This window comes from Zonotrichia leucophrys, chromosome 4 (assembly GCF_028769735.1).
Source record: "Zonotrichia leucophrys gambelii isolate GWCS_2022_RI chromosome 4, RI_Zleu_2.0, whole genome shotgun sequence".
NCBI classification, from domain to species: Eukaryota; Metazoa; Chordata; class Aves; order Passeriformes; family Passerellidae; genus Zonotrichia; species Zonotrichia leucophrys.
In genome coordinates, this window is record NC_088173.1 from 70,262,003 (window position 1) to 70,383,898 (window position 121,896).

Genomic DNA, 121,896 nt, shown 5'->3' on the forward strand with positions numbered 1-121,896 from the left:
CAGTCCAATTATCAAGTGTGGGATACAACAGCAGCAATATCTGCACGGGGGTAGGACACACAGCTTTAAAATACCAGACTAAACAAAAGCCTGCACGTCATCAAAAAAGTTCCAAAATTAGTATGAGAACAGCACAAAAACTTTGGTCAATCAGGTCAGAAAATGCACTGGGAAAAACAGGCCTAACATTGCCCAAAGGACATCAAAATACAGAAAGATGAAAAAAAAAAAATTTAAAAAAATTCTTCCTCTTCAAGTTAAAATTCAAATAGGCTTCAAACTTCCCCTTGTTGGCCTGACAACTGGGATTTCATGTGAAAATGTAAAGGGAAAAAAACTGAGTATAGACAAGAAAAATAGGTGTAAGAAGTTTATTTCTGAAAGCAGAGCTGAGCTCTTCTGTGCAGCCACCAGGGACTCTGTAAGTGAGAACAATCTGGTTCAGAGAGTTCCCAGGGGATCTGGCTTGGGAAGACGAGTGGGAGGCAGGAAGGGTTAAAAATATTTTTTTTCAGAGAAAGCTTGGCTATGAGATGTGTCTCCAGAGGGCCCGGAGCACAGGAGGGGCTGGAGATTAAACAGACATCTGGAGGTGCCATCCTCCTCACCAGACTGGAGACACAACATTGGGAGCACGGGGAAAGAGGAGTCTGGGAATTCCCTGAGGAGGAGAAGGAGGAAACAGCACAAGACACAGCTCTGGCTGTGGAAGTCTCATTCCAGCAGGAAAAGGGAGGAAATTATGAGCAGGAATTTCTGCACGGGGTAGGAGAGGCCTTCCAGAGCCAAAGGAAAGCCACAAAGGGGCATTTCTATAACAGAACCCAGGTATTGTCCTGGGTAGGCTGAAGATTGGGCAAAAATACCTCCCAAATCCAGCATGATTAAGGATTTAAAGCACAACTCCTTTTTTACAAAGCCATCTGAGCATGGACACCTCGTTAGCATTTTCACTCAGAGGTTGTTTCATCTCCAGGAGCTACAAAAACAAATCTCCACGGGACGTAAGAACAGAGGGGAGAAGGAACAACTTCTCCTTGTGTCACAGAGTGGAATTGCTCAGGAGGGACTTGCCAAGAGCACTGGAGTGGTGAGAACCCCGTGGCACCACATTGACAACACTTTTGTTGCCTCACCAGAGTCCTCCTCGCCTCCTTGCTGTGCTGCTTCCCCTCTGTGGGGACACGGAGTGCTCGGTGCATCCATGAGGAAAGGACTTCTCCTCCCAGCCTTTCTGCTCAGCACAAATGAAATGTGGTCACCAGGGTTACTGGGGCTCTGCTCCTGTGAGGTTTGTTCCCAGAGAAAGCAAAATTCCCCCTCCCTCTTTTTGGTGGTGCACTGATGGGATGGAGCAGGGTTCAAAGCCTGAGCACGGGAAAACAGATCCCACACCCCAAAGAGAGCAGCCAATAAATCACAGAACCATGGAATGGATTGGGTTGGGTTTCTTGGGTTGGAAGGGGTTTAAAGACCATCTACCATGGGCAGGGACACCTTCCACCATCCCAGGTTGCTCCATGCCCCATCCAACCTGGCCTTGGGCACTGCCAGGGATCCAGGGGCAGCCACAGCTGCTCTGGGCACTTGTGCCAGGGCTCAGCACCCTCCCAGCCAAGAATTCCTTCCCAAAATCCCACCTAACCCTGCCCTTCTTCAGCTTAAGGCCATTCCCCCTTGTCCTGTAATTCCATCCTTTGCCCAAAGTCCCTCTCCAGTCTTCCTGTAAGCCCCTTTGGGTCTCCCCAAATCCTCTCCACCACCAGAGCTTCACCTCTCCTCACCCTTCCAGCTTCCAGCATCCTGCATGCCCACCCTGGCACACACCAAATTTACCTTTCCATTTTCCTTACTGCCTCCTGAAGGAGAAGTTCTTCTCTAATTCCAGCAAGAATTCCCGGGCTGGACTGCAGGTTGTTCCCAAGAGAGCCCCAAGGGTATCTCAATCCAGCCCTGCTGGAAATATTGAGATATTTAATGTAGGTCTTTTATCTCAGGGCAGTTCCTGCTGCAGGGAATGTCTGGGAACTGACTCAGTCCTCATATGGAGTGATGGATTGGTGGCGTTCCTGATTATCCAGCTGGAGGAGAGGATGGTGCACTCCTGTTCCTGGGAATGAGCCAGGTGAGGATCCAGCATCCCTGAACCTCCTAGGAAGAGGCTGCAGATCTCAAGCAGCAACAGGGAAACCAGTGATCAACAAAATACCTCATTTTACACTTTCTAGCCTCAGGCTCCAAAGATGTGTCCAGTTTCCCCTTTCCATGAGCTGAGAGAGGATCCAGCTGCTGCACCCAGAATTTTGTTCACCTGTGCTTTAGAAACACTACAGAATGCATTATTTTAAAATCTTTTTTCTCTTTTTTTAGTTGTTTTAGGGATTTTTTTTGTCCAGAAATTCTCCTTTTCTTAGAGAACTTTGTCACCTGTGGTCGAGGTGGCATCACAAGATGGGACAGCCAGGCTGGGGGGTCTGTTTCCAGGTCATGTTATTAACATTTAAATTCAGGTTTTACTTCAGTAACCTTACTAGAAATGTGCTGAATCCATTCTTTTTCTTTTCCTGTAAGCCTTCCCCTGAGATATTCTGAACATTTCAGGTATCTCAAAAAGGGAACAAAACACAGCTCAGATCCCAAAATAACCCTCAGCAGAGGCAACACAGGAGCAGGGAAACAGCTCTGCTCTGGGTTTTCTTTCTCTTACCCTCTTTTTATCTTCACTTGGGAGGAAAACCAGAGGAATTTCTGCTCCTTGCTCTGCTGATTTGGGGCAGGGGCTCCATGCAGGGGTCTGCAGCCCCACAGCAACTTCACACTGGGGTTTGTAAGCACTTTGACCTGGATTTAAGCATCTGAATCAAGGCTGTCCCCTTCCTTTACATCATCTGTAGGGTCAGCTTCAAAGCAGGAGCAGGTGGGAGGGTTTTGGTGTTCAGAGCCTTCTTTAGCTGAGATTTTCCTCCCAAGCCTCAGAGGGGATTCACTCTGCATCTTTTTCCCATTATTTTGCTTTTTTTCCCCACTTTTCTCCCACAAGAAGCAGCTCCGCAACAGCGCTGAGGCCAAGAATGGATTTTTAACACAACAGAAAAGTTCAAAACCCCCTCTGTGGATGAAGTGACCCCTTCAAGGAAAAAAAGGATGAGACTCTATGGAAGGAGGAATCCAGAGGGTTCTCTCCATGCAAACCAGGAGTGATACAGCAGCAAAAAGCAAAGACACAAACAACTCAGCACCAGGGCTGGGCTTTGAACCAGAAACCACCATTTCCCCCAAAGCCCAGCAGCTTTTCTTTCTGGACAGGGTTCACCAGCTCCCTTTTCTTCCACTGGAAATGAGAGGAAATCTGGCTTCACATGATACGTAAATAACTGAAAGCCTCTGACTTAGAGACAAAAGAAAGGGAAAAAATAGAGAAAAAAAAGGCAATTCAATTAAGTTACAATAATTTATCTGGTGTGATGCTCTGGTTGAGACAGGTTTTCCCTAAATTTTAGCCTTGTGCAGGTGTCACTGAACTCATCAAGGGCTGACTGACAGCCTTGAGGATTAAGCAATGTGTTTTCCTTAGGAAAAGCTAAAAGCATCTTTCACCTTTTGCTTTAGAATTCCAGAATGGGTTGGGCTGGGAGGGACCTTAAGGATGATCTCATCCCACCCCATCCATGGGCAGGGACACCTCCCACTGTCCCAGGTGGCTCCAAGCCCTGTCCAGCCTGGCCTTGGGCACTGCCAGGGATCCAGGGGCATCCACAGCTTCTCTGGGCCCACACTTGTGGGGGAACAGGAAGGAAAACAGGTCTGGATGAGGTTACACAGACAGCTCAGAGCAGAAAAGCAGGGATTTAAATGATCACAAAAACTCTCCAATGTCCAGATCACAAAAAAGAAATGTTGATTTGTTTCTCAGTGCCCTGTTGGTAGGGTGGGAATGGGGATTGCTGGCCTGGGCAGCAATGGGAAACCTGCTGGGAGAAGTCCATGAGTCCCAAAGCAGTGTCCTCATGGCTCTCTGCAACAGTGCAGGAATTGTCCTGGAAATGCTGGATGCACTCCCAAAGGCACAAAAGGCATGAGAACACCTCCATGGAGAGCAAGAGGCGCTCAGCCACGGCAGGCTGGCTGCAGACAGTCAGAAGTGTTCACTTCCAACACAAGGTTGAGCCAGGACAGGGGGAAAACTCCTCCTGGCCCACTCCAGCAGCCATCCTCCCCCTGCCAGAGGAATCCTCGGGGCTCTTTGTGCACACACCAGGCTTGGATTGAAAAGGATTGTTGTTCCTCCCCTCCCCTGCTGCCAAGACTGAGCAGATGGGTGAGCTCAGCTCTGTCTGGGAGCCAGAGGCAGCAGGAGCTTCCCAGGAACTGAATTCTGCATCCCAGAGGGAGCAGCGAGGGCAGGATGGAGTGTAGGAGATCCTGGGTGATGCTGAGGTGTCCCAGGAGATCCTGGATGATCCTGAGCTGTCCCAGGAGATCCTGGGTGATGCTGAGCTGTCCCTCCTTGTGTCTCTCAGCACCAGGTAGAGGGGCTGAATTCTATAAATAGTGTAAGGAAGAAACCCTTTGCTGTAAAGGTGGTGAGAACCTGGCACAGGGTGCCCAGAGAAGCTGTGGCTGCCCCTGGATCTCTGGAGGTGTCCAAGGCCAGGTTGGACAGGGCTTGGAGCCACCTGCTCTGACCTGGCCATGGGATTTTTCTCTCCCTATTGCAACCAGGCTCAAACTGCAAGTTTCCTTCCTTAAATTGCAATGATTGAATGGTTTGGGTGGGAAGGGACCTTAAAGATCATCCAGTTCCACCAGTGCCATGGGCAGGGACATCTTCCACTGTCCCAGGTTGCTCCAAGCCCTGTCCAGCCTGGCCTGGGACACTTCCAGGCCATCCACAGCCACCCTGGATATTAGAAGGCAGGAAGGTGCTGTATAGAGGAACCAAATCCAGAACAGGATGTATATAAAGCAAATACTGAACTAACTTTGATCACACAGAAAAATGGAAGATTTTTGGTGGGGTTGAGAGAAGCCCACAAAAATGGTTCAATTGGAACCATTAGAAATTTCCTGTTTCACCCATGTGGGGAGGTTTTGCAGTGATCTATACAATGCATTGCTGAATTCCTAGCCATGAATGGGTCACCCACATTTTAATTTCCATGCTCTTTTTGTTGTTTTGTTTTGTTGCTTTGTTTTTCCCTTCTTCTCTCACCCCACACTGATTTAACCCCTTTAATGATTTACCTTGGCAGGAGGGGCTGAAAGGACACAAGGCCCAAAGCAAAGATCCTCTCTGCCTGTGAGGAGGATGAGGCAAACACAGAGGAAGGAGCACATCCCAACCCTTTCTGTGCCCACTCCATCCTCCCACATCCCCCCCAGGATCCCATCCCATGCCTGCTCCTGGTTTCTCATTTTTCCCTGACCTCTCCCATGGTGTTCCCAGGAAAGTTAATTGTTAAGAACTTGCACCCACCTCACCTAAGCAAACAAACAGTGGCCAGAGGAAGGGACACCCTTCCCAAAGCCAGCCAAGCCCAAAACATTTGTGTTCCATCGGCTTTGCAGCAGTGATTTTAATCTGCAGCACACTCCAAGCCTTGCCTTTGAGAAGAGAAATCTCTCAGCAGCCCTGCTCTGTCGTGACCACATCCCAAAGCCAGGGATAGGGCAGGGGACAGCAGAGCCTTTTAGATTTTAGGGGAAGATTGCAGAATTCAAGGAGATGTTTTACCCCATCTTCAGAAGAAAGGACGTTGCAGGGAATGCAGGGAATCATGGAATTGGTTGGGAGGGATATTAAAATTTGTCTCATTCCACCCCCTGCCATGGCAGGGACAACTTCCACTGTCCCAGGTAGATCCAAGCCCTGTCCAGCCTGGCCTTGGGCACTGCCAGGGATCCAGGGGAAGCCACAGCTCCTCTGGGCACCCTCAAAGGGAACAATTCCTTCCCAATCTCCCATCCATCCCGTTCCCTGTGTCCTATAATCCCATGGCCCATCCAGGATGGAACACAGTGAATGGGGCAGGTCAGCTCTGACAGCTCCAGGCATTTGGGAGCCACCACAATTTGCAATTCTGTCCTTGTGTCTCCTTTGTGCCAGCAAAGGGAGAAGGGATGTGTCTGCTGGGACAGGAGGAACTTCAGCGCTTGCCTCAAGAGGTTCCACAGGGAAATGGAAGAGAATTCCCTATTGTTGCACAGGAAACACATCTTCAGGAGTCTTCAGCATCCAGCCTGCCTCTGGGACCTTCCCTGAGGGCTGGTGACATCTACACTGACCTGGAGCAGGGAACTTCCTCCTCATTCCCCTGGGATGGGCAAAAACCCCAGAGCACGGGGAGGGCAGGGATCCCAACCCAGCACCCAGCTGAGGGGTGGACATCCAGTCTGGGAGAGGGTTGGGGACACTTCAAACACTTCAGGCCTGGGACACCTTCAAACACCTTCCAGGGCCTGAAGGGTTTGGGGACACCTTCAAACACCTTCCAGGGCCTGGGGACACCTTCAAACACCTTCCAGGGCCTAAAGGGGTTTGGGGACACCTTCAAACACCTTCCAGGGCCTGAAGGGTTTGAGGACACCTTCAAACACCTTCCAGGCCTAAAGGGGCTCCAGGAGAGCTGGAGAGGGACTGGGGACAAGGGATGGAGGGACAGGACACAGGGAATGGCTCCCACCGCCAGAGGGCAGGGATGGATGGGATATTGGGAAGGAATCCTTCCTTGTGAGGGTGCTCAGCCCTGGCACAGGGTGCCCACAGCAGCTGTGGCTGCCCCTGGATCCCTGGAAGTGCCCAAGGCCAGGTTGGATCCATCTGGGATGATGGCCCAGGACAAGGGGTTGGAACTGGATAATCTTTAAGGTCCCAACTTCTGGTTTGATGCACTCAAGCACCTTGGATATCCCAGATTTCTGCCCAAAAATCCTGTGACTTTTCCCAACAGCCCCTGTAGTCTCACCTTCTTTTCCAGCTCCTCTTTTACCCTTTCTCCAGAGCTTCCCAAAGCAAGGAGAGGCCCAAGGAAAGGCTGTGGCCAAGGCTGACAAGATAAAGAGTTAAAGCAGGCCAAGCCAAACCTTTGGAAGAACAAGGGCTCAGCAATAAATCAGATATTAGAAGGCAGGAAGGTGCTGTATAGAGGAATCAAAGTCCGGAACAGGATGTATATAAAGCAAATATTGAACTAACTTTGATAACACAGAAAAATGGAAGATTTTTGGTGGGGTTGAGCGAGGGCTCAATTGGAACCATTAGAAATTTCCTGTTTCACTCGCGTGGGGAGGTTTTGCAGTGATCTATACAATGCATTGTGTGCTTGCTGAATTCCTAGCCATGAATGGGTCACCCACATTTTAATTTCCATGCTTTTTTTTGGTTGTTTTTCTGTCTGTCCTGGAGCAGTCCAGCTATTGAAATCCTCCAGACCTTGCCTGTTGGGTGTTTTCTTTCCTACCAAGACATCAAACTGCCCTGAAGGTTTATTTTAAGCCAATTCAATAGGAGGGATCACACAAGCACCTTGTGGGACGTGTACAATGGGAGCCTAACCCAGGGCTATTCAATTAACAAGTGCTCCCATTTCCATGCAATTCCTGTCGGGAATTCATTCCTTTAATTAGGCTGGTAATTTATGAATCTAAAGAGGCACCATTTGTTGGTGGACACGTAGGCAAAGAAATTCCAGATGAGTTCACATGGAAGGAAGAGGAGCTCATGAAAAGCCAAGCTGAGCTGGAAACCTCCCCAGATACAACCAGACTGACCAAAATGAGGTAATTAAAAGCAAGAAACTGGACTAAAACCCCTAATTTGGGGTGTGCTCAGGAAAATCTACCTCACCTCTGTTAGGAAATGAAACTCAGATAGTTCCCCATCATTTAAAGCCTCTCAAAGGATTTTTAACTTCCCATTTTTTTTTCATGGAAAGGGTGTCCAGCCTTGGCAGTGGTGGAATCCCCATCCCTGGAGGGATTTAAAGGCCATGTGAATGTGGCACTTGGGGACATGGGTGAGTGGTGGCCCTGGCAGTGCTGGGGGAATGGTTGGACTTGGTAACCTTGGAGAGCTTCTGAGCAATGAGCAATAACCCTTCCCATGAAGAAATTTTCCCAAATATCCAATCTAGACCTCCCCTGGCCCAGCCTGAGGCTGTTCCCTCTCCTCCTGTCCCCGTTCCCTGGCTGTCCCCTCAGAGCCACAAGGGCCCCCCTGATCCCCCTTTTCTCCAGGCTGAGCCCCTTCCCAGCTCCCTCAGCTCCTCCTGGTGCTCCAGACCCTTCCCCAGCCCCCAAAACCACCCCCAGCACTGGAGGTGCCCCAGCTCAGTGACCTGGTGCTGCTGCCACCCCAATTCCTGATTTACAGCTGGGAGCTCTTTCCAAACCCAGCTGCACAGCAAGGGAAAACTCCTGGATTCCAATCCAGAATCCAATTCCAGCCCCAGAAGCGGCTGCTTGATGGGCACACCTGGAATATGCAAAGCAGGCTGGATTTACATCAAGTGTCCATAAAAACCAAATCGAGCACAAAACCTCCCCCCAAAATGCAAAAGTGATGTAAAACAGAGACAGAAAATCAGCTGCAGGCTCAGCTTAACCAGCAAAAATGGGATTGATGCTCAGCCCCTGAGGGAAAGCAGGGTAAGGTGGGATTGCCCTCTCCATGGCAGCCAGATTTGAGATCCATGGATCCTGAAGCTGCATCCTCGTTTCTGTGAGCGCAAGGAGGAAGGTTTAGCACCTCCCTGTATTTGTAAATCTGTAAATATCAATTTATGCTCACACACAGCTGCTGAGAAACAAGAGACAGCAGCACAAAGCAGATGAATCTTCTTCTAGTTTGAATTTTACCCAATTAAAAGCTCGAGCAAGAAGGTCTAAATTTAAAATAGCAGCTAAAAAATACCCCATAAAACCTCAAATTTTTATATTTTAATTTGAATGCAAACAACTCACCTTTCTGCCAGTTTAAAAATTTAACATGAAAACCATTCAAAGTTTAAAAATTCCAGTTTAGGAACCTGTGAGTTTATTAAAGGAGTCAAAGCTTGACTTTTTGAATTTTACCCAATTAAAACCTCAAGCAGTCTTGAGTTTGAATTCTACCCAATTAAAAGCTCGAGCAAGGTCTAAATTTAAACTAGCAGCTAAAAAATACCCCATAAAACATTAATTTTTTATTTTAATTTGAATGCAAACAACTCACCTTTCTACCAGTTTAAAACTTTTAAATGAAAACCACTCAAAGTTTAAAAATTCCAGTTTAGGAACCTGTGAGTTTATTAAAGGAGTCAAAGCTTGACCTTTTGAATTTTTACCCAATTAAAAGCTCAAGCAAGAAGGTCTAAATTTAAAATAGCAGCTAAAAAATACCCCATAAAACCTCAAATTTTTATATTTTAATTTGAATGCAAACAACTCACCTTTCTACCAGTTTAAAACTTTTAAATGAAAACCATTCAAAGTTTTAAAATTCCAATTTAGGAACCTGTGAGTTTATTAGAGTCAAAGCTTGACTTTTTGAATTTTACCCAATTAAAACCTCAAGCAGTTTTGAGTTTGAATTCTACCCAATTAAAAGCTCAAGCGAGGTCTAAATTTAAACTAGCAGCTAAAAAATACCCCATAAAACCTTAAATTTTTATATTTTAATTTGAATGCAAACAACTCACCTTTCTACCAGTTTAAAACTTTTAAATGAAAACCACTCCAAGTTTAAAAATTCCAGTTTAGGAACCTGTGAGTTTATGAAAGGAGTCAAAGCCAGGCAATGGATGGATACTGTTTATTGGTTCTTTCCATCACATCTGAGTTACAGGTGTAAAAGTCACACAAACTGCAGGTATAAACATGTAAAACAATACAAAAATAAATGGAAAGGTAATTTTATATTTACTGAATCAAGTTGTGTAATAAATACGAGAGGCAAAAAGCTTCAATCACACCATTCAGCTGAACTGAAGTTACAGTAGTGTTTGTAAATAACACGTTTTTCACTTAGACTTGCAAATATTAAAGCATTGAGAACTAGTATAAAAGTGAATTTTGGCACATTGAAAAGTGAGAAGTGTTACACCAGGATCTGGCAGTTGGGTAAAAATGAAGCAATTTCTCACGAGCTTTCTGAGGTACATTTTTAACAACCTAAGATTAGATCAACCTTGTGGTTCTACCAACTCACAGTTCACAATTCACTATACTAGTCACAATTTTTTTTTCCCTTTTCAAGAATACCAAAGTATTCCAGAGCTTAAATCTGTGCAAATTCAGACAAGTTTCAATTAAAAAATAACAATAATTAAAAAAAAAAAAATTCAACTTATTAGGGAACCCTCACATGCAACTCAACTCCTCCTTGCAATCCGGTGTGTTAATTGCAAAGTGTAAAACTGGATTAATCCCAAATTGCACAGCTTCAAATTCAAATATACTCCCAGATTGCAGAGCAGCTCAAGTTGCAAAGGTTCCCCTGCTAAGTTTGTCACATTTGAATCCTATAACTTCAGTAACTTCTGATCACACTCATTCCCGGTGAGGAGAAATTAAAAAACACCACCACAAGCTGCTAACAAAGGTCAGCAAAGCGTGGAAACCCCTTGAGGACTCTTCAGCACTTCCCAAGCTCAGGAATGCCTGGACACAAATTTTTCCAAGTACAATAAAAGAGAAAAGGAAAGGTGTAATGGCACTTTTGCTGTATCCAAACATCAGTGGGTTAGAAATGGTGCTTTTTTTGTGTTTTTTTTTTTTTTAATTATACAGTAGAAAAAATTGTTCAAACCTCGAGTTTCATCCTCACCCTGACTTGCAAGGAGTGAGGACACCAAATCCCCTGGGCTGGGGATTCCATACAGTACAAACAGCTCTGACCAGAGTACAAAAGTTACGCTCTTCTTAAAAAAAAAAGAAAATAATAAATTCAAAAAGCACTGCTGATTGTTAGAATTGACTCCCAAAAAATCAGCAACTGCTCTTCAACAGCAGCAGCAGCATCAGGCATTTCAGTCCTCAAAGAGTTTTCTTTTAAACAGTTTAACCATTTGTGCTAATATTTGTCACTAGGTTAAATTTAAATTTTTTTAAGTCCTTTCACCAAAACCGTTATTTTCCTTTAAAAAAAAAAGAAAGGGGTGGTGCAACCCCTGACATCCATTTATTTGGGGAATAAATGGTGTCATCTGCAAGGCACTACTACATTTAAAGGATACCATTGTCACAGTTTCACTATTTCGGTATTTTTATTTATTTTTTTTTTCTTCTTTGTCTTTTGTTCTGGTTGAACAGTTGAAAGTCACAGTTTAAAAATAAAGGATAAAAATTGAGGTAATCAATTTCTTTCAATACCAAAATACATGAATTGAGCCAGTACCAGTCTGGTGAAAGGTCTTTGTAATACACAGCTATGACCATAGAGCACATGCAGCACAGCACAGGAGGGTTCTAGGCCTTTGTTCCGAGCTCTCCTGCTCCAGTTTTTAAGGAACACCTCAATTTGCACACTCACAACCCAATTATTTCCTTTTCTTTTTTTGTTCACAGGGCTGGGAATTCCAGCTGGACCAAGCCCCATATCCATGTTGATGTGAGAGCTGCACAAATTGGAGTTCTTAAAAAGAGTTCAGCAGAGCAAAAATCAGCTACAGCATCTTCATCTATTTTCAATCAATTGCACTTAAATCTACTCTGTATCCACTCAGGAGTTGAGACAAAGCCTCCAGCACGTGCCTGCTGTCCCAACCACTGGAATTTCTTCCCACATCACATCCCACTACTCTAAAAATATGGCTTTGCAGGTGAGAGAACTGGAACAGCTGGGTTTACACTGAGTTCATTGGCAAAACAATTCCAATTGGAGCCACCATTTCCTAATGCCCCTTTTTATTGCAGCCCCACCACCACCACCAGAATTTTGGGATTCCTAAAAAAATTCTGGGCTGTGAAATCATCTCATGCAACCAACTGGATTTAGTTGTAAACCCCTGGCAGCCCCCCCAAACCCCACTGCTAGCTACCTTTGCTCTACAGGCACTACAGGATATTAAGACTAAAATTTAGCCATGCATAGATAAAACTCACGAGCTTTATCAGGATGCTCCACACTTGTGATCCAGGGAATACCCCAGGAAAGCCTAAAAACACAAACTAATTGCTGGCTTTTACTGGCCTCTAACAGGATACAAGTAGTTTTTATATAAAGTCTCGTGGTGTGCAAAAAAAAAAATTAAAATAAAATACTAAAGTCTTCAATTCAGACAGCTTTCTAAATCTAGGGGGAAAGCAAGGAATGAAACCTTATCAATATTTCTATCCCAGCTTGCAGCACCTGGAATTCCACCTCTGCACTGTGCAACACTCACAGGACAGGCATCCAGCAATGGAGACCAAAACCACCTAAAATGTGCTTCAGGTTACTGAAATTTCACTTATTTCATATTCCAAAGGTAAAAAATACATCTCCTTAGCAAAGTATAAACTCTAATTTAGCCTCAAGTTTGATGGCAGGGGTTAAATCTCATTTTCCTGCCTTGGGATGAGCTGTGCAGATACATTTGAATTATTTTAAGTGTCCTGCAAGAGATTTTTCATTCCATTTCTTGCTGTATCACAAACATCTGGTCAGAAAGAAAAGCTGCAGTTGCAGTAAAAGACTGAGCTGTCCCTAAGGCAAAGGAATATGAAAATCAAAAATTCCTGCTGGGCTGCTCTCACCTTAATTCTGAACACATGCATGCTACAATAATCTGCTTATTCAAATAAACTCCAATAATTACCTGTAAGTAGCTGCTAAGGTACTTTAGAATCCTTCAGGCAGGGATTTATGAAGCCTCCTTTAAAATGATGCTGAATTAAGTCAGGACAGGCTGCCAGCATTCCTGTTCTATCATTTAGGAACTATAAAAATTCTGTTGCAAGTATTTAAAAAGCTGATTTCTCACCAGCACAGGGAAATGTTACAGTGTGCAAACTCTTCTGGAAGCTCCACAAACAAGTTCCTGCCTCTTTCAAGTAACATCCTTTGCTATTTTTTACCTTTGGAAATCATTTATCTTCACGAAAAGGAATTCTTCAGCTGAAGAATCTCCCCCTTGCCTTGCCTTGCCTCATTTTTAGGACTGCAATAGGAATCCTCCAGGGATAATCTAAGCAAGGTGCACATTGCAGCCAGCCAGGAAATATTTTCAAGACTCTCAATGAGAGCACTGGGAAGAAATTAAGATTTCTCCACTGATTTCACCCTGAAATGTATAAATAGCTTTTCTTTAAAGTCAGAATTTCAAGTGCAGACTCAAACTGTGCTGAGGTTTGAGATGGGCTGAGCCCTGGCAAAGGTGGGGGTGGGAGTGTTCCCTCATCCCTCTCTTTGGGAACACCCTGACAGCTCTGGGATTAGGAACTTTACTGAGTTGTTCCCACTGTTCCCACAATTTTCCCTTTGGGATTGCCCTGACAGCTCTGGGATCAGGGACTCTGGAAAGTGTTCCCCCATTTCTCGCTTTGAGAACACAACAACAGCTCTGGGATCAGGGACTCAGTTCTGAGTTTTCCCCACTGTTCCCCCATTTCTTGCTTTGGGAACATCCCAACAGCTCTGGGATTAGGGACTTTACTGAGTTCTTCCCACTGTTCCCACAATTTTCCCTTTGGGATTGCCCTGACAGCTCTGGGATCAGGGACTCTGAGTGTGTTCCCCCATTTCTCACTTTGGGAATGCTCTGACAGCTCTGGGATCAGGGACTCAGTTCTGAGTTATTCCCACTGTTCCCCCATTTCTCGCTTTGGGAACATCCCAAGAGCTGCAGATTCAGGGATTCTAAATTTTTTGATCATTCTCCCATTTCTTGCTTTGGGAACACACCAAGAGCTGTGGGATTGGGTGCCCATCTGAGTTTTTCCCATTGTTCCCCTATTTCTCGCTTTGGGAACTCTCTGAAAGCTCTGGGATCAGGGACTCAGTTCTGAGTTCTTCTCATTGTTCCCCCATTTCTCGCTTTGGGAACACCCCAACAGCTCTGGGATTACGGACTCAATTCTGAATTTTTCCCACTGTTCCCCCATTTCTTGCTTTGAGAACACCCTGACAGCTCTGGGATTAGGGACTTTATTGAGTTGTTCCCACTGTTTCCACATTTTTCACTTTGGGAATGCCCCAGAAACTGTGGGATTAGGGACTCAGTTCTGAGTTTTCCCCACTGTTCCCCCATTTTTCGCTCTGGGAACACCCTGACAGCCCTGGGATTAGGAATTTTACTGAGTTGTTCCCACAATTTTCCCTTTGGGATTGCCCTGACAGCTCTGGGATTAAAGACTGAGAAAGTGTTCCTCCATTTCTCACTTTGGGAACACACAAACAGCTCTGGGATTAGGGACTCAATTCTGAATTTTTCCCATTGTTCCCCCATTTCTCACTTTGGGAATCCTCTGAAAACTGTGGGATCAGGGACTCAACACTGAGTTTTTCCCTCTGTTCCCCCATTTCTCGCTTTGGGAACATCCCAACAGCTGCAGATTCAGGGATTCTAACTTCTTGAATAATTCTCCAATTTCTTGCTTTGGGAACACACCAACAGCTCTGGGATCAGGGGCTCTTGAGTTTTTCCCATTGTTCCCCCATTTCTCGCTTTGGGAACACACCAAGAGCTGTGGGATTAGGGACTCTGAGAAAGTGTTCCCCCATTTCTCGCTTTGGGAACACCCCAACAGTTGCTGATTAGGGACTGATTAGGGATTAGTTCTGAGTTTTCCCCACTGTTCCCCCATTTCTCGTTTTGGGAACATCCCAACAGATGTTGATTAGGGACTCAGTTCTGAATTTTTCCCATTGTTCTCCCATTTCTTGCTTTGGGAACTCTCTGACAGCTCTGGGATTGGGGACTCAGTTCTAAGCTTTTCCCACTGTTCCCCCATTTCTCGCTTTGGGAACGTCCTAAGAGCTGCAGATTCAGGGATTCTAAGTTTTTTAATCATTCTCCCATTTCTTGCTTTGGGTACACACAAACAGCTCTGGCATTAGGGACTCAATTCTGAGTTTTTCCCATTGTTCCCCCATTTCTCGCTTTGGGAATCCTCTGAAAACTGTGGGATTAGGGACTCAACACTGAGTTTTTCCCTCTGTTCCCCCATTTCTCGCTTTGGGAACATCCCAAGAGCTGCAGATTCAGGGATTCCAAGTTTTGAATCATTCCCCCATTTCTTGCTTTGGGAACACACCAAGAGCTGTGGGATTGGGGACTCAATTCTGAGTTTTTCCCATTGCTCCCCCATCTGTCACTTTGGGAACATCCTAACAACTGTGGGATTAGGTGCTCATCCAAGCTTTTCCCATTCCCCCATTTCTCACTTTGGGATGCTCTGACAGCTCTGGGATTAGGGACTCAATTCTGAGTTATTCCCACTGTTCCCCCATTTCTCGCTTTGGGAACACACCAAGAGCTGTGGAACTGGGGACTCTGAGAAAGTGTTCCCCCATTTCTCGCTTTGGGAACATCCCAACAGATGTTGATTAGGGACTCAATTCTGAATTTTTCCCATTGTTCCCCCATTTCTCGCTTTGGGAACACACCAAGAGCTGTGGGATTAGGGATTTTTCTGAGTTGTTCCCCCATTTCTCGCTTTGGGAACATCCCAGCAGCTGTGGCATTAGGGACTCTCTTACTTTTTTTAATTATTCCCCCATTTTTTGCCTCAGGAACACCCAAAGAGTTCTGGGATTGGGGACTCTTCCGAGTCTGTTCCCCCATTTCTCGCTTTGGGAACCCCAATCCCACATCCTGAGCTCCCCCCCGACCATCAAAGCTCCTGTGCAACGATTTCCAAGGGACACCCAGGAATTGTTTGATATCTGCACCATGGCCCAATTCCACAATTACATTCTGACCTTGTTTTAGGAAATAAATCCAGTTTTGCTTCTTTTCTCCTCCTTCTTCTTCTTTTTCCCACGTTTCCACCACAAGCCAGAGATTCCAGGTGATGCTTTGGACAGTCTGGAATTAAGGTGAAGTGGAAGCAATCCTGACAGTACAAACAGCTAAGCAGTTACCATGTTAAATGCCAACCTTAGGGGAACAATCCCTTGGTTTGGGAAGGAGTGCTGAAAACAAACATTTCACTTGATTTCTTGTGAGCCAGAAGGACAAAAGAGCATTTTTGGTTCCTGACACAAGGACAGGAACACTCAGGATCCACGTGCTTAAATCTTCTGCTCAAAGAGGTCGTGGTACTCCTGCTCCTCCAGCTCCCTGTTGTACTTCTCAATTTCCCTGTTGGCTTCTTCCAAGTAATCATTCATGAACTGGTCCATTACTGGTTGGGAAAGGTGAAGGAAGAACATTTGTGCAAATGGAGTTTAGTAGAAAAGAACATCCAGGTTTGAAGGAAGTGCCAGTTGTGGGACACTCAGTGAAAGCAGAAATTCGGTATATTACTTTCTGGAAGTTCTACAGAAGTTCTCTAGAACTTCTAGAAGTCAGAGCTACCCCAACTCAGGGAATAAAGGAGCAGCAGGCACAAGGGGTATTTCCCAGTCAAGAGGAAGATCTAAGAACAGCAAAACCATAGCAGGGTTAAATGGGATGTTAGGAAGAAATTCTTCCCTGGGAGGGTGGTGAGGCCCTGGCACAGGTTACCCAAAGAGGTTTTGGACTCCCCATCCCTGGAAGGTGCTGGAATGAGATCAGCTTCAAGGTCCATTCCAACCCAAACCATTCTGGGACTCTGAACACATTTCCAGCTGTTTAAAAGTTTAGAACTCTGCCCAAAACTCAAATCCCCCAGAAAGGCTTAACCAGGCCTGCAGCTTTCCCGGCCAAACACCAAGGGGGAGGTGGAATGAAGAGTCCTGGAATGGTTTGGGGTGGAAGGAGCTTAAAGTTCATCTCATCCCACCCCCTGCCATGGACAGAGACACCTCCCACTATCCCAGGGTGCTCCAAGCCCCATCCAACCTGGCCTTGGACGCTTCCAGAGATGGGGCATCAAGAATTTTCCACTGAAGTCCAAATTTGCTGTCGGGTTTTGTGTCCTGCAGACAGAAATCTGCTTAAAATTTTCAAGTTGTCCCACAGGACACAGGAAATAATTCTGCTCTTATTCCAAAGCAGCATCACCTGGATTTTTACCAAGTTTGGAGAAGTTACTGTGAAAACTAAACTGGGGATATAAAACCAATTTGGAAGTTGGTGAGCAAAGACAAAAGCAACAGGAAGTTATGAAAATGAGAGAATCACAGAATCATTTAGGCTGGAAAAGCCCTCAGAGATCACCAAGGGCAGCTGTTAACCCAGCACTGCCACGGCCACCGCTGAGCCAGGTCCCCAGGTGGTGACCAAGGACAAGAGGAACCTTGGCAAGGAATTCCAGGGTAAAACTAAGGACAAAAATATGATTGTTTTCACTGGAGTGTGTGCACACATGAAATTACATTCATTTGGAAGTTTTATCAGTCGTGCCCAGGCATTCAGTGCTATTACAGCGCTATTTGGTTTGAAAAATATTTTTTTGACAAGCTGTGGTCCATAAATTATTCCCTGCATGAGCTCATGGGCAGTTTGGGGTTTGTTTTGTTGGTTCTATTCTGTTTCTGAGATCTTATCTCTCAAGAAAGGCTTTAAAACTAAGCTTTAGCTGGCAAGGAACTGGTTCTTTACCATATCTGCTTTGGCACTCAACATTTCAGAGCTGCACAGTTCATTGCCTACCTAAAACCTTCCCCAAAACCCCCCATTTTAAAGGATACATGGATGATAATCCATTTTGTCACCAAAAAAATTCACAAATTGAGTCCCATTGTAAAAATAACCAGCTGGGAGTGGATCCAAGTGGCGTTTCACCTGCAGCAGGAAAAGAATTTAAATTAAACACCTGTAGGGACAGTCCTTACAAACTCAAATAGATAAAAGAAAATGAAAAGGCCATTACAGCAACCAAAGATGGCCAATTTTACACCTTCTCCTGCTTTCCAGAGTGAATTTGGAGCTCTGAGATCAGATTTATACCTCAAATCCCTCCTGGACAGCTCCAAAAGTGCTGTAATAATTTAGTGCTCAGCACACTTGTTGTGGCAGGTGCTCTGTCATCCAGATGGATATTTAAGGGAAACCAGCCAAAAGAAGGGTTTGTAAATTATTGCTTTTACTCACGTGGATGTTTTTGATTTCCTGCAGGGTTAACATTCCTCTGGTTTTCAGGGCTTTCCTCTGAGGTTTCTGTATGAAGAAGGAGATTCCAGTTATGTGATACCACAGCTTAGCTGGTTAAAAAATAAATTAAAAACAAAAAAATCCCCAAACCACCACACAGAAACATGTATTTTTAAAAAATCATTTCTAAAATTATTGAGTTCCATGAAGGTACTCACAACTATGTTCTGAAAACAAAAGTAAAAATTCACTGATCTTACAGAAAACACTCAGAAATTTAAAATTCTGTAAGTATTTTAAACAAGACAATTTAAATACAGCTTTACTGTAAGAAAGCTGGCACAGGAACAGAAAAACAACTTCATTTTGAGCCTGAGAAATTCTGTAATTCTTTTCTTTCCTGCAGCATGTGGTAACTCTTAGAGCTATCTGAAACCCTCAATTAGCCATGACTGTACAAAAAGTGTTTATAGTCCTGAATTGCTCAAAGAGGAAACACTTCACACTTGAGATAAGCATTTAAGTTCCAAGTTTTCATAAAATTTAAGTAGCATTCCACCAAGAGCTTTCTTACATGGCAAAGCATTTGTCTCCATATTTTACCCCTGTGGTAAGTACAGAGCATGAGATAATCAGCACAGAAAATGGATTAATTCCCTGAATTAACACAGGGGAACAGAAGATGAGAACCTGAGCATCTCAGAAATTCAAAAACCTCAGAAATCTTGGAAACTTCGCAACTGCTCCAGCCACAGTCTGCAGGAAACACTTCTTCTCTTCCTACACAAATGTTTGTGTGCAAATCCTCCTAATCCATATAAAAGTAATATGCAGTATTTTTTAACTTACAAATGTTCCAAAAAGTTGCCCAGAGAAGCTGTGGCTGGCCCTGGATCCCTGGAAGTGTCCAAGGCTATGTTGGACAGGGTTTGGAACAATTTGGGATGGTGGAAGGTGTCCCTGCCCATGGCAGTGGGGTGGAACTGGATGGGATTTAAGGTCCCTTCCAACCCAAACCATTGCAGGATTTTATGGATCTGTGATTCTGTCAATCAGCTGTGGCAATCCCTCTGTGCAAACTCTGCCTTCTGAGCTCCCTGCAACACCACATTCCCTGTTCCTCACTCCTCATTGCATGGATACATCAGCCATGCAGAAATACACTAATTAAAGATGACAAAATGAACAGGACTCTACCCTCCATTTCAGTGGATTACTTCCAAGGAGGTTTAATTTAGTGAATCAAAACAAATTTTCAGCTTTGCCAGCATTCAGGTACTGGAAGAAGATTTATTTCACAGCACACTTCAGCCCTTGGCAATCACAGCTCAGCTAAATCATCCTGTGTTTATCCTGGACATAATCCATTTGCTCAAGCATTCAAGAGCAAATCAATCCATGAATAAGCTGTAGCAAGCACTAAAACAATACAGAGATTACAACACACATTTGTAAACTCTTAGTCCCCTTCCTGAAATCCATTTGCACCCTAGAATGTCAATACCTTGGTAGAAGAAAAAAAAAAAAAGATTAATTAAGAAACCCAAACATTTCACTGAGCCACTCATTTTTTTCCTTTGGTTGTTAAGAAATGCCAAGCACTGAACAAAAGGAAAACCTGCCCACAAACCTGTTTTGCAGTTTCTCTGAGCCAATCTTTGATATCCTCTTCCTTCAGGGAGCAGCCAATGAACACAAGGAAATATTCCTGTTGACTGCTGCAGTCTCTGGGATCATTTCTGGGATCAGGAGGAGTTGGCCCCTCTGGAACAGGCACCAGGCTCAGGGAATTTGCTGCTGTGTTGTGACACACTTCAATGACTTTATCAGCATCTAACAAGGAGAAGACAGAAGGAAGAGCCTGATAATTGCTAATCTAATCTAACATCAACACTGGTGCAGACAGAATCCAAGACAGAAATACTTTTTTAAACACCCATAAGGTGCAGTGTGATCACAACACCTCAGAGTGATTTGCCCTTACCTGAAAACTTCACTTTGCCCATGATGTGATAAATGTTTCCAGAAAAAGGACTTGGCTTGAGCAACGACTTAATTGCTGTTTGAAACAGAAGATAAACAGATTATCTCAACTCATTTTTCTTCTCTTTGGTGGAGCTTCTGGTAAAACCTGTGCAACTGATCCCTAATCCACATCCCAGTGCTTCCAAAGGAAAAGCTGCCATGTGCCTTGGAGTCTCACTATGTAACATTTATTTTCTCATTCTTTGCCATGGAGTTTGGGAAATAAGTTGTGTTTGGGATAAGGAACTCTCACAGTGTGTGTGGGAGGTAAAATCCTCTTTAACACTACTTGGCTAAGCAGAGGAGAGGTTTGGTAATGTATCTACTCTAGAGCTGAGTCTGTTTTCTAGGAGCTACAAAGAATTATTTGGCATAAAAAGTAGAAGCTGATGGTGACTTATAAAACTGTATTTCAACACTCCCAAATACAATGAGACACAAAATAAAAAAGCAAAGACAGGAAGTTGTCTCAGTCCTAGAAACCAAAAAATTCAATTAGATTTTCATCTGAACAAAAATCATGGGACAATTTTCCAGAGCTGACACTAAGGAACAGAATTTACTGTACTTTTAGGAAGGAAAGCTGAGTTTTCAATTAAAAATTAACTTCAGCAGTGATTAAATAACTGTGTTACGTCAGTGCCTTCCTTCCCCTCCATCCCTCAGCATCCCAAACTTGGATTTCAATCAAGTCAGGCAAAGTTCATTGGTACCTTTGCATTTGGTGACAAATCTTGTTTTCTCCAGAGGGCGGCTGAACCACACACAGATCTGAACCATGGGAGGGAACACGGGCCCAGCCCCATACCTGCCCTCATACCTGCACACAAAAATAAACACCTTCAACACACAGAAATCACAGCAGCTTCTGCTTCTCACCCAGCAAAAAACATCTGCTCTTTCACCACAGGAAGGAAAATACAGAGATTTCTCCTCTGTGAAAATGTGCTGCCAACAGCATCGGGTTTGTCAAAGCACTCGGGACTCCTTTTCATGGAGTTTTGAATTGGTTTGAGTCAAAATGGACCTTAAAAATCATCTCATTCCCACCTCTGCCATGGGCAGGGACATCTTTCACTAGCCCAGGGTGCTCCAAGCCCTGTCCAACCTGGCCTTGGACATTCCCAGGGATCCAGGGGCAGCCACAGCTTCTCTGGGCACCCTCACAGGGAAGAATTTGCCCTAACATCTTATCTTTAGCTTAAAACCCTTCTCCCTTGTCCTATCACCATCTACCCATGTAAAAACTCACATTTCTCCTTTTTTCTGAGCCCTCTTTAGGCACTGCAAGGCTGCAATAAGATCTCCCTGGATGCTTTTGATGCTCTTCCTGCTGCTTTCCTTCTCTTCCACACAACCCAGATCCAATTCTTGCATACTGCCATCAAACAGACTAACAGCTGCCCAAAAGTTTGAAATATTTTCTTTTCCTGCTCTCTGTCTTTGGCTCCATGCAATCACAAGCAGCTCTGATGATATTAATTCAATATCCTCACCCCAAGCCTTGTGCTTCACTCCAGTAGCTTTACTTGGCTACTTGCATCCAATTCAGAACCAATTTTATTAATAAAGAAATACAGACTGCAAGGTATGATAAATGAATGATATTTCCAGCACAGAGCCTGGTCAGCCAGGAGTTATGAGTGCTGAGAGCTGCGAATTTCTGCCAAAAAGGTGCAGCAGAAAGAATTGCAACAAGATGTGTGAAGAGCCCTGAGCCAGGGGAAATCTCAGTTCAGTGGAGATTTGGTGCCACGTGGGTTTGTGGCTGAGCTGTGCCAGGGCTGTCACTGAGGTTCCTGGTTTTTGTGAATAATTGCTCTGCTAATGGCCAGACTGACAGAGCAAGTTCATTCCAGTAATGCTGAATAGCTGTCAGGATGAAATTACTCCAGTCATTATTGACCTCACCCATCCCAATCCTTCCCAGTTTATTCCCACAGGGTTCTTGTCTATTCTTCTGGAAAGCAACAGTAATCTTGCCGTTGATTTAAATGGTGGCCAAAAAGGAGCTTTTCCCCCCATAAAAAAGCAGCAATCTTGTATCCACTAAGAATAATCATCAGCTCTCTTAAAAATGATTTACAAAGCTGCTGCCTGTTCCAAATGAGTAGTCTTAGGGAAAAAAAAAATATATATATAAATGAAGTTAGTGAAACATTTTAATCTTCAAGTTAATTAGAAAAATAGTTTTAATACTTCTCAGTCTAGATACTTGCCAGCCAGGGTACATTAAATATCGAGCTCTCATCATCTGAGGACTTGAAAAACTGCTTTCTGAGAGAATTAGTTCAATATCCTCGTTCCTGTAAAGAGATAAAAATGAAGATTTTTCATTTTCTAAGTTAAATAAAATGGCCACTATCTACTTACATTAAAACATAATGTGCTAGTGACAGTAAAATTAAGAGCACTTTTCCTTTAGTATGGCAGTAACAGCAACATAAATCACACTCTGCAAACAAAACACATTTCCTAATCCCTGTATTTATATGCCCATAAACGTAAAGGGAAAATCCCTTTTGCACGAGAAGCAATTAAGAAAAAATCTGCATTTCCTTCCTATAAATCACCACGGTAAAAAACATGAGAACAGAATTTCTGAGTGCTGGTGGCCCACGTGCCAAAAGCAATAAATCCTGCTGGAAGTTACCTTGTTACAATCCCATTTTCTGCCAGGATGAAGGAAACTCCAGGATTTGCTGCTCTGATCAGGCTCTGCAGCTGCACCAGCAGTGGGTGCCTCTGCTCTGTGGCATGACTTGTGAAAACCACATTACTCACCAGTCCTGTGGAAGGAAATCAGGGGATATTTGGGATATTTTACACAGTTCAGGCATGTAAACAGTGACTAATAAACCATTCAGTGATATTCCAACCATTCTTCTCTTATTTTCCTTCCCTTTCGCTGCGTTCTTTCATTAAAGACAAAAAGAAAATCCACTACAACAAAAAAAAAAAAACCAAGCAGAGAATCTTTCATCTAACAGAATCAATTTAGACTCAATCCATAGAACCAATTAATTAAAACAACAAATCCATACAAGAATCAATTTGAGCAGGACTAGTTTAAAAAAAAATTAAAAAGAACATTAAGGTGTGATGAATTCAATGTGCAGGAAGAGACTGAACAGGTAAAAATCAGATTTTTGGACACTCAGTTGCCACAAGAGAAGGGTTTAGGGTTATTTTTTGTATTTAAACACTCCAAAAGTTTATTCAGACAGCAAGACTGAACCCACGAGGCATCAAAAAGATAACAGAAAACCATCCAGCTCATTCAGTTCTAGGATCCCTGCTTTCCAATTCTACATGATTTGACTTTCAGCCCAGTTCCTCAAAGAAATTGCAGTGTCAACACTTGGTGCCTCCCTAGGATGTCTGCATTGTCCTGAATGGGAGGGATGGAGAGGAAATGGAAAGGAAACAGCCTCAAGCTGTGCCAGGGGAGGGTCAGATGAGATATTAGGAAATATTCCTTCATGGAAAGGGTTGTCCAGCCCTGCCCAGGGCAGTGGTGGAGCCCCCATCCCTGGAAGTGTTCAAAGAACACTTGGATGTGGCTCTTGACAGGGGTAATGGGGAACTGGGTTGATAATTGGATTTGATGATCTTAGAAGCCTTTTCCAACCTAAACAATTCTGTCATTTTTACAAGAAATGTTGTTTCTTTGCTCAAGATGTGCAGCCTTGCTCTGACACTTTCCTGTGACTACAAGTGGAGTGGAAGGAAGAACAGAGAATCTCCAATATCCAGGAACAACTGAGCCAGGATGCATTTCCTCTGCCTCCAACTATTCAAAGCAAAAATGAAACAACTGATCACACCAATTCCTGGTCTTTAACAAGTCTTAAATCACATTAATCCATGCAAAGGCTGCTTTACACACAAATTCCTGCACCAAATATTTCTGAGGCTGTTGAATTGCACCACACACTCCCAGTCACTGCTCTTTGCATCACTGACCCTTCCAAGCCAGAATTTCATTAACAGCACAAATCTCCACCACTGTTATTTCTCTTTTAAAGTTTCCACTCCAATTTCAGCAACATCCATGTCTGCTCTTGGAGGAGGAGGAAAAAGGGAAGAAGAACAGCGAAGCACTCTTTGAAATTTAAGCCATGCGCAGGCTTGAAATAGTATCAGGTTTGGGGATATTAATCATGAAATTAGGATAAAAGTATGACTAAGATAATTATACCATGAATAAGATAATATTTCCACCCCTGGACTATTCCAGGCCAGGCTGGATGGGGCTTGGAGCAGCCTGGGATGGTGGAAGGGGGTTGGAATGAGAAGAGCTTGGAGGTCCCTTCCAACCCAAACCATTCTGGGATTCCTGAGTCACCCCCACCACGCTGTGGCTGTGCCACAGAGCTGCCACTGAGTCCTGGCCTTGAAGAGGATCCAGAACTGTCCAGGATAAGCTGGAAAAGCTCTAAGTTAAAAAGAAAAAAAAAACAAAACAAAACAGGGAGTGTAATCCAAAGAAAAACAACTTCCTGAGAATTGGAAGGTGCCTCCAAGTCTTCAGTAATGAACAAATTTAACCTTTTTTATTTAAGTCGCCATTGCCATCTCTGTTTCTAAGAGATGCATTCTGAAGACCACCCAGTTTTGTTTAAGTCTTTATTTATACACTCCTCTAAAGAAAAGAACCCTTGCAGCCTGGGGAATAACATGTTCAATGGAAGCAGGAAAGGAACAGGAGGGATGGATTAAAAATACATAAGCTGTATGAAAATAATGGCTCCTCTTTGCTCCCAAACTTACAATGGGAATATTTAACAATGGTGATGTCTTAATTTGTGTTCTATATGAAATTGTTTCACAAGGGATGCCCTTGGACTAGGAAGGTATCATCTTACAGCTTCTGTGCAAGAAAGAAAGGACAGAAAGACAAAAAAAAAAATAAAGAAAAGAGAGACAAAAGGGAGTTACAGCACACAGATGGTGGCAGGAATTTCTGGAGAAATTTAAGGAAGTTTGCACAGGATACTCCTGTTGGTCTTTGGCTTTGTCAGTTCTCCCCAATCCCCAACTGCCTCTGTCAGTCTTGGGACTCTCCAAACAGAAATTGTGGAAAATCTCACTTTGATAACGCGCCCGGGAACCTCTGTGATACAGAAAAAGGCACCAAAAGGCAAAACAAACTCACTCCCCACGTGTGAAGACAGAAGGAAAAAGTACAGCTCCAAAGTCTAATTAATTCCTACTAATTAATTCCTACTTGGTTTTTCTCACACCCACAAAGTTCTGGTTTCAGATCTCTACAAAGCCCAGCACAGCACTGTTAGAGCTCTAGATACTGAGAATTTTTGACTTTCTGCACTAACAGACCCTAACTCCCAAGAAAACATTAATTTGACCTGAAGCCATAAGGAAAGCTTCCAAAATAAATTAAAAACACTAAAATTACAAGTGTATAGTTTAGTTCAAAGCATGTAGTATCACAAAGTAAAAAACTTAAGAGTTTAGGGTTTTAAAGTACAGTAATAGATAGAAAACAAATAAAAGCTTTAGAACAAAAGCTTCTTCTTCATAAGTTTGAGTAGGATTTTGTAATTAGACAGAAAAGTCTGCATTGTGGACTTCAAGTAATTAATTATTAAAAGTAGCATATAATATCACAAAGTAAAAAACTTCGAGTTTAGGGTTTTAAAATATAGTAATATATATGAAACAAATAAAAGTTTTAGCAGGAGAGCTGGTCCTTCTTCATAAGTTTGAGTAGTGTTTTGTAATGAGACAGAAAAGTCTGCATTGTGGACTTCAAGTAATTCATTATTAACTTAAAAGTAGCATATAATATCACAAAGTAAAAAACTTCGAGTTTAGGGTTTTAAAGTATGGTAATATATATAAAACAAATAAAAGTTTTAGAACAAAAGCTTCTTCACCTTCTCCTTCAGAAGTTTGAGTAGGATTTTGTAATTAGAAAAGTCTACATTGTGGACTTGAAGGAATTAATTATTAAGTTAAAAGTAAAAACAATTTAAGTATCATTTCTTAATTAGATAGTTTAACCTTAAAAAACCTTATAACAAAAAATAGTTACCTTATTAGTAAGATACTAAATACAAAACTCACTACCTACAAAACTGTAATATAAATTTTAAAAATAAGCATTTAAATCTTAACACAGAGTATCATCTCAAGGACCTTCAATCCCAACTTCAAAAACAAAAATCCAAAATGAATTATGCAGATGTAAATTCTCTATTACTGCACACATGGCACAATTCTGCATCTGTCTGGAAAGTTTAAGTGTGCCACATCTCACTTCAAAGCATACTTTTCCTCCTGAACCTTTTACACAAAAATTACCCCTATTTTTGTGAAAAAATTTCTTCCCACAAAGGGACCTCTAGGGTATCTGATGTCACATTCTGTGTCACAGAACTGCATGGCAACACTTTGCAATGTGCAGAAATTATTCCCTGCCACAAGAACATTCCTCTAAGCTCCAGTATTTGTAATTCTTGCAGCATTTTGACTGCAAGAAAATCAGCTACTCTTGTCCTGGGCATTTTGCAGTTTCTCCTTCAACAATGACCAATTCTCACCCAATCCAGCCTGCACAAATTCACTTGAAGGAAAACAAAACTTTGAGTGTTTTATTTATTCTTTCATAAAACAATTTTCACCTTTAACTTCTCTGTAGTTATTAATAATTCTTCATATTCTTAACATTCTCCTGCTCTCTTCAATTTTACCAGGGGGGTGTACACATGATAATTTTCCAATTTGGAGCACCAACACTTTTCTCCAAATAAAATATTGATTTATATAACAGCATCCACTTTCTGCCCAGCTTGTTCACAACTTCATTCTTTAAGGTTCTCTTCACACAAGAAAAAGAGGTGGCAGCACTGTGGCAGCCAAGCAGAGCAATCAGAAGAGCACAGAATCCTACTCTGATTTTCCTACAACTGCATTTAAATATGAAGACAAAATAAACCCAATATTAAATATAAATAAACCCAATATAAACCCAAATAAACCCAAAATTAAACCCAAAAATAATCCCAACCTTGCCTTGAACACTTGGGGCAGAGATTTGAGGGCAAGTGAGGAAGGATCATTTCCCATTATGGCAAATCCTGATTTAATTCCCAAGCCTGGCAAGGAGGAAAGTGCAGCCAGAGATTGAGTTCAGGAATAAAACTGAACACCCTGCAAGGACCCTCCAGGCCACACCAAGAGGAGGATTTGGGGAACGAGGTCACCCCACATTTTGCCCTTTTTAATAGAGCAGAAATGAAAGAAAAGCTCCATTTCCTCACACATCCCCAAAGGAAGGTGGAACTCCAGTCCAATCCATTTCACTCCAGTTCCAACAGCTCAGTTTAATTCATGATTTTAAGAAACCCATCCTGCACATGAGGACTTCAAAATGGATCATGCTCCAGAATTTTTACCTTTTCTGCCTGTTTGACAGAGTTTGTCTGTTCTTACCTCCAAGAGTTTATCGTGACTCTTTGTCTCATCTATTAATAGCACAAAATAATAAATACAGGTATTTATTTGGCCACATGGCTCAGTTATTTGCAATTCTTGCAGCATTTTGACTGCAAGAAAATCAGCTACTCTTGTCCTGGGCATTTTGCAGTTTCTCCTTCAACAATGACCAATTCTGTAGAGCTCAAAGTCAGGAAAAGTGACACGTACCTTGGGAACATTGGTCCAAGAACTTGGGAAAAAGAAGCCTAAAAAACCAAAAAGTTCACATATTAAAAATTGATATTATTATTTAAGTAAAACATTTACATTCACTTGGATGCTGACAAAATCTCACAAACCAAACCATTTTCATGCTTCTTTTCCTCAATCCATATAACTGCAACATCCTCACAGGTTATGTCTTTCAGGACTTTTTCCCCAAAAATCAGTTTTGTAGATGGTTTTAATTCTCCAACAGATTTAAGAACTAATTCCCACCATGTAATTTCTTCTGTACTCTAAGAAATAGAAGCAGAACTCTAAGAATTGAAGCAGAAATGCTATAATGTTATTTTAATTCTTATTTAAACAATAGGAATTTAAAGTTGGCCCTAAAGAATTGTGCCTTTCAAAGAGTGGGAACTTTCCAGAGAAAGACTGGATGTACAGAATGCAAATTTCTGCTGCTGTGCCAGACAAGAATTTGACAATTTTTGACAAAAATTTTGACAATGTTTTTCAGGAGCTTTGTCATGGACACAAAACCTCAAAAAGAGAAATTTACCTGTTCCCTTCCCCTCTCCCCTAATTCAGAATGGGGAAAAGCTTCATGCCAGCTCATGGAAGAGCTGGATCTCTACAGGGATGAACTCTGAGGCAGGAAATGGGTTTGATTTTCTTGAGTGCAAGTTTCAAGCCAGACATGAAATCCACTCTGTTCCATTCTCCCAGTGAAATCACCAAAGTTTCCCAACTGCAGGGTTTGCCATGGACACTGTGTGGCTATTTGGGAAATTCTTATCAGAACAAACTCCAAAGGAAAATAGAAATAATCTCCAGCACAGGCTGAGCCTCTGCCTTCAATTGCTTCTGCACTTGAGGAGAAAAACAGTGTGAAAGGACTGCAGGCTGCTGCTGCTAAACACTACACAGGACTAGTAACAGGTTAGTAAGTTAAAAATAAAACAGAAATAGAACTTGTCTTTCCTAGAATTATGGAAAGAACAAGTTTAAACAGCACTCCAGCATCAATTCACCAATTTTTTTATGTAATCTTTAATATTTGTTTGGTATCTCTGTCACAGAGACAAGAAGAAGCAGCAAGGTAAAGTCTATTTATTGACTACTGCAAAGCACAAGCAGCACCTTGGTTAGTGTTTAAAAACAGCCAGGAAATGTCAGGAATGCACTTTCAGAAACTGCTTGGGCAGTTCTCCTCTAGGCTGTGATGCACAGCTGGATCACAAACAGAAGCAGTGCTACCAACTCCAAAAACTCTAACTGCTGGAACTTACTTTTATCAAATCAGCTGCAAGGCATAATTAAAAAATTGGAGCGTTACAATTTTACAGGTAGGTCTGAGAAATGATTCCCATGTTTGTAGAAGTTTGGAGCACACACATTTACTATGAAATCAAACTATTTGCAAAGGTCAGTGACTTGGCTCTGGGACCATTTCCTCCCCACCCTGGCTCTGCAGTAACCCAGGATATCAGATTTTAACACTTGCAATGCTTTGGCTTCCGTGCTTTGTCATTCCCTTCCCCATTTCAGGCATTGTTTCCCTTCAATTCCATATTTGAAACCTGAAAATTCTTTTTAAACATCCCAAAGTAGTGGCAGAATCAATAACCCATGAGATGCACATCTCCATTTTTAATCTGACTTACTACAAGATTGCAAGAAAGAGAATTATTCAGAGTTACAAAGTCCTTAACCAGAAGATTTATATTTACACAAACTTTATTTATTCTTCTAGGAGCTGAACTCCTATTAGAGCTGAACTTCTATTGATATTTTATATAATTATACACCCAGTGGAAACCAAGTGCCATCCTCATAAACCAAACTGCACTTCCAAGCTCCTCCAAGATGCATTATTAAGCAATTTCATGGGATTTAAGTGGCTTTTAACCATCACAAATCACTAATTATTACAAAAGTGATACCAAAAATGGACATATCTGCTCTTAAATGTGTACAAATATTTCAAAGCACACCTGTGCTCCATGTAGCAGCTCAGAGGCTCCACACAGGTGTTGATTGTTCCAATGATGAAAGAAGATTTCACATCTGGGTCAGGGTGAGTCTGCAGAGCTTGCACAACATCAATAACATCAGTGTACCTGCAAGAATCCAAAAGGAAAAATGGGTTCAGAGATCCAGAACAGTTCCCTACTCAGGAAGAAAATGATGGCTTGGAGGAAAACTGGATTTCCAAAAGAGCTACAAAAAGAGATTGAAAGTAGCTCAGAGCTTGGCAAATCCAAACAAATTAAGCAAATCCAGCAAATAAACTGACTGGAGGTTACATTAAAATTAAATTATTAACAATCCAGAGAAAACACAGTGTAAACCTTGCACTGAACAACTGGCAGCTTGCAGAAAGCACAAAAAGCACAATATAACACAAACACTTCATGCCAAGCAAATTAAGCACAATTTCAGTTAAAAAATGAACAAAATAACAGCCTCTCTCATTTATCAGCATCCCAATTTAAATATGTTTCTACCACTAATGCATCCATTTTTTATCAGGACTTCACCACTCTTGCATTTTATCTCTGTATGACATCAAGGCTTAGGTGAACCTGAGTTTTAATTTCAGGTATTTATTTCTCAGCCAGTTACAAACTTTTATCTACAAATTTTTATTCAGTTATCAGCTGAATAGGATATTTAGAGAATTCCAGCTACTCTGAATGTCTACACCAACATCCAACTACCCATAAAGAATTAAAAACTTCCAATTATCTGTTCCTGAAGCCAGTGCTGCTACCAGATTATCAGTTATTTTGCCCATCAATGGATTTAATACCAACCCTACTAATTACACAAAAAAAAATTAAATCAATCTGGCTCCAACATGGTAAAAATGATGGTTTTTAACACTATCAGAATAGACCATAATGAAGAAAATGCTGAGCTCCATTTGTACACCCTCAGTGAGAAGGATGAGCTGGAAATCACTGCAGCCAGGTCAGGGTAGTGCCTCCCTCACCCGGGTTTGTGTCACCTTCTAATGACTCAGAAGATGATCCTGGTTCTCAAATGCTACATTGGAGATGGAAATGTCAAACACATGTAGGTGGCTCAGTGTTCACCTTTATCCCACAAGGAAAATGGCATTTATCCAAAACACATCACTAAGCCCTCCTCTGTTATCACCTGCTCTATCAGGCAACGAGATTTCTGCCAGTTTGATCTCTGCTGGCAGTTCTGGAGTCAGAATCACAGAACAGTTTGGGTTGGAAAGGACCTTTAAAGGTCACCTTAATTCAACCTCCAGCAACAACCAGGGACATCTTCCACTACTCCAGGCTGCTCCAACCTGGCCTTGGACACTTCCAGGGATGCAGGGGCAGCCACAGCTGTGCCAGGGTCTCACCACCCTCACAGCCAGGGATTCCTTCCCAATATCCCACCCAAATCTTCCCCTTTTCAATCTGAAGCCATTCCCTGTGTCCTGTCCCTCCATCCCTTGTCCCCAGTCCCTCTCCAGCTCTCCTGGAGCCCCTTTAGGCCCTGCAGGGGGCTCTGAGCTCTCTCTGGGAGCACCCCCAGCTCTCCAATGCTGGTTCCAGAGCAGAGGGGCTCCAGGCCTCAGAGCAGCTCTGTGGCCTCCTCTGGGCTCTCTCCAGCAGCTCCAGCTCCTTCTGCTGGTGGGACCTAAGAGCAGGGGCAGCTCTGCAGGTGGGGTCTCACCTGAGCAGGGCACAGGGGCAGAATCCCCCCTCCCCTGCTGCCCACAGAGGGTTCTGGGCTGTGGGTGCACCCAGAACATGGATGGAAAGCTAAGGACACCTGTTGCGGTGTGTTGCAATGTCCTGTTTTAAACTTCCGGTCCCTTCCCAGGTGTGCCTATGCCTCTCTCCCTGCCCCCTCGCCCCTCGCTGAGTGTGCCCTGTCAATCAGGCTAACATACCAGCAAGGCGTCGTGTGGTTGGTCCCTCAGGCCTGGGGGACATTGGATAGGTGTCCCTAGTCCCTTGAGACCCTGCCCCTTTCACCTGGTTGGTGGCTCACCTGTCCCCTCCCCTTCCCCTGCCCTGAGCTTAAAAGGTTAATGAGACCATGCGGCCTCTATTCTGTTGGAGGAATTGCCCCGGCTCAGACCTCTGTAACCATGGAATAAACATCTGGATATAACCCTCCAGCAGAATCCACTCCTTCCTTCTCTTCACCATCGCCAGAAGCTCTCTCTCCTGAGGTAAACGGAGTCCTGACAAGCCTGGACTTGTTCAGTGCCCCGCTGCACTTTCCAGCAGCCAAGGGATCTCTGGGGTAAAACACCACAGTGCTGCCTTTGGCCCAGCAGCGAGGGTCAGAACTGGCCCAGGCACCATCTAACTGGTTATATTGGGATTCATATTCCAATAGACACCATTTTAACAGGAGCAACAAAACCAACAGGGACAGAAAAGCTGAGTTTGGTCCGTATATAAACCAGAATTGCCTTATTCTACACAACAGCTCCTTACCCTTGCAGCACCACCAGGAGCCTGTTGTTCTTCCCAGAGCTCTTCAGGGTGGGCTGATGGACCCCAAGGTTCTGCTGGGCCTCCAGGAGCCCGGCCAGGAAGCGCTGGAAGTGGGAGGCACTGAAACACTGCGGGCTGTCCATGGTCTGCCGATACACAATCCACCTGGGGCACACACAGGGAGCAAGGCAGGTCAGCAGCTGGCACACAAAACTTCTGTTTTCTTCCTGTTCTCCTAGACTGAGGGCAATCTGTATTCTATTTGCCATCTGTCAGAGGTGGGGCAGTTATCTTCTGTTCACTGGGCAGTTTTCTTTATCTCTTCCACAGCCAATCCTCCCCCCAGGGAGATATCTGCTGTTAATGGGCCATAATTATTAATTATGTTTGTGGTGGGGTCCCAGGACGAGGGAAGAGATGAGAATTTTGACTCCATGTTTCAGAAGGCTGATTTATTATTTTATGATATATATTTTAAATTAAAACTATACTAAAAAATAGAAGAAAGGATTTCATCAGAAGGCTTAAAAGGAAAAGAATAGAATGATAATAAAATTGTGACTGACCACAGAGTCTGAGACAGCTGGACTGTGATTGGCCATTAATTAAAAACAACCACATGTGAGACCAATCACAGATGCACCTTTTGCATTCCACAGCAGCAGATAATCAATGTTTACATTTTGTTCCTGAGGCCTCTCAGCTCCTCAGGAGAAAAGATCTTAACGAAAAAGATTTTTCATAAAATATATCTGTGACATACATTCTGTTAATGGGCCATTAATTATTAATTATCTTCTCTCCATGGCCAGTGAGTGTCCCTGCAGGGCTGATCCAATTCCATCATCCCATGGGGAGATGCTCCGCCCAGGGGAGGAGCCAAGCATTCCTGCCTGGATCCAATCTGAGCTTTGGGACACCCCAGCAGCCTTTGCCCCCTGCATTGCCAGAGGAGCAGCTTTCTGCTGCCCTGCATTGCCAGAGGGAGCCCAGGCCCATCTGCAGCAGCCCTGGAGCTGCAGAGGAAAACTCCCCCCTTGTGCAGGATCCCTGCTGCAGCAGAGCCACAGCTGGCACTGCAGGAGGGCTGAGCCACAATTCCAACTGGACTGCTACCAACAGGGTGTCAGGTTGGGTTCTGACTCTCTCAGGGATTTTTCTTTTGTATTACTGTATGTATTTGGGTTTTTTTTTTTCCCTTTTCCTAATAAATTATATTTCTGACTTGGAGTCTCTCACTGCTTTCAAACCAGAACGCTCATTTTCAAGCAACAGACCAAAATGAAGTTTGACAAGGCCAAGGATTTCACATCTCTCATCATGATCTTGTTCCACGTGGGGAAGGGGAATTTATTTGGCTTTCTATCATTTCCAGCATATGCACATTCTTTACATGGCTGCCAAAGGGGTTTGTAGATGTTCTTTGTTGTTTTTCAATAAAACAGTGCTCACCAGCTTTTTTCAAAGCTGTACATCATATAAGTAATTCTGATCACTGGCAGTGATGCAGTAAACAGAAATTAGACAAATCCAATTCAAGACTCTGGGCATGAAAATATTTCAGCGCAAAAATGGGAAGTAACAATGACATTTGCAGGAAAACATGAGGAGATGTGTTATTACACAACCTTCAAAAGTCACCTTACGTGTTTGCCCTATAACAGAGCCACAAAACTGCACTGAATCAACTTGATAAAATTGAGTTAAAAGTAAGAACAGTGCAGAACATAGCTAAGATTAAATGCTAAGGTGTTTGGCTGTAAGAATTACAAGGGTAAGATTTTTTTTTTATTTTTCAGAAGCTCTATAAAGACACAGAGTGGCAAATTCCTATAGCAGATTTATCTCATTGCCATAGAACAGATGTCCTGAATGCACCTCAAATCAGGCTAAATTAAAAACCATGCTGTGGCAAGCACTGTTAGTACAGTCTTTTCTCAAAAAAAAAAGAAGAAATAAAGCATTTTAGAATCACTACAAATCAATAAATGGAAGCTCTTCACCACATGGAACAGACAACAAAGAAATCTCCTGTGCTGTTTTCCTGCCTAAATGTATAAATTTAAGGGTGAATCTGTCAGTCGGAAATTAGGTTTAAAAACCTAAATAAAACAGTGGTTAAGTTTTTTTTTCCTTCATGCCAAGCTGTTTTTTGGTGATCAGGGTAAGCAGAGCTGCACCAACCTCCCATGCTCCTTGGTAAAAGTGACAAGGAAGGAACAGAGGTCGCTGGAACGGCACCCGGGCAGCCCGGTGAGGATGGTGATGATCACCTGCAACACAGCAACAGGACAAGGCAAGTCTAAACACAAAATAACCACAGAAACACTGGTGCAGACACAAAAAGTCTGTTTGCTATGATTCATACTGATTTTTCTTTTTTTTTAAAAAAAATCCACAGTTAACCCACCTTAAAATCAGATTTTAAACATTCCTAAGGGTTTATTAATTGTCAGAATGGTCTCTGAACCAGACCCCAGCAATATTGCAAGGAAAGATTATATTTCTGCTGGTTTGGTTTTGTTTTCAGCAGATTTCAAAAGCTGGGAAGCTCCCAGGAAATATTTTCTCTGAAAATGCTATTTAAAGCCCACCTTAAACTGGACAATTGTTATTGCCCCTATAGAGAAAGGACTGTGATACAGATAATATCAGCAAATGTTAAATATCATGTGCTACCTCTATGCTATTTAAAGGACTTTTATGTTCCAGAGAACAATTCAGTTAAATTATTCAGTAATTCATAAAAACAAGCTGCTGCTTTAGGGCAAAGTCTCTCTGGACATTAGAGAAAACACTTCACTTAAAGATCTACACCTCATTTTCTGCCTCTCTTTCATGTGGTTGAAAGGCCATTTGCACTTCCAAAAGATTGTTTAAATGGAAAAGAATTAAGTATATAACCTGGGGAAAAAAAGGACAAAAAACTGCTGGTAGTGGAGGAGGAGGCAGAGCATGGCTGAACAGGATTAGTGTTTTATCACACTACAACAGAACTACTGACAGAATATTCCAAATATTCTATGTGAGGGGAAGGAATTATTGTGGAGTTGTTTCCTTACCTTATCACCTTCTGCTTTGCTGTCAGAAATGGTTTCTGACTCTTGGAGGAGGACAGGAAGATGTGCCCTCATCACTGCCTTGGTGCTGACACTGCTGACTGTGAAGTGCTGCACAAACCTTCCAAAAATAAAAGGTTTATTTCTTTACAATTGACAGCAAAAGATTTCATCCATCTAAATAGCTGGGAAATTACTAAAAAAAGATTTCATCCACATAAATAGCTGGGAAATTACTAAAACAAGAGCATGAAAAGGTCAAGCTAGAGAGGAAATAATTTATCTCAGAATAAAAACATCCTAATGTAAAGAGAGAATTATTTAAGAAATATTTTTAGATGGCTATCACATCTACCAAAACAGTTTTGTCTCATTTCTGACAGAATGAATCCCTTGGACACCAAAGTAATTTCTCACCTCTCCAATCCTGGAATGGCAGCAGACAGTTTCAGCTCCCTGCATCTTTCCCCTGAAGCAAAAGAGGCATTGAAGAGCTTCTGAACACTGGAATGCCTAAAAGAAGGAAATTAATTAATTAGTTAAAGGAGAAACCTAAAAATTTCTCTTCTTTAAATCACATGGGTACATATTAAATGGTACCAAAAAAATTTGAGTGTTGCACTAAGAATGCACCATTTTTTAAATAATTATCAGAATTTAATTATTATTATCAAAACCAATAAATAACAGCATTTTTCTGATTGCAGCTTCTGTGTAACTGCACTAGGAGGAACTTACAGCCTCTTTTGTTCCTCAGACAGGAATTCTTCTGGGACAACCCTTAAAGATAATCCTGAGTTTGTCTGGTTATGCCATGAAGAGAAAACCTGGAATAAAGCAGATTTATGCATGAGTGTCATTATTTTCCCAAACTCGCTGTGAATTTGTTTAGGAATTGGTTTTGCTCACCTAAAAATACAGACACATTTTCACAAGCCATTAAATATTGCACAATAAAAGTTTTGCTGCAAGAGAAGCTGTGGACACATCCCTGCAAGTGTCCAAGTGTTGGATGGGGCTTGGAGAAACCTGGGAGAATGGAATGAAATGTGTCTTGAGGTCCCTTCCAATTTTAAAATTCAAATCCACTGATAAAATTTTGCAATCTTTTCTTTGGCTAAACTGGAAGAGCTTTAGGAATTTACTGATATGGCCTGGTTTTCCCTGATAGAAATGTAGATGTTTATGGCCCAAGTGCTCTACAGAAGGAACTGAATTAATTCAAGTCTCTTTGAAGCACTGCTGTAATTTTCATGAGGTGAGATTGCAGCAATCATTACTCAAAATTGAAGAAAAACTCTATTCCCTCCCAAAAGAAAAGGAAACCCTTCGTTTCTCCAGGGAATGTTCTGGCTCCCATCCAATTGCTCCAGCCAAGACACATTAATCTGAATGGCACTGGGAACCTAAAAATCAGATTCAGATGAATCACAAAGTCCTGTCAGTGTTTGGAATTTCCCTTCTTTTCATAAGTAAAGGCAACAGCCATTGTCATTTTTCACAATAACTGTCTGCAAGACAAAACAACTGGGGGGGACACGACTGCTTCCCATTAAAAACTCAGCATCCCAAACACAAGGGTAGGAGATAAAAACCATCAAAATAAAAATATACTTTTGATATTAACAAAGGCAATCTTGCTCATGCAAAAGGATCCACAACAACCACTTCAAAACACACAGAAGGGACTGAAAGAAATGCCTGGGAGAGATGGAAAAAAGGAATGGTCAAGGGAAATTTGTGTTCTGTAAGAGTCAAAGGGTTGGGGATAAAGTGAAAACACAGGTCAGGCTAGCAAGTGTTAGAAATATAGAAATATATCAGGCCCAGAAGAAATATATCAGACCCTCTTGTATAACTTAAAGAAAGTTTAAAAAAGAGCTTTGGCATCAAAGAAAAAAATGAGAGAAATCAACACATCCCAAAGTCTAAACAAATTTTCCTCCTGCTCCCTTTAGAGTGAGGATAGCAAAGGCATCACCTCAGATTTCATCTCAGTCTTTAACAAACCCAGATTTGGGTAACAGGGCAGTTGCAATTCCCTAATTCCAGGAGGTTTGGAATAATCCAAGGACAGCTCCAGTGAGTGAGATATCAAGCCAAATAATTGAGAAGAGTAGAAGCAGCATCTAAATTTTAGTGAATCTTTGTAACTTGTGAGGCACAGAGACTTTCAGAAGGAATTTTGAAGGAAATCAATAAACACCTGAAGGTAAATACTGACAAAATACTTTAATATATTTCCATGGTTTACACAATCAGGTAGAGTTAATTTGATGAAGAGTTTTGTTCATGAGAGAATACCCTGAAGACAAAAGATTTGTTTTATCCGCTTGAGCAAAGCAACTGGTGTGGTGCCAAATGAAAAACTTAAACTGCCCAAACTGAACCTCAGTGTGGAACTGCTCACCAAAAAAAATTAACTCAAAGGAGGACAGGAATAAATAGCCCTGAGAAAAAGCAACAGAGGAAACAAACACCCTCATCTCAGATACTACAAACAGTTTGGATATCTACAGCCAAAAAGCAGATCAAAAGAAAAGCATTACAACTATCAGAAGAAAAAAGAACATTTTATAGGCATAGATTGAAAAGAATCTGGTTTTGTTTTATTAGGCCAAATAAAGCAGAAAGAATAGGTCTGAGATTTGTGAGCATCTCGAGGATGTGTTCTGGTGTAGAGAAAAGAAAAATAAAACAGATATAGAAGTAGAATTAATAAAATAGGCTGAAAATTCAAATACAAACAAACAACAGATTGCCAACCATTCAGAGTGGAACAGTGGGAGGAATTTAAACACTTCAGATAAAAGGAAGAGACATTTTATGGGACCATTAATATGACCAGTGGGGACTGCTCACTGAGCTAGGTGGTCTTTTCCAAGCCAGTGTGATGAGCACATCCTAAAAACCCTTGTGAAGCCCTAAAATCTCCAGGCTCATTTCCTCAAAAGCACTATTGTTATAAAGTTGGGTTTATTAAAAGCCTCTGCAGCACAATGCAAGAAGCCAATCGACTCAGGGAATAACACAATGCCATATGGGAGACTGAAAAACTTTAACTCCACTTCCCCAAGGATCAAGATCCAAATGTGTCTGACCACAAAAACACACAATGGAACCTCTGCCACTCCATACAATCCCTGCAGCAAATTAGACACCAGAAATGCAGCTCAGAAAAGGAGATTTTAGAGCCCTGGCTGCCTCCAGAAGGCAAAGTGAAAGCACATGGGAGCATTAAACACAACAAGCAGCACCAGCACTGGAAATTCTTACAGAAATTTGAGTTTTTCTCACACATCTTCAACACACACAGAGCAATTATGTGGTTTCTCCCCCACCCCAACAAATTTTTTTTTCCCTTTACCTGGGAATAAAAAGCTTTATAAATCTTTCTTTTGGGGAAAAGTGCAATCACCAGAAAGTTGTTCTGGGTGTGGAATTCAATGGGGAGATGAGGAAGCAGGGAACTTTTGAAGTCTATAAAGAGAGCAGCAACAACGCTGTTGGAATCCTGGAAAAGAAAGAAACATGACAAATTAAAATGAATATTTTCTACTTTGCATGGCACAGAGATGGAGCAGGAGGGGTGGAACACAAATATCTGCAGGTACTGGAGATACCACAAGCTCAAAACAAAGGATCTGAGTTTGAGTAAAGCACTAAATTTTGTCCTGAAAACAAAGATTAAATTTTAGTATCTCCTCTTGTCCACACCAAAATCTACACCCTTCCTCTGCTACTGCTTCAAACAACACCTCTTTGTCTAAACTCACATCTCCAACACAGATAGCAGATGAAAACTGAATTAAATGCCACCTAAAAAGGTGACAAGGGAGGCTGAAGCCCTCAGGTTGTGTTTCCCTCAGAAGAACTGAACTCAGGTTCAATTTTTTTCTGAGGAAATACTGACTTTTTTTGGGTTATTTTTTAGTTTGTTTTGGGATTTTTTTCCCCAGAGTGGTGGGAGTGCTCAAGGCCAGGCTGGATGGGGCTTGGAGCAACCTGGAAAAGTGGAAGGAGCTCCAAGCAGGGGGTGGAACAAGATGGTTTTTAAGGTCCCTTCCAACCCAAATCATTCCATGACTGTGGAATCCAGGACAGGATTTTATACACAAATCTGCAGGATGCTGAAGTGTTTTATATTCAAGCCCTTTTCACACCAAAGTTTTAGAAAATCAGAACAATTTAGAAGCACGAAGCATTTCTGGGAAATGGGAATTCAATTATAACAGGGTTCAAATCAGAATTTTAGTGGCATCCCCTTCACTTTCAATAGAAATGGGCAAAGAACTCACTGTACTCATTGTTGAGAAGAAAAAGCTCAAGTTGGGGAGCTGTTACATAAGAATTGGTATCAACTCAGAGACATTTGCAAACAGAATCTCTCTGCTTTGCTGACTGAGGGATTAATCATAAAAATAATCCTCTCAAAGTCACTGAGGTCACTGAAGAACATACAAAAATATTCTCCTCAAAGAGAACAATTTCTTTTAAGAGAAAATGGCTTTTGGAACAGAATCCACAGATCCTGGATTCTTCAGGATGGTTTAGAGATTTCCTGAGAAGTGACTTCAAGGCCAGCTCATCCACGCTGCTGTCAGCACCAGAAGTGTCCAACAAAATCAGCTCCTGGAAAACATTTTGGGCTCCACAAATTGAAAAAAGCTGAAAAGCAGCAGCAGCAGCAGCAGCAGCAGCAATAATCCCCACAGACACGAGGTTGAAAGGAGCCAGCTCCAAGTTTTACAAGATGTTCATGTCATTGTGAAATCTAAATATTGCTTGGTAATATTTGTTCCCTTGATGAATGGCCAGAATCTCCCCTGCCCTGAATGAGTGCCAGGGATTTCAGGAGCTCAGGGGCAGCTCAGTGCCCAGTTCCTCAGAGCACAGGAGCACAATTCCAGATATTTTCAAGTTAAAAAGAAGAATATCTCACAGGCATCATGCTAAAGCTGCTAAAAAATCTGAATTTTGCATCACTTCAAAGTTTGTTATCTTTTATTTTCATCAGAACATTAAATTCTCCTTTTTCTTTTCTATCCATATTGCTGCAGGAACTTTTGGAAAGAGCAACCAATGATTCCCCTGCTTCTCCTGTCACTTCTTAACAGTTTCCAAACCCTCCACCCTCACATTCTGCCAAGTCAGTAGAACAATAATACACTCCCTGTCAAGGCTTAGCTTCACACAAAAATCTGGCATCATTTCAAGAATGATGGCCAGGTCCCAGAAATAGCAACTTTTATGAAAGTGAGTGTCTTGAGTCAAACAATCCCAGGAAGGTCAGTGTTAAAATAGCTTCTGAAACGAGGGGCAATCAATCTGATGGCCAAGAAAAGGCAGCTAAGGTAAGACTCTCTGAGCTGCTGTGTTTTCATCTCAATTGAATCCCATTTTGATTGTATTTTACTGGTTTCCTGTGTTGTGGGATGAAATCACCCAGCACAATGCTGAGGGAGGTCGCTGAATAAATGGGGAATACTGTACCTGAACAAAAGGGAAACTGAAGGAAACTTGATTTTTTTTTTTTTCCCCCAGTGATTAGGAAACAGTAACCAACACAAATAATCTCTTTTCCACCCTGAAGAAGTGTGGGATCTCAGCACCTCAGGACTGAGGTGCCGAGTCACCGAGACCACCCTTGGGGGGCTCGGGAGTCCTGGAATGTTGCCAGAAGTGTCTGGTGGCTGGACTTTGATCCTACACGGGAGACGACACCTGTATGAGGATAGGAGGGTTTCACCGGGGTGAATGGTGAAGGGATTAGTTAGTTAGAGAGTGAGACACAGGGTTTAGGATTTCTGTTCAGGGGGGTTTAGAGAAGTAAGATGGAGGAATTGGGGTGTGTCCTGTCCTTCTTCTTCTTCTCCTCCATCTTCTGTGGTGATGGTGGCACTTTGGGATTGGTCGTTACTAAAAGTGCACCGGGCAATAAGGGTGAAAGGTATTGGGGAAAAATGATAAATATTGTACACGTAACTTTGGGTATAAAGATAGGTGACCGCCCGGAGGGAGGGAGTGTGCTCATGGCTGGCTGCTGAGCAGAGCTCTGTCGGGCCAAGAGAAAATCTTTTAGATAAACAATTAATAAACACCGAGACCGAGAAAAGAACTGAAGCCTCTTCTGGTCCTTTGATACGCGGGCTGCCCCAAGGCCACCCCGGGCCTTTCCAGGCCATCCAGACAGCCGAAAACCGGACAAAGAAGTGATGGTTAACACAGTGTTGCTGCCTCGAGGTGGACAGAGCTGAGTTGCCATCATTAACCCCTCAATTCCCACTGAGCACTGCTCTGGTGGCCAAGGGACAGATTCAGATATATTTTTAATAAAAGACAGAATTTCACCCTCCATGACTCACCACACCTTGAGCTCTTCTCTATCCATCCCTTCCCCCTGGGAGATGTTTGATGGATGTCATGTTGTGTCATTTTCTTTTAACAAAAAGCAGTTTTCACACTGTTAACAGCACATTGCTAACTCCAATATAAAATTCTCTCCTCCTTATTCACTAATTTCACTTAATCAGCACCAAAACTGCAGTGATTTGCATCAGTTATTACAGTTGTACAGATACTTAAAACTTCAATCTAAACTTTGTACCAGGACTCAATTTTTGTTAAAAATTGATGGAAATTTTATGACAGAAAAAAAAGAGACAAAATACTCACCCCATCATAGAGAGAAATGGAACTCATGTGGCTCTTGGGAATGGAAATGCTGCCATGGTGGGGATCACAGAACAGAATTCCATCAGAAAAGAAATACACTTTGCCTAGAATTTGAAGGAAAAATAATTGTATGAGGTATAAATCAACTTTTCAGCTTCTTCATGATGAATGTCTCGGCTTCCTGAGGAAGAAATCTATGTTCCTGCAGGATTTTGTTGTATTTAACAAGCAGCAAATTTGATTTGGGGTAATATTTACTGATATTTATTTTATTTTTATTAAATAAACATATTTCTTTTATTTGGGATAATATTTACAACCATTCAGTCTTTACTGGATCTCATTAACAAGAACAGGAATCATGACTACAACTGTATCTGAGTTCATCTGACACCACTTATCATAAATGTTCTGAGGCATTTTTTTTAAATTAAAAGCAAAAAAATTCCATCCTGCCAAATTTCAAACTTCCAGAACTACAAAATTGACAATACAAGAACTCAAGTAAAGATTACATCCAAAACAATTGAAAATTTAAATAATGTAACAAACTGAAGTGTAAAAATGTTTAAATGGAATATTTAACATTAAGTTTAATTTCAACTTAAAAGAAATAATTTAAAATTAGCCTTTTAAATTAAAATTTACTTAATAATTAACTTTTTTGGCGCAAACTGGGTTGGTAGGAGGTGTCCCTGCCCATGGCAAGGGGTTGGATCTAAATGTTCCAACCTAAACTATTCCATTAATTTTATGCACTTTTTGCACCTCACATTGCCAGACTACAGGGCTGCAACTCAGCAGAGCCCAAATTTGAGCACAACAAATTGGGGAACAAAATCAGCTTCACTGTCATATGAAACCCAAAAAAATTTCATGTTCCTTGCAGTGTTTCCAATTGCTCTTTAGAGCATCTATTTGTAACTCTGCAGCTCAAGAGTTGGTAAAACACTGAACTTCAGAAATCTCAAAAAAAACCCCTTAAAAATAAAAATTTTAAAAAGGAAAAAAATTGCTCCTTTGGAGGCACACAGAGCCAGTTTTAACAAAGAAAAAAATAAAATAAAATCCAGAGTTCTCCAGTTATTTACTGAGTGAACAAGTGCCCACAGCACTGCATTGCAAAACAGCAGAACATCACACTCTGCATTAACCTCTTCCCTTTGAAATCTGATTAATTGGAGCCAAAGCAGCTGCCCTTATGTGAGGGTTGCTGTTTAATTGCCTGGCACATCATTATTTATCCTCCACACTCCAGGGCAAAGACAATAAAGCTGAAGGTTCTCCTCTAAATGCTGTCAGCAGCAAGCACTTAATGTCAGATATTCAGCCCCTCCTGCTGCACATCAGCACTGTGACAGCAGCACCTCCTCTCTAAAAAATATATAGAGAAAATATAGAGAAATATATCCTAGAATAGAATTATATACTATAGAATATAGAGAAAATTAAAGTATTGTGCTTTAAAAAGAATATATTAATTCAAGGCACAAGGAGGGAGGGAAATTTAACAGTCCTATCAAATTGTTTTCAGTCTTATTCCTGGGATGTTCATGTTCTTGAAAGAAAAGACACCAAAAAAAAGAGGAATAATCCAAGGTTGCTGTCAGGGATGTTGTGTCAAAAAGCTGTAACTGGATTGGATCTGAAGGACCAAATTCAGGCATTTTTCTGGGCCATAGTGAGCACCAGAGCTGACAAATTCTGAATTTCTGAGAGAAAATGGCAGTGGCAGAAACCTGGAACACGTCAGCTCCAGGAGGAGGCTTTGGGAGGAAGATTTGCCTTCTCCTGAGCTGGGAACCCAAAGCCCTTCTGCAATGGCCAATCCTTCCAACCTCATGTTTAAAGAGACAGAAAAGGCAGAAAACATCTGGCAGCACATCTGGAAAGGACAGGAGCAGCCAGTTTGGGCATTTTTGAAGGTGAGCTGTGAGGAAAAGCCTCCTCCCACCAAAGCTCTGCAGGAATTCTCCTTCCAGGACTTCCAGGCAAAGGTTGGGAACAAAAAAATGGAATTAAAACCAAGAGACATGGAAAGGCAAATTGGAAGTTGAAGATGATGGCACAGTTTGGCTCACCCACAACCTCTCTCCTGTTTAAAAACCCACCAAAACAAGCAAAAAAAAAAAGATAAATAAAACAAATTTCACCTCACCTTCTGCAGGCATGGCCTGTGGATTGCTGGAACAGACATAAACTCCATCACCCCCAGTGAGTAAAGTGCCCAGGAAAGATTTGTCCTCCTAAACAGGAAAAAACCAAACAGCAACATCACAGACTGGATCCAGGACCGATCCAAGCAGGAATATTTTCTCCTGCTTTTGCTCCAAGAGAAAATATTTGATTTTCAAACAGCATCAGTCAAGAACTTTTCAAGATTTTTATCCTGCATGGACCAAGGAAAGAGAGCAAGGCAAGAGGGTAATTTTTAAAAGCCTTCCCCATATTTTGGTTTTGCCAGCAGCAATGAAGTTACAAGTTATTGTCACAACCACAAGGCCGAGCTTTTTGTTTTTTACTTTGTCCATCTACTGAGCTAAAAGTATATTACATGAAAATAAATCTACTTATAATGAACATTCCTGGGAGCCACAAATTGCACCACAAATGTGAAACTCATGTGATTTAAGATGTTTCCAGATCCCAAACACTTTTTTTTTTTTTTTTTCCTAGTGCTTAGAGTGTTTTCCTTTAGACATTAGCATGCTAATTAAGTTAAAAGAAAGTTGCATCAAGTTTTAGGGGCTTTTGGAGACACATGAGCTCCATGAGTAATGTTCAGTGAGACTTCCATGAAATCATAGTTTTATTAGGACTCTTTTTGCTCTTGGCTTTTATGATCCTTTGAAATAAAGAAAGCCTCCAACTTTTACACACAATATATTATTTTGTATGTGCAATTTTGAAAAAGACAAGGCAGAACAAGCAACTCTTGTAGAAGAGAAGTAACACACAGAATAAAAAGAGAGTTTGGTAGTAGCTCAAGTTTTTCAAATCCTGGTTCATCAAAGTGTAACTTCTTTAGTTTAACAAAAAATATTTAATTTTACCTTTAATACTTGCTGTGCCTTTTCAGACAGCTTCACATCACTGTCTTCAACCTGCAGCCAGAAAGAGCTTCCATTTGAATTGTGATTTCTATAAATAAAGCAATCTAACATTAAATAAAAAGCATTAAAGAAGTTTTGAGGCCAACAGGAACCTCAGGTACCACAGACAGAAGCAGCCCTGGGCCCAGAGTGCTTTAAAAACAATTCTGTGCTCTTAATACTGTGTTACCATGGGACCAAAATAATTTCTCACACTACACTCTTCCCATTAAATTGCTTTACAGACTAAATATTATATAGATAAAAAGCATGCAGTTTATATTTTATTACTGTTCAAGCTTGCATTGCCAAGGGCAATGCCCAGTTTTGTCATATTCTTTGGAATTTTATCTCTCCCACAGTGTAGGGCATCAGAGGTCTTGAATCAAACTTTGCTTTCTTTTGGGCTGATCTAAAATGCCCCACAATCAACAGAATTTTCAAAAGTCCCACTGTGCACTTCAAAAAACAACCAGACCTTTCGAAAGATAAAAACCTGACGAGGTGAAAATGAAATTAATGATGATGAAATATATAAAATTCAGTATTATAATGAGTTCATAATAAATAATATATGTAATACAATATGTAAAATAGTAAATAATAGTATAGCAAATAATAATGATAATAACATAATAATAATAATAATAATATCATCATCATCTAATAATTAATAATAATAATAATGATAATGATAATGATGATAATAATTAATAACATAATAATAATAATAATAATAATAATAATAATAATAATAATAATAATAATCTAATAATTTAATAATTTTAATAATAATAGTTTAAAACTCCTGCTATGCATGGAACCACCAGCTTCATTTTTCACTTAGCATCCAAATCTAAAAAACCAGGGCATGTTAATATTACAACATTGTGTTTCAAGGCTCAGGTTCCAGATTTTCCCTCAGCCAAGCCCAGTCCCAGAGCGAGTTTTGCCCTTGGGATGAGCTGAGCTGAGGCTCTGAGCTCTCACTCACCAGCCAAGAAGCAAATCTTGGGATAGCTGCAGTCAGGATAACGTGCCTGGAGTCTGGATGGATGCTGCCATCTGCAGGGAAGTCATGGGGAAACAAAGCAGTGAAATCAGGGAATTATTTAGGTTGGAAAACACCTCCAAAATCACCAAAATTAACCTCTGACCTAATATCACCATGGCCATTAAATTTATACCACCCACATGCTTCAGATTATAATGTATGTTACTGTTAAGACTTGAAATTTCTTTATTAAATATGAAAATCTCATTATTTTAAGGATTTCTGAGTGTTTAAATGAAGTTTTCACAGAACAGTAACTCCCAGTGCTCTTGTGCTTGATATACACAAAGCTCAAAGAAATCCTGATTTATTCTGATATTTGTATGGCTGCTCCAAGTTCCAATGAAATCCTGATTATTCTGATCTTTCCATGGCTGCTCCAGAGTTCCAAAGAATTCCTGATTTATTCTGATCCTTCCATGCTGCTCCAGGGATCCAAAGAATTCCTGATTTATTCTGATCTTTCCTTGGTTCTTCCTTTGCTCTCAGTGTTTCAAACAATCAGGGTAACAGCAAAAACACCCATTGGAATTTATTTGGATTTCCCATCACAGCAAAGCCAACAGGACAAGAGTGGTGTTGAATTTTAGAATTTTCCACCTCTGACCTAATATCACCATGGCCATTAAATTTATACCACCCACATGCTTCAGATTATAATGTATGTTACTGTTAAGACTTGAAAATTCTTTAGTAAATATGAAAATCAGAATGCCCAGTTATGTTACTGTTAAGACTGGAAATTTCTTTAGTAAATATGAAAATCTTATTATTTTAAGGATTTCTGAGTGTTTAAATGAAGTTTTCACAGAACAGTAACTCCCAGTGCTCTTGTGCTCTGATATACACAAAGCTCCAAAGAAATCCTGATTTATTCTGATCCTTCCATGGCTGCTCCAGAGTTCCAAAGAAATCCTGATTTATTCTGATATTTCCATGGCTGCTCCAGAGTTCCAAGGAAATCCTGATTTATTCTGATCCTTCCATGGCTGCTCCAGAGTTCCAAAGAAATCCTGATTTATTCTGATTCTTCCATGGCTGCTCCAGAGTTCCAAGGAAATCCTGATTTATTCTGATCTTTCCACAGCTTCTTCCTTTGCTCTCAGTGTTCCAAACCAATCAGGGTAACAGCAAAAACACCCATTGGAATTTATTTGGATTTCCCATCACAGAAGGACAAGAGTGGTGTTGAATTTTAGAATTTTCAACCTCTGACCTAATATCACCATGGCCACTAAATACCACTCCCACACTTCAGAATGCCCAGTATGTTCCTGTTAGGACTGGAAAATTCTTTAGTAAATATGAAAATCTTATAATTTTAAGGATTTCTGAGTGTTTAAATGAAGTTTTCACAGAACAGTAACTCCCAGTGCTCTTGTGCTCTGATATACACAAAGCTCCAAAGAAATCCTGATTTATTCTGATCTTTCCATGGCTGCTCCAGAGTTCCAAAGAAATCCTGATTTATTCTGATCCTTCCATGGCTGCTTCAGGGATCCAATGAAATCCTGATTTATTCTGATCTTTCCTTGGTTCTTCCTTTGCTCTCAGTGTTCCAAACCCAGCAGGGTAACAGCAAAAACACCCACTGGAATTTATTTGGATTTCCCAACACAGCAAAGCCAACAGAAGGACAAGAGTGGTGTTGAATTTTAGAATTTTCAACCTCTGACCTAATATCACCATGGCCACTAAATACCACTCCCACACTTCAGAATGCCCAGTTATGTTACTGTTAAGACTTGAAATTTCTTTAGTAAATATGAAAATCTTATAATTTTAAGGATTTCTGAGTGTTTAAATGAAGCTTTCACAGCAGAGTAACTCCCAGTGCTCTTGTGCTCTGATATACACAAAGCTCCAAAGAAATCCTGATTTATTCTGATCTTTCCATGGCTGCTCCAGAGTTCCAAGGAAATCCTGATTTATTCTGATATTTCTATGGCTGCTCCAGAGTTCCAAAGAAATCCTGATTTATTCTGATCTTTCCATGGCTGCTCCAGAGTTCCAAGGAAATCCTGATTTATTCTGATCTTTCCATGGCTGCTCCAGAGTTCCAAGGAAATCCTGATTTATTCTGATCTTTCCTTGGTTCTTCCTTTGCTCTCAGTGTTCCAAACCCATTGGGGTAACAGCAAAAACACCCATTGGAATTTATTTGGATTTCCCAACACAGCAAAGCCAACAGAAGGACAAGAGTGGTGTTGAATTTTAGAATTTTCAACCTCTGACCTAATATCACCATGGCCATTAAATTTATACCACCCACATGCTTCAGATTATAATGTATGTTACTGTTAAGACTTGAAATTTCTTTAGTAAATATGAAAATCAGAATGCCCAGTTATGTTACTGTTAAGACTGAAAATTCTTTAGTAAATATGAAAATCTTATTATTTTAAGGATTTCTGAGTGTTTAAATGAAGTTTTCACAGAACAGTAACTCCCAGTGCTCTTGTGCTCTGATATACACAAAGCTCCAAAGAAATCCTGATTTATTCTGATATTTCTATGGCTGCCCCAGAGTTCCAAGGAAATCCTGATTTATTCTGATCTTTCCATGGCTGCTCCAGAGTTCCAAAGAAATCCTGATTTATTCTGATCTTTCCATGGCTGCTCCAGAGTTCCAAAGAAATCCTGATTTATTCTGATCCTTCCATGGCTGCTCCAGAGTTCCAAAGAAATCCTGATTTATTCTGATCTTTCCACAGCTTCTTCCTTTGCTCTCAGTGTTCCAAACCCATTGGGGTAACAGCAAAAACACCCATTGGAATTTCTTTGGATTTCCCATCCCAGAAGGACAAGAGTGGAGCTGAATTTTAGGATTTAAACCACTCACCTTTTTCTTTGACCTGTATTTGTGATGTCAGGAAGGACTCTGAAAACACAACAGATCCCAAGCAGCCCCTTCCTGTCAGCAGGTCTGGAATGTCAAACACCATCATGGATGCCTGCAGCCATCCAGCAGTTGGAGGGAAGAGAAAGAAGAACTTGGAATATTTCAATTGAAAAAAACAAAATTTGTATTTTTCAAACATCCTAAAGCAGTATTTCTGTATTGTGGTTAAAGCCTGAGATGATCAATCTGTGTTAAATGTTTTTATTCTGAATTCTGATTTCTTGTGAAATCTGGTGCAGCATCTGAAATGTCACTCATGTCTCCTCTTACATTTGTATTCACATAAAAATCTCAGCATGCCCCAGAAAAACAGACATTTGAGCTCTACTTTCTAATTAAATAAATAAAAATTATTATTTCTTACCGTTTTGATCAAACTCAGGCTGTCCTCATTATCTAATGGAGTAATTCTAGAACAACAATGATAATTAAATATTTAAAAGTTAGATCATCTTTCTGTGACTCCACAGCAACTAAAAAAATCTGTTTTATTTTAAAATAAACACTTATTTGTGCAGGTCATTTCAGCCAATTAGTGTGGGGATTAAATAAGAGCAAGTTTGTGACATTAACCAAGTTAAAAGCACTTTTCAAAGGAAACTTAATGAGCTCATGCTGCTTCTACTCATTAACAGTTAATAAAAATCAGTCTGCCCAACTGCTTTTTATTCCTTTTAATGCTTTTTTTTTTAAATTCCACAGAATTACAGATTTGAAATCACTGAACTACCTCATACACAAAAGCATTCAGCACATCTTGTGTGAAATTATCAAACACAAGGGGTTTTGCAGGAGCTCCAAGAGGAGAAAAATTTATTTGTTAGTGTATGAAAAGCACTGTAATTAATAACAAGATAATAATGTAATTGTTATATTATTATAGTTATAGTTATTAATTACATAGTACTGTAATTAATAACAAGAAGTTGTAATATAGTGATACAAACCTGCCATGGTTGTTCACAGCCTGGATTTGAAAAGCAATTTTGGAGCTGTAGAACAAAAAAATTGTAAAAGTGAAATGTGTGGTTTATATTTTTAAATGGAAAAAAATCAGCAGGAATAGACTTAAAGCAAAAGTGATTAAGAAAACTGGAAAATGGGATAATTATAATGATTTTTAAAGGATGAATGCATTATGAAGTCTTGAAATCTGGCAGTCAGGCAAGTTCCGTTTATAATTAATATTTTTCAGTTTATAATTAATATTTTTCAGTTTATAATTTGTATTTTTCAGTTTATAATTAATAATTTTCAGTTTATAATTAATATTTTCCAGTTTATAATTAATATTTTTCCCCGAAGAAGCCCAATGAGTAACTCTGGAAATACCCACCGTAAAGCAGATTTCAGCTGTGCTAAGCCAAGGGTGTCCAACACAGACAGCAGCACCTGCTCTGCCACCTCCTTCGCCTGAAAAAAGGAAATAAAAATTAAAATTTCCTTCTCCCATCCCCTTCCAGATCCCAGCAGCTCCAGGAGACACTGAACAGTAACACACTGATGCACCAGGCTAAAATCTGATTTTTCACAGATCTCATTTTCCTTACGATGAGGTCGGGAAAACTCATGAGAAGATGGAAAACCAACTGGAGATGGGTAAAATTAGACACACTCTGAAATCTCTCTTTTATTTTATTTTTTTTTTTAAAAAACAGAATTCAGAGCCTGCTTGGAGGGCAGGGTATGAACCTTGTGTTATTCCATCGAGCGAAACACAGAATTTATTTTGGTTCTCATTTTGGTTTGCACGTCAATCTCACACTGCAAGCAATCCAAATCAACAATTACAGAGAGAGAACAATTAAATTTCATTTACCAACTTGATTTACCTTGGATTCAGTGGAAGTTTTAGCATAGCACTCAATGCCAGCAAGCACAGCCTCTACAACAGCAGAATATATTTGCGACAACAGCGTACTGAAGAGAAATACAAACACAACATTTACTGGACAGGCAGAGTTTTCTTCCTCCTCTCTTTAAAGGAGCATTTTTTCCTCTCATTGCACAACTCCCTTAATAGCTGTTTATTATTATTATTATTATCCCTTTATTATTATCCCTTAATAATAAAGAAGGGATCTTTGTTGGAATAAGTGAAGTGGTTTTATAGTTAAGCTTTCTGTTTAAGAAAATGAAATTAGAGCGAGGAAATTGCTCGAATTACAGGATATTTTAGGGAAATAACTCTTGATATAAATGTGTCTGGTGATATAATTGTTAGTCAGGAATAAAAAATCTGATTTATTGTCGTTTTTGCTGCAGTTGGGTTTCAGAATCAGATCCTAAATGCAGGGTCTGGAGTGACAGAGGGATTGGATTTACCTGGACAGGGGAGGGATGGATGGACCCTGGGAGGGAATTGTTCCCTGGGAGGGTTTGGAAGCCCTGGGATGGAATTCCCAGAGAAGTTGGGGCTGTCCCTGCACCCCTGGAAGTGTCCAAGGGCTTGGAGCCCCTTGGGATAGAGGAAGGTGTCCCTGCTGTCCCTCCCTCTCCTGGCAGAATTTGGAATATATTGGAATGAGATGCTCTTTAAAGATCTTTTCCAACCCAAACCATTCCATAATTCCATGAAATCTCCATCCCAGCTTAGTCCAATTCCTTTCTTCAAAGGGGACTGAGAAAATGGTACAGAAATAAACCAAACTCAGGAGCTGTTGAGACATTTACAGCTCCAGAACCAAAAACCCAACCAAGGAACATCAGCCTCTGGTTTCCTGCTAAATTACAATTAAAAAATGAGCAGCTCAATAAAATGACTCCCTAAATTTTCATTTTTCTCCACTGCCAATATTGAGGGAGGGAAGAGGGGGAGGAAAGAGGAGAATACAGCATTGAAGCCAAATGCAAAGCATTCCTGAAGGATGGGAAAAAAAAGCATCTGAAGATCCCAAACATGGAGGAACCTCAAAATGCACCAAAGTTTGTCTTGGATCGTCCCCAACATTAGCAAGGGACTTGAAAATTCAGCTTTTTCACTATTTTTTCATGTTTCTGGATAGTAATTTCCTGAGCTTTCATATGCACTTAGCATGTTTGCACTGCATTAAAGCAAATGTAATTCCTTTATATTGTAATTTTTCCAGATTTTGTAACCATTCCTATTTTCCCTAAAATTCACATATATATTTGCAAGAAAACACCTCAGTGAGGTGTCCTTTGTCTTACTCTTCTTCCCATTTTAACATTTTAAAGTTAGCAGCGAAAAAAGAAACCAAAAAATCACCACAAGATTTCTTTTTTGTTGCTTTGGAAGCATTGTCTTAAAATAAAAATAAAACCAAAAAATTTATCCCAGTTTATCATTCAATTTTCAGGGTTGGTTTATACACTCCAGGCAATCAGTACAGCCAAATTTGGAATAAATTGTGTTCATAAAATACATTTTATTTTATTTTATAAAATATTGACAAGTCCAAACTAAACAGAAAATCATGAGTTCAGGTTTGCCAAAAAAGTCAATTATACTACTGTTGTTGAAAATAGATTATTTGAAGCAATACAGGGATGCTTCCAAGAAAAAAAATTATTATTTTTAAATTACTGCCTTTATCAACCCCTGTTTTGTTTAGAGTTTCTCCACTCAACTTGATTAAAATGTATTTAGTAAAAGGGATTTTTGAAGGAGGACAAAAAATGTTAGAGCAGCATGTAGAGGCAAGAAAAACACTTGTTGGAGTTGAGTTTTCTCTTAAAAAAAGGAAATTCTGCTGCTCAGCGCAGTAATTCCATTTTTATGTCTCACAATTAACAAGAATCAACAGTATTTAGTGTGACAGTACTGACACATTAAATATATATTAATATATAATAATTAATAAATATATATTATATATAATAATATAATATAATATAATAATAAATATTATAATATATAATAATATATTAATAATAATATAATAATTTAATAATAATAATATATAATATAATAATAATATATTAAATATATAATAATTAATAAATATATTAAATATATATTTAATATTTTTAGTATCTTGCTACCAGGTCATGCAGCTTTGCAGAAGCAAAAACAGGCTCCTAAAATGATCCCAATTAATAAAGGAGGACAAAAATCTCGAAGGAAAAATCTGATTTATCAAGAGAGAGAGCAGGACCAAAGCAGATTTTCTATTGTGTTCTCCAAGCTGGACAGGGATCTACAACATGCACAGGAGGTGGACATAACATGGATAAACAAAGTGGGATTTTGAGATGATTAAAATGTGCAAAAGCTTTGCAGCTTCCCAAATTTTAGGAAAAATTTCGTTTGATTTGACCTTAACATAGTGAATTTCTTCACAGGTTTGAGTGTTCTCTGTTGGCATTTTCACTGAGCATCAGAAATCTTCCCCATTGTTAATGAAAACTGGTAAAAAAATTGACTTTTTCTTCTATGTGTGCAAGATGTTACAGTGTGAGAGACTTTCTCCCTTTGGTTGACATAAAGTATCTTTAAAAATTATTCAAGATTAATTTTTTACTACAATTTGAGCAAAATTTATTAATATTTCCTTTCCTAACAACTCCCCATGTACCTACTGAAACTCCCCACAGGGATTTTGCCTTTGCAACCCGGTGCCATGCAAATTATTCTGAATAAAAATGTCCCTGCAAATGCCAACAGCCACTAAAAGCAGCTTTCACCTACTGCCACGAGGTGGAAAGAGTGAAAAGTTAGGGAATAATATAAAAAAATTGGCAGCTTACACTTGCTCAGCTTGCTTGTGTATCTCATTGTCATTTCCTGTATTAAAACAAAAATAATAAAGCAAAAATAATAATTAAAAAAGGTTGGTTTAAGCACTCTGAAAACATTTCTGCTGCACATTTTACATGGAATTTATCCAGTATTTTATACTACTAAGGTTGTAATTCCAATTTTCCAACCTTCCCCTCTTCAGCTGTTCTGACCCCAGCATATTATATATTAATATATTAATTATAATTATTAATATATTAATTATAATATATAATAATTATATATTAATATATTTTATATATATAAATAAAAACAATATACAATATAATAATTATATATAATAATACATAATATAATAATTATATATTAATATATAATTTATATATTATATATTTCTATATATTATATAATATAGTATTATATATTTCAATATATAATATACGTATAATATAATATAATATAATATAATATAATATAATATAATATAATATAATATAATATAATATAATATAATATATATTTCTATAATTATATAATATAATCATATATATAATAATATATAATATAATAATTATATATTAATATATATTTTATATATTTCTATATATTATATATAAAATATACATATTAAGTATATATTACACATATATAATATATATAATATATAATACACAATATATGTTACATATAAATTATATTTTATAAAATATAATCTTATTTTTTTTTCAAGAAAGCCCTAAGCACTAACTTCACCCATGGACTTTTCCAGCCATTTAAAATACATTAAAAAATGTTTCTTAAAAATTTCACATGGCCTGTTTTTATTTAGGAATACAGCTACTGTAACTCATTACACTGAGGATAAAAGATGGAAGTGAAAGAATTTCCTTCATCCTAAAAATCCTCAGTGACTTGACAACTCCCAGTTTGAATTATGTATTTTGGAGACTGGTTTTTTAGAAATCCATATGGAACATGGACTTAAATATTTGGTTAATGCTTTAAAAAGAGTCTGCACTGAGATGTGACAGATTTTATGTTCAGCACTCAGATCTGACAGATTTTCCCCACAAAATCTGCTATGATTTCATGCATTGGCTATAGAACCCACCACTTACAAATTTTCATGGAATCACAGGTAATAACTGCCTTGGTGTTTTTTTAAAAAATCTATATGGAATATGAACCTTTAAACAGAGTCTGCACACTGAGATGTGACAGATTTTATGTTCAACACTCAGATTTTCCCCACAAAATCTGCTATGATTTCATGCATTGGCTACAGAATCCACCACTTACAAATTTTCATGGAATCACAGGTAATAACTGCCTTGGTGTTTTTTATAAATCCATATGGAATATGAACCTATATATTTGGTTAATGCTTTAAAAAGAGTCTGCACACTGAGATGTGACAGATTTTATATTCAACACTGAGATCTGACAGATTTTCCCCACAAAATCTGCTATGATTTCATGCATTGGCTATAGAATCTATCAGTTAGAAAGGAAGCAAAGCCTTTAACTGCTACAAATTTTCATGGAATCACAGGTAATAACTGCCTTGGTATTTTTTTTTTTAATCTATATGGAATATGAACCTTTAAAAAGAGTCTGCACACTGAGATGTGACAGATTTTATGTTCACCACTCAGATCTGACAGATTTTACCCATGAAATCTGCTATGATTTCATGCATTGGCTACAGAATCCATCAGTTAGAAAGGAAGCAAAGCCTTTTAATTGCTACAAATTTTCATGGAATCACAGGTAATAGCTGCCTTGGTGTTTTTTACAAATCCATATGGAACATGGACTTAAATATTTGGTTAATTCTTTAAAAAGAGTCCGCACACTGAGATGTGACAGATTTTATGTTCAACACTCACATCTGATAGATTTTCCCCACAAAATCTGCTATGATTTCATGCACTGGCTACAGAATCCACCACTTACAAATTTTCATGGAATCACAGGTAATAGCTGCCTTGGTGTTTTTTATAAAAATCTATATGGAATATGAACCTTTAAAAAGAGTCTGCACTGAGATGTGGCAGATTTTATGTTCAACACTCAGATTTTCCCCACAAAATCTGCTATGATTTCACGCACTGGCTATAAAATCCACCACTTACAAATTTTCATGGAATCACAGGTAATAACTGCCTTGGTGGTTTTTTTTAAAATCTATATGGAATATGAACCTATATATTTGGTTAATGCTTTAAAAAGAGTCTGCACTGAGATGTGACAGATTTTATGTTCAACACTCAGATTTTCCCCACAAAATCTGCTATGATTTCATGCACTGGCTACAAAATCCACCACTTGCAATTTTTCATGGAATCACAGGTAATAGCTGCCTTGGTGTTCTTTTATAAATCCATATGGAATATGAACCTTTAAAAAGAGTCTGCGCACTGAGATGTGACAGATTTTATGTTCAACACTCAGATCTGACAGATTTTCCTCACGGAATCTGCTATGATTTCATGCCCTGGCTATAAAATCCACCACTTACAAATTTTCATGGAATCACAGGTAATAACTGCCTTGGTGTTTTTTTATAAATCCATATGGAATATAAACCTATATATTTGGCTAATATTTTAAAAAGAGTCTGCACACTGAGATGTGACAGATTTTATGTTCAACATTCAGATTTTCCCCACAAAATCTGCTACGATTTCATGCACTGGCTACAGAATCCACCACTTAGAAAGGAAGCAAGGCCTTTAATTGCTACAAATTTTCATGGAATCACAGGTAATAACTGCCTTGGTGTTTTTTTTAAAAATCTATATGGAGTATAAACCTATATATTTGGTTAATTCTTTAAAAAGAGTCTACACTGAGATGTGACAGATTTTATGTTCAACACTCACATCTGATAGATTTTCCCCACAAAATCTGCTATGATTTCATGCACTGGCTACAGAATCCACCACTTAGAAAGGAAGCAAGGCCTTTAATTGCTACAAATTTTCATGGAATCACAGGTAATAACTGCCTTGGTGTTTTTTTTAAAAAATCTATATGGAATATGAACCTTTAAAAAGAGTCTGCACACTGAGATGTGACAGATTTTATGTTCAGCACTCAGATCTGACAGACTTTCCCACAAAATCTGCTATGATTTCATGCCCTGGCTATAAAATCCACCACTTACAAATTTTCATGGAATCACAGGTAATAGCTGCCTTGATGTTTTTTTATAAATCCATATGGAGTATAAACCTATATATTTGGTTAATTCTTTAAAAAGAGTCTGCACACTGAGATGTGACAGATTTTATGTTCAACACTCAGATTTTCCCCACAAAATCTGCTATGATTTCATGCATTGGCTACAGAATTTACCACTTAGAAAGGAAGCAAAGCCTTTAATTGCTACAAATTTTCATGGAATCACAGGTAATAACTGCCTTGGTGTTTTTTTTAAAAAATCTATATGGAATATGAACCTTTAAAAAGAGTCTGCACACTGAGATGAGACAGATTTTATATTCAACACTCAGACAGATTTTACCCACAGAATCTGCTATGATTTCATGCATTGGCTATAGAATCCACCACTTACAAATTTTCATGGAATCACAGGTAATAACTGCCTTAGTGTTTTTTTATAAATCAATCTGAAATATGAACTTAAATATTTGGTTAATGCTTTAAAAAGAGTCAACACTGAGATCTGACAGATTTTCCCCACAAAATCTGCTATGATTTCATGCACTGGCTACAGAATCCACCACTTACAAATTTTCATGGAATCACAGGTAATAACTGCATTGGTGTTTTTTTAAAAAATCTATATGGAATATGAACCTTTAAACAGAGTCTGCACACTGAGATGTGACAGATTTTATGTTCAACACTCACATCTGACAGATTTTACCCACAAAATCTGCTATGATTTCATGCATTGGCTACAGAATTTACCACTTAGAAAGGAAGCAAAGCCTTTAATTGCTACAAATTTTCATGGAATCACAGGTAATAACTGCCTTGGTGTTTTTTTTAAAAATCTATATGGAATATGAACCTTTAAAAAGTCTGCACACTGAGATGTGACAGATTTTATGTTCAGCACTCAGATGTGACAGATTTTCCCCAAAAAATCTGCTATGATTTCATGCATTGGCTATAGAATCCACCACTTACAAATTTTCATGGAATCACAGGTAATAGCTGCCTTGGTGTTTTTTTTAAAAATCTATATGGAATATGAACCTATATATTTGGTTAATGCTTTAAAAAGAGTCTGCACTGAGATGTGACAGATTTTATGTTCAACACTCACATCTGACAGATTTTCCCCGCAAAATCTGCTATGATTTCATGCATTGGCTACAGAATCCACCACTTAGAAAGGAAGCAAAGCCTTTAATTGCTACAAATTTTCATGGAATCACAGGTAATAACTGCCTTGGTGTTTTTTTATAAATCCATATGGAGTATAAACCTATATATTTGGTTAATTATTTAAAAAGAGTCTGCACACTGAGATGTGACAGATTTTATGTTCAACACTCACATCTGACAGATTTTCCCCACAAAATCTGCTATGATTTCATGCACTGGCTACAGAATCCACCACTTAGAAAGGAAGCAAAGCCTTTTAATTATTACAAATTTTCATGGAATCACAGGTAATAGCTGCCTTGGTGTTTTTTTTAAAAATCTATATGGAATATGAACCTTTAAAAAGAGTCTGCACACTGAGATGTGACAGATTTTATATTCAACACTGAGATCTGACAGATTTTCCCCACAGTATCTGCTATGATTTCATGCATTGGCTATAGAATCCACCACTTACAAATTTTCATGGAATCACAGGTAATAACTGCCTTGGTGTTTTTTTATAAATCCATATGGAATATAAACCTATATATTTGGCTAATATTTTAAAAAGAGTCTGCACACTGAGATGTGACAGATTTTATGTTCAACACTCAGATTTTCCCCACAAAATCTGCTACGATTTCATGCATTGGCTACAGAATCTATCAGTTAGAAAGCAAGCAAAGCCTTTAATTGCTACAAATTTTCATGGAATCACAGGTAATAACTGCCTTGGTGTTTTTTTTAAAAAATCTATATGGAATATGAACCTTTAAAAAGAGTCTGCACACTGAGATGAGACAGATTTTATATTCAACACTCAGATGTGACAGATTTTCCCCACAAAATCTGCTATGATTTCATGCATTGGCTACAAAATCCACCACTTACAAATTTTCATGGAATCACAGGTAATAACTGCCTTGGTGGTTTTTTTTAAAATCTATATGGAATATGAACCTATATATTTGGTTAATGCTTTAAAAAGAGTCTGCACTGAGATGTGACAGATTTTATGTTCAACACTCACATCTGACAGATTTTCCCCATGAAATCTGCTATGATTTCATGCATTGGCTACAGAATCCACCACTTAGAAAGGAAGCAAAGCCTTTTAATTGCTACAAATTTTCATGGAATCACAGGTAATAACTGCCTTGGTGTTTTTTATAAATCCATATGGAATATGAACCTATATATTTGGTTAATGCTTTAAAAAGAGTCTGCACACTGAGATGTGAAAGATTTTATGTTCAACACTCACATCTGACAGATTTTACCCACAAAATCTGCTATGATTTCATGCATTGGCTACAGAATCCAACACTTACAAATTTTCATGGAATCACAGGTAATAGCTGCCTTGGTGTTTTTTATAAAAATCTATATGGAATATGAACCTTTAAAAAGAGTCTGCACTGAGATGTGGCAGATTTTATGTTCAACACTCAGATTTTCCCCGCAAAATCTGCTATGATTTCATGCATTGGCTACAGAATCCACCACTTACAAATTTTCATGGAATCACAGGTAATAACTGCCTTGGTGTTTTTTATAAATCCATATGGAATATGAACCTATATATTTGGTTAATGCTTTAAAAAGAGTCTACACTGAGATGTGACAGATTTTATGTTCAACACTCAGATTTTCCCCACAAAATCTGCTATGATTTCATGCACTGGCTACAAAATCCACCACTTGCAATTTTTCATGGAATCACAGGTAATAGCTGCCTTGGTGTTTTTTATAAATCCATATGGAATATGAACCTTTAAAAAGAGTCTGCACACTGAGATGTGACAGATTTTATGTTCAACACTCAGATCTGACAGATTTTCCTCACGGAATCTGCTATGATTTCATGCACTGGCTACAAAATCCACCACTTGCAATTTTTCATGGAATCACAGGTAATAGCTGCCTTGGTGTTCTTTTATAAATCCATATGAAATATGAACTTAAATATTTGGTTAATGCTTGAAAAAGAGTCTGCACACTGAGATGTGACAGATTTTATGTTCAACACTCACATCTGACAGATTTTCCCCACAAAATCTGCTATGATTTCATGCACTGGCTACAGAATCCACCACTTACAAATTTTCATGGAATCACAGGTAATAACTGCCTTGGTGTTTTTTATAAATAAATATGAAATATGAACTTAAATATTTGGTTAATGCTTTAAAAAGAGCCTACACTGAGATGTGACAGATTTTATGTTCAACACTCAGATTTTCCCCACAAAATCTGCTATGATTTCATGCATTGGCTACAGAATCCACCACTTAGAAAGGAAGCAAGGCCTTTAATTGCTACAAATTTTCATGGAATCACAGGTAATAACTGCCTTGGTGTTTTTTATAAATCCATATGGAATATGAACCTATATATTTGGTTAATGCTTTAAAAAGAGTCTGCACACTGAGATGTGACAGATTTTATGTTCAACACTCAGACAGATTTTCCCTACAAAATCTGCTATGATTTCATGCCCTGGCTATAGAATCCACCACTTAGAAAGGAAGCAAAGCCTTTTAATTATTACAAATTTTCATGGAATCACAGGTAATAACTGCCTTGGTGTTTTTTTTAAAAATCTATATGGAATATGAACCTTTAAAAAGAGTCTGCACAACTGAGATGCGACAGATTTTATGTTCAACACTCACATCTGACAGATTTTCCCCACGGAATCTGCTATGATTTCATGCCCTGGCTATAAAATCCACCACTTACAAAATTTCATGGAATCACAGGTAATAACTGCCTTGGTGTTTTTTTATAAATCCATATGAAACATGAACCTATATATTTGGTTAATGCTTTAAAAAGAGTCTGCACACTGAGATGTGACAGATTTTATGTTCAACACTCAGATTTTCCCCACAAAATCTGCTATGATTTCATGCATTGGCTACAGAATCCACCACTTAGAAAGGAAGCAAAGCCTTTAATTGCTACAAATTTTCATGGAATCACAGGTAATAACTGCCTTGGTGTACTTCATGCACTTACCCAGGAAAGGAATGTGAGTGGCTCCAAAAAAATAGGTCCTTGAACAAGCCAGAGGTCCCTTTGGAGATACACACTGCACTACCTAGCAGTCGGTATTAATGAGATACAAAAACATCAGTAAAACAAATTGGTGCAATAATTAACAATTAACTACGTTCCCCTTAAGGCTTCTAAGCACTGACAGACTACAGAAGTTTACAACACAGAACTGGATGGTGAAAAAGCAACTTACGTTTTCAAAGGTCTATTTCACTTTTGACTTGACCTGAATGGTTGAAAGACTTTGGAAAGGAGATGAGCTCTGACTTGTGTTTTCAATTTCCTATGCCAACTGCTCTTTTCATGAAGAGGAAAGTGGGTCAGGTTCCCATAACTAGGCTGGTCTTATTTACTATTTTCATGACACCCTATTAAAACAGTATCACCTGTACCTGGAAATAAACCACCTTTTTAAGAACAGCATCAGAATCTGAGGACAACAGATGGAGCAAGTACATCACAATAACACAGTACTTGCATTTTCAAAGGTATCTTATTGTTAACAAGGCAAGGAAAGACACAACTGAAAGTGTTTTCACAGAAATCATGTGAAGAGCAGCAAATGGAGGATGAGATTTCACCAAGATGCAAAAATCACTCTTTTTTCTCAGGCTCTGCACACGTGATTTGTGCCTCACATCCATCCATCCCTGAGGCAGCTGCACATGAAATGCTGACCAATCACCGACTCATGGGCTCACTCATGCTCTCACATCCACCTGCCCAGGGCTCACAGCACCCCCAGAGCCCCTGGAGGCAGCAGGGAGCTCCCTCCACACTCTACCTCTCTCCTCCTTCCTTCGCTGCCAAGTTGCCTTCGGGAGCCACCCAGCCAGAGGATCCCAAATCCCTGGGGTGATGGACCTGAGCACATGTTTAACCACCCAGCTTTGACTGGGAAATGGAAACAAGTTAATCATCTTTAAATATCCAGCTTTTACTGGGAAATGGAAACAAGGTAATCATCTTTAACAACTCAGTTTTACTGGGAAATGGAAACAAGTTAATCACGTTCAACAACTCAACTTTTGGAAACAAGTTAATCATCTTTAACAATCCAGCTTTTACTGGGAAATGGAAACAAGTTAATCATCTTTAAAAATCCAGCTTTTACTTGGACATAAAAACAAGTTAACCATCTTTAACATCCCAGCTTTTACTTGGAAATAGGAACAAGTTAACCATCTTTAACATCTCAGATTTTACTTGGACATGGAAACAAGTTAATCATCTTTAAAAATTCAGCTTTTACTGGGAAATGGAAGCAAGTGAACCATCTTTAACAACTCAAATTTTACTGGGAAATGGAAACAAGTTAATCACGTTTAACATCCCAGCTTTTAGTTAGAAAGGGAAACAAGTTAATCACGTTTAACAACTCAACTTTCACTGGGAAATGGAAACAAGTTAACCATGTTTAACAACCCAGCTTTCACTGGGAAATGTAAAAGTAAAAGCAAAAGTTTAACAAAACAAGTAAAAGCATGTTTAACAACCCAGCTTTTACTTGGACATGGCAACAAGTTAATCATCTTTAACAACCCAGCTTTTACTAGGAAATAGGAACAAGTTAACCATCTTTAACATCTCAGATTTTACTTGGAAATAGAAACAAGTTAATCACGTTTAACATCCCAGCTTTTAGTTAGAAAGGGAAACAAGTTAATCATCTTTAAAAATCCAGCTTTTACTGGGAAATGGAAACAAGTTAATCATGTTTAACAACCCAGCTTTTACTGGGAAATGGAAACAAGTTAACCATCTTTAACATCTCAGATTTTACCTGGAAATAGAAACAAGTTAATCATCTTTAAAAATCCAGCTTTGACTGGGAAATGGAAACAAGTTAATCATCTTTAACAACCCAGCTTTTACTTGGAAATAGAAACAAGTTAATCACGTTTAACATCCCAGCTTTTACTTGTTTCTATTTCCAAGTTTCTATTTTTACTGGGAAATGGAAACAAGTTAACCATCTTTAACATCTCAGATTTTACCTGGAAATAGAAACAAGTTAATCACGTTTAACATCCCAGCTTTTAGTTAGAAAGGGAAACAAGTTAATCATGTTTAACAACTCAACTTTCACTGGGAAATGTAAAAGAAAAAGTTTAACAAAACAAGTAAAAGCATGTTTAACAACTCAGCTTTTACCTGGACATGGAAACAAGTTAATCATCTTTACCATCCCAGCTTTTACTTGGAAATAGGAACAAGTTAATCATGTTTAACAATCAAGCTTTTACTTGGAAGTGGAAATAAGTTAACCATGTTTAACAACCCCGATTTTACTTGGAAGTGGAAATAAATTAACCATGTTTAACAACTCAGCTTTTACCTGGACATGGAAACAAGTTAATCATCTTTACCATCCCAGCTTTTACTTGGAAATAGGAACAAGTTAATCATGTTTAACAACCTAGCTTTTAGTTAGAAAGGGAAACAAGTTAATCATCTTTAAAAATCCAGCTTTTACTTGGAAATAGGAACAAGTTAACCATCTTTAACATCTCAGTTTTACTTGGAAATAGAAACAAGTTAATCACGTTCAACAACTCAACTTTTGGAAACAAGTTAACCATCTTTAACATCTCAGTTTTACTTGGAAATAGAAACAAGTTAATCACGTTTAACATCCTAGCTTTTAGTTAGAAAGGGAAACAAGTTAATCATCTTTAACAACCCAAATTTTACTTGGAAATGGAAACAAGTTAATCACGTTCAACAACTCAACTTTTGGAAACAAGTTAATCATCTTTAAAATCCCAGCTTTTACTGGGAAATGGAAACAAGTTAATCACGTTTAACAACTCAACTTTCACTGGGAAGAGGAAACAAGTTAACCATGTTTAACAACCCAGCTTTCACTGGGAAATGTAAAAGAAAAAGTTTAACAAAACAAGTAAAAGCATGTTTAACAACCCAGCTTTTACTTGGAAATGGAAACAAGTTAATCATGTTTAACAACCCAGCTTTTACTTGGAAATATAAAAGTAAAAGCACAAGTTGAAAAAAAACAAGTAAAAGCATGTTTAACAATCAAGCTTTTACTTGGAAGTGGAAATAAATTAAGCTTTGCAACTTCATCTGAACAGTCCTGGAATGTTATGAAAAATTTTTCAGAGTTTTGTCAATAGTTGTTGAAGCACACAGCGGAATTTGGATATGTGGTGGTATCTCAGGTTTATTCACAAAGGTGTTATCCAAAAAAGTGGCTTTTTGTTTCTTTTTTAAGAGATGGCTAAATAAAAGTGATTAAAATAGAATCTGTGGGTCACAGTTAAGTGTATCACGGAAGGTTTTCACTTTGTGGCCAGGACACAAACAGCATTTCCCTCTCCCCCACCCACTTAGAGGAAAACTTGTCTTTTTCCAGAGTATAAATTATTTTAACTCATTCAGCAATCCCTGATTAAGAATCCAGTATGGTTCCACTTGGAAAAAGCAAGAAAAATCACATTTGTTCCTTAACCTGATGAATTGCTAAGGTGTTTTACCTTAAGAAGAATTAGGCATTTAACTCATGAAAAGCAAGCACAAAAAATATACAAAGAAAAAGAGAATATAGTTTAAATCTCAGATAATTCTCCAAAGCCTTACCATGTGCTTGGCAGTGCTTCCACCAGGGCCAGTGTTTCGGACCAGATGCCCTTCAGATGGAAAATTAAAGTTGCCAGTGTTCAAGTTCTCCTTTGTGGAGTGGCTGCCAAACAGGACAAAGGGCTGCCTGCTCGGGCTGAGGAGGACACAGGGAATCAACACCAAAATATTTGCAGCAAGTTCACAAAAAACAAATGAAATCAAAGCTTTCAACTGCTGAATTTCCCATTGTAATAATTTAAAAAAATTACTAAAGTTTCACAGTGAAAGGAGCAAGTTCAAAAGAAAAAATCTTCTCGCATTTATAAAATGATAATTTCTTTCAAATACAACGAACTTATCTCAAGGTTGTTCTCAAATGCTCTTGGAATATTCTTTTATCTTAAACTGCCTTGAAAAGCTGCTTAGTTTACAATTTACTATCTTGAAAAGCCCTGAAAATGATTGTGTTGGAAACAAACAAAACTATTTTGGGTTTAGTTCTGGCTTTGGGCCCAAGACTCAGCTGGAGAGGTCAAAGATTTTCTTTTCTTTAATGCAAAGCAAACACCAGAGGATGCTGCCAGAAATAAAGGACAATAAATAAATAAAGGACAATAAATTCCACTGGTTTACTCCAAATAGAGGAGAATGTGCAGAGATTGAATTAACTAAACAAACCTTGATTGACTCACAACAGCACAACGTGGATTTTGCAACAGAACCTTCAGCTGAACAATTTTTGGTTAAAAGTCTCTCAGAAAGTCACAGAATGGTTTGGGTTGGAAGGAACCTTAAAAATCCTCTCATCCCAACCTTCCACTATCCCAGGTTGTTCCAAGCCCCATCCAAACTTTTCTAGGGATGGAACAAGGAAGGAACTGATCATAATGCACAAAAATTCATGGTATAGGTAAAAATTACAGCATTAAACCCTGGGAAAATTCAGCTTATCCTTCCAGGATGTGAAGGAATTTGCACAGGCTTTTTTCAGTATAAGATTTGATCTACTGAGGTGATATCAAAAAGAATTTTAAACATTATGGCATCAGGGATATGGAAATAAAATATTGAGGTAGTAGTACACCAGATCACTACTGTAATTAGCAATAATAATAATGAGTAATAATAATATATAATATATATATATAATATATAATATATATTATATAATTATAATAATATATAATATAAATTATATATTATATAATATAGAAATTTTATGTAATAATATTATTATATATTATATTATATATATAATATATAATATATAATATATATAACATATTATCTAATATATAATGTATAATATAGAAAAATAATACAGATCATTATCATATATCATCATTATATTATATATTATAATATATATTATATATTATATATTATATATTATATATTATATATTATATATTATATATTTATATATTATATATTATATATTATATTATATTAATATAACAATAACGAGGAGTAATATAATAATAATAATAGTAATAATAGTAATAGTAATAGTAATAATAATAATAATAATAATAATAATAATAATAATAATAATAATAATATAACAGTGAGTAATAATTACCTGTTATCTGTTATATGGCTTGAGATCATGCCATGGCTGAAATAACTTCTGAAGGGCTGGGAAGAATTGAAAACAAAAATTATTACAAAGTACATGGACAGAAGTGTGAAATATTCTCTTAATAATTAAACCTGAATTAACTTTCTCAGAGAAAACTCCTGAACCCTCAGAAAATGCTTCCAACCTCCACAAATAAACACAAACCCCACTAAATCTCTCATTTCATTAAATCATTAAATAATTTAGGTTGAGAGGGACCTTAAAGCCCATTTAGCTCCAACCCTCTGCCACACCTTCTACCATCCCAGAGGAAACAACAAAATGCTTCAAAAAACATCAAAATGCTTCAAAATGTATCAAAAGGCTTCAAAATGTATCCAAAAAGCAACAAAATGCATCCACAAAAAGCCCCCAGAAATGCTGTGCTGTTTTCTCCCATGCTCTGTGTCACCCCCTCAGTTTGGTTTGAGGTTTGAGATGTGCAAATTCAACTTGTTAAGCCCTGCACAAACCAGATTCCATCCAAAGCAAATTAAATCTACCTGCAAATATCTCCTGTGCAGGTAGAAATTGAATTATCAGGGAGCAAACACTTGACTGAATTAGCCCTGCAGTCCTAAACCATCATACCATGGATTTTTCAGGTGGGTGGTGATTTTAAAAAATTCAAATTATGTGGTTTTAGCCCTCAAACATGAAAAGTGAGATGGGATAGGGAAAAAAAAAACCCCAAATTCATGCTGAATAATTATTCTTTCTGCATGGATACTCTGAAGCAGACTTACCTCCCCAGCCTGAGATTCTGAGAGTTCCAGAATGAAGGGAATTTCAGTGTCAAAATTAGCAAAAAAGTTGGTCCACTGGTGTTCAAAAATCTTTAGATCCTACAAGGAAAATATTTGACATTACTTCAAGAGAAATGAAGGCAAAGGTGGAATATTTCACTGGAATACAGACTGCCCAATGAAACAATAAGCTCAAGAAAATAAATATATTTTAGAAGATAAGGACATTCTGCTGGATTTTGGGGTGTCTTTATGTGGGTGTGTGCTTTACGTTTATTGTTTTCAGAAAATTTAAGTCAATTTAGCAACAACTTTCAGGTTGAAAACATCAAATTATAATAAATAGGTCTGCTCAGAGTGCAGGACAAGTCTCAAACATTAATCTCACTTCCACACAGAGAGGGGAAATGAAATATCAGAGAGTGATTACTTAAACTGAAAGCCTTGTAAAAACTCTATGATATTTTAATTTTCATTACAGCAGTTGATTGAACAACCAAATTGGTGTGAACTACCAATATTTTATTAATAAAGGCTAATTACTGCTGAATTTTGTACATATTAAATTGCTATCAAGCTAGGAACAGATTAAAAATTAATATATACCAAGAATTCTGAAATTATATGTACTACGAAAGTATAAATACTAATTTAATAAATTATAAATATAAATAAATTTTAATAATTATAATAAATCTAAATTTTAATATAAATAAATTCTAATTACAAATACTAATATTTATACACTGCTTTCTCCTCTAGCACTGAGATCAGAGCCTGGCATTAATGTGGAAATCCCTTCCCTCTGTTTGTATTTCCCAAAGCACCAGAGCAGCCACTGAGTGTCACTGTTCCCCACTTGAAACATTTGAAAAATGCTTTTTTATTCTCTTTTATTTATTTGGAAGAACGGTTGTGTGTTAAAGGGGATTTTTTTAACCCTTAACACACAAAAGCACAGCAACTTCATGTATTTTGTACATGGTTTCATGACATGAAGGAAAATTTTTCGAAGGTTTTCAGACAATAAATTCAAGGAAAGCAAGACAAGTTATTTTAGTGTTTTGCAGAGTTTGTGGTAGATTGAAGGAATAAATCAAGCAACAGCAGGCAGAGCCTGTAAATTAAGCCCACAAATTTAATTAAAACCAAACAAAATCAAACTTTAACTCTGTGGTTACACCAAGCAGGAGGTGAGGCAAATATTTCACCTGCATTACCTCAAAAAGCAAATCCTCCAGGGACACAGGATCCATTTTGCTGTAGGTTTTCCATAAATCAGCACTGACATCCATTAACTGAAAGAGATTTTAAACACATTTCTGTGAAAAACACCACAAAAAAGGCCACAGATTGGGGTTTAAGATGAGACAGAATTGGGGAACACTTTCCTAACAGTGCTCCTTAACTCTGATTTCACAGATATTTCCACTCTGATTTCACAAATATTCCCACTCTGTTACAAAAGACCTGATTAGTGAGAGTCTGAACTCTGCACAAAGCTTTCTCTGCATCCTCCAAACAAACCATTTCACAATATTTTCTCAATTTCATAGCAAAGAACTGCACGAGCTGGTGCAGGCAAAAGGGCAAGATGAGTTTTCTGAGTTCAGACAGCCAAGAGCCAATTCCAGGTTTAGTCATCCTGAACATCAGCCAAAACTTGCTCCAAGCTGATGTAAATTTAGGCTTAAGACAGTTTAACTTTGCAATACTCAATTTAGGCTAAGACAGGTTAATTTTGCAATACTTTCTTCCAAGTAGCAGGATGATGCTCATGGAGAGCAATATTTAAAAATATATTCTTAAGGGACATTTGTATCTGAATAATTCTGCATTTATTCCCCACCACCCGCTCAGTTAAAAATGCAACACTGGCTGGAATTTTATTAATCAGTTTTCTTTACAGTTATTCCAGGTACTCCCATTTCACCCCTATAAACACAGGAAATTTTCTAAATTACAGATGATGCATATGGAGAAGAATATTTTAAAATACATTTTTAAGGGACACTGGTATCTGAATGATTCTGCATTTACAAAATGTAGAATCACTCAGTTAAAAATGCAACACTGGCTGGAATTTTATTAATCAGTTTTCTTTACAGTTATTCCAGGTACTCATGCAATAATGATTTCCCAGACCTCACTTCCATTCCATTCCTATAAATACAGGAAATTTTCTAAATTACAGATGATGCATATGGAGAGCAATATTTAAAAATATATTCTTAAGGGACATTTGTATCTGAATAATTCTGTATTTCCCCATCACCCACCCAGTTAAAAATGCAACACTGGCTGGAATTTTATTAATCAGTTTTCTTTACAGTTATTCCAGGTACTCCCATTTCACCCCTATAAACACAGGAAATTTTCTAAATTACAGATGATGCATATGAAAGATGGATACATGGAACAATATTTAAAAATATATTCTTAAGGGACATTTGTATCTGAATAATTCTGCATTTCCCCACCACCCACCCAGTTAAAAATGCAACACTGGCTGGAATTTTCTTAACCCTCTCCTTTACAGGTACTCCTGTAATAATAATTTCCCAGACTGCATTTCCATTCCATTCTTATAACTACAGGAAATTTTCTAAATTACAGCATCATGAACAACTCTGATTTCTCCAGTAAAAGAGGAACTGCCTTTAAAAGGCTGGGAAAAAATCCTGAATTATCATCTTTCAATTGTATTCCAGTCTTAGAGAACACACAGCAGAGGGAAAATCTCAGAGGGGAAAGTCTGAGCTAAAACTGTACCAAAAACCTCCCCTTTTAATTTCTAGATGATTTACAGTGATCCCAAATGCACTTCCAGCCTGGTTCCCTCCCCCCTCAGTGACACAGAACCACACAAACACGTACAAAGTTAAGAATGTCACTTCCTATCTGAAATCCCCTCATGATTTCAAGGAGGAAGCAAACAAGAACTCCAGCTGGAGCTGCCTGGACTGCCAGAGCCAACATGATTGTCCTCAAAAAAGGAGTCCAGGAATTTTCCCTGCTCTCAGAGGTAAAGACTGAGCTAAAAATGTACCAAAAACCTCCCCTTTTAATAATGGCAGAAGAATTAATTTCTAGATGATTTGCTCCAGCCTGGTTCCCTCTCCCCTCAGTGACACAGAAACACACAAATATGTACAAAGTTAAGAATGTCACTTCCCATTTGAAATCCCCTCATGATTTCAAGGAGGAAGCAAACAAGAACTCCAGCTGGAGCTGCCTGGACTGCCAGAGCCAACATGATTGTTCTCAAAAAAGGAGTCCAGGAATTTTCCCTGCTCTCAGAGGTAAAGACTGAGCTAAAAATGTACCAAAAACCTCCTCTTTTTAATAATGGCAGAAGAATTAATTTCTAGATGATTTACAATGATCCCAAATGCACTTCCAGCCTGGTTCCCTCTCCCCTCAGTGACACAGAACCACACAAATATGTACAAAGTTAAGAATGTCACTTCCCATTTGAAATCCCCTCATGATTTCAAGGAGCAAGCAAACAAGAACTCCAGCTGGAGCTGCCTGGACTGCCAGAGCCAACATGATTGTTCTCAAAAAAGGAGTCCAGGAATTTTCCCTGCTCCTTTTGAAGCATTCCAGGAGTGCCTGGGGACAGGATCAGCTCCCTGGATCACACAGGAGAGGTTCTGTCTGTGCCACCCTGTCTGAACTTTATTTTCTTTCAGAGCCTCTACAGATTTGTGAAATGAACTGGGGTAATTAAAGGACATTTAAAGATCCAAACAGCTGAATTGCCAATGAAATTTTCATTAACTCATTTTAGGCATCAAGAAGGGTGAGTGATTGCCCTCCCCAAAGATCTCATCTGTTTGCACTCTGTGTTTAAGGCTTTGGGCAGGTTCACACCACAAGGTGTTACAGTACCAGTGATGGAATGAAATAAAACCTGAAAAAAGCCCTGAAGAAAGCTTAAAATCTTTCACCCAGTGGAAAGAGTGCTCAGAAAGGCACAGGAACTCACAGAGAATATTTCTGAGCAAGCATGTACAATTATAGATATGATGAGATTTTAAAAATGGAATTATTCGTTCTCTGGAGGTTTTCCAGCTATCAGGAGTCAGACAAAAGCCCATTGTGGCTGTAAAAAAAGGAGGAGTGATAAGAAAATGGGACATCTGCATTGCTGTGGCAGAGATTCAAAAAAAGAAAGCAAAGAAGCTTTAAACAAGCACAGAAATGCCAAGCTGTCATCTGAAAATGCTGTTCAGAGCATAATTAATAAATGGGCAAATCAGTGACATAAGTTGCTCAGAGTTAAATCATTATTAAATACAGGAGCAATTAAATCCTGATTGTTGCCCTATTGAGCAGGGTATGATGTCCCAGGAATATAAAATGTCAGGGAGAGAAGGGGGTGCATCTCTTCACTCAAAACCAGGGACCCAAGAATAGTCTTTTCTTATTTTCTGAGCTCATCTCAAGGTGTTTGTCACCAACCAACTCCTCCTGCTCTGCTCTTGAAGATCTAGAATTCATGGAAAAAATTAGGGGCAAAAAATCCATCTGAGGGTAAAAAATTTGGTTATTGGTAGAGGTGGCTCTAGAAGGAAGGGGAAGGGAAATCAAAGGGGAAAAGGAAAAAGGAGAAGAGAAAGAAAGGGAAGGAAAAAGAGAAGAGAAGGAAAGGAAAGGAAAAAAAGGGAAGGAAAAGGGAAGGGAAAGGGAAAGGAAAAGGGGAAAGGAAAGAAAGGAAGGAAAAAGGGAAAGGGAAAAGGGAAAGGAAAAGAAAGGAAAAGGGAAGGAAAGGAAAGGGGAAAGGAAAAAGGGAAAGGAAAAGGGGAAAGGAAAGGGGAGAAAGGGAAGGAAAAGGGGAAAGAAAAGGGAAGGAAAAGGAAAGGGAAAGGAAAAAGGGGAAAGGAAAAAGGGAAAGGAAAAGGGAAAGGAAAGGGAAAGGAAAGGAAAGGGGAAGGAAAAGGGGAAAGGAAGGAAGGGGAAAGGAAAGGGAAAGGAAAAGGGAAAGGAAAAAAGGGAAAGGAAAAGGGGAAAGGAAAAGGGGAAAGGAAAAAAGGGAAAGGAAAAGGGAAGGAAAAGGGGAAAGGAAAAGGGGAAAGGAAAAGGGAAAGGAAAAGGGGAAAGGGAAAGGAGAAAGGGAAAGGAAGGGAAAGGAAAAGGGGAAAGGAAAGGGAAGGAAAAGGGAAAGGAAAAGGGAAAGGAAAAGGGGAAAGGGAAGGGGAAGGAAAAGGGGAAAGGAAAAGGGGAAAGGAAAAGGGGAAAGGAAAGGGAAAGGAAAAGGGAAAGGAAAGGGGAAGGAAAGGGAAAGGAAAAGGGAAAGGAAAAGGGAAGGAAAAGGGGAAAGGAAAAGGGGAAAGGAAAAGGGGAAAGGAAAAGGGGAAAGGAAAAGGGGAAAGGAAAAGGGAAAGGAAAAGGGAAAGGAAAAGGGAAAGGAAAAGGGGAAGGAAAAGGGGAAAGGAAAGGGAAGGAAAAGGGGAAGGAAAAGGGGAAGGAAAAGAGGAAGGAAAAGGGGAAAGGAAAAGGGAAAGGAAAAGGGGAAAGGAAAGGGAAGAAAGGAAAGGAAAGGAAAGGAAAAAAGGAAAGGAAAGGAAAGGAAAGGAAAGGAAAGGAAAGGAAAGGAAAGGAAAGGAAAGGAAGGGAAAAGGAAAAAGGAAAAGGAAAAAGGAAAAGGAAAAGGAAAAGGAAAAAGGAAGGGAAAAGGGAAAGAGGAAAGGAAAGAGGAAAGGGAAAGGGAAAGGGAAAAAGGCAAAGGGAAAAAGGCAAGGGAAAAAGAAAAGCAAAAACAAAGGAAACCAAAAAAAGGGGAAACCAAAAAAAGGAAAGCAAAAAGGAGTTCTAAATCCCAGCAGAGGCCTGGGGAGAATGTCCAAATTAGGGTTTATCCAGGAAAAAGTGCTGTGTAACCCAGAACCAAACCCCAGCCACGCCACAGCCTCCCCATCCTGCCACAGTTTTACAACATCCCAAAAACCTCCATCCAGTTCAGCAGCTCGCTTGGGCAGTGAGTCAGGACCAGCTCATCCCCAAAAGGGCTCTGCAAACACGATAATCTCATGAGTAAGCTGTGCCTCAGGGAGGAGGTGACCAAGGCAAGGACTCACCTCGTATTTCATGGTGAAGAAGCCGTCGCCCCCGATGCCCTCGAGCGCGAAGGCCTGCACGATCGGCCACTTCTCCACGATGAACATGTCAAATATCTGCAGGTGGCCTGCAAGGCAAGCACAGCAAGATTCCCTCACCAATCCTGCCATTTCAGCTCTCCCTGAGTCCTTGGGATTCACAGATTCAGTTGTAGAAAAATCCCATTTTTGTACAGCTGAAAGTCTTGAAGCGAAAAGTATTTTTTGTGCAGACGGCAATTTTAGAAGCTCCTCTACACCTTAAATTTTTCTCTTTTTTTCAGGATATTCCACATCTCTTGGCAAATTTCATTACATGCTGATTAACAATTAAAATTCAAGATAATCAAGAGGGAGCTTTGCTTACTCCAGTTCATCAAATGCTGGGTCTTAAGGAAATACTGAAACACAACATCACAGAATTCCAGAATGGTTTGGATGAGAAAGATCCTTAAAATTCATCCCATTGCCCCCCTACCATGGGCAGGGACACTTTCCACTGTCCCAGGGTGCTCCAAGCCTGATTTTTTTTGTCACCCTGATTTTTTAAGATTTTTTTAAGCTTTCTGATGTTTACATTCTTGTAGCAAACTTTCTCATACACTTTCTGTAAATAACTCATTGTTTTGCATTCTTTTATAGAGGAAGAGAAATTTGATAGACTGCTGGTTTGTGCAGTGTCATTGGAGAGGTGGCACTGTCACCTTCCAACCCACTAGCACTTTTGGAAATCTATAAATGTTGGAGTCAGAAAATAAACTTCCCCTTTTTCTTCACCTTGAGAGCAGCAGTGTGTGCTCGTGTTCTTTTGTGTCCTATAGTGACACAACCTGACCTTGGTTGGATGGGGCTTGATCCTGATCCCTGGACCCAATTCCAGGGATCCAGGGGCAGCCACAGCTCCTCTGGGCACCCTGTGTCAGGGTCTCACCACCCTCACAGAGAGGAATTTCTTCTTCATTCCCATTTAATCAGAATTTTAAGTTGAGGGAAATTAAAATTTCCTCCTGGCACTTCCATGAATGACTTTTCAGGCAGTCGGAGCATATCAGCCTTCCCTAAGGGAAGCAATAAAGAATTAGGAATAAAAAAAAAATGCAAGATTACAGTGCTGAGGCTCAAGGCTGGCTCCAGATCCCAACAGGAAGCTTTGCAGGGCAGTTTTTTTCCAGTTCTTAAAAAGGAAGCTTGCATAAAGAAATGTTTATTCTCCCCTTCCATAAAGAAGGATTTCTCTGGAGCTCCCATGGGAACAGAGAAGTTCTGCAGCAGCTCAAGACACTGCTCTGAATGCAAATCATTTCTCTGCCTCACACTGGGGGAATTCGCTCCCCAAATGAACTCTGAGGGCTTCCAGCTCTCAGAAAGAAATTCAACTCTTCAGGGAAAAGATGCTAAAAGGAAACTAAAGACTTACTAATCCTTATTTGTCTCCTAAAGCAAGGAAATCTTCATTCCCTGAAGCTGCAGGGTGCAAAAACACTTCCACACTCTGTGTTGGAACTCTAGACGCTGAGAATTTTAAACTTTCTGTTTTGAAAAGCACAGACCCACAAGAGAATATTATATTTAACCTAAGGCTGTAGAGAAGGCTTCCAAAATTGATTCACAGCACTAAGATTACAAGTGTGTAATTTGAATAAGAGTGAATAATATCACAAAGTAGAAAACATAAAGTTTAAAATATAATAACATATATGAAGTGTGTAATTACGAGTGTGTAATTTGTAATTACAAGTGTGTAATTTGAATAACAGTAATATCACAAAGTAGAAAACTTAAAGTTTTAAAATATAATAATATATAAAGCTAAGATAGAAGTTTTAAAGTAGAAGCTAGTTGTTCTTCCTCACCTTCTTCTTAAAAAGAGTTTAAAGTTTAAAATATAATAACATATATGAAGTGTGTAATTACGAGTGTATAATTTGAGTAAGAGTGTGTGATATCACAAAGTAGAAAACTTAAAGTTTTAAAATATAATAATATATAAAGCTAAGATAGAAGTTTTAAAGTAGTAGCTAGTTGTTCTTCCTCACCTTCTTCTTCATGAGTTTAAGTAATATTTTCAAATTAGACAAAAAATCCACATTGCAGGACACAAAAGATCAGTTATTGAGTTAAAAATAAAAATAATTCAAATATCATTTCTTAATTAGATAGTTTAACCTTGAAAGACCTTGTAAAGTAAGAGAGTTAGCCTTTTATACCTTATTAGTAAAATATTACAGAACTCACTACTTATGAAACTGCAACTTAAATTAAAAAAAAAAATCTAAATTTGAATGTGAAATACCATCTCAAGTACCCTCAATCTCAACCTTATCAAAAGACAAACCCCAAAAAACAAAAAATAGACCAAAAAAAAACCCAAAAACCAACAATTCTGAGCATCACCCACCCTACCTTGGCAGCTGTAGGGGATCCCAATGCGGCTGCAATCCCTGACCATGTCCACAAAGCTGGAAATCTTGAATTCCTCTGCAGCTTCTTCATCTTCATACTGAAAGAAGCCATTTCAAATCAAATTGGATTAGGCATGCCCTGCTTTGATTGGTAGGAAAGAGAAGATGCAGCATAAAAAGCATTAAAATATCACCTACAGCCTCCTGAAGCTCAAGCACCCATTTTTGGGAGGTGCTTTGGGATTTTGGAAATCTCATCATGGCAGGGATGGACTCAAGCCAATGGAAAATTGAAAAAAAAGTCAAATTTCAAAGCAAGATTTTTAATCATGACATATGAAGGCATAATTATAGAGTTTATTTCCAGCTTTCAGTCAAGTCTTTCAACACCCAGATTTGAAAGATAAAAGTAATTGTGAGGATACCAACTGATGGGCCACAAAAACGTGCCACTGAGGGGAAAAAATGAAAATAAGGTACTGTATTACCAGCTAAACAACACTGAGCCAGGAAAATCAATGACAGAATAAGCTGCAGGTCACAGATTAGGCAAAGAAAATCAGTTTTGGTCTGAGGGAGAGGTGAACTGCAGGAAAAGGAGGCAGGAAGAGGAGAAACCCTCATGGACACTGTTTGAAGACTTCAGCAGACTGAAGAGCAAATATATTCAGAAAAGCATAAAAACCAGAGTGAAGAGACAAATCACACCAAAGTCATTTTTCTAACAGAGCACAAAGCTGCAAACACACTGACTTTGAGCTGAAAAGCAGTTTAGCAGCAAGTCTGGAACCAACAGGTTTAGCCCTGCTGGTTTCTTCAAGAGCCACTTGTTTTCTGGAGCAAGATCAGAAGGCAGAGGTGTTTTGCCTATGTTATTTTATTTTATTTTATTTTTATGTGCAGTGCTCTGAGCTTCTTATCAAGGCAAATGATATGATTATAAACTTCTTGTGGGCTTCAGGGTACACCCAACACATTTCTTTTAAGGACAAGTGCTTTTAAGCCAAGTCTGAATTTAATCCCATGAATTCAGATCCCATGAATTCAGATCAAAGCTGCAGCTCAAAGCCAAGCCCCAAACAAATGCCAGTTTCTCAAGACTTAAAAATGTCATTGGAACAAGAACTTGGGTTTTGGCAGGGTGCTAAAGGTTTGCTCACAATCTTCTGTTGCAACCAGTTCAACTGTGGTACCCCAAAATTTACTACAGCAAATTTCTGTATTTTATCCTATTTGGTCACTTTGAACATGGGCATTTTTTTAGTAATATGGGATTTTTTTTCCCCAATAATTAGGATATTCTCTTAAATTCCTGTGGTCTAGTTAAAGCAAGCTGGAAGGAAAAAAAGGAAGAAGAAACTCTGTGTTTTGCCAGACCCAGGTACAGCACTGCTTTATTTATTTCTAAAATTCTTGTGCTTTTTTGGTTTCATTTTTATGAAGTTACTTCTATCACTAAAGTAAGCATTTAAAAGCCACTGCAGGCAGTTCTCCTGTAAACAGGATGCACTTAAAGCCTGACACAGCAAGGTTTTGTTTGTCTTCCAGCAGCAATCTAGGAAACTGGCAATTCTTATACATTGGCAATGTGACTGGAAGTGCTCAGCTCACTCACACCAAACAGCAATGAAGCAAAACCGTATTTTCAGCTTCCAAAACCAAACTTTTCCCTTCATTTCCCCAAAGAACAAGGCACAGGGTTCACCTTGCCAGTTACATCATTTTTTTCAAGTGTGATTAAGGTTCTTTACCACAATAAATCATATCAAAGCCCATAAGCAGATGAAGCTTAAAATTCAATAGCTGAGATTGCAACTGTGTGGTAAGAACTTCTCTGCTCCTGATTCCAAAGTGCAAATGTTCTCTCAGCATCAGATTTGCCCTTTCAGCAAGGATTTTGGCAACAAAGAAGCCTTGTGAAACCAGGCTTCAGGTTTAGCTGGGGCATGTTTGAACCTGGAGCTCAGCTGTTCTATCCTAACAAGAATTATCCCCCTCTGCTGCACTCCTGGAATTGTATCCACAACAAATTTTGGGATCCATGGACAAGGTATTTATAAACCAGAGCAAGATCAGTGGAGGGTCACCACAATCAGCACTTGTCCCAGAAGGAGAGATCCAGCCTTGCTCAATATCTGCACCTCAAACCCACCAAAATTTTACTGAGATGGTGAAGTCAGGCTCTCCACAGTGGTCATGACAAAAGTCTTTATTTAAAACAATTGGGTTTGACAAAAGGAACCATTTTTTCACTAGGAGGATAGTGGGAAAATGCAGCAGAGGTTCTGCAGTCATCCTGGGATGATTTCAACACAAGGACAAGGTATTTATAAACCAGAGCAAGATCAGTGGAGGGTCACCACAATCAGCACTTGTCCCAGAAGGAGAGATCCAGCCTTGCTCAGTATCTGCAGCTAAAACCACCAAAATTTTACTGAGATGGTGAAGTCAGGCTCTCCACAGTGGTCATGACAAAAGTCTTTATTTAAAACAATTGGGTTTGACAAAAGGAACCATTTTTTCACTAGGAGGATAGTGGGAAAATGCAGCAGAGGTTCTGCAGTCATCCTTGGATGATTTCAACACCCAGCTGCAAAAAAACCTTGAGAAATCTGATCTGATCTCACCCCTGAAGCAGGAGGTTGGACAAGATGATCTCCAGAGGTCCTTTGTAATCTGAATTATTTCCTAATTCTGTGATCTAAGCTATAAAAACACTATCAGTCTACTCTAAGCCCCATCACTGACACATAAAAACACAATCAGGCTGTTGTAAATCCCATTGCTTCCAAGCTGGAAACTCAAGAGAACAAAAAGTTTCTCTCCCTGATTTTCCCACTCCTTTTTTCCACTGGCTTCACTCAGCACCACAGGCTCCAAACCCACTCCCTGCAGAATTGAGAACAATTCTAACTTAGAAAAGGAACTACACAGAACTCAATGAGGAAGGAGCATTTCCAGTCCCCACTGGAATGAAAAGGTCCTTATTCTACACCCAGACAAAGAGTATTTTCATTTTTTACTCCTCTAAAAATACTTCACAACAATAAATGGACTTTTTCTAGAATACTTTGATTTTTAAGTTCAAGAAGAAACTCACATCAGTCGTGGGATGTAGTGAAAGTGAGGTTAACAGCTCTTAACAGACAGATTTAATAGTTAAAATTAAAATATATAATGAAGTTTCTTGATTTTAAAGGACTTACTACACCCATTTTTCCTAATATTCTACTGGCAGCCAATGCAAACATTGCTTTTGCTTTGATGTGGGAAATCTCAGCGTTGACTGTGATATTTGATTCACATTTGGCATTTTTCACAACCCACATTTTTTCCTCATTAAGAGATCACTGACTCAGGTCAGAACAGCAGCAATTAGTGGGAGAGAGGAGCAATTTGTCCTCACACTCCAACAAATAAAAGTATTGACAACATATTCTTCTTGCACACTTTAGCAAATGATCAATACCCAGATGTACACACATATCACTCCCCTGCTGAGGAAGAAAGAGAAAAAAAAAGATTCTGGAAAAAATATCTTTTAAAGTTTCACTTTAAGGATCAGTTCATTAACAAGTTCATTAGCAAATCTTGTCTGCATTCACTTTTCACTTACCTCATTTTCAGTCAGACAGTGGAAATGCAAGTTCCTCCAGTGTGCCACATAGGGTAAAAGCTGATTGTAATTCACAGGGTTGCAGTACAGATGAACACTGTCAGGTTTTATTAATATGATTATATCTGCAACAAGCACAACAAATATTCCAGCATCAAGACTCCACACACAAAAGAAACTGAACAGAAAACTTTTTTTTTTTTCCTATTATGCACCTCATTAAAAAAGAAAACTGTTCAGCTATGTGAATGCAATTCCTGATTTTTTTTTAAACCAGCAGAAGGAGCAGCTCCAAGCACGTGTAACTGTTCCAGACAACTGGGGAGCAATTCCCAAGTCTTGCACTGAACTTGCATCAGCCTGTCCTCAGGATGAGCCTTCCCAGAGCACTTCCAGAATTTAAACTCCAGCTGATGTTACATCAGAGCTGCTTCAAGTAAAATCTACCAAGCCACAGCCAACAACCAAAAGTTTCATGCAAATAAGGGAATAACAAGCTGTGATCACAGGGGTTGGCCACATTCCCAGTGTGACAAAGGTGAGTTCATGTGGTGAAGTGAAAAAGAGCTCAAGTTTAGAAGTGCAGAGGTGTGATCAAATAATGTTAATCACATGTACATACACACATTGACTGAACTAATGGACTGTAATTGTGTAAGTTTACAACATTTGAGATACATTTCATATGTTTGATCTTTTGATGTTTAAAAATGAGTCCTTCAGCATTGTTTCTAAGAAGATATTTTCAGGCATATACAGACAACTTGAGATTGATGACCTTTATTTTTATAATGACCTTTATTTTTATAAATATATTTTTACAATTATATTTTAATGACCTTTATTTTTATGTCCCTTTTTCTGCTCATCTTCTGTCCAGAACAGGTAAAAAACATTGAGAACATTACTCACCATCCAGAACTTCCTCAGGAAAACCTGTCCTTTCAAAGTCATTGTTGTTCTGGTTGTACAAACCAAAGAGCAGATAATTTGCCAGTTCTCTGCACCCTTCATTGTATCGACTGTCTATCCCTGCAAAGCAAAACCACAGGAGAATTGCTGTGTGTCCTCACACTGCACACCTGAAAAGTTTCTTTTCTTCCTCAATTTATTAAACTTGAAAGCAGGACTATGAACTCAACTCCCCAGCTGAGCTCACTGAGAGAACAGGGTAGGGAAAAAGGAGATTTTGCAAGATCACTGCCACATGCTGACATCCCTCTTTCAACCTAAATCCACGAATATTCCTTTAAAAATTTAAATCTCTTGTTTTCTGCATTCAAAATTCTGTTTTTTTCTAGTAATTCAAACATCTGTCTGGATGCAGGATGCATTCTAATTAATATGTTCTTGATTGAAGCTTCCTAACAAACTAATCCTGTGACCCAAATCTCCTGCTTTAGAATACATGATTAAACATTATCTTATCAGTGCTATAGAGCAATCCCTGAGTCACCACAGAAAACCACTGCAGGCTTCTGACAAATTGTGAAAAGATGTTCTGACAGAAAATATGGGGCACAAAAAGCTTCCAAGGAAACCTTTCCTGGTCCTTGGGAAAATTAAATGAAAACAACTGAAGATCTGGAGAATGATGAGATAGAAGATAATTCAAGAAGGAATGAGGTCACAGATTTAGAAACTATTTTCATCAATCTTCATCCCTCTGGATGACAGCCACAGTCATAATTCTACTGTAAAAAATCCAGTTTTTTCAAACAAATAAAAGTGCACATAAAGCAACATCCTTGCTGCTTTTTCACAGAGCTCACCAGTCCTGACTGCCAAAAAATTCCTCTAATGGCGAGTTTTCCTACCAAGTTATATTAGAATTCAGTGGAATCCTTGCCAACAAATTTGGATTTGTTACATTAGGATACAGTGGGATGGCTGCCAACAAAATAGGATTTGTTAGCACTGCTAAAAGAGAGATCAGGACATTGATAATGTAATAACATGGCCTGAACATTTGAGTCTCAGCACTTGAACTGGAAACCAAACCAGTCAGGAGTCACCTGGACTTGGCAAAAATTGGAACAAACCTCAGGTTCTGCTGTTTATGCTCCTTTTTCATGTTATGCTTCAGCTTTAGGGTGCTAACAAGATGATGTGTCAGCATCCAGCTACTGAACATCTCAAAAACTCTTAACAAACTCTTTGTTTGCTCAGTGACTTTGGTAGCTCACACGTACTCCAAGGTATCTGAGATTTGGTGGAAAGCTGCCTCACATCTGTCCCAGCTTTCTCAGCCCTCAAAGGTTTTCTTTTTCCAGCCATAATCTTGGAATCTTCATTCTCCTGCTGTTTCTGACCTCTCATTCATTTATATTTCTATTTTTAATATTTTATTTATATTTTCAGCCTCATGAAAGCAGGCACACCAATGTAATCTGGAATTCAGATGGAGTCAACAAACAAATATTGCTGCCAAGCCCTTGTGTCTAGGTGGGATTTTAGTTACAAACAAGTGGAGACTCCCTTCTTTCAGGAAGAAACTTGTTGCGGTGTGTTGCAATGTCCTGTTTTAAACTTCCGGGTCCCTTCCCAGGTGTGCCTATGCCTCTCTCCCTTCCCCCTCGCCCCTTGCTGAGTGTGCCCTGTCAATCAGGCTTAAGATTCCAGCAAGGCGTCGTGTGGTTGGTCCCTCAGGCCTGGGGGACATTGGATAGGTGTCCCTAGTCCCTTGAGACCCTGCCCCTTTCACCTGGTTGGTGGCTCACCTGTCCCCTCCCCTTCCCCTGTCCCGGAGCTTATAAGGTTAATCAGACCATGCGGCCTCCATTCTGGTGGAGCAGTTGCCCCGGTTCAGACCTCTGTAACTGTGGGATCTCAGGATCTGAGTCCTGAGATGCCGAGCCACCGAGACCACCCTTGGGGGGGCCCGGGAGTCCTGGAATGTTGCCAGAAGTGTCTGGTGGCTGGACTTTGACCCTACACGGGAGACGACACCTGTATGAGAATAGGAGGACTTCACCAGGGTGAATGGTGAAGGGATTAGTTAATTAGAGAGTGAAACACAGGGTTTAGGATTTCTGTACAGGGGGGTTTAGAGAAGTAAGATGGAGGAATTGGGGTGTGTCCTGTCCTTCTTCTTCTTCTTCTTCTCCTCCATCTTCTTTGGTGATGGTGGCACTTTTGGATTGGTTATTACTGAAAGTGCACCGGGTAATAAGAATAAATGGTATTGGGGAAAAATGATAAATATTGTACACGTAACCATGGGTATAAAGATAGGTGGCTGTACGGAGGGCGGCACAGTGTGCTCATGGCTGACTGCTGAGCAGATCTCTGTCGGGCCGAAAGAAAATCTTTTAGATAAACAATTAATAAACATAAAAACCGAAAGAAGAACTGAAGCCTCTTCTCGTCCTTTGATACGCGGGCTGTCCCAAGGCCACTCCGGGCCTTTCCAGGCCCTTCAAACAGCCGAAAACCCGACATGTAACCATGGAATAAACATCTGGCAACCTACCAGCAGAATCCTCTCCTTTTCTCTTCACCATCGCCAGAAGCTCTCTCTCCTGAGGTAAACGGAGTTCCTGACAAGCCTGGACTTGTTCAGTGCCCCGCTGCAATCTCCAGCAGCCAAGGTATCTCTGGGGTAAAACACCACAGTGCTGCCTTTGGCTCAGCAGCGAGGGTCACACTGACTCAGGCACCATCTAACTGATAATATTGGGATTTCTATTCCAATAGAAACTGTCCCATTGTTTTAGGAACTCCATTTCAATGGAATCAGCTGCAGCCTTGGGAAGTGAGCACACACAATCTCCTGAGGATAATCTGCTCCACTGACCACCTGCCTAACTCAGGCACCTTCTGAGGGCTCAGAGGAGCAATAATCTGGCACACACAGACTGAAAGAGCTGGAAAAGGTTCCAGAAAGATCTCAAAGTCTCTTTCAGTGCTAAAGGGGCTCCAGGAGAGCTGGAGAGGGACTGGGGACAAGGGATGGAGGGACAGGACACAGGGAATGGTTCCCAATAGCAGAGGGCAGGGATGGATGGGATATTTGAAGGAATTGTTCCCTCTGAGGGTGCTGAGGTTCTGGCACAGCTGCCCAGAGAAGCTGTGGCTGCCCCTGGATCCATGGAAGTGCCCAAGGCCAGGTTGGACAGGGCTTGGAGCAATCTGGGATAGTGGAAAGTGTCCCTGCACATGGCACCAAGCTGAAACTACATAATCTTTAAGGTCCCTTGAATCTAAACCATTCTATGACTCTCTGATTCTAATTTCTGGAAGATCAGAAGAAAAATGAGAAACTGCCCTCACTTAAAAAAAAAAAAAAAAAAAAAAAAAGTTGATGTCACCATCAGTCGAAGAGTTTGAGATTTTATCTGGGCACAGCTGCTTAGAGCAGGGAAGATCTTCCAAGCCAAATGTCAAACCTCAGCTTTTTCAGTTAGTGACAGAAGGAGGGGAAGAGAAAACAAAAGATCTTGAAGGGGGACAGCTGACAAATTTATAATAGAGGACATGAGTGAATTATTGCTTGCAGAGCACTGACAGCCACAGAGGGAAGGTAATTGTTTAACATAAAACCACCAATTCTGCAGAATATTTGGAATTTGTGGTTTCCTTGGATCTTTCAAGTATCCTGTCCAGACAGCAGCTTTCACAGGGAAGCTTTAGCACAATTCCACAGCAACATATGGAGTTGGAGGAACAGATACAGCCAGCAGAAAACAAACAGGAAATGAAACAATGACCGAGATAAGAGCATATCAGGAGTCCTCCCCAGAACAATGGGCAAGGCCATGAATCAGGGGAGCCCCACGCCTGTCTCCAGCTGAGCTGGGAGTTTGGAACTCCCCCTCCTGCTCGGGGTTGTGAAACTGGCAGAAAGTGTGAAAAAAAGTCAATCATTTTGTTTCAAATTGTAAAAGTTTAAGAGTAATAAAATAGTTATAAAAATAGTCATTAAAAAAAATAGAGCAATAAGGATTTGGACAGTCAGAGTTAGGATAATAAAGAATAATAAAAGCAAAGAATTGTGGATCTCTGGATGCTTCCTGGGCACTAAGCCCCAAAAAGCAGAGCTCTCCAACAAAGGATTAACCCTTCAAAGCAATAGCCTGTTGTATATTCATATATCTCATACATGATGCAAATATTCCTTTCAAACTAAGGATTTTTTTTGTTTATTGTCAACTTTTTCCCTTCATCTTGTAAATCAATTCAGTTCCTCAGACTCTGGGCCTTCCCAATAAGGAGGCAAAAATTCTTTCCTTGGAATCCTGTTGTATCTCCATCCAGAGAGGACAATGAGAAGAATTTCTTGGTTATCTTTTCCATGTCTTGGGTCAGTTACAAAAAAGTCTCTTACATCACACAGTTTCTATTTTAATATTATGCCATATAAATATGCCATAATTATATAATATATATTACATAATTATATATATTGTATATTATCTATTTAAATTACATATATAATATCATATATACTATATTTTTATATATAGTATATATTATATTTTTATATAATTTTTAGATTATATCTTTAGATTATATAATTATATCATACTATTATATATTATATATTTTGTATAATATTATCATTTTATATGTTACATATTCTATATTTCAATTATATTTAATATATATTTTTATAATATATAAAATATATTACCTAAATATATAATCAGGATTATTTATAATCTAAAAAGGCAATATGTGAACAGAACCAAAGTAAAATACATATTTACTGGGACAGCCTTGAAAGTCTCCCCACTCTCCTTGAGGAGAATAAAAACTAAATATCAATATTTGCAAAATCAGCTCAGCTGTGCTGAATGGTGAAACTGTTTAATCAGAGCAGCTACAACTGCAGTGGTTACAGACACCCCCTGCTCACAGCACATCTCAGAAATCCCTGAACCAGGAGCTGAAAATCTCTGCTGAAATGTAAGATGCTAAGAAACACCACTATGATAGAAAATAATCTACAGAATCATTTAAGTAGATCAGTTTGAACAGCAACACACTCAGCTGAGACCTGCCAGCTTTTTTAAAGCCATTCGACATTCCAACCTCCAAATTCTTTCTTCCTGTCAGTTGTGAGGCCTTTTCTCCCCAGCAAAGAATGCAGGAATGTCACCATGCAAGCCCTTCAAAATCAGATTAGAGAATTCCTTTTAAAAATCAGCTGTAGCTCCATTTAAATACTTGTATCAACAGCGGGTCAGTTCTCATCTCTCTCTGGGATCTCCAGTGCTGGGTTTAATTTCAGTACAAATATTAATGAACTTGAAGTAAAGCTGTGTGCAGAGGGGGGTGTAAGTGGCCCGAAGTTTAGAGTCCGCCTAGCTGAGGGCGAAAGGCCGACGCCCCTCTGCAATTCCTGGCCAGCGCCCTTCGGCGTCTGAGGGCCTCGGGCTGTGCTGGCTGCGGACTGGCTCACACCGCTGGTATTGGGGAGGAACGGAGCTGACCATTTCCCGGGGGTTAAACATCGGTTTATTGAAGGTGTTGCGGGATCCAAACGCGGGGAAACCAACCGGGAAAAAGTTTCTTCAATAGGGGGTGAAACAGGATTATAAAGGAGGGGGGGTGGGTACAGGCGGAACCAATCGGGAAAGGTGAGGGGATGAACTTCACAGAACTGACACTCCATGGAGACCAATAATCAAAAGGTAAAGGAGGTGTCCTGGGACCCCAGCCAGCCACCATCTCCAGAGAGGAGAAGGTTCTCGAAACCTGGGAGGAGAAGGGGGTGATTGACTGGACAGGGAGGAGACAACTTTCACTTATAAGGGAAACCAGGGGAGGAGCAATTACATATCGGCAACTATGAATAGCGGTTACCATAGCAACTTAGCTGACAGGCTAGCAGTGGCGGGAAAAACTGGGGGAACGAAACCATTTTACACATAATAGGGGAGAACAATACATAAATTGGGGGAATAACACAAGGAACTTAACAGCACACTACAACAGCTGTGGAAGTTTATTCTGGTTTTATCTCCCAGCCCAGTTTGAAACTGAAGTTGAGGTGAGGGAGCTGCATGAACTGCAGGCCATGAAAAGCAGCCAAGTGAAACAGAACATGCACTGCCTGTAAAAATCCTCAGTTGTGAGTATCCACTTTGCACACAGAAAAGAGGATGTAAAACTACATGGGTTTTGTCATCAGAAACTCGTGTTTGCTGACAGATTTAAAGCATTTACAACACTGACATGCCTGTCTCATGGAAGTTATGCCAGAAATTCTGCAGGCTACAGGAGCCAGGCCAGAGCACACAAGAGTCCCATTGTGGGTGCTGAGAGATCAGGGCAAAGCACAAATCTCCCAACAAAACACACCTCCCATAGTTCCACCCCACAAGGGCTTATTTATGAAGAGTTATGTTCTTCTGAAGAGAATTAAATCCCCCACACAACACTGAGGATTCCACACAGCAATTCCTCTGCTTTCCTTAAAGCTGGGCCATGTTTTCAGTGCCCGTTCCTTACCTGGGACTTTCTGCAGTCTCAGAGTTAATAATAATTCAAAAATACTGCAGAGTCATCAGTAGTTAACATGTTTTATTTATTAAATTAGCAGCAAAGGCAGAACCCAAGGAGTTTATCCTGCATGATTAAGTTTCACTGCAAGGCTGACACAGTGACCTCACAGAGCTTCTGGCTGTACAGTTCCTACTTAGTCAGGGACTTAACCTCTTACCCCAGAGAATGCAGGGTCATGTTGTCTAAAAAAGAATGTTATCTACTATAAATTATTATCTATTTATCATTTTTATAACTTATTATCTATTATAAATCAGCTATTTCATATATATCTATTTATGTATATCTATAATTATATATATGTTATAATACGAAATGAATGACACTCAAATGCTGAGATGTTTAAGGTAAAAAAGGTACATTTATTTCTGGACCTTGATATTTATAGAATTCCAAAAGTGACTATGGATTGGAGGATGAAATTGCTACCTCTCTAACCACACTGGCCAAACTAACAGTCCATCAATTCTCTCCTCTTCTAGAAAGGAATGCAAAACAATCATTATTTACATGAAAAGTGCTTGAGAAATTCCATTACAAAAATGTAAACATTAGAAGGCTTAGAGGCACTTTAGAAGAACAGGGTGACATCTATATATTTATTTATAAATTTTATGCTGTGGTCCAGTAAATGAGCTTTAAGTTCTCTTGCTACATCACTAAAAAACAAAATAAAACTCCAAAAAACCCAGACTGTGGTATCACTTCTTTAGGGCTACATCAGATTTCTTCTCTTAAACTGCAATATATTATTTAAACAATTACTCCTCAGTCCTTTTCTCTAAGGACTCAAGTTTTCAATCATAATTGCATTTTTCCTTTAAGACCTTGACACTGAGTATATAATATGAAATAAGAATCAATGCAATGGTATTAAAGCAATACAAAATCCCTGATATTTTCCCACAGCACATTTGCATGTGCACCTTTATTTCCTGCTGCCCTTTTCTCCCAATCCCAGAAGAAATAAAACCCTGAAACCACATGAATTTTTAACATTTAACTCCTGTTTTCCAGCTTTCTTAGGCCACTGTTTAAAATCCTTTGCCCAAAATTACTAAATAAAATGAAGAATTGTTTAGGGAGAAGAGAATGTAACATCAGCTGAGAAAACAGGCTGGGTCTTGCAGCAACAAGATGAATTTCTTCTTTCTGAAACTCGTGGTATCTTTATCAACATAATGAGAACAAAAATTGTAACACTAACCTAAAATGCAGAGGATTCCATCAGGCTGAGATTTGCTGCTCTGTGTCAGAATAGTCTGAATATTTCGGAGGCGGCTGCAGCTGAAAAAAAACAAAAAAAAAAAGAGAGAATTTGTCCTCAAGGTCACTGGTGAGAAATGTCAAACTGGGAGGCTGAAGAGCTGACCCAGCTTTGTTTTCTTTGTTACAGAAAGTAAATGGACACACACTTCAATTTGTTGGGGGATTTTTCCTTGAGAAATGGACCTTAAATCAAACAATTCATGATTATTTTTGCCCACTAAAAGATGAAGTCAACAGCACGGAGAGAAGCCAGGAATTTTAACTATTCCTTCAACCCATGAGCTCTGTTAATCTCCAACCTGGCAAAAATTGCTGCTCAGGTTTGCTCTCACCTGGCCAGCAGAAATTCCCTTTTCTACCAGAGAAGCAAAACTAAAGTAACATCTGAAGGGACTACAGATGCACCAATATCCCAACAGTTTGGGAAAAAATTTGGGAAAAAATTTGGGAAAAAGTTTTGGCACCTCCAGCACCAGCAGGAGAATCATTAAGGTTGGAAAAGACCTCCAAGATCCTCAATTCAAACATTAAAGAGAAATTAAACAATACCAAGTATTGCTAAGATTTTTTAACCATGAAAATGAATAGTTTATGATACAAATTTCAATTCAGTTGTCCAATATTTATCTTTAAACCAGGCAAAAATTCCATCTGCGACAAACAGATAGATTTTTTATAATCAAAGTGAATAGTTCATTACATAAATTTTAATTCAGTTGCCCAATATGCATCTTCCAGCTACAACAGCCACACAGAGAGCAACACAATTTTTGCTTCCAGGCAACATTCTGGGAGTTTGTTTAAACACAGATAAAAGACAAGAAATTTCACTGTTGATATTACTGAATGGGATTTCTTGTTTATAGATTTGTTTATATGAGCTGTTCAGCTCCAGGAAACAAATGTCTCTCACAGAAACACTCAAACAGAGCTAAATTTATGAGCAGTTCAAACAAACAATAAAGTAAGGTCAAATATTTCTATTTTCAGCATTACTTTAGCCAAGCAAAAAAGCAAATAGGTCTTTTCAGCAATACTACAATTATTATGCTCTACTTTTTCTGAAAGGAAGAATGCACATGAAAGGTTTCCATTATGGCAAATCTAAATGAAATTCAAACATCAGTGATAAAAGACAGACAAATTTCATTTGGAGATGCTTCCATGGGAGGCACAAAGTCACTGCAGTCTCCAGATGAATTTTATCCCTTTTTAGGTCAAATGTTTCAGTTCTGAATTCCTCAATTGTTCTTTTTAGCTGGAATATTTCAGTTTATATTGGATGGATGGATGGATGGATGGATGGATGGATGGATGGATGGATGATGGATGATGGATGGATGATGGATGGATGGATGGATGGATGGATGGGTGGATGGATGGGATGGATGGATGGATGGATGGATGATGGATGGATGGATGGATGGATGGATGGATGGATGGATGGATGGATGATGGATGGATGGATGATGGATGGATGGATGGATGGAATGGATGGATGGATGAATGGATGGATGGATGGGTGGATGGATGGATGGATGGATGGATCAATGGATGGATGGATGATGGATGGATGGATGGATGGATGGATGGATGGATGATGGATGGATGGATGGATTGCATGGATGGAATGGATGATGGATGGATGGATTGATGGGATGGATGAATGGATGGATGGATGATGGATGGATGGGATGGATGGATGGATTGATGGATGATGGGTGTGAGATGGATGGATGGGTGGATGATGGATTGGATGATGATGGATGGATGATGGATGGATGGATGGATGGATGATGGATGGATGGATGGATGGATGGATGGATGGGATTGGATGGATGATGATGGATGGATGGATGATGGATGGATGGATGGATGATGGATGGATGATGGATGGATGATGGATGGATGGATGGATGGATGATGGATGGATGATGGATGGATGGATGGATGGATGGATGGATGGATGGATGGATGGATGATGATGGATTGATAGGATGGATGGATGATGGAATGGGTGGATGGATGGATGATGATGGATGATGGATGATGGATGATGATGATGGATGGATGGATGGATGGATGGATGGATGATGGATGGATGATGGATGGATGGATGAGATGGATGGATGGAGGGATGGATGGATGGATGGATGGATGATGGATGATGGATGATGATGGATGATGGATGGATGGATGGATGGATGGATGGATGATGGATGGATATGGATGGAGATGGAGATGGATGGATGGATGAGATGGATGGATGATGGATGATTGGGATGGATGATGGATGTGATGGATGGATGATGGATGGATGGATGATGGATGATGGATGGATGATGGATGGATGATGGATGGTGGATGGATGGATGGATGAGTGGATGGATGGAGGGGATGGATGGATGATGGATGGATGGATGGATGTGATGGATGGATGATGGATGGATGATGGATGATGGATGGATGATGGATGAGATGGATGGATGATGATGGATGGATGGATGGATGGATGGATGTGATGGATGATGGATGGATGGATGGAGGGATGATGGATGGATGAGGATGGATGGATGGATGGATGATGGATGGATGGGATGGATGGATGGATGAGATGGATGGATGGATGGAGGATGGATGGATGATGGATGGATGGATGGATGGATAGATGATGATGGATGGTGATGGATGGATGGATGGAGATGGATAGGGAATGGATGGATGGATGGATGATGGATGGATGATGGATGGATGATGGATGGATGATGGATGGATGATGGATGGATGGATGGATGGATGGATGGATGGATGATGGATGGATGGATGGATGGATGATGGATGGATGGATGGATGGATATTTTGATCCACTCTTAGATAAGGAAACAGAAATTAAAGCCACTGATGACAGCAAAGACTTCCTCAGGTACAATCAGATGTTTGTTGACAATCCACACTGAACTTTACGCTGCACATTTAAACAACTGCTGATTATTCCTTCTTTCAAGCCTCACCTAAACCTGAATCTCACAGCTACACAAAATTAAGGTTTTGTATTTCATTCTGGCAAATTTCCATCCCATCATCAAACAGGAGCCCAGAGCAGCTGGCTGACAGATGATTCACTCCAAGCTATCCAGAGCTCATCTTTTTACACTTCCCATATCACGAGATAGAGAGCAGAAAAAAAAATCCCCAGACTCTTCACTGTGGGCACAAATTGGACTTATTTCATTTGTTGGTATGGAAACAGCAACACAAATTACACAAGCCCACAGTTATTTGAGGAGCAGCTGCAGGATTGCTGGAGCCTCTGTGAAAAAAAAAAAAACCAAAAACATGAAAGCAACTTTTTGTACAAAGCTGTCCATAAGTGAAATCCTTCTTGACCTGCCTGCAAAGGAATTGTTCCCACAATTTCTGAGAGGATCTGAAGGACAAATTAAAGGACTGGGAGAAAAAACTTGTCCAAGGACTTCAGCACTGACACAGCAAGCAGCTCCTTGTGATTTTTAATTTAATCCTTGTGATTTTTAATAAAACATTTTCCATATCAGAAGATGCATGTTCCTGCTCCTGCTCCAAGTGAGGAAAGAAACAGTCAACAGGAAAAATGCTGAGGGCACAAGAAGGAGATTTTCCTTCAGCTCCTCAAAAACAAGATGCAATAATTCTTTTGCTACTCATGTCAACTGCGAAGGCAAATTTAATTCTCCAGGCAAAAATAGGTTTTTAAGGATCTGTAACATTTTTAGAACTTCTTATTCATCATAAACAGAGCAGCAATACACATCTTGATTTTCCCACTATTTTTTCCCTGCCTGTACTGATCACTTATAGAAAAATGGTTAGAACTCAATTTGATTAAGACCAATTATGGAAACTCATGGGGAAAGAGTTCTTCCATTTTTTTAAAAAACATTACCTATGAAACAAGGTTAGCTATTCCTAAGATATTTAAATTTTAATTTCAAAGGCTTCTACACAAGAATGACCCAAAAAAACCCATTTATCATTTAAAAGAAGTAGTGTTATGAGCCTGTGCAAGAAGACCAGAGCAGAGAAAAACAAAATAAATGAGGTTTTTGTCTTCTTGAGCTCTGAGGAAGTATTTTCTGACCAGTTCAAGTGCTGGGCCAAAAAAGGGAAGAAGAATTGGGGTTGGGCATTTCCTTCCTTATTTTAACTTTTCAGGTTAGCAATTTTACTCTCCTCGAATTACTTTCATTATTTTTCAAATAAATTATAACCTTGGTGCAGCCTTTAAAAACACTAAAAGATCTCAGATTAAGCTGCTAAAACATTTCTGCCAGGTAAATCTGGATGTCAGTGCTGTGTGTCCTGACATAAAATGTGTAATTTGCACAGAGCAAATTATACATTCACTATTTCACAGTAAGATGTTATGTCCAATAAAGATATTTCATTTTTGATTTTAAACAGACATTTAGCAGAATATTTTTCCTTGCCTTATTTAAGAAGTGAGAGAATGAGAGAATTCTTTGCAAAAGCTCCTTCACAGAAAAATTTTCAATGTCATTTCAAGTGCGGATAAATCATTATATTCAAAGGCTGACACTAAACACAGAAGACTTGTGTGCCTGAAGAAAGATGCCATTCAGAAATAGGGAAGAGAATAATTAGAATTCTTACAACATGCTTTTAAACAATACAGGCTAAACTGGGTATAAAGTCAGAGAGGGGAAAAAATAAAGGCATTTTCTTGGATTTCACATTAAACAGTCATCTGCCAAAAACAAAAAGACTGTCCTGGGAACAAAAATCCATGACTTTTCCCATCTCCAAAACAAGCACTCCTTTTCATTTGGCTCCAGCAGCACAAATTCAAAAGGAAACAACCTCCACACCAACCTGTGGGCCTTGGGATGCTCCCCTGGAAGTTGTGCCTCTGGATCCACCACCTACATAACCACAGTTAAACCTAAATAACCTGCTGCTAAAAACAAAAATATATAGGTGTGTTTGGAAATATGCTCCTAAGGAAGCTCCAAAATCCTGGATTCCAACGAGATTTGGGCAAGACAAGAGCTGAAAGTTATTTATGCATCTAAGAGGCAACTTCTGGAGCAGGTAAGAAGTTGAAAAAGGTGGGAATTTTTGAACCACTTGAACCAATTTATTTTTTTTTTAAGTGGGAATTTTCAGCACCACTTTTGAGCAGAAGCTGGGATTTCTGTGTGGGTTTAAGGCAGGATAAAATCTCCTGGTGCTGCAAGGGACAGCGTCATCCTCCTCACCCCCTTTGTGGCTGCACTAACGATCTGCAAGCCATGTGTCAGGTCAGATCAGCTTATGGATCCAAACAACCTCCAGGCCAGGAATTAAAAAAGAAAATAATGCTTTCAAACAGCAGCAAGCTGACCTGACTGCTGATTGAGGCAGGTCAAAAAGCAAAGCCACGTTTTGGGGTGACAGCTGGCAATAAAGCGTGCTTGGGCCAATTAAGGAACTGTACCTTGAGGTACTTGATATTCCACTAATCTTGGACTAGATCCAGGGGAAAAAAAAGGGGGAGATAATTGACAATCATTAACTTCTAAGAATTAGTGCTCATCTGTTCACGTCTTCACACTAATTATGCAAAGTAGCTCGCTTTACAACAGGCAGCCTGTCACAGCTCGGTAACAGACACGGCGCTGCGAGGCACGTCTGTTGGCAAATAAAGGGAATATTAACAACTGTGCCTTTCTCAATCACAAAGAACAAATCCATTTCCTCAAGAAAGCCACATGGTGCTTGAATTTCCATCTTGTTTCTTCTCCCACAATGCTTTTTCCCCTGGCTGCTGGCTGGATTTAAGCTGAGTGCAAGCTGCCTTTTCTTGACGTGGTAATCCAGAATTGAGGCGGCACCATCAGCATTGATCCCTGCTGGAATCCTGGATGTTGTAAATTTTAAATTTCTGGGCTGAAAGTTAAAATTCACAGACCCACAAGAAAATATTCCATTTGACCTGAGGCCGTGGAGAAGCCTTCAAAAATTGATTGATAGCACTGGGATTATGGGTGTGTAGTTTGATTAGAAGTGTGTAATATGTAATGTAATGTAATGTAATGTAATGTAATGTAATATAATATAATATAATATGGAAGTGTGTAATATATAATTAACATATAATATATAATATATGGTATGTATAATATATATATGGTATGTATATATATTATATATATATTATATATATAATATATATTATATATATTATATATATTATATATATTATATATAATATATATATTATATATAATATATGGTATGTATATATATAATATATAACATATAATATATAACGCATATGTAACATATAACATATAACATATATTATCATATATAGTACATAATATATGATATATAATATATAATATATAATATATAATATATAATATATAATATATAATATATAATATATAATATATAATATATAATATATAACAACAGGGTGGAAAACTTAGAGTTTAAGGTTTTAGAATACAGTAATATATATATATAAAACAAGATGGAGGTTTTAGGGCAGTGGCTGCTTGTTCTTCCTCACCTTCTTCTTCATGGCTTTGGGTAGTATTTTGTAATTGAACAGAAAAATCCACATTGCGGGGCATGAGTGATTAGTTATTGGGTTAAAATGAAAATAATTTAGGTGGCATTTCTTAATTGGATAGTTTAGCCTTAAAAACCTTGTAACAAAAGATAGTTAGCCATTTTGTGCCGTGTTGGTAGAATGCTGTAGAACTCAGGAGTTGCAATATAAATAAGAAATAATAAACATCTAAACCTGAACACAAAATAGCATCTCAAGGGCCTTCAATCCTGAGCTTGAGAGGGGCAAAAAAAGAAGCTGAGAATCCCCAGATTGGGATTCCTGTTGGACTCCCAATTCCCAGAGGATTCCCAATTCCCAGTGGATTCCTACAGCCTGGCAGGGGTGGATTCCCAATTCCCAGAGGATTCCCAATTCCTGGTGGGTTCCCAATTCCTGTTGGATTCCCAATTCCCAGAGGATTCCCAATTCCTGGTGGGTTCCCAATTCCCAGAGGGTTCCCAATTCCTGGTGGGTTCCCAATTCCCAGAGGATTCCCAATCCCTGGTGGGTTTCAAATTCCCAGAGGATTCCCAATTCCCACTGGATTCCCTCAGCCTAGCAGGGGTGGATTCCCAATTCCCAAAGGATTCCCAATCCCTGTTGGATTCCCAATTCCCAAAGGATTCCCAATCCCTGTTGGATTCCCAATTCCCAGAGGATTCCCAATCCCTGTTGGATTCCCAATTCCCAGAGGATTCCCAATTCCCAGAGGATTCCCACAGCCTGGCAGGGGTGGATTCCCAATTCCCAGAGGATTCCCAATTCCTGGTGGGTTCCCAATTCCCAGAGGATTCCCAATTCCCAGAGGGTTCCCACAGCCTGGCAGGGCTGGATTCGAAATTCCCAGTGGATTCCCAATTCCCAGAGGATTCCAAATTCCCACTGGATTCCCACAGCCTAGCAGGGCTGGATTCCCAATTCCCAGAGGATTCCCAATCCCTGGTGGGTTCCCAACTCCCACTGGATTCCCAATTCCCACTGGATTCCCAATCCCTGGTGGGTTCCCAATTCCCAGAGGGTTCCCACAGCCTGGCAAGGCTGGATTCGAAATTCCCAGTGGATTCCCAATTCCCACTAGATTCCTACAGCCTAGCAGGGGTGGATTCCCAATTCCTGTTGGATTCACAATTCCCGGTGGATTCCCAATTCCCAGAGGGTTCCCACAGCCTGGCAGGGCTGGATTCCCAATTCCCGGTGGGTTCCCAATTCCTGGTGGATTCCCAATTCCCAGAGGATTCCCAATTCCTGGTGGGTTCCCAATTCCTGGTGGATTCCCAATTCCCGGTGGATTCCCAATTCCCAGAGGATTCCCAATCCCTGGTGGGTTCCCAAATTCCCACTGGATTCCCAATTCCCAGAGGGTTCCCACAGCCTGGCAGGGCTGGATTCCCAATTCCCACTGGATTCCCAATTCCCAGTGGATTCCCAATTCCCAGTGGATTCCCAATTCCTGGTGGGTTCCCAATTCCCGGTGGATTCCCAATCCCTGGTGGGTTCCCACAGCCTGGCAGGGGTGGATTCCCAATTCCTGTTGGATTCCCAATTCCCAGTGGATTCCCAATTCCCACTGGATTCCCAATCCCCACTGGATTCCCAATCCCTGTTGGATTCCCAATTCCTGGTGGGTTCCCAATTCCCAGAGGATTCCCAATTCCTGTTGGATTCCCAATTCCCAGAGGGTTCCCACAGCCTGGCAGGCTGCAGCTCTGTTTTATTGTGCCCCTTGTCCTCACCTTGAATAGATCCTACCAAAGTCAATGGTTTTACCATTAACAGCCCAATTTACCATAAATAAATAAAATATAACATTAAATCACAGGGTTTTTTTTCCCCCAAGTCTCACTTCTTGTTAACTCTCTGTTGTGAACATCTGTTTCCATTTTAGCCCCTGAAAAATCAAGTTTATATTTCTGAGGGTTTTTGTTGACCTCATGATTTCTATCAGAAATGTTTGCTTGTATTAAGAATCCAGGATTTTCCTGGATTTCTCACAGTCTGACATTATCCCCACCTCACTGTAGCTGTGAAAACAGACACCAGATTGAGCTAAAGACTCTCAGAATTTCATTGATTTCAAAATAAATCTTTCACTGCTTGGTATTCATAAAACACAACATTCACTCACCTTAAAAGAGATGTCAATTTTCTACCTATTTTGCAAATTTCTCTACATAGGGAGAGAAATTTGCATTGGGATATTGACTATAAACAGGAGATCAAGTAATTTTTTAGGAACAGTGAGAAAAAAAGGACAAAGATAAATAAATTTTAATTTTGCGTGCATTTTCAGGATCAAATCATGATCTTAAGTGGACTATTCAGGACCAAATCTTGATTTTTAATGGACAGGAATATTCAATTCTGTAATCCAGAGACCTCAAAGCACAAAGGAACAAGCCTGAATCTCTCCTTACTAAACATCTGGATCTGCCTGATGTTGTTCTGCACAATCACAAACTTTTTCAGGATATTTATAAATTCTGTGTTGCCCATCAGTCAGACCCTCAGCTTTAAGAAATAAAACCTTTTTAACAGGCTGATTTACAAAAAAAAAAGTCGGTATTTTCATTTTCTTATGCTGCAGCACATTATGGAGAGCATCAACTATTCCCTTCCAAAAAATATTATCAGCTGAGAAAATGGCAATAATTGAAAAAGTGACCAAGAGCAGCAGCTCCAGGGTGATTATTCTGCCATCATTCACTCTGTGATTAAAGGACAGGGCACTGCCTGGCCCTTGGGCAGAAATCAAAGCTGATTTTTAGCGCCTCAAGACTAAATTCACCTTCAGGGCTCATTCCTGGGCCAGAACTTCTGCAGCCACGTGGCCACAAAGCTCCAAATCAGATGCTGAGATGATCAAAAACGGGAGAATTCCAGCTGAAAGATCCACACCAAAGCTCTGCTCCTCTCCCTGGCAATTTTCTCTTCTTCTTCCTCTCTATTGCCATCAATCAAATGCTTCCACACCCCTCAATTCTCACTGTAGAGTCTCCTAAGCATTCTTATTTCCCTAAGGTGGCAGAAAATCATCCACATTCAAGCAATGGGGGTTGTTTCTCTTTTTTTTCCTCCTGTAGTTCAATTTAAATCAGCTCTGTCTTTGCATTGCTAAAATACAGCACATTCCTTAAAAAAAAAATAATAATTCCAGTGCAACTGTGCTCTTACAAAATCCTGACCCTCAGCATAATTACATAAGGAAAATTTGTTAATCTTGCATCACAGACAAGTCCCCTACAAAAACTGATTGGGAAACCACAACAACTCTTTGGTCCCGTGCTCCCAAATAAAATTCATGGGAAAAGAAAAACAAAAAGCCACAAATTTAACCACGATGTGATTAACAACAGAGCAGGAGAATGGTAAGCACAGAGGAAGAGATAACAGAAAAATGAACCCAAGGACTCATTTTGCATTTCCCCCACATGGTGAGAACTCATCTGTATTATGTTACCAGCATGGATAATGAATAATGAGGATTTGCTTGCTCTGTTTTACATAAAGGTAATTCAGATTGGGTGGGTGCAGAGTGCTCTGAAATACAACAAATCTGCATTGACTTTCTGATGCAGATATTTAAAACAAGCAATTCACAGGATTTTTGTTCAGAAATGCCTGCATTCACAAGGAAAACACTCATTCCCCACCAAACACAGGCACAGGAAAGATGACATCACCTCCCAAAAACACTTCCCCTTTTTTGGGCAGCACTTCTCTCTCACTTAAGGGATTTTTTCTTTCTATTTCCAAACCCATTCTTTACTCGTTACAATGCTGAGGTGCCACATGGCAGACCAAAACTCTGGAGCATGTGGAAGAACTCCAGGAATTATCTCTGGCCCTTTCTCTAGTCTTTATATAGTCTGAAGAATTTTTCCATTCCTGTTTGGGAGCTTGGGGGTGGTGGGGGAGGGGAACAGATTGTTTTGTTTTAAGTTATTTTTATTAACTGCCTGCTATCTGCTGACTGCCTGGGAAATTTATGGCAAACACTGGCCTCCATCTGGCCTGACAATAAAAAAAAATTTAAAAAAGGACTGCACAAAAATGAATGTTAAGAAGGAAAAAAAATTAACAGATGACATGGCTCCTACAAATGCACCAAATTACAGTTGCTGGCTGCATCTCCCAGTGGAGCTCAAAAGCCTGCAGATGTTCAGAGAGTCTGGATGTTCTCATGACAACTCTAAAACAGGGTCTCAGATTACAAAAATCACTCAGGAAGAGGAAGGCTTGAGTGGAAACCATTTTCTCTTTCAGCATTTTTTTTTAACCATCTTGGCATTTCATTACCCATCATGAATTTTTAGATCGTTCACAGCTCTAAAAAAAATACCAAGCTCTTTCTAAATAATTAGTATTAATTTATTCAGTGAAAAAAAATTATTTGAAAAGGTCACTGTTCCTTCTGCCTTATTTTCAATTTAGAAGGGGAGAGAGGGAACATAACCAGCCGTGTTCACGTGTTTCAAGCAAGCACAGCAACCTCCATTTCTCTCTCTTTCACAGCAGAATTCCTCATTTCACTGGCAAATCATCCAAAAAGTGAAAATGCTTTTGTTCCCTTCTTGTACTTCAGATAAAAAGCTGTTTGGTGTGGGTGTTTGTTTGTTTTTTCATTGAAAATCTCCAGCAAGCAGAGAGCCAGGCAGCTTGGCCAAGTGTTTGTCTGCGATTCACGTGCAAGGTCTCCCTTCCCTGATTATCTGACTTCCCACTGCCGAATACTTCCATGTATTGTGCTGCAACTATTGAAAGCATCAAGCACTTCAGTTCCTGGGTTGTGCTTTTTGTGGTACCATAAAACAGAATCATGGAATTATTTCGGTTGGAAAAGCTCTGCAAGAGCATCGAGTCCAACTGTTACCCCAGCACTGCCAAAGCCACCATTAAACCTCATCACTAAGCACCACAAAAATGGTTTTTAACTGCTTTTTAAATGTCTAGCCACTCTACCACTGCCCTGGGCAGCTTGTTCTAGTGCTGGACAATCCTCCCAGCAGAGAAATATTTCTTAATATCCAACCTAAACCTCTCCTGGCACACCTTGAGGCCGTTTCCTCAATTCAAACCATTCGGATAATGGGCTGCAGCATCATACACATGGGTGCACCTTAAGTCTCCAAAAGGAAACAGAGCTCTGGCAACCCAAGGATACCTGAGCTGACACCCGAGCTCCCACAGAGCCAATGCCACCATCTCACATGTCCCCACACCCCGGCTCCTGTCAAGCCCTACCCAACATATTTTCAGAGCTCAGGAAATTTTATTACCTTTGTATCCATAAACCCCCATACAAACACAACCTCTTCTTTCTCTCTCTCCATAATCCCTCTGCCCCTCCCAAACCTCAGCTAACCCTACACTAAAATTCACTTTTCCTGCCTTTCACAAGCCTTTTTTTTTTTCTTTTATCGTCAACATAGCGCACGCTGACCCCTCCTAAACCAGTCTCAGGTTTATCCCCTACAGAAGCACAACCCCAAAGCCCCTCTGTGCACATCAGCCCTGCTGGGGATGTCCTGCTGCTCCTCACCCACACATCCTCCTCCTCCAGCAGGATTCTGCCGGTGACAATCCCTCCATCCACAAGGTCACATCAGGCCCCTGTCTGCCGTCCTGTACCTCCCTCCCGGCAGCCACCTGCCAAATCTACCTGTCCCCATCATGGCCAGTCTTTTCTTTCTCGTTCCCAGCCCTTCACACGCTGCTTCAGCCCCCAAAATCCCTTTAATGATCCCAAATCCGCCCGCAACACCCGCAGAGCTCAGAGCCGGAAAGCCTCTCCTGAACGCCCCATCCCTTCTGTCCCACCCCCATCCTTCCCACAACACCTTCCATAGGTGTTAAACCCTATTGTACCCCAAATCAGCCCCGTTAACTCTGCGAACACCCCAAATTCTACCAGCTCAAACCCCTCAAGACCCCATCTTAAGGTTTAAAACCTCTCCCTATCCCCTCGATTGCAGCGCCTCCAAAGCGCTGCGCTCCCCATCCCTCGCACCCCAACGCCCCCAAATCGGCGTTTAACGCTATTTCCTCCACGAGCAGAGCCACGGATGTGAAAATCTCAGTTGCTCTTACACCAAATTACTTCTAAATTCACCAGAATCCTCCAGATCGCCCCTTCGGCGCCCCTCCAACACATCCCCCCACCCCGCACACCCCCTCCCCACCCCACAGCCCCTTCAGCGCAGCCCTGCCGCTGGCTGTCACCCCTCTCCTCGCCTTCCCCGCTGTCCCCTCCGATACCTGACGAAGGGCCCCGGGGCTCGGGGCCGGGGCCGGTGTCGCGGGGGCGGCGGGAGGAGAACGGAGCGGCCGCACAGCGCCATGGCGACCGCGATGCGCCCGAGCGACGGGGCGGCTCCGCCACTGCGGCCCTGCGCCCCGCCCCGCACAGCCCGCTCCACTCGGCACGGGGGAGGAAAGGATATCCCACACCCACACTGCTCCTTCTGCTCCCAGATTTTCTGTCCGTCCAGAATTTATCCTGAGTTTTTATCTCCTCTCACAGGAAGTGCTGTTGGGAATTCTCGGATACCGGCTCTAGCTGGGAGTAGACATAACGGGGTGAGGTTGATCACCCCTTCGGCAGGAATGGGCTCGTCCAAGTCCAGCCCCCTGCTCACACACCCCTCACGCCCCCCCTCCGCTCGCTCTTGGGCGCGTCCAGCCCCCACCGCTGCTGATGTCCCCCCCCCGCGATGGGGCGTGGGCTCGTCCGATGGCAGGGAGGGGGGACAAGGGAACCCTGAGACCCCCTCAGACCCCCTGGGACCCGGGGAGGGGACAAGAGACCCTTGAGACACCGGGGAGAGGGACAAGGGACCCCTGAGACCCCCTGGAGGGGGGGGGTCAATGGGCCCCTGACACCCCCTCAGATCCCGGGGAGGGCGGTCAAGGGACCCCTGAGACCCCGAGCAATGGGGACAAGAGACCCTTGAGACACCGGGGAGAGGGACAAGGGACCCCTGAGACCCCCTGTAACCCTTGGGAAGGGGTGACACAGAGCCCCCTGAGAATATGTGACACAAAAGCCTCCAGGGAGGAGTGACAACAAGCCCTGAGGAGCAGGGGGACATGGAGACCCCGACATCCTGCAGAGCTCCGAGGGGTGGTGTGTCCTGGAGCTCCTCGGAGTGATGTACCCTGGTGTCCCCAGAGTATTGTCCCCAAAAACACCCTAGACCACACAGACATGCCCTGGCTCCCCGTGTCCCCCCAGCATTGCACCCACCATGGGACCCCTCCCCAGCTGTCATTCCCTAAAAAACCACCACAGCCCCATCTGGGCACCCCTCTGGGGTGTCACCAACACCCCACATGGTCCTTTTTGTGTTATCCCCAAAAAATATCCCCCATTTCCAATCAGCACCCCTCTGTGTGCTAATACCAGCACAACCACCCTTGCAGACATCCTTTATTCTCTTTACACCAGAAATTAAAGGAGTTTTGCCTGCTCTGCCCAGAGATCCCAGCCTTGCTGGCCCCTGACACCCTTTCCCCAGTCTTCTCCTGGGGAAGATTTTTACTGATTATTTTACTGATGTGTCACCATTGCCAAACAACTGAGGCAGCACCCCAGGGAGCAGGAGCAGGGATTTTGGGTCCTGCACAGAAAACCTGCAAGGATCTACAAAGAACTGAGGTTGTCACTACTCAGGGAAGGATCTGGAGCCAGGCTTTGAGGGGGCACGTGGCTAAAATCTATTGATCACACATCCTTCAGCATATCCTGCTCCTCCTGCATGCTCCTGCCTCCCCCTGGGGGAAGGAGTAGAGGTTGAGTAAGCATCAAGGAAAGCTGAATTTGCTGTGGAGGCTCTCATTCTCCCCCAGAACGTTAATCCCCATCCCCCAGTGCTAATCTCTGACGAGTTCCCTGCACCATTAATCTCCCCAGCTCCTCATCCCTGGTGGAGAGTGGGATAACACCTCTTGTCTGCATCTTATTTTAATTACACCAGCAGCAGTATAAAGCCCCAAATCTGCAGCTTCGGGGTGTGATGGAGACATGGGGCTGCCTGGAGCAAGCTCCTTTTCCCATCCCAAAGGATCTCAATTCAGTGGGGAACACTCAGAGGCTCTCACTCCCACCTCACTTTTAACCTGGTGCAGAGAACATGTTCCAAAGTGCTCTTTCCTTTTTTCCCCAAAAACCAAATCGGACTTTGCTCAGTGCCACAGAGCAAAGACAAGATAAATAAATATTCTGGGCCGTGGCCCAGCTGCCCTGCAGCCACTGGAAAGCATTTTAGCTGCCCTTGATAAAATTCTGATGGTGCCATGCACAGGCAAGTCCCCGTGGCACAGGTTGTGCTGACAAGGAGCTGGCACCATCCCAATCCCAAATTCTTCCTGTTTTTGGAGCCCCTGGACACACTTTGAGCTTGCTAAGGCAGCATCACCAACAGGAGCTGAAGGCCTGGAAGGAAAAGTGGATAGAATTGCTAAAAACCCTTGGCTTCCCTCTAGAAGGATCCTGAAATGCATCTCTCCTGCTCCTCTTGTCCTTTGCTGAGTGGGACAGTGTCCTGCAGAGCTCCTGCTGCCTGTCCCATGCCAGTCCATGAACCACCAGCTTCCAGGAGCCTTTCCCAAGCCCCCTCTACATCCAACACCTACATAAGGAAGGAGACATGTCCTGGCAGCACATCCTTCCCCTGAAACATCTGGGTGCTGTGTTGGCTCCTTCCATCTCCTCTCTTCCATCTCCTCTCCATCTCCATGAGCCTGCCCAGGCACTCCAAACGCCAGGAACACATCAAGGCTATGGTGGGAGAGGAGAGGGAACAGGGATATTCCAAGGACTGGATTTAGGGATATTTTTCCCCAAAAACTCTTTCAGCCAACAAGAGGAGATATTTCACACTGCTGCTGTGGCCTGCAGCCTCATATTTCCCTTGGGGTGACAAATCAGGCCAACAACCTGGAAAACACCCAACAGAGAGGTCAGGCTTCCTGGAGAAGGAGGGAGGTGAGGTGGAAGGGGAAAGAAGGTGACATCAGCTATTGTTCCTGCTCTCCAGCTTCCTGAGCTTCCCTATCCCACTATTGTTGCACGTTTTGAGGGCTGCAGAAGCTGAGTGAAACCCACAACAGTTCCCAAAGAGAGGAAGAGGGGAGGCAGAGTGGTTTGGAAAGAGGGGGAAAGATGCTCATGGTGTTCCTTGGTGGGTCCTGCTGACCCAGATCTTGTCCAAAAGCAAACAGCAGATCTGGGTTGAGCTGGTAGGGCTGATCCTCGCTGTGTTTTCAGCTTGGGTACCTCAGGGTTGGCCTCTCCCCACGGAGACAGCTGCCTGCACACCCTCTTCCCTGGATATCTGTTTATTTTTAGCAAATCCCTGCTGGACAAAACAATTCTGTACACACAGAGAGGCCAAAATTAGCTGTTCACCCTGAGATGTGCACCTGGAGAGGTTCTTTATTCCCCCATCCATGAGGAAAGCCTAAACTTCCCACCCTGGGCTGATGGTTGCTCAGTGAGGCTGGAGGATGAATTTTATACAAAAATTGATTGGTACATCCCATCCCACTGGGACCTGCACAACCCTTCCCATGGAAAACGTTGGCTGCTGGGAATGTGGGCTGTAGGATGGCTTTGACATTCTGGTGCACACTAAGGAACCATCCATGAGCCATCCTGCAGGACTTCCCAGGATGGTGGAACCCCAGGAAGATCTGTCTCCATCCCTGATGGGCAAAGGCAACCCCAGAAATAACCCCTGAGTCAGCAGCTCCAAATAAATCCAAACAGAAAAGCTTTATGACTCACAAATCCCACTTTCAGCCAAGGATCCATCCTTTAGGGCTTTCAATTTGCGTTTTCCTTATCCCTCCGTAGCATCAAGGATCTATTTTCCTAATGCAACAACACTTTTAAGGAAATAATTCTGATTTCTTGGAGAGAAAACATGAATTGTACTGTGCTTGCATGGTAAACAAACAAGGTCCTCCCTTGCTGTGCTTCCCAAGAACTGTTTTTCTTCCTTTTTGCTCAGATTTATGGGATCCTGTTGTATTTATGGGATCCCATGAATGTTTCAGAGGAGTCCACCCTCCAGGCAATGGATGTTCACTCAGAGAATGGACTTGCTGCCTACAGAGCTCTTACTGAAAAATTTATGAATAGCTTGAGAAAGGAATAAAATGAGACTGTTTGAAAAGTTTCCCACTTTTACCTGGGCAGGGAAAATTAAGTAATAAATGATGATGGCTATAAAAAGCCTCCTACTTCATCTATCCAAGTTCTTCAGGCTAGAAAAATCTTCATTCTTCTCTAGTGCTATTTTAGGAGGAGAGATATTAAAATTTCCTCTGGCCTGAAATTACTGTTTTATTCTCACCACAAAAAAAAGCAGCCCCCAGGTCAAAGAAAACAAAAGGGTTAGTTATTCCAACAAGCTGAGATCTGCTTGTTTATACCACCCTGAATCTGGCACCACACACCCATCAAACACAGGGTGGAGATGCAGGAGGTGATGGAGACACAACACAAGATGGAGACACAACACAAACCAAGATCCTGCAAGCGCAGGAAACGTCTCAAAAAATAGCAGTGCTGACCCTGAGTTACCCAGACTTGTTTTGTTATAGCCACTGCTCTTTGTAAATGAAGAGTTTGGCTGAGAAACAGAGGTGGCTGAGGTTGACCAGGAAATGGGAAGGATTTTTTGGATGTTCTGTTTGCAAACTGGCTCCATGCAAAGAGGGAATTTGGTGCTGGTGGAGGTCACTGCTGAAGTTCTTTTTGGCTTTTCCAACAGTGGATGGAGCAAAGAGATGTTTGCTGGCTGATGGGAGAACAAACCACTGCCCCAAGAATAATTTTATGTCATGGCTTCTTCATGTTTTGGGACATCTCCAGGTGCTGTGAGATCCTGGAATAATTTGGGTTGGAAGGGACTTGAAGACCATCTTCTTTGGCCATATTAGATTTACCAGCATGAAATTTGGTCTGCAAAAAATCAGGAAATTGCTGTCTGGAAGGGTGTGCCGGTGTCTCTTCCCTGACGCCCTGGATGCTCTGGAAAGGTTCTTCAAAAGAAGGAACATTCTGGATATGGTTTAGATCAGAGGGAAATTCAAGTTGGAAGGGACCTCAGGACATTTCTAGTCCAACCTTCTTCTCAAAGCAGTGTCACCCTAGTTTTCTAGGATTTTCTAAGCCTTCTGATGTTGACATTCTTGTAGTGAACTTTCTCACACACTTTCTGTAAATAACTCATTGTTTTGCATTCCTTTATGGAAGAGGAGAAAGTTGACAGACTGTTGGTTTAACCAGTGTCATTGGAGAGGTGGCACTGTCACCCTCCAATCCGCTGTCACTTTTGGAAAACTATAAATGTTGGAGTCAGAAAACAAACTTCCCTTTTTTCTTCACCTTGAAAACAGCTCTGTGAGCTTGTGTTCTTTTGTGTCCTATAGTGACAAAGCAGGATCATCCATGAGGTCACACCAGGTTGCTCTGGGCTTTCTTCAGTTTGGTCCTGAAACCATCCAAGGACGGAGACACTGAAACCTCCCTGGTACCTCAAACCTCAAAGATCTCCCTGGGACCTGTTCCTCTCCCACTGCTTGCCCAAAACCTCTCCCTAGACACCCTCAGCATTCCAGGTGTGTGGCCACCACCTCCTGGAGCCCTACACTCATCTTTTTTCCCACTTTTTGAGCCCCAGATGAGCAGAGAAAGCCAGGCCCCAGAGCATTTGCTGTGTGGCCTCCCTGTATCTCGTTATCTCCAGGAACAACTTCCCACCTCTCCCATCCCGCTTGCTCCAGAGCTCAAATCCTTCCCTGCATTGTGCTTCACCCTTCCAGGAGCCTCCTCTCAACACTGCCTGAGGATACACTGCTTAAAACCTGATTTGAGCCAGCAGCACCAGATTTTGCAGCTCCCCAGCTTGCTCTCAAGTCTCTGCCTGGATGGAGACACTGAAATCTCCTTGGGACACTCCCTGGTACCCCAAACCTCAAAGATCTCCCTGGGACCTGTTCCTCTCCCACTGCTTGCCCAAAACTTCCCCCTAGACACCCTCAGCATCCCAGGTGTGTGGCCACCACCTCCTGGAGCCCTACACTCATCTTTTTTCCCACTTTTTGAGCCCCAGATGAGCAGAGGAAGCCAGGCCCCAGAGCATTTGCTGTGTGGCCTCCCCTGCACCTCGTTATCTCCAGGAACAACTTCCCACCTGTCCCATCCCGCTTCCTCCAGAGCTCAAATCCTTCCCTGCATTGTGCTTCACCCTTCCAGGAGCCTCCTCTCAACACTGCCTGAGGATACACTGCTTAAAACCTGATTTAAGCCAGCAGCACCAGATTTTGCAGCTCCCTCTCAAGTCTCTGCCTGGATGGGACACTGAAATCTCTTTGGGACACTCCCTGTACCCAAACCTCAAGATTTCCCAGGGCCTGTTCCTTCCCACTGCTTGCCCAAACCTCCCTAGACACCTCAGCTCCCAGGTGGTGCACACCTCTGGAGCCTACACTCATCTTTTTCCCACTTTTAAGCCTCGATGGCAGAGAAGCAGGCCAGAGCATTTGCTGTGTGGCTCCCCGCACCTCGTTATCTCCAGGACAATTCCACCTGTCCATCCGCTTCCTCCAGAGCTCAAATCCCTCCCTGCATTGTGCTTCACCCTTCCAGGAGCCTCCTCTCAACACTGCCTGAGGATACACTGCTTAAAACCCGATTTAAGCCAGCAGCATCAGATTTTGCAGCTCCCTCTCAAGTCTCTGCCTGTTGGGCTGGGGAGAGGCTGCAACTTCAGGTAGTGCAGTATCTTCAAAGGCTGGATGTGCAAGGGAAGAGCATCTTCAAACTTCTCCTTGTTGGGCAGAGCTCCTCAGCTGGTGGTCCTGGAGAGCTCTGGGCTCCTCCTAAGGCATCCACAGATGATTAAGAAAGTGAATTGGCCAGGATGCTTCTGTTTGCTATAACTCCCTTGCATCATAATGTGAAATTGATACGGTTTCTATGAAGATATGGATCATAGAATTCCAGAATGGTTTGGGTTGGAAGAGGCCTTAAAGATGATCTTTGATCCACCTCCCTGCTGTGAGCAGAGCCAGGCAGCCAGTGCCAGGGCCTCACCACCCTCGCAGCAAAGAATTTCTTCCCAATCTTCCATCTAAATGTCTCCTCTGCCATTCCCCTTGTCCTGGCACTCCAGGCCCTTGTCATGAAGGAGCCATGAAAATTTCTCCATAAAAATTTCTCCTGGTTTTCCTCTTCCAAACAGACCCTCAGAATCTCTTTCCCTCCAAGAGGATTTCCCTTCATCTTTCACCCACCATTCCTCCCAGAAATCAGCCAGGATTTCTCCTTAGCAGGAATTTTGATTTCCTGGACTCCCCATTTTCAGCTTGCAATGGTTTCTGTCTCAGAAATGTGAGCTGAGAATGCCAGGCATGTCAGGAAGGGAAAATCCATCTAAGCTTTTCATCTCCTTTTGTCAGCATTTCATCTAAGCAGGATTTTCATGCTGCTGATTCATCTCCAAGAGCTTCCCACCCACCTCCATGTTCATTCCAGTGCTTCCCACATCCTTTGCAAGGGGAGGGAACCACTGGTGCTGCAGTGGGATCAGAGACCTAAATCCTCTGAATCCCTCCTTTTTCTCCAAAGAACATTTATGTCCTCAGGCTCCATCACTGAATTCCACCCTGCAGAGTCACCACTGCCTCTCAATCCCCTTTTGAGCCTCTTTCAGGGCAAAATGCAGCTCCTGAGCAGGTTCCCTGCAGTGTTTCCTGGATATCCGATGGAGCAGTACCTTGCTGACCACTTCACTGTGCACTCTGTTTGTTGGCTCCAGGGGAAGGAAACAACAATGAGATCACTTGGAAAGATGTTTTTTTTTTTCCTTCAGATTTTTGGCTTGCCCCGTGGAAATTCAGGAGTGTGGTCAACAAACAGCGAGCAGAGATTCCCTTCACCCTCTGCGGAAATTGAAATTAAACTCATTTTCACTCATCCATGAAAACAAAGTTGATGGTAATTACAACCAGCAGCACTCCATCCTCTTCCTCCATCCTGCCCCGCTCCAGAGGGAGGAAGGCTGAGCTCACAGCTTGGTGGAGGGGCTGTGGGAACCCGCAGGGACAAAACTGGGACAAAGCCAGCAGCCAGAGCACCGTGCCGGGCTCAGCTCCCAGGTTTTGTTCAGTGATGGATGGGGACGAACGCATTGTGTCCCCTGGAGCCATTTAATCATGGATTTGATGCTCAGCATGGATCCTGGAGCTCTACCAGAGGCAGACTGGGATGTTCTCAGCAAGGCCTCTCTGTGTGGCAGCATTCCGCGCTCGCGAGCCGCCGCGTCCCTCCGCTACCAAGACAAATTAGAGGAACACGGCTCATTTTATGGCTTGCTCCGAGCAGGTCAGCCTGGAGGCCACCACAAAAAGACCCTCTGCAAGTTAAATATGCAGTTACAGAGATTTGGGAGTAAATGCACATGGAAAAAAACGTTGGATTTGGAGCATTCCGTGCTCGCGAGCCGCCGCGTCCCTCCGCTACCAAGACAAATTAGAGGAGCATGGCACATTTTATGGCTTGCTCTGAGCAGGTCAGCCTGGAGGCCACCACAAAAAGACCCTCTGCAAATCAGATATGCAGTTACAGAGATTTGGGAGGGAATGAACACAGAAAAACATTGGATTTGGTAAATTCTCCGCCTCTCGGCGCGTGGCGCTTTCGCAGCTACCGGCAAGGAAAACAGAGCAGCTCATTTAATGAAGCCTTGGGAAGGAAAGATCCCCAAGTGGAGAACTTCCCCCTTCCCAATTATTCTTGTGAAACACACAGCTTGACAAAGCACACAGGCACAACGAGCTGTAAATCTGGGGTTAGTAATAAAATCGTCTCTCCCTGTCTAGGACAGCTGGAAAGGGAAATGTTCCAACCTGTTGCTTAACATGCTGAGGAAATCACTACTGAAAAAGAGAGGATCCAAGAGAAATCCATTCCAGCACTGGCCAGCAGCCTTTGCTGTGTTTCATGAGCTAAAAAATCTTCAGAGAACTTAAGGGAGATGTAGAAGTAAGACTGTGTAGGGAGATGTAGAACTTAACTTAATCCTCAGGGTCTCACTGAGAGGTCTCATCCTCAGAGAACTTAAGGAGATGTAGAAGTAGGAGCTGCCTGGGAAGCCACAGCGGGGGCATGGACAACTCACTGCAGAGGCTCCTGTGAGCTCTGTTTTGGCTCCACATCTTAGGAAGTGAGAGCCCAAAATCTGCTTTTTGTCTGCTCTCTTCTGAGTGCTGAGTGTTGGAGGGGTCAGGCTTTGCTGGAGCTACTTCTCCATGACTCAAAAAACTTCAAATCTTGCATCATCCCAGCCCCTTTTGGTGGCTCCCATCAATTTTTTCCCCAAATTACTGTAGGAAGAGCCACTGGTCTGTGCTGTGGGACAAGCTGGAAGCACTTGGGCAGGGATGAATCAAATCATAGAATCACTGAGGTTGAAAAAGACCTCTAAAATCACCAAGTTCAAGAATTAACTCAGCACCATGTTCACCACTAAACCATGTCCTCAAATGACACATCCCTTTGTTCTTTGAATCCCCTCAAGAATGTGATTCCACCCCTGGTCAGCCTGTGCCAGGGCTGGACAACCCTTTCCATGAAGAAATTTTCTCTAATATCCAATCTAACCCACCCTGGAGCAACCTGAGGCTGTTTCCTCTTATCCTCTCCCTTGTTACACAGAATATTTCAGATTATTTCATCTTTGCCAACCTCACCATGTTGTGGCACACCCTATGGGCCAAATTCAAAGATCTTGGGCTCTTCACAAGAAAAAAACTGATTTGATAAAGACAGCATCCCTGATTTCTCATCCCTCGAGCATGGGCAGGAATTGTGGCACTCTAACCCTCAGCACAAAAGCCTTTGTGGGCGCTTTATCTGTGGAGAGCCTGGTTCAGACATGGCTTAAAGAAAGAGGCCATGAAGGTACTCAGCTGAGGGAAAGATAGAAGCCTGCTGTAAAGCAGCCTTTCCCAGGCTTGATTCTGTAAATAATTAAGGTTCTCAGCCACCTTTTATATAAACAACAAGATTCTCAGACCGTTTCCTCAAAAACAAGCAATATTCTGTCCTTGGCTGCTCTGGGAACAGATGGCCATTCTGGGAACAGATATAAAGGTTTTGAGAACTTTTCATATCATGGTGAGAACACTGATCTTGGTTTCAATAAACTAACTTCAGGTACTGTAAACAAAAGGAGGAGCTGAAGTTTTCTCTACAGCCTATCGAGAGCTCAGGTTTTGCAATATGCATGAAGTGAATTAACACTGTTATAAAAAGTGCCTGGTTGATCAATAAATCGGAGTCAGATGCTGAACCAACAAAGGTGGGTCGCTCCCTTCACTTCAACATTTATCCTCGCACTAAACCAACACCAGCCCCTACAAGAAGGTGATTTACAGCTCTCTATCTCCCCCAGGGCTGTCCCAGGCGGCTCCACAGCGATTCCAGCAGGAATGGCTCTCCCAGTGGGTGTTTGCAAAGTGCTGAGGCTCGGCAGAGCGATGTCTCAGCGGGGAATCCCATTGCCCTTAATTTATCGATTACCATTAGCTGTGATAATACTAATAACAGCAGCTGAGATTAAAATATTCTCTGCACAAGCACAGAGAGATTCCCAGAGCTCTGCCAGCTGGGAAAAGGCTGAGAAGTTGTTGGAACCCTGTATGCTGAGAATTTTTCAGACTTTCTATGCTGACAAAATCCTTATCCCCAGGAGAACACTGAATTTGACCTGAGGTCTTGGAGAAGGCTTCCAAAATTAAATAATAGAATTGGGATTGTGGGTGTGAAGTTTGAATAGAAATGTGTAACATCATAGGGTGCAAAACTCAGAGTTTAAGGTTTTAGAATATAGCTATATATATAAGACAAGATGGAGGTTTTAGAGCAGAGGCTGGTCCTTCTTCACTTTCTTCTCCATGGGTTTGGGTTGTTTGGCGTAATTGGATAAAAATGCCCACATTGTGGACCATGGGTTGTTGGTTATTGGGTTAAAACTAAAAATACTTAAGTGTTATTTCTTAATTGGACAGTTTATCCTTAAAAGGCCTTGTAGAGAGAGAGATGGGGCTCCATTTTTAGTTTATTAGAGCGAAGTGCTGCAGAACTCAGGGTCTGTAGGAATGTAACATTGATCTGAGTCCAAACAAGAAGTACCATCTCACACATTTAATCCCAACCCTGGCAAAAAGAAGTTAAGACTCGACAGGAAGTGATGACTTTTTGCATTTCACCCCAAGGACAGCATCCACCTCCTGAAATCCCCCAGAGCCTCAGGCTTGTGGCTGTCACCTGATGCCACTCACTGTGACTGTGATGAGCAGTGTGGGATGGAGGCAGCCAATTTTCCTGTTCCCTGATGTGAAAAATGCATATTTTATGATTGGCTTTTTGCAATTATTAAAATGAATATTACACGTGTTATGTTCGAAAGTTATGCTGTATTCATGTTCTTAAGTAGCGTGTTAAATGTAGTTTTAGGTTATAACAAAATGTTAAAATAGAAACTATGCTATGTAAGATGTTTTTTTTTAAAGAAAGGACTTGCAGTGAGATAGCAGGCACAGGACACCTGAATCTTTCAGAGAGAGATAATTTATTGCTCCATTATCAGGAGAAACGAACTTCCTGCCTCACTCAGCCATGAAGAGCTGTCAGGATTAAGAGGAAGAAGTAAACACTGACCAGACAGAATCCTGTGTTTGAATGGAATTTATGCATCATGTATGAGATGTATGAATATGCAACAGGCTGTTGTTTATAAGGGTTAATCCTCTGTTAATGTGGGTCCTTTTTTGGGCTTATTTTGCCCAGAAAGAGCTACCCAGACTGTCCATAACTCTTTGTTTTTATTGTCTCATATTGTCCTACATCCTAATTGTCCAAATAATTATTACTCTAATTATATTGCTATTTTTATAACCATTTTGTTATTATTCAGCTTTATAAAATTTTAAAAACAAGCCGTCGGCGTTTTTCACTCCTGAGTAACTCAGCGCTGAGCCAGCTGGGCAATCCCTTCCCGAGGGCTTTTCCCACCGCTGAGGTTCTCCCTGGCCAGCTTTCCCCGGGGAGGGGGCAGTGCCAGCCCTGTCCTGGCGCCCCGTGTGACACCGGCTGGCAGCAGCTGGGTTATTTGCAGGAGCACAATGCACAAAGTGCTGCTCACAGAGGGGTGCGGGGCTCACAAGCCGAACTGCAATCGAGGCTTTCATCCCAGTCAAAGCTCTGCGTGCCTCCGAGTACCAGGAGGAGAGGGGGGAAAAAACCCTCTTTAAATAAATCACAGGCTTTTCTTCTGAACCTCCTTCAGTGGAGGCTATTAGAATTTTTAATTATATTATAATTTTTATTTCTATGTAATATATATATATATATTCTTAATATGTCTTATAATATTAATGATAATTTTCTTTTAATTATAATTATGGATCTTTAATCTATTATAGATATAAAATTCTTCTCACAGAGAAGAATTTCTCCCTACTATCAATCTAACCCTGCCCTCTGGCAGTGGGAAGCCATTCCCTGGCTCCTGTCCCTCCATCCCTTGTCCCCAATCCCTCTCCAGCTCTCCTGGAGCCCCTTCAGGGACTCTGAGGTTTCCCTGGAATTTTCCCTTCTCCAGGTGAGCACCCCCAGCTCTCCCAGCCTGGATCCAGAGCAGAGGGGCTCCAACTCTGGAGCAGCTCTGTGGCCTCCTCTGGACTGGCTCCAGAAATTATAATTTTAAATTATATGACATTTTTATTTCTATATAATATTTATTTATTCATATATCTATATCTATATCTATATCTATATCTATAATTAATATATCTTATAATTTTAGTTATAATTTTATTTTTCATTATAATAGATATTTAAGATATTTTCTATATTATATATAATGTATATTATATATACCTTATATAAAAATATATAATTATATTATAGATCATATTTATTTTAATTATATTATATATTGTATGTTTATATATTTTATAATTATATTTTATTTTTATTTTCTGTATTTATATTATATATTTTATATATTTATATTTTATTTCTATTTATTTCTATTTAGTTTTTATTTTTAATATATAATTATATTATATATTACTGAGGCTATCATAATTTTTTTTTAATGTCCTTCCTGTAGATATTTAAAATAAAACCACAAAATTAATGTGCCGGTTTCTTTTTGCCCACCATCCAATGCTCCAGCCCTGGAGCAGCTCCGTGGCCTTCTCTGGACTGGTTCCAGCAGCTCCAGGTCCTCCTGATGCTGGACCTGGGGCTGGGGCAGCTCTGCAGGTGGGGTCTCACCTGAGCAGGGCAGAATCCCCCCCTTCCCCTGCTGCCCACACTGAGGAATCAGCTCAGCACAGGGAGATTCTGGGGCTCAGCATGGCTGGGGCATGTCCACCCAAAAAATCTCATATTTGGCTTTCCCCAGAACCAAATCACCCACCTAGAATGGATAATTATCCCAAAAGATGGATAAATATCTGTGTCAATCACTGTAGGTGTGAGGAGCTGCTCCCTGCACCCCCAGCTATGACCACGACAAGGCTCAGCCACACTGGGAAGTTTTAAAGGCAGGAATTGGAGAACAGGGAGGTGATTTGGGACAAAACTTCGCCAAATCCTTGAAAAAAAGGAATGAAATTGCACAAACAGATGTGCGGCTTCTTGTGAAACCCAGGAGAGCCATGAGGGGTGGAAAGGCAACCTCCAGTGTCCTTAACTGGGAAATAAATCTCTAATGGGAGACATGGATGGAAAGAGAACCTTCAGAATCCTTAACTGGGAAATAAATCCCCAGTGGGTGATACAGATGGAAAGGGAACCTCCATTTTCCTTAAACTGGGAAATAAATCCTGGGTGGGTGACATGGATGGAAAGGGAATCTCCAGAATCCTTAACTGGGAAATAAATCCCCGGTGGGTGACATGGATGGAAAGGGAAACTCCAGAATCCTTAGCTGGGAAATAAATCTCTGATGGGTGATAGAGATGGAAAGGGAACCTCCAGTGTCCTTAACTGGGAAACAAATCCTGGAGGGGAGACATGTATGGAAAGGGAATGGAATTTCCAGTGTCCTTAACTGGGAAATAAATCCCCAGTGGGTGACACGGATGGAAAGGGAACCTCCAGAATCCTTAACTGGGAAATAAATCCCAGGTGGATGATACAGATGGAAAGGGAACCTCCAGAATCCTTAACTGGGAAATCCTGGGTGGGTGACATGGATGGAAAGGCAAATTTGAGTATCCCAAACTGGGAAAAAAATACCCAGTGGTGTCATGGATAGAAAGAGAACCTCCAGAATCCTTAACTGGGAAATAAATCCTGGAGGGGAGACATGTATGGAAAGGGAATGGAATTTCCAGTGTCCTTAACTGGGAAATAAATCCCCAGTGGGTGACGTGAATGGAAAGGGAACCTCCATTTTCCTTAAACTGGGAAATAAATCCTGGGTGGGTGATACAGACGGAAAGGGAGCCTGCAGAATCCTTAACTGGGAAACAAATCCTGGGTGAGTGACTTAACTGGGAAATAAATCCCTAATGGGAGATATGGATGCAAAAGGAACTTCCAGTGTCCTTAACTGGGAAATAAATCCCTAATGGGAGACATGGATGGAAAGGCAAATTTGAGTATCCCAAACTGGGAAAAAAATACCCAGTGGTGTCATGGATAGAAAGAGAACCTCCAGAGTCCTTAACTGGGAAATAAATCTCTAATGGGAGACATGGATGGAAAGAGAACCTCCAGAATCCTTAACTGGGAAATAAATCCCAGGTGGATGATACAGATGGAAAGGGAACCTCCAGAATCCTTAACTGGGAAATAAATCTCTAGTGGGAGACATGGATGGGAAGGGAACTTCCAGTGTCCTTAACTGGGAAATAAATCCCCGGTGGGTGACACGGATGGAAAGGGAACCTCCAGAATCCTTAACTGAGAAATCCTGGGTGGGTGACGTGGATGGAAAGGCAAACTTGAGTATCCCAAACTGGGAAAAAAATACCCAGTGGTGTCATGGATAGAAAGAGAACCTCCAGTGTCCTTAACTGGGAAACAAATCCTGGAGGGGAGACATGGGTGGAAAGAGAACCTCCAGAATCCTTAACTGGGAAATAAATCCCTAGTGGGTGACATGGATGGAAAGGGAACCTCCAGTATCCTTAACTGGGAAATAAATCCTGGGTGGGTGACTTAACTGGGAAATAAATCCCTAATGGGAGACTTGGATGCAAAAGGAACTTCCAGTGTCCTTAACTGGGAAATAAATCCCCGGTGGGTGACACGGATGGAAAGGGAAACTCCAGAATCCTTAGCTGGGAAATAAATCTCTGATGGGTGATAGAGATGAAAAGGGAACTTCCAGTGTCCTTAACTGGGAAATAAATCCCCGGTGGGTGTCTCGCCTCTGCTGCCTGGTTTTATATCTGGAACTAATTTTGTCGTCATTCTGCTGAGTGAGGAGATAATTGCTGCAGCTGGGCTATTCAGCCTGCTCCAAAGAACCCTCTTTTCTCCATTAATTCAGGCAGTGATTGCAGACTCCTGGCCAAATTTATTTCTGCTGCGTGTAACCCCATTAAAGGCAGCGCCTTCCCCCTGGGGATGGGCTCAGCCCAGCGCTGTTTAAATCGTGTGTTCACGTTTCTTTGTTCTGGGGGAGACAAAGGAAAAGCTATTTTCCAAGATTAAAAAAAAAAAATAAATAATAATAAATAGGGAAATCTGCCATCTCCCTGCACAAAAATAGACACAATTCACAATCCCAGATAATTAGAAATGATCCAGTCTTGCACCAGAGCAAAGAAAACGCCAAATTGCTGCCTGCAAAAAATATCTGTGAAATATTCTTTGTTGTCTGAAGAACGCTGGGCTCGCCTGGCACGGCAGCCACACGGACAGAGCTGGGGACAATGATGACAATGATGACAAACTCTCCTTTCCCCACCAGCTGGGAGAGGTTTGGAGCCGAGGAGGGCTTTGTGCAGAGGAGAGGGCACTGAGAAAAAGCGAGACAAGAGCTAAAAAAGGAGGAGGGGCGAAGCTGCCCCGGAGAGCATCTGCAGAACTCCACAAAGCCCCTCGTGTTGATGCTCTCTTCATTTTTACCCCGCTCCTCTGTGTTGTGCTGGCAACACAATAAAACAAGGCTGGGGATGCAAAAGGTGAAAAACGCCGTTCTCTTGTTTTTAATATTTAAAAGTTTAATGATAATAGAATGGTTATAAAAATAGTAATATAATTAGAGTAATAAAAATTTGGATTAGGACAATATGAGACAATAGAAACAAAGAGTTATTGACGGTCCAGACACCTTTTTCTGGGCAAAATAAGCCCAAAAAAAGGACACCCGTTAACAGAGGATTAACCCTTAAAAACAACAGCCTGTTGCATATTCATACACCTAATTAGTGATGCATAAATTCCATTCAAACACAGGATTCTGTCTGGTCAGTGTCAACTTCGTCCTCTGAATCCTGACGGCTCTTCAGGGCTGAGTGAGGCAGGAAGAAGTCAATTTCTCCTGATAATGGAGCAATAAATTCTCTTTCTCTGAAAGATTCAGGTGTCCTGTGGCTGCTATCTTGTTGTAAGTCCTTTCTTTAAAAAGTATCTTACATAGCATAGTTTCTATTTTAATATTTTGTTATAACCTAAAGTTATATTTAACACGCTACTTTAGAAAATTAACACAGCATAACTTTCTAACATAACACATATAATATTAATTTTCATATTTGCGAAAAGCCAATAATAAAATACTAATTTTTCACACAAAATGAGATTTGATTGCTGCTGCTTTTGCTAACTGTAAAATAACGACGTGAGCAAGAAGGGCTGAACATCGGATTGAAATTATCTGCAAGCGGGGGTTGTGTGAACGTGATTCCTATTCTCGCCAGCGCGATAATACTCCCTGTTTACCAGCTAAAAGGAAGCTAAAATTAGGACATAAAAGTGTCTTCCAACAGAAATAAATTGCTCTGTTGTCAGGGGAAGGGCGTGGGGGATCTCCCGTCCCTGCCCTTGGCTTTGACCCCGTCTCCCTTTCTCCCTGGTGTCACCCCAGCTTTTCATCCCCTCCTTTACCTCGCTCCATCCTTACACGGCCAACAATGGGAGCGGAGCTGTCGAGTTAAATGGCAATTTACAGCTGAAACAAAGGGGCCCGGGCTTTTCCAGCCCCGGCACGGCCTCGGGCAGCCCATTAAATGAAAATAAACCACTGATCTCATTAGCGAGCGCTCCCCGGGCACCGCCCTCCCGTCCTGCCTCTCAAGGAGGAGGATGCGAACCCTGGGAGAGGAAATACGGGAAATGTGAAAAACGCCGATCACTTGGGGTTTTTTTAAAAAAATTGAATTTTAATGATAATAAAATGGTTATAAAAATAGCAATGTAATTAGGGTAATAAGCATTTGGACAATTTGGATTAAGACACTATGAGACAATAGAAACAAAGAGTTACAGACAGTCAGGGTACCTTTTTCTGGGCAAAATAAGCCCGAAAAAGGACCCACATTAACAGAGGATTAACCCTTAAAAACAACAGCCTGTTGCATATTCATACAACTCATACATGATGCATAAATTCCATTCAAACACAGGATTCTGGCTGGTCAGTGTCAACTTCTTCCCCTGAATCCTGACAGCTCTTCAGGGCTGAGTGAGGCAGGAAGAAGTTCGTTTCTCCTGATAATGGAGCAATAAATTCATTTTCTCTGAAAGATTCAGGTGTCCTGTGGCTGCTATCTCAGTGCAAGTTCCTCATTCCTCTCTTTAAAAAAAGTATCTTACATATCACAGTTTCTATTTTAACATTATGTTATAACCTAAAAGTATATTTAACACACTACTTAAGAAAATTAATAACTTTCTAACATAATACATTTGATATTATTGTACATGTGGCATTTTGTAATTGGACAGAAAAGTCCACACTGAGGGCTTTGAGGAATCAGTTATTGGGTTAAAAGGGAAAATAATCTAGGTGCCAGTTGTTAATTGGAGAGTTTAGTTTTAAAAGGCCTTGTAACAAGAGGAAGTTTATTGTATTTGCAGGGAGCCTGGAGAAAGGGAGGAATGATGAATCTGACTCCATGTTCTTAGAAGGTTAATTTATTATTTTATGATACTATGTTATATTAAAGAATACTAAACTATACTCAAAAATACAGAAAGGATACTTACTGAATGCTAAAAAGATAATAATGAAAACTCCTGATTCTTTCCAGAGTCCCAACACAGCTTGGCCCTGATTGGGCAAAGAGTGAAAACAACTCACAGCAGAATCCAATGGAACAATCACCTGTGGGTAAACAATCTCCAAACACATTCCACATGAGCACAACACAGGAGAAGCAAATGAAATAGGAATTGTTTTCATTTTTCTCTGAGGTGTCTCAGCTTCCCAGGAGAAGAAATCCTGGCAAAGGGATTTTTTAGAAAATATGATGGTGAGAGTTATGCTGTATTCATTTTCTTAAGTAATGTGTTTAATATAGTTTTAGGCTATAACAAAATGTTAAATAGAAACCATGCTATGTAAGATACTTTTTTTAAAGAGAGGAATGAAGAACTTGCAGTGAGATAGCAGCCACAGGCCACCTGAATCTTTCAGAGAAAGAGAATTTATTGCTCCATTATCAGGAGAAACGAACTTCTTCCTGCCTCACTCAGCCCTGAAGATGTTGTCAGGATTCAGAGGAAGAAGTTGACACTGACCAGAGAGAATCCTGTGTTTGAATGGAATTTATGCATCATGTATGAGGTGTATGAATATGCAACAGGCTGTTGTTTTTAAGGGTTAATCCTCTGTTAACGTGGGTCCTTTTTCAGGCTTATTTTGCCCAGAAAGAGGTACCTGGACTGTCCGTAACTCTTTGTTTTTATTGTCTCATATTGTCCTAATCCTAATTGTCCAAATTATTATTACTCTAATTACATTGCTATTTTTATAACCATTTCATTACTATTAAACTTTTAAAATTCTAAAAACAAGTTATTGGCATTCTTCACACCTCCTGTGGCTGTTGCTGAGCTGGGGAAGTAACAAATATCACCACATGGTCCTGGTTTTAATTGCAGCAGGTTCTTCCTCTGTGTCTGCTGAACTTTGCTGCTCCTGCTGTCCCTCTCCTCTCCATCCAGCCAAAACCTGGAATTTGCTTTCAGCTGCAGCAGGAAATTCAGCCAGAGGCAGAAGGGAGCCCTGAGACCAGAGCAAAAGAGATTTTTATCCTTTTTGGAGGCTCTCTGTCCTGGAAGGGTCACACAGGGTTGTTCCATGCCTGCAACAGGAATTCCCAGATTATCCCAGGTATTATCCCAGGATCTCTGGGAGTGACCGTGACATTTGTGACAAGAGTCATCCCCAGCTGCTTGAAAACTGCAGGAGAAATGGCATTTCTGGCCAAAATGGGGAGCCACAAACCTGCAGGAGAAGCTTTAAGTGCAGTGTGTGGTGACAAGGAGACATTGCCAGCTGCCAGGACCAACAGGAAGGGATAAAAACCAACACTGATGATCCAAAAAAAAAAATCAACCTGAGGGGTTATTTCAGCTGCTGGAAGGCCTTGCTCAAGTCCCTTCTCTGAAATGTGCACAGAAATTACAGGGATGCCCCTGGAAGCACTCAAGGCTGGGTTGGATGGGGCTTGGAGTGATTTGGGAAGGGAGGTTTGGACTCACAGAGAAAGGATTCACAGAGCTGCTTCCTCCTCCAGGCTCAATCTGCTTTTCTGCTTGGTTTTTGTCATCTGTCCATGTATTTCCCTCCTCCTCTGCTGCCAGGATCTGCACAGCAATTACACCCAGAGCGCTGCAGGCCGTGCTCACCCCTGCCAACACCAGTGCAGGAAAACACAAGTCATTAAAATTAATAACAACCTGCCAGGCACTCAAGACACAGTGAATCAGCAGTGAAACTCAGACCTAAAGGCTGCCCTCGTGGGGCTTGGAAGCTGAAGAAAGGAGTTTCACATAATTGTGTGTTCATGCTTGGATTTTAATTACATCCACGTGGAGACAGCATTTGTTATTTTATGAGCGTTGCTCTTCGAGGCACGAATTTGGGATAAGCACAAAAAAAGAGAGGCAGTGAGTTGTCGCACACATTTCTTCATAGAAATCTTTTCTTTGAGATTTGTCCTTCTTCTGGGAAGCAAAGAGCCCCAGAAGAAGAATGTAAACAAATTGTTATCAGCTGTTGTGAGATGTAGCAGGTGATCCTGTGATTGGCTCATTTTGCATGTTTCTAACTAAGGGCCAATCACAGGAGCAGCGCAGGGGAAATTCTTTGAACACAGAACTTTGTTATTCATTCCTTCTATTCTATTCTTAGCATAGCTGCTCTCTGCAACTTCTTTTTCTTTTTAGTATAGTTATAATGTATTATATATCTTATATCAATAAATCAAGCCTTCTGATCAAGGAACAAGATTCTTGTCCTTCTCTCACCACAGTGACCGTCTAAGGTCGCTGTAATAGTGAGTGAATCCATCCATCCATCCATCCATCCATCCATCCATCCATCCATCCATCCATCACGTCTGACTGTGATTTCGAGACCCTGTGCCCATTTACCAGAGGCCAGCTCGCCCCAGGCTGGTAAATTCAGTGTGAAGGCAGCCCTGAGCAGCAGGGTTTGTAAGGAGATCCCAGACAGATGCTCAGTAAATCAGGGGACTCACATGATCCCATAAATCAGGATCCTGATTAGGGTCAGAGGCTGCACGTGCTGCACAAAGCGGTGCCCAGCACCGTGGGAGGACAGCCAGAATTTCTCTCCATGGCAAATTATAAATTACTGGAATGTGCAAAGCCCTTGTCTCAGAGGATGAATAAAATTCCTCCTGGTCTTTTAGGGATTCTGCTCCCACCTGGAATTCTGTCTCTAGGGGAGGCAGAAAAGAAGTCACTGCTTCTCCAAACACATCCGTGAATGGCATCACAGACATATTTTATGAAAAATCCTTTTGCCAGGATCTTTTCTCCTGAGAAGCTGAGAAGTTTCAGCTTCTCCATGTTTTGCTGCTTTGGAATGTGATCTGGAGAATTGTTCACCCAGCATGTGAAATTGTTTTTACTTGATGACCAATGACAGCCACCTGTGTCGAGGCTGTGAGCAGTCACAAGACTTTATTATTATTTCTTTCCTTCCTAGCCTTCTGATGAAATCCTTTCTTCTATTATTTTAGT

General features: G+C 40.8%; 1 protein-coding gene across 1 annotated transcript; it reads right to left on the minus strand.

Moving 5' to 3' along the window:
* Positions 1–9,775: 9,775 nt before the first annotated feature.
* DNAAF9 (dynein axonemal assembly factor 9) lies at positions 9,776–101,026 on the minus strand. Its single transcript, XM_064712040.1, has 37 exons — positions 100,896–101,026; positions 87,981–88,060; positions 80,177–80,296; positions 79,265–79,389; positions 75,650–75,746; positions 73,229–73,335; positions 68,366–68,443; positions 67,146–67,244; positions 66,361–66,416; positions 64,797–64,932; positions 61,158–61,239; positions 53,801–53,837; positions 50,923–51,010; positions 50,427–50,503; positions 50,038–50,082; positions 49,455–49,500; positions 49,031–49,142; positions 46,129–46,199; positions 45,096–45,146; positions 44,201–44,288; positions 42,043–42,146; positions 38,735–38,881; positions 36,106–36,194; positions 35,785–35,880; positions 35,371–35,488; positions 34,493–34,581; positions 32,309–32,473; positions 29,828–29,953; positions 27,837–27,874; positions 22,819–22,954; positions 22,385–22,471; positions 20,879–20,985; positions 20,125–20,199; positions 19,771–19,973; positions 18,141–18,206; positions 17,738–17,831; positions 9,776–16,305 (listed from the first exon to the last, which is right to left on the minus strand). Exons 1-37 carry the CDS (start codon positions 100,976–100,978, stop codon positions 16,193–16,195), a joined length of 3,531 nt encoding a protein of 1,176 aa, XP_064568110.1. The 5' UTR covers positions 100,979–101,026; the 3' UTR covers positions 9,776–16,192.
* Between the last annotated feature and the right edge of the window lie 20,870 nt (positions 101,027–121,896).

Bases quoted from the DNA above. Each gene is read 5' to 3' on its own strand.
- DNAAF9 (XM_064712040.1), bottom strand. From the start codon at position 100,978: ATGGCGCTGTGCGGCCGCTCCGTTCTCCTCCCGCCGCCCCCGCGACAC. The intron at 46,200-49,030 runs GTGAGTGGTTTA...ACTTCCCTGCAG, and splicing joins AATACAGGTCAAAGAAAAAG to ATGGCAGCATCCATCCAGAC. The intron at 29,954-32,308 runs GTAAGGAGCTGT...GGATTCTTGCAG, and splicing joins CTCCTGGTGGTGCTGCAAGG to GTACACTGATGTTATTGATG.